We start from the raw sequence: 119,024 nt of genomic DNA, 5'->3' as shown, positions 1-119,024 counted from the left end.
GTGTTATTTTAGTGTTCCCTTCATTTTTTTGAGCAGTGTATAAAAAGGCTGTGTCTCTTCACAGTCCCCTTTGTGCAGTAAGGTCTTCTTTTATCTGTTTTTTAAAACTGGTTTTATTGTTAGCTTGAGTTACCTAGGGTGACAGAGAGTTCCATGTAGTCATGTCTCTATTTAATATTGTGTTTCTCAGCCTCTGTTCTGGACCTGGGGACTTTGAGGAGACCTCTGGTTGCATGTCTTGTGTTGTACCGATGACTGACTGAACTGTGTGCCAACTGTTTGAACAGACAGTTTGGTACCTTCAACACATCAATACCTCGCACAAAGACTAAAAGTGATGCAATCAATATCTCCTCAACTTTGAGCCAGGAGAGACTGAAATGCATGTTACTGACACTTTCCCTCCATGTACATCTAAGTGCGATATGTGCTGCATTGTTCAGGACCAACTGCAATTTACCTACAGTGTATTTGGAAAGTATTCAGACCCGTTGACTATTTCCGCATTTTGTTACGTCACAGTCTTATTCTAAAATGGATTAATTAATTAATCTACACACAATAACCCATTAATGACAAAGCAAAAAAATATATATTTTAGCACATTTATATATACTGCTCAAAAAAATAAAGGGAACACTAAAATAACACATCCTAGATCTGAATGAATGAAATAATCTTATTAAATACTTTTTTCTTTACATAGTTGAATGTGCTGACAACAAAATCACACAAAAATAATGAATGGAAATCCAATTTATCAACCCATGGAGTTCTGGATTTAGAGTCACACTCAAAATTAAAGTGGAAACCACACTACAGGCTGATCCAACTTTGATGTAATGTCCTTAAAACAAGTCAAAATGAGGCTCAGCAGTGTGTGTGGCCTCCACGTGCCTGTATGACCTCCCTACAACGCCTCGGCATGCTCCTGATGAGGTGGCGGATGGTCTCCTGAGGGATCTCCTCCCAGACCTGGACTAAAGCATCCGCCAACTCCTGGACAGTCTGTGGTGCAACGTGGCATTGGTGGATGGAGCTAGACATGATGTCCCAGATGTGCTCAACTGGATTCAGGTCTGGGGAACGGGCGGGCCAGTCCATAGCATCAATGCCTTCCTCTTGCAGGAACTGCTGACACACTCCAGCCACATGAGGTCTAGCATTGTCTTGCATTAGGAGGAACCCAGGGACAACCGCACCAGCATATGGTCTCACAAGGGGTCTGAGGATCTCATCTCGGTACCTAATGGCAGTCAGGCTACCTCTGGCGAGCACATGGAGGGCTGTGCGGCCCCCCAAAGAAATGCCACAACACACCATGACTGACCCACCGCCAAACCGGTCATGCTGGAGGATGTTGCAGGCAGCAGAACGTTCTCCACGGCGTCTCCAGACTCTGTCACGTCTGTCACATGCTCAGTGTGAACCTGCTTTCATCTGTGAAGAGCACAGGGCGCCAGTGGTGAATTTGCCAATCTTGGTGTTCTTTGGCAAATGCCAAACGTCCTGCACGGTGTTGGGCTGTAAGCACAACCCCAACCTGTGGACGTCGGGCCCTCATACCACCCTCATGCAGTCTGTTTCTGACCGTTTGCACATTTGTGGCCTGCTGGAGGTCATTTTGCAGGGCTCTGGCAGTGCTCCTCCTTGCACAAAGGCGGAGGTAGCGGTCCTGCTGCTGGGTTGTTGCCCTCCTACGGCCTCCTCCACGTCTCCTGATGTACTGGCCTGTCTCCTGGTAGCGCCTCCATGCTCTGGACACTACGCTGACAGACACAGCAAACCTTCTTGCCACAGCTTGCATTGATGTGCCATCCTTGATGAGCTGCACTACCTGAGCCACTTGTGTGGGTTGTAGACTCCGTCTCATGCTACCACTAGAGTGAAAGCACCGCCAGCATTCAAAATTGACCAAAACATCAGCCAGGAAGCATAAGAACTGAGAAGTGGTCTGTGGTCACCACCTGCCGAACCACTCCTTTATTGGGGGTGTCTTGCTAATTGCCTATAATTTCCACCTGTTGTCTATTCCATTTGCACAACAGCATGTGAAATGTATTGTCAATCAGTGTTGCTTCCTAAGTGGACAGTTTGATTTCACAGAAGTGTGATTGACTTGGAGTTACATTGTGTTGTTTAAGTGTTCCCTTTATTTTTTTGAGCAGTGTATATAAAAAATAGAAATATCACATTTACATACAGTAAGTATTCAGACCCTTTGCTCAGTACTTTGCTGAAGCACCTTTGGCAGCGATTACAGTCTCGAGTCTTCTTGGGAATGACGCTACAAGCCTGTCATACCTATATTTGGGGAGTTTCTCCCATTCTTCTCTGCAGATCCTCTCAAGCTCTGTCAGGTTGGATGGGGAACGTCGCTGCACAGCTATTATCAGGTCTTTCAAGAGATGTTCGATCGGGTTCAAGTCCGGGTTCTGGCTGGGCCTCTCAAGGACATTCAGAGACTTTTCCCCAAGCCACTCTTGCATTGTCTTTGCTGTCTGCTTAGGGTTGTTTTCCTGTTGGAAGGTGAACCATCGCCCCAGTCTGAGGTCCTGAGCACTCCAGAGAAGATTTTCATCAAGGATCTCTCTGTACTTTGTTCCGTTCATCTTTCCCTCGATCCTGACTAGTCTCCCATTCCTTGCCGCTGAAAAACATCCCCACAGCATGATGCTGCCACCACCATGCTTCACTGTAGGGATGGTACCAGGTTTCCTCAAGATGTGACGCTTGGTGTTCAGTGCAAAGAGTTAAATCTTGGTTTCATCAGACCAGAGCATCTTGCTTCTCATGGTCTGAGTCCTTTTAGGTGCCTTTTTTTGCAAACTCCAAGCGGGCTATCATGTTCCTTTTACTGAGGAGTGCCTTCTGTTTAGCCACTCTACCATAAAGGTTCTCCCATCTTCACAGAGGAACTCTGGAACTCTATCAGAGTATCCATCGGGTTCTTGGTCATCTCTCCGACGAAGGCCCTTCTCCCCCGATTGCTCAGTTTGGCTGGGCGGCCAGCTCTAGGAAGAGTCTTGGTGGTTCCAAACTTCTTCCATTTAAGAATGATGGCGGCCACTGTGACCTTCAATGCTGCAGACATTTCTTTGGTACTGTCACGATTCCCACCGACGGTGGCGCCCCCTCCTGCTCGGGTGGTGCTCGGCGGTCGTCGTCACCGGCCTATTAGCTACCACTGATTCCCTTCTTGGTTTTCCCTTCTTTTTGGTTTTGTGCACCTGTGTTTAGTTTGGTTAATTAGCGGGGCTATTTATGTTAGCTGGTCCGCTTCCATGTTGTGCGGGATTATTTCTATTGTGACGGCTCATGTTCGTGTCGGCGCTATTTTACGCCGTGTGTGTTTTCTCCCCTGTGTTTGGGAGTATTTTGTTTGATGAGTGAGTGTACATTAAATACGCCACTACCTTGTGCTCGCTGCTTCCTGTGCCTCATTCCTTCACCACGATTGCCAATCCGTTACAGGAACCCTTCTTTTTATCATTTGTTGTTTGCATATCATACCTAAGTTTTCTAATTTTGTCCAAAAAAAGTTATTGAAGTGGTTGGCAATATCAAAGGGTTTTGTTATGAACAAGCCATCTGCCTCAATGAAGGATGGAGCTAAGTTTGCTTTTTGTCTATAATTTAATTTGAAGTACTCCAGAGCTTTTTACTATCATTCTTTTACATCATTAATCTTTCTTCTATAGTCTAGTTTATTTTTGTTTAGTTATGATTTCTAAATTTACTGTATGTTTGCCAGTCTGCTGCCTTGTCAGACTTATTTGCTATTTCCTTTGCCTCATCCCTCTCACCCATACAGTTTTTCAATTTGTCATCTATCCATGGGGATTTGGCAGTTCTAACAGTCCATTTCTTGATGGGTGCATGCCTATCAGTAACTGGAAGAAGCAGTTTCATGAATGCTTCAAGTGCAGTGTCTAGATGTTCCTCATTACACACATTAGACCAACAAATATTATTCACATCTTCGACATAGGAATCGTTGCAAAATCTCGTTTGAACGTTTATACACAAATGTAGGTCCAGTCTTTGGAACTTTTGTCATAGGAGTAGTGTAAATCTATCAGTGGGGAGTACAGTAACAACAAGTAATCAAACTCCAAAAGGGTGTTTGTAAAAATCAGTTTGCTCTTATTGATACCAAATATAGACCTGGAATGTGTTGAGCAATGTATATGTGCCATGGAGAATGATCATGCCATCATCCGATGTACCCATGTGAGAGATGGATAACACTGTACCCAGTTCTCTCTGTGTGTTTCCAATAGCCCATCTGAATCCTGCCTGGGTCAAACTCTGCAGAGAGGCGATGTTGTGCTGCCTACCCTGTGGGAGATGGCCTCAGCTGTGGGAACGTGTGCTTTGTCATGGGGCTCTGATTACATGCTCAATGCTTGTCTTGTGCGTAGCTCATCGTCTGGGCAATTGAAATAAATGACAAACCTGATCCCTGGCCTGCCTCTATTTGTTCAATTCTAGGCTATTTGATAAACTTCTGCTTATTTCACAACTTGAGGAATTTAGTGATTTGCTGAATTCCGAGGTCTTTACCTCGACTGACCCTTTGACTATCAATGAACTTAAATTATCTCAGTGTTTAGGTTCATAAAGTCCACAAACCTGCACACAGTCTTTCAAAAGTGCATTTTTTCAGGCAAAAATATCTTCCCTCAGAGAGACTCTTGGTGATAGAAGAGATTTAGGAGAAGATTGTTTTGGGAGTTCCACTTCTTACAAACCATTCCTACTGCTGTTTTTCTATTTAGGCCCTACTCAAAGCATTCTAGAAGTAAGAATAAGGCAAAAATATGACACAGCAACAATTTAATTTGAATGGTAATAATACCACAAAGTACACGAGATTTACATGGTTTGATGGCTAACGAAGACAGCGTTTATTAATGCCTTGGTAATAGAGGAAACAATTAAAATGATCATACATATAAAAAACACAGTAGTATTTGAAAATTCAGACAAAAGTATGGTAATCAAGTGTTTTTATAATCATACGCAAAACATCCATTTTATTAAGTTCTTATGGGTTGGGGGCAGTTTTTCGGCGTCTGGATGAGAAGCGTGCCCAAAGTAAACTGCCTGTTTCTCCGGCCCAGAAGCTAGGATATTCATACAATTGGTAGAGTCGGATAGAAAACACTCTAAGGTTTCCAGAACTGATAAAATAATGTCTGTGAGTATAACAGAACTGATATGGCAGGCGAAAACCTGAGGAAAATCCATCCAGGATGTGGGATTTTTTTGATTTGGGTATTTTCAATTGAATGCCTATAGAGTATCTAATGGGTTAGGACCCAGATTGCAGTTCCTATGTCTTCCAGTTGATGTCAACAGTCTTTAGACATTGTTTCAGGCTTGTTTTCTGAAAAATTAAGAAGAATGAGACCTTTGTCAGTTGATCGAGGAAGAATGCACGGCTGGTTTTGCGCGCGTGACCGAGTGCGCGCCCCTCGTTGGTTTTCCTTTCTATTGAATACGCTATTGTCCGGTTGAAATATTATTGATTATTTAGACAATTGACAACCTGAGGATTAATTATAAACATCATTTGACATGTTTCGAAGAATTTTACCGATACTATTAGGATATATTCGTCTGCATGTATTGACCGCCTTTGAGCCAGTGGATCACTGAACAAAACGCGCCAACAAAACTGAGTTTTTGGGATATAAAGAGGGACTTTATCGAACAAAAAACATTTATTGTGTAGCTGGGACTCGTGACTGCAACCATATGAAGATCTTCAAAGGTAAGTGATTAATTTTATCGCTGTTTCTGACTTTTGTAATTCCTTTACTTGGTTGTAAAATGTTTGTATGCTTTTGTAAGCAGAGCGCTGTCCTCAGATAATCGCATGGTATGCTTTCGCCGTAAAGCCTTTGTGAAATCTGACAAAGCAGCTGGATTAACAAGAAGTTAATCTTTAAGCCGATGTATAACACTTGTATTTTTTATGAATGTTTATTATGACTATTTCTGTATTTTGAATTTGGCGCTATGTAATTTCACCGGATGTTGTCGAGGTGGGCTGCTAGCGGGAACGCCTGCGCAAGAAAGGTTAAATAGGCCAGAGAAGTGTTCACCTTGACCAAGAGAGACAGGAAACACAGGGATAAATACCTCGGGGACTAATGAGGAAAACAGGCAATACCTGGAGGTGGGTGGAGAGAATCACAAAGACCAGTGAAACAGATCAGGGCGTTACAGCCCCCCCCCCTGCGGTGTCTCTAGCGGGTACTACCAGGTACTGGAAACCCCTGCCCCGTGGTCGAACACCCAGGAAGCGTTTCACCATGTATGCCGGATGGCCATCGATGACACAGGGGGGAAGGATGGGCCTGGAGACAGAAGACAAAGGGCGTGAGACACGGGCTTAATCCTAGACACATGGAAAGTAGGGTGAATACGGAGGGTACGGGGTAACACAAGAAGGATAGAAGTGGAACTAAGGACTCTAGAGATGGGAAAAGAACCAATGAAACGGGGGGACAGTTTGTGGGACTCTCTCCCCCCGAAGGGACAGGTCCCGGGTGGAAAGCCAAACCCTCTGCCCAATGCAGTAGTGGGAAGCTGGAGTCCAGCTGATGTCCGCTTGTCAACGATACCTGGAGTTGGTCTTGAGAAGTGCCGCCCGAGCTCTTCTCCAGGTACGTCGACAGCGGTGGAGAAACATCTGGGCCGAGGGTATGTTGACCTCCTGCTCTTGTTCTGGGAAGAGTGGAGGCTGATACCCCCAAAGAGCACTCAAAATGGGAGAGTCCCATGGCTGAACAGGGAAGGGTGTTCCGGGCATACTCCACCCAGACCAGTTGTCTGCTCCAGGTAGTGGGGTTGGTTGAAACCAGGCATCTTAGGGTGATTTCTAGGAACTGGTTAGCTCGCTCCGACTGGCCGTTGGATTGGGGATGGAATCCGGAGGACAGGCTGACCGATGACCCAATAAGGGTGCAGAATGCCTTCCAAAACTAAGACGAGAACTGAGGACCCCGGTCGGAGACCATGTCCTCCAGGAGTCCATGGATCCGGAAGACGTGCTGCACCATAAGCTGGGCGGTCTCTTTAGCAGAGGGTCGTTTGGGGGGAGGGATGAAATGGGCGGCATTGGAGAAAGGGTCCACAGTTGTCAGAATGACAGTGTTGCCATCAGACAGAGGGAGCCCAGTGACAAAGTCTAGAGAGATGGGACCAGGGACGATGAGACAAGTAGTGGCTGAAGGAGGCCAGAAGGACCTTGCCGTGGAGTCTTACATTTACATTTAAGTCATTTAGCAGACGCTCTTATCCAGAGCGACTTACAAATTGGTGCATTCACCTTATGATATCCAGTGGAACAACCACTTTACAATAGTGCATCTAAATCTTTTGGGGGGGGGGGTTAGAAGGATTACTTTATCCTATCCCAGGTATTCCTTAAAGAGGTGGGGTTTCAGGTGTCTCCGGAAGGTGGTGATTGACTCCGCTGTCCTGGCGTCGTGAGGGAGCTTGTTCCACCATTGGGGTGCCAGAGCAGCGAACAGTTTTGACTGGGCTGAGCGGGAACTGTGTTTCCTCAGAGGTAGGGAGGCGAGCAGGCCAGAGGTGGATGAACGCAGTGCCCTTGTTTGGGCCTGATCAGAGCCTGAAGGTACGGAGGTGCCGTTCCCCTCACAGCTCCGTAGGCAAGCACCATGGTCTTGTAGCGGATGCGAGCTTCAACTGGAAGCCAGTGGAGAGAGCGGAGGAGCGGGGTGACGTGAGAGAACTTATGAAGGTTGAACACCAGACGGGCTGCGGCGTTCTGGATGAGTTGTATGGGGTTTAATGGCACAGGCAGGGAGCCCAGCCAACAGCGAGTTGCAGTAATCCAGACGGGAGATGACAAGTGCCTGGATTAGGACCTGCGCCGCTTCCTGTGTGAGGCAGGGTCGTACTCTGCGAATGTTGTAGAGCATGAACCTACAGGATTGGATCACCGCCTTGATGTTAGTGGAGAACGACAGGGTGTTGTCCAGGGTCACGCCAAGGTTCTTAGCACTCTGGGAGGAGGACACGAGGGAGTTGTCAACCGTGATGGCGAGATCATGGAACGGGCAGTCCTTCCCCGGGAGGAAGAGCAGCTCCGTCTTGCCGAGGTTCAGCATGAGGTGGTGATCCGTCATCCACACTGATATGTCTGCCAGACATGCAGAGATGCGATTCGCCACCTGGTTATCAGAAGGGGGAAAGGAGAAGATTAATTGTGTGTCGTCTGCATAGCAATGATAGGAGAGACCATGTGAGGATATGACAGAGCCAAGTGACTTGGTGTATAGCGAGAATAGGAGAGGGCCTAGAACAGAGCCCTGGGGGACACCAGTGGTGAGACCACATGGTGCAGAGACAGATTCTCGCCATGCCACCTGGTAGGAGCGACCTGTCAGGTAGGACGCAATCCAAGCGTGGGCCGCGCCGGAGATACCCAACTCGGAGAGGGTGGAGAGGAGGATCTGATTGTTCACAGTATCAAAGGCAGCAGATAGGTCTAGAAGGATGAGAGCAGAGGAGAGAGAGTTAGCTTTAGCAGTGCGGAGAGCCTCCGTGACACAGAGAAGAGCAGTCTCAGTTGAATGACCAGTCTTGAAACCTGACTGATTTGGATCAAGAAGGTCATTCTGAGAGAGATAGCAGGAAAGCTGGCCAAGGACGGCACGTTCAAGAGTTTTGGAGAGAAAAGAAAGAAGGGATACTGGTCTGTAGTTGTTGACATCGGAGGGATCGATTGTAGGTTTTTTCAGAAGGGGTGCAACTCTCGCTCTCTTGAAGACGGAAGGGACGTAGCCAGCGGTCAAGGATGAGTTGATGAGCGAGGTGAGGTAAGGGAGAAGGTCTCCGGAAATGGTCTGGAGAAGAGAGGAGGGGATAGGGTCAAGTGGGCAGGTTGTTGGGTGGCCGGCCGTCACAAGACGCGAGATTTCATCTGGAGAGAGAGGGGAGAAAGAGGTCAAAGCACAGGGTAGGGCAGTGTGAGCAGGACCAGCAGTGTCGTTTGACTTAGCAAACGAGGATCGGATGTCGTCAACCTTCTTTTCAAAATGGTTGACGAAGTCATCCGCAGAGAGGGAGGAGGGGGGGAGGGGGAGGAGGATTCAGGAGGGAGGAGAAGGTGGCAAAGAGCTTCCTAGGGTTAGAGGCAGATGCTTGGTATTTAGAGTGGTAGAAAGTGGCTTTAGCAGCAGAGACAGAAGAGGAAAATGTAGAGAGGAGGGAGTGAAAGGATGCCAGGTCCGCAGGGAGGCGAGTTTTCCTCCATTTCCGCTCGGCTGCCCGGAGCCCTGTTCTGTGAGCTCGCAATGAGTCGTCAAGCCACGGAGCAGGAGGGGAGGACCGAGCCGGCCTGGAGGATAGGGGACATAGAGAATCAAAGGATGCAGAAAGGGAGGAGAGGAGGTTTGAGGAGGCAGAATCAGGAGATAGGTTGGAGAAGGTTTGAGCAGAGGGAAGAGATGATAGGATGGAAGAGGAGAGAGTAGCGGGAGAGAGAGAGCGAAGGTTGGGACGGCGCAATACCATCCGAGTAGGAGCAGAGTGAGAAGTGTTGGATGAGAGCGAGAGGGAAAAGGATACAAGGTAGTGGTCGGAGACTTGGAGGGGAGTTGCAATGAGATTAGTGGAAGAACAGCATCTAGTAAAGATGAGGTCAAGCGTATTGCCTGCCTTGTGAGTAGGGGGGGAAGGTGAGAGGGTGGGGTCAAAAGAGGAGAGGAGTGGAAAGAGGGAGGCAGAGAGGAATGAGTCAAAGGTAGACGTGGGGAGGTTAAAGTCACCCAGAACTGTGAGAGGTGAGCCATCCTCAGGAAAGGAACTTATCAAGGCGTCAAGCTCATTGATGAACTCTCCAAGGGAACCTGGAGGGAGATAAATGATAAGGATGTTAAGCTTGAAAGGGCTGGTAACTGTGACAGCATGGAATTCAAATGAGGAGATAGACAGATGGGTCAGGGGAGAAAGAGAGAATGTCCACTTGGGAGAGATGAGGATTCCAGTGCCACCACCCCGCTGGCCAGATGCTCTCGGGGTATGCGAGAACACGTGGGCAGACGAGGAGAGAGCAGTAGGAGTAGCAGTGTTATCTGTGGTAATCCATGTTTCCGTCAGCGCCAGGAAGTCGAGGGACTGGAGGGTGGCATAGGCTGAGATGAACTCTGCCTTGTTGGCCGCAGACCGGCAGTTCCAGAGGCTGCCGGAGACCTGGAACTCCACGTGGGTCGTGCGCGCTGGGACCACCAGGTTAGAGTGGCAGCGGCCACGCGGTGTGAAGCGTTTGTATGGCCTGTGCAGAGGGGAGAGAACAGGGATAGACAGACACATAGTTGACAAGCTACAGAAGAGGCTACGCTATTGCAAAGGAGATTGGAATGACAAGTGGACTACACGTCTCGAATGTTCAGAAAGTTAAGCTTACGTTGCAAAAATCTTATTGACAAATGACGAAAATGATACAGTACTGCTGGCTGGTGAAGTAGGCTAGCTAGCAGTGGCTGCGTTGTTGACTTTGTTTGAACGTGTAGCTGGCTAGGTAACCTCGATAGTTTCAGTACTACACCTTATCATGATACAAAAGCAACTATGTAGCTAGCTAACATAGCACTAATCAAGACGTTCCTTTGTAATGTATTTAGTTTCTACAATGCTGCTCGTCGGTGATAGTTGGCTAGGTTTGGAAAAATGGCGTCGCGGGGGACGAAAATAGCTGGCTAGCTAACCTCGATAATTACTCTAAACTACACAATTATCAAGCTATGACAAAGACAACTATGTAGCTAGCTAGTGCACTAGTCAAATCGTTCCGTTGTAATGTATTAGTTTCTACAGCGCTGCTAGTCGGTAACTAGCAGTGGGTTTGATGATGACTAGGTGTGTTGACTAAGTCTGGAGTCTGGACAACGGCGGCGCGGCTGGCTAGCTAACCTCGAATTAGTCTAAACTACACAATTATCTTAGATACAAAGACAACTATGTACTAGCTAACACTACACTAATCAAGTCGTTCCGTTGTAATGTTGTAATGTAATAGTTTCTACAGTGCTGCTAGTCGGTAGAAGTTGGCTAGTTGGCTAGCTAGCAGTGTTGACTACGTTAGGAGGACGAAAATAGCTGGCTAGCTAACCTCGATAATTACTCTAATTACTCTAAACTACACAATTATCTTTGATACAAAGACGGCTATGTAGCTAGCTAAGAAAAATTGCTCAGATCAAACAAATCAAACCAATGTAATGTAATGAAATGTAATGAGTCTTGTTCTGAGCACACACTGTGCACGCGGCAACGAAGGCAGAGACGGCAGGAACCATTGTGGGCCACCAGAAACATTGTCGGAGGAAGGCTAGGGTATGACGGGAACCTGGATGGTAGGTCAGCCTGGAGGAATGAGCCCATTCTAGGACCCGGGACCGGACTGAGTTAGAGACAAACAACCGGTTAGCCGGGCCCCCTTCAGGTTCAGGTTGGGAACATTGTGCCTTGCGGACCAAGGTTTCAATACCCTAATCTACAAGGCCTGAGGTAGGGAGAATGGTTTCAGTGACCGAGGGTGTGGCAGAGGAACTGTATAGGTGGGAGAGGGCGTCAGGCTTCACATTTTTATACCCTGGGTGGTAGGAAATAGTGAAGTTGAATCTTGTAAACAATAAAGCCCACCAGGCCTGCCTGAATTTAAGGTGCTTGGCTGTATGGAGATATTCCACGTTTTTATGGTCGGTCCAAACCAAGAATGGCTGTTCTGCTCCTTCCAGCCAGTGCCTCCAGTCTTCCAGGGCCATCTTGACCACCAGAGTTCTCGGTTGCCTACGTCGTAGTTCCTCTCTGCAGGATTGAGACGATGGGACAGGAAGGCACAGAGTTGGAGCTTTTGGTCCTGGGCAGATTGCTGGGACAGGATGGCACCCACTCCAACATCAGAAGCATCAACCTCTACCACAAATTGACGGGACGGATACGGATGGGTGCTGTGGTGAACCGATGCTTCAGGTCCACGAAGGCTCTGTGAACGGTACTTTGGGAGTGGTGAGTGCAGAGACGGGGCCCGCCAGGGTGCTGTAGCCCCGAATAGAATGTCAGTAGAAGTTAGCAGTGGTCCCGTGTGGCTCAGTTGTTAGAGCATGGTGTTTGCAACGCCAGGGTTGTGGGTTCGATTCCCACGGGGGGCCAGTACGGAAAGGGGGGAAAAAAATAATAATGTATGAAATGTATGCATTCACTACTGTAAGTCACTCTGGATAAGAGCGTCTGCTAAATGACTAAAATGTAAATGTAGCAAACCCCAGGAAACATTGTAACTGCACCCTGGATGTAGGTTGAGGCCACTGTACCACTGCTTTCTTGTCAAGGTAGATGAACACAATGGTTTAGCATGTCCCTGAGCACATTGTTTACCAGAGCCTGGAAGACAGCGGGGGCGTTGGTGAGTCCACACGGCATGACCTGGTACTCATAATGTCCGCTGGCTGTGTTAAAAGCTGTCTTCCACTCATCTCCTTTGTGTATCCGAACCAGGCGGTAGGCATTCCGAAGGTCCAGTTTGGAAATTTTTTTGCCCCCTGGAGAGATTCGAAATCCGAGGAGAGGAGGGGTAGGGGGGTAACAATTCTTGATCGTTATATCATTCAGACCCCGGTAGTCAATGCACGGATGCAGGGTCTTGTCCTTCTCCACGAAGAAAAACCCTGCGCCGGCAGGAGATGCAGTAGCCAGAGAATCCTCAATGTACTCCTCCATGGCCTTGGTCTCCAGGCCGGATAGAGAATATAGCCAACCACACCACCTGGTGCCTGGGAGGAGATCAATGGTGCAATCATAAGGACGGTGCGGGGGAAGAGAAGTAGCCTGTGCCTTACTGAAGACCTCCAGGAGGTCATTTAGGCAATGAGAATGACAAAACGGGCTCCAACCCAGGATGGAGCTCGTTGTCCAGTCAATAACATGATTGTGTTTCTGAAGCCAAAAAAGGGGAATTTTTTTTAATTAAAAAATAAATAAAATAAATAGATGAGGAGGAACTGTAAGGTCTCACTGTGGTTTCCTGATACCCTATATGAACGGCCACTGTGCTATGGGTGACTCTTCCAATAGAGCGGCCGTCCAGTGCCCTTGCATCCATGGGGACAGAGAGAAGTTGAGTGGGAATACCTAATTCCGAAACCCTGGTAGCAGCCATAAAACGTTCATCAGCTCCAGAGTCAATGAGCACCCGGGGAGACTTAGACTGGTCTCTCCACAGCAGAATCACAAAAAAAAGGTGGACGGGTGATGGAAGTTATGGGACTCTCAGTCTGGCTCACGAGTACTTGTACCTACTAAAGAGGGTTTCTTAACTGGGCAAGTGGCTATATAATGTCCCACCCCTCCACATTACAGACAACAGGTAGAATTCATCCTATGTGAGCGTTCCCCAACTGATAACCTAGCTCTTCCCAGTTGCATGGGCTAAGGAGTATCCAACTCACCCGTCGCCGATGGTTCTTTGGGAACCTCTGGTGTTTTCGGTTATCCTCGGAAATACAAACTTCGGGAATGTCCGGATTCCTTCAGACGGGCACCAGCATCAGCAGAGGAACGAATGTTCCCAAGACCTGACCTCCTCTCACACCGGCGTTCTCGTAGACGCCCATCAATCCTAATTGCAAGGGCGATGAGGGAATCGAGGTCCCGTGGTATTTCCCGAGCTGTGAGCTTGTCCTTTATCCCCTCCGACAGTCCTTGGAGGAAGGTGTCAAAAAGAACCTCCGGATTCCAGGAACTCTCGGTGGCCAATGTGCGAAAATCTATTGCGTAGTCTGCCACACTACGGGAGTTCTGATGTACCTGCAGTAGTTTGAGCCGCCTCCCTCCCGGGCACCGGAGAATCGAAAACCTTAATCACTTCTGCCATAAATTCCTCCAGGCTATTGCACACAGAGGGTTTCTGCTTCCACACAGCCGTTGCCCAGGAGAGAGCCCTTCCGAACATTAGCATGATTAAATACGCCATCTTTGATCGGTTCGATGGGAATGAAGAGGGCTGGAGTTCGAAAATGAGGGAGCACTGGGAAAGGAAAGCCCGGCAGGTACCAGGATCCCACGCATAACGCTCCAGAGGAGGTAAGCGGGGTTTTCGAGGAGCCGGGGTAGGTTGAACAAATCCACTAGTAGTAGAAAGGTTACTGGGTGGTTGGGAGGTCTCCGAGGTGGTGGGCTGACTATGAGCTAACTTACTGATTTGCTCCATTATAGCGTTGAACCTTTGGTCGTGGTGGAAGCCCTTCCAAAAGGTCCAGCAGTAGCTCCTCATGCCTCCCAATGGTGGCTCCCTGCAGGGAGATAACGTGACGGAGCTGGTCCAAGTCTGCCGGGTCTGTCATGGCCAGTTTGTATTATAAGGGCACAAGGTGAGACCCTAATGCAGACACAGGAGGCAGATGGTTGAACTCCGACATTTATTATAACAAAAGGGGTAGGCAAAAGGCCAAACAAGAGTTCATTAACCAGGTCAGAGTCCAAACAGTACCAGGAGATAGGCAGGCTTGAGATCAGGACAGGCAGCGGTTCAGTGATCAGGTCCGAGTCCAAACAGTACAAGGGGACAGGCAGGCTCGAGGTCAGAACAGGCAGAGTGGTCAGGCAGGCGGATTCGGCATCAGGACAGGCAAGGGTCAAAACCAGGAGGGCTAGGAAAAAACAGAGACTGGGAAAAATAGGAGCTAGGAAAACCACTGGTTAACTTGGCAAAACAAGACGAACTGGCACAGAGAGTCAGGATACACAGGGATAAATACACCGGGGACTAATGGGGAAAACAGGTGACACCTGGAGGTGGGTGGAGACAATCAAAAATCAGGTGAAACAGATGAGGGCGTGACAGAAAAATGTGGTATAACCTAAAATGCTGTTACCATAAAGAATATAGGCCTACAAATACTAGATTGATGACCATCAACGTAAAAGTAGACACGTTGTACATTGAAGTCTTCTCATTTACTTCAAAAATTGACCCTGAATAAGAAAAAGTTGTACAAAGGACTACTGTATATGGTAAAAATTGTTATACTTTGAAAAAAATACAATACTGAGAACTTTGTACAGTAGATGCCATATTTTTATTGTACAAATTAAACAAAGTGATATCCTGCAATCGAACTGACAGAAACTTCTGTTGATACTAAAACCGAACTGCACTTAGAAAAACCCCTTGACATTTCGTGGGCCTACATCTCATAAGGTCACACCAAGGCAACTACAACTACATGAAAATTATGTTTTCCTTACAGTTTCATGGTGCATTAGAAGCAAGTTTCATTATTTCAAAAGTCCCTTAGAAAATTTTGTTCCGGAACTCCAATTTGAGCAGCAGCAGCTGAAAAATGAGCTCCTACAAATATTGAAATTTACATGGTTTTTAGAGTGAAGTACATCGGAAAAAAGCAAAAGAAAACTGCAAGACTGAATAGGAGAAAAAACAAGCAACAAACAAAGAAGATAGGCTTTTGAAAAATAACTATTTTTCATAAAATTGTAGTTATCTTAGCTAGCTGAATTGTTTACCAGTTGCTAAGCAGTTGCTAGGGACTCTTTTGGAAGAAGCTAGCTAGCTAACGAAGAACAACAAAGAATATCTAGTTAACAGAAGAAAAGAAAGAGAAAATCAGGACAGAAGAAAAAGGATATCAAAGTGAAACAGTTCTCTAAAGACACAGGAGACAATAATACAAGAAACAACACTTCTGTAGCTTGTCAACTATGTCTCTGTCTATCCCTGTTCTCTCCTCTCTGCACAGGCCATACAAACGCTTCACACCGCGTGGCCGCTGCCACTCCAACCTGGTGGTCCCAGCGCGCACGACCCACGTGGAGTTCCAGGTCTCCGGCAGCCTCTGGAACTGCCGGTCTGCAGCCAACAAGGCTGAGATCATCTCAGCCTATGCTACCCTCCAGTCCCTAGACTTCCTGGCGCTGACGGAAACATGGATTACCACAGATAACACTGCTACTCCTACTGCTCTCTCTTCGTCTGCCCACGTGTTCTCGCATACCCCTAGAGCATCGAGCCAGCGGGGTGGTGGCACTGGAATCCTCATCTCTCCCAAGTGGACATTCTCTCTTTCTCCCCTGACCCATCTGTCTATCTCCTCATTTGAATTCCATGCTGTCACAGTTACCAGCCCTTTCAAGCTTAACATCCTTATCATTTATCGCCCTCCAGGTTCCCTTGGAGAGTTCATCAATGAGCTTGACGCCTTGATAAGTTCCTTTCCTGAGGATGGCTCACCTCTCACAGTTCTGGGTGACTTTAACCTCCCCACGTCTACCTTTGACTCATTCCTCTCTGCCTCCTTCTTTCCACTCCTCTCCTCTTTTGACCTCACCCTCTCACCTCCCCCCCTACTCACAAGGCAGGCAATACGCTTGACCTCATCTTTACTAGATGCTGTTCTTCCACTAATCTCATTGCAACTCCCCTCCAAATCTCCGACCACTACCTTGTATCCTTTTCCCTCTTGCTCTCATCCAACACTTCTCACTCTGCCCCTACTCGGATGGTATTGCGCCGTCCCAACCTTCGCTCTCTCTCTCCCGCTACTCTCTCCTCTTCCATCCTATCATCTCTTCCCTCTGCTCAAACCTTCTCCAACCTATCTCCTGATTCTGCCTCCTCAACCCTCCTCTCCTCCCTTTCTGCATCCTTTGATTTTCTCTGTCCCCTATCCTCCAGGCCGGCTCGGTCCTCCCCTCCTGCTCCGTGGCTCGACGACTCACTACGAGCTCACAGAACAGGGCTCCGGGCAGCCGAGCGGAAATGGAGGAAAACTCGCCTCCCCTGCGGACCTGGCATCCTTTCACTCACTCCTCTCTACATTCTCCTCTTCTGTCTCTGCTGCTAAAGCCACTTTCTACCACTCTAAATTCCAAGCATCTGCCTCTAACCCTAGGAAGCTCTTTGCTACCTTCTCCTCCCTCCTGAATCCTCCTCCCCCTCCCCCCCTCCTCCCTCTCTGCGGATGACTTCGTCAACCATTTTGAAAAGAAGGTTGACGATATCCGATCTTCGTTTGCTAAGTCAAACGACACCGCTGGTCCTGCTCACACTGCCCTACCCTGTGCTTTGACCTCTTTCTCCCCTCTCTCTCCAGATGAAATCTCGCGTCTTGTGACGGCCGGCCGCCCAACAACCTGCCCACTTGACCCTATCCCCTCCTCTCTTCTCCAGACCATTTCCGGAGACCTTCTCCCCTTCCTCACCTCGCTCATCAACTCATCCTTGACCGCTGGCTACGTCCCTTCCGTCTTCAAGAGAGCGAGAGTTGCACCCCTTCTGAAAAAACCTACACTCGATCCCTCCGATGTCAACAACTACAGACCAGTATCCCTTCTTTCTTTTCTCTCCAAAACTCTTGAACGTGCCGTCCTTGGCCAGCTCTCCTGCTATCTCTCTCAGAATGACCTTCTTGATCCTAATCAGTCAGGTTTCAAGACTGGGCATTCAACTGAGACTGCTCTTCTCTGTGTCACGGAGGCTCTCCGCACTGCTAAAGCTAACTCTCTCTCCTCTGCTCTCATACTTCTAGACCTATCTGCTGCCTTTGATACTCTGAACCATCAGATCCTCCTCTCCACCCTCTCCGAGTTGGGCATCTCCGGCGCGGCCCACGCTTGGATTGCGTCCTACCTGACAGGTCGCTCCTACCAGGTGGCGTGGCGAGAATCTGTCTCCGCACCATGCTCTCTCACCACTGGTGTCCCCCAGGGCTCTGTTCTAGGCCCTCTCCTATTCTCGCTATACACCAAGTCACTTGGCTCTGTCATATCCTCACATGGTCTCTCCTATCATTGCTATGCAGACGACACACAATTAATCTTCTCCTTTCCCCCTTCTGATAACCAGGCGGCGAATCGCATCTCTGCATGTCTGTCAGACATATCAGTGTGGATGACGGATCACCAGCTCAAGCTGAACCTCGGCAAGACGGAGCTGCTCTTCCTCCCGGGGAAGGACTGCCTGTTCCATGATCTCGCCATCACGGTTGACAACTCCCTTGTGTCCTCCTCCCAGAGTGCTAAGAACCTTGGCGTGATCCTGGACAACACCCTGTCGTTCTCCACTAACATCAAGGCGGTGACCCGATCCTGTAGGTTCATGCTCTACAACATTCGCAGAGTACGACCCTGCCTCACACAGGAAGGGGCGCAGGTCCTAATCCAGGCACTTGTCATCTCCCGTCTGGATTACTGCAACTCGCTGTTGGCTGGGCTCCCTGCCTGTGCCATTAAACCCCTACAACTCATCCAGAACGCCGCAGCCCGTCTGGTGTTCAACCTTCCCAAGTTCTCTCACGTCACCCCGCTCCTCCGCTCTCTCCACTGGCTTCCAGTTGAAGCTCGCATCCGCTACAAGACCATGGTGATTGCCTACGGAGCTGTGAAGGGAACGGCACCTCCATACCTTCAGGCTCTGATCAGGCCCTACACCCAAACAAGGGCACTGCGTTCATCCACCACTGGCCTGCTGGCCCCCCTACCTCTGAGGAAGCACAGTTCCCGCTCAGCCCAGTCAAAACTGTTCGCTGCTCTGGCACCCCAATGGTGGAACAAGCTCCCTCACGACGCCAGGACAGCGGAGTCAATCACCACCTTCCGGAGACACCTGAAACCCCACCTCTTTAAGGAATACCTAGGATAGGATAAAGTAATCCTTCTAACCCCCCCCCCCTTCAAATATTTAGATGCACTATTGTAAAGTGGTTGTTCCACTGGATATCATAAGGTGAATGCACCATTTTGTAAGTCGCTCTGGATAAGAGCGTCTGCTAAATGACTTAAATGTAAATGTAAATGTAAAATGTCTGGCAGTGGCAACATCTACAAGACAATGTTGCCAGGCTGCAATCCCCTAAGTAGGAGCATACAACTCAACCATAGTCCAATTCTAACCCGAATACCTCAAACATTCTATCCTTCTAATCTTTATTAAAAGATTAATATTGCATAGTTTGTAACACCTTTATTGGACATCTTGAATATAAACATAGGCATACTGTATTCATGGACTCTTGAACAGTGACCTCTTTCACAATGACACATTCATCCAACTCAGCAAAAATCTTCAGTCAAAATCAGTAAAACCCTCCATATTTTGTGCAATCTGTAGCTTCCTTTGTGATTCATAGTGTCCCGTCCCTGCTATTGATCAGCAACTCATTCAACAGTAGTTTTCTTAGTGCTCATTTCTACCCGTCTCTCCACATCACACTTGCTTCCCCTTGCCCTCAGAGATAACATGCTCCGGGGCAGCCCTTTTGAACCATTCATACCATGACCCGTCATACACAGACACTGACCCTGAATGTCCCAGCAGGTGAGCAGCCAGAACCACGTGGCATGCAGTGACCCCTGACCCACAGGTTACCCAGAAAGGTTTCTCCATGTCCACCCCTGCCTCTCGGAACATTTTTGCCAGCTCTTCAAGCTCCAACTCCTTGCCTGAGGCATCCATGAACTTGAAAAAAGGCATGTTGATAGTACCAGGAATGTGGCCAGGCTCAATGTCTGTGTGTGAGAGAAAGAAAGAAAATGATAAGAAGAGCGGTAAAGAGAGGGGGATAGAGAAAGAGGGAAGATGAGATTTTATTTAAAAAATTATTGTGACAAAATATGATGTCTTGACATTTAAAAAATCATATTAGCAAAAATGTATAATACCATGACATGTAGTCAATTCTAGGAGGACAAAATAAATCTTTGCATATGCTCCCACTGACCATCTCTAAGTTCTGGTTCGGTTCCCCGGAACATGCCGGCGGGTCTTGTGTCAATAACTTGCACCTGTTTGGTCTCGATGTTTTTCAGCACATCATCATACGACTTGACCCATGACTGATTGGCGGTCGCCTTGAAATCTGCACATCCTGGCTTGGTGTATTCTGCAGTGACCGGATGCCCTTCGGCCAGCCAATTCTTCATACCCCCGTCCAGGACCGATACAGAATTGTGCCCAAATAATCGGAACATCCACCACACTCGGGGTGCGCTGAATGACCCAAAATCGCTGGTATCGTACACTACTACATGTGTATCGTTTCCTATACCTAAACCTCCCACATACTCTGCAAAGTAGCTTGCAGTTGGGAGCATATGATCCATCGAGAAAGTTTTGTCGGCACATTTGTCAATATCAAAGAACGAAGTTCCAGGTATGTGCTGTTGGTTAAATTCCGCATTTGCATCACGTTTTAATATCGGTAGATGCCAGGACGTATCCAGAATTCGAAGATTCGGTCCAATAAGGTTGCTTTTTATCGCATCTGCAAGCCATTTGGCTGAAACAAGCTCCTGGGTTTGCACCGCCATGATTGTCCTTGTCTTGCACTTTGAATCAGGGTTGCCAGAACTTCAACAAAATTGTAATCCAATGACTAGTCAAAACCCGCTCAAAAAGCCTGAAAAGTAGTCCCTTTTTCTTTTGCGCAGGAAGAGAGGAGTTGCAACATTTGGCCAATAAACCCCTTTTTTCCCACAACGTTATTGAGCGAATTAAGAAGGAATCTCGACTTAACCTCTAACAACTTTAGAAGCAAAATTCGGTTTTCCATCAAAATAAAATTCTTGCAAGCTAATGAGACTAATAAAGGAATTGGAATATGTCACAAGAGAAAATATAATTAGTATTTTTACACTTTTCTGACAATTGTGCCATTACTACAGTACCAGTCAAAAGTTTGGACACACTTACTCATTCAAGGGTTTTTCTTCATTTTTACTATTTTCTACATTGTAGAATAATAGTGAAGACATCAAAACTATGAAGTAAGACATATGGAATCATGTAGTAACCAAAAAAGTGTGAAACAAATCTAAATATATTTTATATTGAGATTCTTCAAAGTAGCCCCCTTGATGACAGCTTTGCACACATCTTCACTATTATTCTACAATGTAGAAAATAGTTCAGCTAAAGAAAAACCCTGGAATGAGTAGGTGTGCAATTTAGAAATAGTCCAAAAACCAGCAACACGCAACCAATACATTTTCACCAGTGACATCATTTTCAAAGTTGCCTAATTTCACAGGAAAACTTAGATCATGGCAACCCTTCTCTGAACAATTACACAATATGATGCATGCACGTGATACCAGTATGAACCTTCATTAGCTTTCACTGGCCCTTCATTCTGTAGGTCATTTGTGGAACTGTAAACGTGTACCATTTTGATTTGAAGTCTAATATTGTTCCACTTTTTCCACACAATTATGAGACAGAATGGGTCATGATTTCCAGCTATTTATCAAAATCTGCACATTTCTTAATAACATAATGCAATATTGCATGTTTAGTGTTTTTTCTGACCCATTTTATGCAGGCAACTTCACTTTCACCCCTGCATGTCCAACAAATCACCTGTAGAGGGAGACCCCATGTATAATGTCACTTTTCTTCTATTGTTTATACATAGAGTACAATTTGGTATTTACAGTATTATGATCCCCATTAGCCGCTGCAAAAGCATCAGCTGCTCTTCCTGGGGTCCACATGAAACATGGCATACTACAACGTACAGAACATTATTAGTCAAGGACTGAAATAAATACATTTAAAACGTCACACACAGCCTACATATCAGTACATACACACAATATGTTGGTCTAATTCATAGTACAGTGCAAATTACAATACAAGATATATATAAAAAGGCTGTGTCTCTTCACAGTCCCCTTTGTGCAGTAAGGTCTTCTTTTATCCGTTTTTTAAAACTGGTTTTATTGTTAGCTTGGGTGACAGAGAGTTTCATGTAGTCATGTCTCTATTTAATATTGTGTTTCTCAGCCTCTGTTCTGGACCTGGGGACTTTGAGGAGACCTCTGGTTGCATGTCTTGTGTTGTACCGATGACTGACCGAACTGTGTGACAACTGTTTGAACAGACATTTTGGTACCTTCAACACATCAATACCTCGCACAAAGACTAAAAGTGATGCAATCAATATCTCCTCAACTTTGAGCCAGGAGAGACTGAAATGCATGTTACTGACACTTTCCCTCCATGTACATCTAAGTGCGATATGTGCTGCTTTACATACAGTAAGTATTCAGACCCTTTGCTCAGTACTTTGTTGAAGCACCTTTGGCAGCGATTACAGTCTTGAGTCTTCTTGGGTATGACGCTACAAGCCTGTCACACCTATATTTGGGGAGTTTCTCCCATTCTTCGCAGCAGATCCTCCCAAGCTCTGTCAGGTTGGATGGGGAGCGTCGCTACACAGCTATTATCAGGTCTTTCAAGAGATGTTCAATCGGGTTCAAGTCCGGGTTCTGGCTGGGCCTCTCAAGGACATTCAGAGACTTTTCCCCAAGCCACTCTTGCATTGTCTTTGATGTGTGCTTAGGGTTGCTTTCCTTTTGGAAGGTGAACCATCGCCCCAGTCAGGTCCTGAGCACTCCAGGGAAGATTTTCATCAAGGATCTCTCTGTACTTTGTTCCATTCATCTTTCCCTCGATCCTGACTAGTCTCCCATTCCCTGCCACTGAAAAACATCCCCACAGCATGATGCTGCCACCACCATGCTTCACCGTAGGGATGGTACCAGGTTTCCTCAAGATATGACGCTTGGTGTTAAGTCCAAAGAGTTAAATCTTGGTTTCATCAGACCAAAGCATCTTGCTTCTCATGGTCTGAGTCCTTTTAGGTGCCTTTTTTGCAAACTCCAAGCGGGCTATCATGTTCCTTTTACTGAGAAGTGCCTTCTGTTTAGCCACTCTACCATAAAGGTTCTCCCATCTTCATAGAGGAACTATAGAACTCTATCAGAGTATTCATCGGGTTCTTGGTCGACACTCCGACGAAGGCCCTTCTCCCCCGATTGCTCAGTTTGGCTGGGCGGCCAGCTCTAGGAAGAGTCTTGGTGGTTCCAAACTTCTTCCATTTAAGAATGATGGCGGCCACTGTGACCTTCAATGCTGCAGACATTTCTTTGGTACTCTTCCTTTCAGCATGTGTTGTTTGCATATCATACCTAAGTTTGCTAATTTTGTCCAAAAAAAAGTTATTGAAGTGGTTGGCAATATCAAAGGGTTTTGTTATGAACAAGCCATCTGCCTCAATGAAGGATGGAGCCAAGTTTGCTTTTTGTCTATAATTTAATTTGAAGTACTCCAGAGCTTGTCAGACTTATTTGCTATTTCCTTTGCCTCATCCCTCTCACCCATACAGTTTTTCAATTTGTCATCTATCCATGGGGATTTGGCAGTTCTAACAGTCCATTTCTTGATGGGTGCATGCCTATCAGTAACTGGAAGAAGCAGTGTCATGAATGCTTCAAGTGCAGTGCCTAGATGTTCCTCATTACACACATTAGACCAACAAATATTATTCACATCTTCGACATAGGAATCTTTGCAAAATCTCTTGTTTGCGCGTTTATACACAAATGTAGGTCCAGTCTTTGGAACTTTGGTCATAGAAGTAATGTAAATCTATCAGTGGGGAGTACAGTAACAACAAGTAATCAAACTCCAAAAGGGTGTTTGTAAAAATCAGTTTGCTCTTATTGATACCATATTACAACTCTGGTTCAATTGTACAGTATGTAGTTAGACCTGGAATGTGTTGAGCAATGGATATGTGCCATGGAGAATGATCATGCCATCATCCAATGTACCCATGTGAGAGATGGATAACACTGTACCCAGTTCTCTCTGTGTGTTTCCAATAGCCCATCTGAATCCTGCCTGGGTCAAACTCTGCAGAGAGGCGATGTTGTGCTGCCTACCCTGTGGGAGATGGCCTCAGCTGTGGGAACGTGTGCTTTGTCATGGGGCTCTGATTACATGCTCAATGCTTGTCTTGTGCGTAGCTCATCGTCTGGGCAATTGAAATAAATGACAAACCTGATCCCTGGCCTGCCTCTATTTGTTAAATTCTAGGCTATTTGATAAACTTCTGCTTATTTCACGACTTGAGGAATTTAGTGATTTACTGAATTCCGAGGCCTTTACCTCGACTGACCCTTTGATTATCAATGAACTTAAATGTTATCTCTGTCACATCCTGACCAGTAAAGGGGTTATTTGTAATTGTAGTTTGGTCAGGACGTGGCAGGGGGTGTTTGTTTTTGTGTTTTTTTTTTTTGGTTAATGTTCTATGTTAGTATATTTCTATGTTCGTTCTAGTTTTTCTATTTCTATGTTTAGTTTATTGGGTTGACCTTCAATTGGAGGCAGCTGTTCCTCGTTGCCTCTAATTGAAGGTCCTATTTAGTAGGGGTGTTTTTCCATGGGTTTTTGTGGGTAGTTGTTCCAAGTGTAGCTGGGTGCCTCACAGGACTGTTTTCTCGTCGTTGTTTTGATGAAGTGTTTATTTTGGTTTTCTTCATAATAAAGAAGATGAGTATTCACATTCCCGTTGCGCCTTGGTCCCATCCTCACGACGAACGTGAAAATCTCAGTGTTTAGGTTCATAAAGTCCACAAACCTGCGCAGTCTTTCAAAAGTGCAAGACTACTCTCGCTGTGTTTCTCGGGTGTCACGAAGTGTTGTGTTGTTGTGAAGTTGTTGCTTCGATTGTGATCTTGTGCATTTTCAGGCAAAGATATTTTCCCTCAGAGAGACTCTTGGTGATGGAAGAGATTTAGGAGAATATTGTTTTGTGAGTTCCGCTTGTTACAAACCATTTTTACTTATTTTTTCTATTTAGGCCCTACTCAAAGCATTCTAGAAGTAAGAATAAGGCAAAAATATGGCACAGCAACAATTTAATTTGAATGGTAATAATACCACAAAGTACAAGAGATTTACATTTTTTGATGGCTGACGAAGACAGCGTTTATTAATGCCTTGGTAATAAAGGAAACAATTAAAATAATCATACATATAAAACAAACCACAATAGTATTTGAAAATTCACACAAGTATGGTATTCTCAAGTGTTTTTATAATCATACGCAAAACATCAATTTTCTTAAATAGGCCAGAGAAGTGTTCACCTTGACCAATGTGTTATGTTAGCAAATATCTTCTCTCACTTGTTTAGACAGTTGAGATGCCTGTGAACAGTAATTATTTTGTGTTTTATGTTAAGAACTATTGTGTGAATTGTACCAAGTTATTAAGAGTTTTACATAGAAGGATTTACAGACAGATACTTTCAAGAATTACAGACAGACCGATGGTTCTACATGTAACAAAATCTTGCTTTGGAAAAAAAATAAAAACATTGGTACAATTGGCTTGTTTATACAGTACCAGTAAAAGGTTTGGACATACCTACTCATTCAAGGGTTTTTCTTTATTTTTACTATTTTCTACATTGTAGAATAATAATGAAGACATCACAACTATGAAATAACACATATGGAACCATGGATTAACCAAAAAAGTGCTAAACAAATAAAAATATATTTTATATTTGAGATTCTTCAAAGTAGCCACCCTTTGCCTTGATGACAGCTTTGCGCCCTCTTGGCATTCTGTCAACCAGCTTCACCTGGAATGCTTTTCCAACAGTCTTGAAGAATATATGCTGAGTATACCACCCCTATCTTGTCACAACACAACTGATTGGCTCAAACACATTAAGAAGAAAATAAATTCCACAAATGTAGTTTTAACAAGGCACACCTGTTAATTGAAATGCATTCCAGGTGACTACCTCATGAAGCTTGTTGAGAGAATGCCAAGAGTGTGCAAAGCTGTCATCAAGGCAAGGGTGGCTACTTTGAAGAATCTCAAATATTAAAGATATTTAGATTTAACACTTTTTTGGTCACTACATGATTCTATACATGTTATTTCGTAGTTGTAATGTCTTCACTATTATTCTGAAATGTAGAAAATAGTCAAAATAAAAAAATAAACCTTGAATGAGTAGGTGTGTCAACGTTTGACTGGTACCTTTGTATATTTTCATATACAGTATCATTGATTAGGAAATACCTCCATTATTTGTTGCCCTTCCTCATCTACACAATCAGCAACGTTTCAACACACAATCCCTGCTCTCTCATAACTGCTACTCATCTCTTGTTCCTAATGTTTTTGTATACTTTCAGAGTTTTATAGATAGGCTGTCTCGCTTTCTATGCATCCCTTAGGACGTTCAATGAAAGAGCTGACAGTTAGGGGAACTTTTTCATCAGTCTTTGGGTAACTAATGGGTTAAGGATATTTCAAGGCATGTATTTCCTGGCCTTCATACGGGGTATAATATGTATGTCTCTGATGTCATTATGCTGAAGCAGCCAACACAAGTAGCGTTCTGTGCCCATACCCCACCCGCTAGTGAGTAGAGGAATGATCTGCCGCATGTTGATGTACCACTTGTAGGATTCCTCTGGGACTGCGTGATGTCTGAGGGCTTCTTGCACCATCTCAGGGTTGGAGTGACGCTCCCCAAGACCCAGAGTCTCCCCCAATCCCAAAAGGAGATCCGATGCTTTTGCCTTGCGTCTGCCCGAGCCCTCCACATATGCTTGGTAGAAAGCCACTCCCAGGTGGTCCATCTCTGTCAGCCAAACAGCGCCTCCGTACTTCTCAATCAAAACCCGTTCTCCTTTGCGGGTTAACTTCCTGCCAAACTGTGGCTGGCCGTCCTGTACCCACTCCAAGCAGTCTGTCGAGGGCATCATAGGGATGGCCTTGTCCAGAGTGACTCTTGGGAGAGGGGTTCCTCCCTCTAACTTCTCCAGTAAGTCCTTGACATGTGAAAGGGTCCCAGCGGAGTTCAGGATGATGTTGGAGTGTTTCTTCAGCATTGCGTTGGTGAGATGAGCCACGTATCCCTCAGCTATGTGCATGGCAGTATCCATGTCGCCCAGGAGCTCACACTCAACATGGTAGAACTGGTTAAGATGAGTGGCATCTGGATCTTCTCCCCGAAAACTTGGCGATACGTAGTATGTCCCTGGCAAGTTCTCTTGGAAACGCAAGAAATACTCCAGCACAAATTGCATGGAGTCAGCCAAGTACACATCCTGCCCCAGCAAGTTGACGTAAACAGGCTCGGAGTCTGATCCCAGGCCCATCGGAGAGGAGATTGTGTCAGTGGTGAGAGGAGTCAGGGCGTACGCGTACTGACAGGTGTTGTTGAAGTACTCCACTGTGTTGTGGAAGAGGGTATTTTGAATTTGAAAGAGATTGCGGTACCACTGGCTCTTGATGGCTAACATGGAGTGGCTCTGTGGGTCCTCCCAGGAACGAGGAGGCCTGCAAAGTGTGATTTTGGTGTGGATTTCCTTTAGAGTTTCAGGGCTGGCGGGAGGGCCATCAGCAGATGAGACGTAGCCGGGGTAACTTTGGAAGTACTCTGGGAACACCTCAGCAGGCTTGTCACCACGTGGAGGAACCAGAGGGATCAGCTTGACATGGGCATAATCAATCTCAGAGCCCTCAAAGATGAGTGCAACACCTCGAGCATGCATTCCTTCCTCCAGCAGTCCAGCCACCCTACGAGTGGCCAGGATCAGTGATGTGTAATCAGTCTCTTCCAGACGGAAAATGTTGCTGGACAATGGTTTACGTGGCACTAGAACTGTGAGTCCAGGTGTATTAGGGTAGGGAGTGAGGAAAGCCACATGATCACTGTCTTCCCACACCCGCCACTGTTGCTCCTCCCCACGCACGATACGGCAGAACAGTCCATTGTGGGAAGGATCTCCTAAGAAGTCATAGCACGATGGTGCGTTAGGCGTTGGCAGCTTGTCTCGAATCTTGGCCTGAACCTGGTCCAGATCTACATCTTCCCAGCGCGGACCACTCTTTGAGGTGCAGTAACCTGGGTCATAGGGCTGAAAGTCCTCCTCCCCGGTAGGTTGGGGGCGCCAGTTGGTTTCCAGGCCATGAAGTGGTAGCACTCGGATATGGGCCGGCTGCTCGGGATGTGGGTTAAATACTAGGGCGCAACGCTGTACCCCCAGTCGTTCGCATAGCAGGTTTGAAACAGCCCGTGCACCTTGCAACAGTGCTAAGAAATCTGGTACAACCAGTTGAAAGATGCTGCTTGGCCCACTCAGAGTCTTTTGGGTAAGGATGGTGGCACCTGGTGTCCAAGGGTTGGAGTGTAGGTGAGCAACTAGTTCGTCAGTCTCCCAGATCACATTGAAATAACTCTTCATGGGTCTCAGGACTTCGACACGTGCAATGCCACCAACCATGGAAGCTACAAACAACACCCCAACATTGGTTTCAACAACAGCATCCCCTTTTGCGTCTACCGCAATGATTCCAGCACAGCTGCCCTTCAAGTTCTCAGACATGACTTCTCGACACGCCGCCCTAAGGCTGTAGCCTTTATGATGGTAGAGACTGGCCACTTTTTGTGCAACTGTGTGCCTTAGAAACACATCTCCATCACCAGAGCAGGTTACTGCAAGCTTGTCATCAGCAAATATACCTGCTCCCACTACTGCTGTGTCCCCAACTTGACCCTTCCATTTTCCCACCAACCCACCTGTGGACGTTGCAGCAGCTAACCTACACCATCGATCCAAAGCAACAGCTCCCACTTTCTGTGGATGGTTGTTCTTGGAGGTGTTGCCAGTACTGAGTTTTGCTATCAGCTCTCTGCGACGGACATCAGTTTGGAAGTACTCCGCCCTCATAGGCTTCTCACTCTCTTCTAAGCCTTGCAAAAACTCTTCTGCACCTTCCCCTACTAAGAGTGAGTGTACACTCTTCTCCATGACCTGTCTTGCTGCTTTCACTGGGTTCTTCACACTCTGCACACAAGCCACCGATCCAGAGTTCATCCCATTTCCATCTACTATGGTCGCCTCCATCTCATTTTTCCCATCTTTGTTGAAAACTGATCCCTTCCCTGCATTGAACAGAAAGCAGTCCTCAAGAGCTTGCACACTCCGCTGCACTGCGTCAAGACTACTGCCTCCTTGTTGTAGGACTTGTGCTCCGAGGGTCAGAGCTGTCTGGAGAGCAAATTCAATGACGCCTACCACCTTTGTATTCAGCATCATCTCCTCCCCAGCTCCACCATGGATCACCAGAGTGAAGTTTGGACTCATGTTGGAGGCAGAGTTAGAGGGAAGTGTTGACTTAGACATTGTCTTGCCTTGTTTTTGGCCTGCTGGACTGATACTTTTGTGAATTTCCCCTTGGGAGGATCCATTCCTTCTTCCTGCTTGTCCTTCTCGCAGCAGACACTCCATGGCTCCCATTTGTCCGGCGATGGAATATCTGACAGCGAGAAGCATCACCAGCTTCATATTTACTTTCAGGTTATCTTGAAGCTTCTCCAACACTGTGGCAAAGGTGCCTTTCCCATTGAGCACCATACGGACCCGGTCTCTCCTCCCCAGGTAGGTTACAGCAAGTTGGTCTTTAGCATACACATTCCCTACAGCAAGCTCCACTCCCTCCATCAAATCCTTGCCAGTAAGGTAAACGGAGGGGCACCCAAAGGGGTCAAGAAACTTCTTGAGAGGGTTGTCTGGAGACATGGACCAGCGTAGGGTTGCTAGGTGAGGGCCCACACCATGTCCACTTTTAGTGGCTTTAATCAGGTTCTTGTGCTCCAGGAAAGCCACATGGAACAGACAGAGCAGTTCGTTCGTGTATCGAGGGTTGTTGTCTGGTCCGATGCAGGATTCCAAAGCACCGATGAGCTGGTAGGATTGCATGGTGAGGGAGTATGTTGGATCGCAGCGGCCATGCTTGTAGTGACGCATATGGGTAGGGGTTACAAGAATGTGGCTGGCAGCAGATTCCCCAAGAGTCTGCCTCAGGGAGAGCTGCAAGGAAAAGTTGATCCAGGCATCGTACAGGCCCCTGTGATCCCGGAGGGTAGCAAAGACATCTGGGTAAGAGAGAACCTCAAATGTGATGATAGGATGAATTGCTTTAGGGGAGGACTTTGGGGGGTCTGTTTTAGTTATACCCTGTAGTGGGAATGCTAGGGGGCTTGGGGAGGAGGAATCAGCCTTGTTAAGATAGGCTGACCCATTGCTTCCTGTGTTGGCCTGGACTAGGTCTACAATAAGAGACTCAGAGAGATACCACACAGTCTCAGCCACTAACCCAGCCACCATTCCATCCAGTGCACTGTGCTCAAACACCATCCCTGCTGTGCTGTCTTTGAATACCACCAGGTTCACCACCTGTAGAAAAAGTATAGGAAAATAGTTGACCTAAAGAGGAACCTATGTTTTCAAGTGAGTTAATATGTGTCAGTGAGTTAATAAACTGAAGTTTGTTGGGTGCAATTACGTATGTCTGATGTGCAGTAAAGATCCACTTACAATTTGATTCAATATTGAAAAATTGATTTAACTCCATTATCTTGGGTATATTTTTGTCCACACAGAAAATCAATACCATATCCTCATCCAGTAACCTGATGAATCCAGTTGATTCACTACGGCATCACTGTACTGTATTGTAGTAGTTGTCATCCAAAATTACAGTACCACAAACATCCCATACTGTACCTTGTCATAGTATCTCAGACAGGGCCCATCTCCTCCTCCCAGTCTGACAGCGTTAAGGGTGTCTGCCAGATCAGCTGGTGGATTGCAGTCTTCCAGGGAGAGAGCCACCACAGCACTCTCCATCAACCCCAGTGAGGCGGCCGCTGCCCCACCTGCTCTCAGGATCTCCTCCCTCACAGCACTCCAGGCTTGCCGCTGCAGGGCAGAGAGGCCGCAGATGGCAGAGGGCTCGTTGTTCTTGGCAGCTCTATGTTGGCTCATCACATAAACCACTTGTCTGTAGATGTCAGGGAAAGGTAGAGGGGACATAGGCCCGCCTGGGCTGGGATGCTGCAGTATGTTGACTGAAAATACCCCTCTAGCACAGATTACGATGGCATGGAGGCAGTCTGGGTATACCTGTAAAACAAATAGCACATTAAGAAGTAGGAGATAATCACATTATATGAAAATAAGATAAGGGAGTATGATGAATTGTTATCATTATAATCAGAGATGGTGTATGAAAACACAAAAAAACACTGAGTACTCCCAAAGCTTACTTTAATCTCATCTTGGGTCTTCCCAGGAATGCGGCTGGCAGCAAACACCTCTGATTGCTGTGTGCGCTCAGTTTGCCCCTCGCCCTCTACCAGCGAAGGCTCACTATACATCTTGGCCACAGCCCAGAGCAGAGCAGCAGCCCTCTCCAGTTGGGCACACTCCTTCTTGGCTCTGGAGGGGGGCAGGACAGCGGGGATGGCTGTCGAGGTGGGCAGGGGGTCGGTACATGAAAGCAGCCGGTTCTTGAATTGCTCTGTCACCCAGTTCTCTCGGCCAGAGGCGGCAGCCGCCAAGCACTTTTGGGCCTCCTGCAGGACCTCCCTCTGTTGGCTAAGGGTGTTTTTGAATTGAGAGTAGAGCTCGGGGCTCAGGGTGAGCTGGAGCACACGGCCTGCCTCTTGTAAGGTGACATCTAGCTCTGGAATAGGGTAATCGAGAAGTGCCATCCTGTCCTGTCGATAGGGGGAACCTAATGCAATGAGAGAGCGAGGACGCACAATCAATTGAGTTAAGGTAAAGACACTCAGGTAATTTGCCCTGATATTCTCTTTCAACCATAGTTACTGTAATACATACTGTATTAACTTGTATGATTACAAAGGCTATAATTCAATTAGGGTAATCATATTATCTAGGAGAAGAGCTCATGAGACCCACAGAGGACTCTTTATGGATTCATTTGGCTGATGTGAATGGACAGTACCCTTAGTTTGTATGCCAGATCATCAGTAATACAATACCTCCTGTAAGGTCAATGTATCCTTTTGAGATACATTGTGACTTCTCCTTTATCACACTGTGTGTGAGTGGCTGCTCTACATTACCCTCATCCCTTAATGATAAGAATTAGCATGGTGTTTGTATTGCTAGTTGTCATGGGAATATGTCTCATTCTGCATGACCCTATTGGGGTAATTAGATTTGTGCTGATAAGCCTAGTCAGTCTCTCTTTACAATGCTGCCTGTTTTTCATTCTTCTAAGGCCAGATTCAAGTTTGGCTATGCCTATGACCATGTGATTACCAGGTAGTTACTAATTATTCTAACTAAATGAAGTTACAATTGATAGGTTTTATGTAATACCACCTCTATAAACCACATAGGTAATATATAAGTTCAGAAATACATTCAACTGTAGAATTTAAGTACCAAATTGTAATATTTACCATAAAAATAAACTAATAACACAGTTGTGTCACTTTTGTCAAAATGGAGCTTCATTAAAACCAGTTATCAGCAAACTAAACCAGCTTATAAGATGTCAAAATCATGTCACAGAATACATTTTTTGGAGAAAAAGTGGTTATTTTGAATTTTCTCTCTTGTATTATGGAAATTCAATTTTTGCAATTAACTTTTGAATGTGATAGCAGCTCTCTTCAAGAGATCTGTTGACAATCTCAGGGCAACACAACCAAAATATAGGGTGTGTAAGGGTTACAATGTGTAAGTTCCTCAAATGTGATTGTGACAACTCCACTGACAACCAAAACAGAAAAAGTGACACAACTGTGTTATTAACCAACTATTTTGCATGCCTAAAATACATGTAAAATAACAACACAGCTATTATATTAAAAATATTTTCCCCCTGCCTGAGGCAACTTTTTGTCATCAAAGTTGCTAAGATCAATTGCAATGATTTAGACAATAGTAGAGTAAATCATTTAAGTTTACATACATTGTCAGTGGTATGTCCTGAAGTCCCTACACCCCTCAACAGTATAAGCAAGGAGGCTGCCCTCCACTAAAGAATGTATCATACCACAATGACTCATTCAAGCGTGACTAACTTTAAAACATGTATTTCAAGAAAGACCAATATACACATCTGGCTCAGCTTTGTGGGTGAATTTTTTTAGCAAATTTTAGGTACACAAAATACCACTATGATCAACAACACAAGCACTCACAGATACGTTGCTCTGGACATTACACTCTGTAATTAGGCTACACATAAGTAGATAAAGTTGTGTTATTCTTACAGCCATTGTTGGTACGTGTATAAGCTCATAAAATGTCATTTATAAAAGTAGAAACTAGTTTACCTCAATACCGAAAACTCTCCCAAGATATGCACGCTCCGTAAGATGCAGCGATAGTCAGTGAATAGAACGTTTTGTTGTACTACATAAACAAGGGTTGGCAATAATATGTACCTAGTGATTCCAATTAAGCAATTACATTTCCTGTCTCTGAAAAGACGCTGGGTGAATCTGAGGCAGCCTCTCACTGCAAATACTCTCCCTAATGGAATGGCTAATGTCAATGTTCAACAAATGTTGGAACTCTTTTTAAAGGTTTTTCAGGTGCATCATTAGTTTGATGCTCTATGCTCTATTTCACCCAAACAGTCATTGACAGACAGTTTTCCACATGACCATTTAACCCTTGTGACTGAACATTAAATGCACTTTAACTGGTTTCGAAAATGTCTCCTGGTACATGCCTCCTGGTCTCTATAATTAGATTTGTAGCAACAGTAGAATAAGAGGCATGAGGCTGAATTAGTAATGGCTGTCTCTCGCAATGTCTTATGCCATCCCCAGTTACAATAGTCTTAACGATTTAACACAATTTAGACCATATACAAAAACACTTTTACAGATATCACTGCTGCCAGTTACTTGGTTACCTGTGAAGTTCTGTTAGGTAGACTAACATTATCTGACTCACAAACCACATCATTATGGCCATAGGGCAAAATGTAATGTGAGATTCCTGTGGTTTATTTACTAATACAGACCACCATACATTCAATCATGTGACGTAACTATACAAGTAGTTCCTTGGTATTCTTGATTATGATCAATAGTATCCAATTGTGAAATATTGGAATAGCTCAGTGAATATTTGTATTATCTTATCCCTAGGGCTCCCGAGTGGCACAGCGGTCTAAGGTACTGCATCTCAGTGCTAGAGGCGTCACTACAGACCCTGGTTCGATTCCAGGCTTTATCACAACCGGCCGTGATTGGGAGTCCCAGGGGATGGTGCACAATTGGCCCAGCAATTTACCAAACAGAACATGTCTCAAGTTATCATACAGAGGGCAATAAAACACAAAATGGGCTTCACTTTCTATTAACCCAAGATCACACAAGGGATTGTGTCGGATCTTAGCTGCTCACAAACTGACCAATATAGTACATATTAATATGAGTTTGTTTAATTATATGTCTTTCATTTATCCTTGTCTTGTCCTTGTAATCAGTGATGATGCTATAGGTGATAAAACAATTTCCCAAATTCGGATTAATAAAGTAATACTCTACTCTCCTCTAACCTACTCTACTCATATAGTGTTATTACATTGGCTTATGATCTTATTCACATATGTTTTCTTATTAGACTTCTTTATAAAATGCTTTATTCCATCATAGAAAGGTGTATAGGTTTGTAGGCTAAATAAGATTGAGTGCTGTAATGTCACATTTCTCAACCATAAAAATTGTTCAAACCGGATGTATTAATTCCAGTGCAATAATAAGTAGCCAATAGCTTCCGGTTTGTCATTCTGACCCCGAAGCGAGGGGGAACTGTGTCTGTTGTACTTATAAGGAGAAACCTTTGAAATCGTTTCTCAAACGTAAGTTCAGCGTTCTCCCTTGACGATGTAAAATGTTGTTCTGTCAATATCGTATATTTTTATTCAATTGATTGTGAGTATCAGCTCCTCTGTGCAAGGTCAGCATCGTTCGGAGGCTAACGTTACTGTAAAAAGCTAATTAACGTTAGCTCGCATGCTAGGCTAGCCTTAAGTGATTTTTTTTGTATTACTATTAGCCAATCAAAGGGAACAATACTATTTATACTGGTTTTGCTATTCTAGTATAGCTAATTGTTAGCTCACTTATCGTACAGTCTACACGGGCAACAGCAGCTAACGTTTGGTAGCTAAATTGCTCAGGGCTGTTCTACTGGACGAGTGCTAACGTAAACTATATAGCTAGCTAATGTCAGATGAAAGGGGTTAGTAAGCTAGTTCAGTATCTTTGGTGTATCTTATGTGTTGCTCTGGTCTGACACGGCTAGGCTGCATGCAGACTAGACAGGCATAACATAACTAATGTTAGATAGTTAGCATATGAACTTGACTTGCTGCTGGGTGGGTATCATTTGTGGAAGGTTCCAACGTGAATCTGTTCCAGAAACTTCGTAAAGTACAAGGATGCCAACAAACAACGCATACAAAGTAACATGATCAATTCACCAAGCTAACTAGCTCCCGATTAGGCATCAACTCACCACGTAGCTTATTGTTAATGTTTGTCCATAGGCTACCAGAGTGAGGATAGACATTTTTTGGAATAAACGTGGTGAGTGAAAAACCTGACTACATTTCCACGCCCTACCCGGTATCTTATTCTGCCGCTGTACAACTTTGTATGCGTTGTTTGTTGGCAACCTTGTTATTTTTGGAACAGATTCCTGTTGGGACTTCCCATAAATTACACTCACCCCTTGCTGCTAGCTAGTAGTACCAATAATCGGTATAACGACCACCGAATCGGCAACAAATGATCAGTCTTATCTCGTCATCCACAAAGGTTATCTAGCTAAATATGCCCAATTGTATCAAGTAGTTAAGTTACTGTTCAGGATTAGTATAGCCTAACTTGATCCATGTTGTCCTTCCACTTCACCAGTGGCAGATGCCTAGGTGACAGTGTTCGGAAATTGCCGCTAATACTACCCTTTGCGTAATGATTACCTATTCAATTGAAAATAAATAAACGTCCTTCTATCTCTCCTCACAGGAGTCCTCCCCTCTCCATGTGCATCCCTAATGGGCGGCTGGTCTCGTAGTGCGGTGCTGGAGCTGTACCGAGCACTGCTCCGTGCAGGGCGCCACCTTCAGTACACAGACCGCAACTACTACCGGCGCGCCGTGGCCGGCGAGTTCCGCCGCTGCCAGGCCCTGACCGTGTCTCGCGACAAGGAGGCCGCACTGAAGAGGGGCCAGTTCTTCCTCAGCAGTAGACTGGGGGGGTTGATGTAGGTGGGGGTGAACCATCCAACACCACCTTTAGCAAGACGTGCTTGTGTCAGACCACTAACAGGTAAACTATTCAGCTAATTAACTGACCAACTATCCTTTTGCGCCTATAAGTTAATAATGCATATTTTAATAATAAAAGGTACACAGTCCTTGAGTTATGGTAATAGAATGCAGGACTCTTCACATCTGAATCAGTACTTTCTTTGTTCTTTCATCATTTTCCCCTTCTAACGCTACATTCACAAAGACAGAATGGCGGGAGTGAACGGTGACCGTAAAGGAAAGAAGGATGACAATGGGATGGGCACGGCCGTTGACTTTTTGCTCTCTAATGCCAAGCTTGTGCTTGGGGTCGGAGGAGCTGCCATGCTAGGCATTGCAACACTAGCAGTCAAAAGAGTAAGTTGGACATTCTTTAAGTAAGATCATTGCAATTCTATTCTTGTAAATGTTATTATGTACATTCTTTGTCTGTTGTGCCAGTTCAGTTGTAGGCTAAATGTGATCACCTCTCACTGTTTGGCATCTGATCTCTACATCAGTAATTTTACTGTTTTTAACCACGAGTGGAAGACATGTCCATTTCATGAAACACTCTAATGGACAATAAAGCTTTTCAATTCCATCTCCTTTCAGATGTATGACCGTGCCATAAGTGCTCCGACCAGCCCTACTAAGATGGAACCATCAGGGAAAAGGAGTTGGGAGGAACCAAGCTGGATGGGCTCGTCACCACGGGTACTTAACCACGACATGAGGTCAACAGTGAGCAGGTCACTGCAGACTCTACCCACCTCCTCCAACTCCTTTGAACCAGGTATGGTACGCTAATGTATTTAGGGTGTCACACAATGTTACGCATTACAACTATCAACATTGCTCATTTAACAGAGTTACAATCGTGCCGTTAGCTCACCCCACAGCGTGAAACGTTGCCAATGGCGTTGCCAAATTGGTACTTTTTACGGTGGTGCAACTGGTTAGTACATTGTCAAGCAGGACGGTTACGTGTGTTGGCAAGGCAGAGGATGCGAGATCAAGTACCGGTAAGGACTGATGAGCGTGGAAGCTATACTGCTAAGCAGCAGAGGGACGCCTGTTACACTCACACTTGCGCACACTCACACACATTGCCTATCTGTGTTCAGAGCGAGGCCTGAACAGTAACACTTGGGATTGATGTAGCAGGTGTTTACAGTGGGGTGGTAGTGTGTTTCAGATGGTTTGACCTCATCTCTGTGCAGTGTTTTCTAATCCTTGGCTGTGTCTATTGACGACAGGATGGCTGATGTCAGGATGGCTGTACTTCCTGTATTGTGGGTGATGCTACTGACTCTGTGTTTGTTGTAGGAAGCTATAGGATCGTTCCATTTGATTTCAGTTTTTGACCGCACCTCTTTTGATTTAAACTAAACTTTCCATACTTACAGTGAGGGGGGAAAAGTATTTGATCCCCTGCTGATTTTGTCTGTTTGCCCACTGACAAAGAAATGATCAGTCTATAAATTTAATGGTAGGTTTATTTGAACAGTGAGACAGAATGACAACAAAAAAATCCAGAAAAACACATGTCAAAAATGTTACAAACTAATTTGCATTTTAATGAGGGAAATAAGTATTTGACCCCTCTGCAAAACATGACTTAGTACTTGGTGGCAAAACCCTTGTTGGCAATCACAGAGGTCAGACGTTTCTTGTAGTTGGCCACCAGGTTTGCACACATCTCAGGAGGGATTTTGTCCCACTCCTCTTTGCAGATCTTCTCCAAGTCATTAAGGTTTCGAGGCTGACGTTTGGCAACTCGAACCTTCAGCTCCCTCCACAGATTTTCTATGGGATTAAGGTCTGGAGACTGGCTAGGCCACTCCAGGACCTAAATGTGCTTCTTCTTGAGCCACTCCTTTGTTGCATTGGCCGTGTGTTTTGGGTCATTGTTATGCTGGAATACCCAACCACGACCCATTTTCAATGCCCTGGCTGAGGGGAGGAGGTTCTCACCCAAGATTTGACGGTACATGGTCCCGTCCATCATCCATTTGATGCGGTGAAGTTGTCCTGTCCCCTTAGCAGAAAAACACCCCCAAAGCATAATGTTTCCACCTACATGTTTGACGGTGGGGATGGTGTTCTTGGGGTCATAGGCAGCATTCCTCCTCCTCCAAACACGGCGAGGTGATGCCAAAGAGCTCCATTTTTGGTCTCATCTGATTCAGAGTTGTCCTCTGAATCATTCAGATGTTCATTGGCAAACTTCAGACGGGCATGTATATGTGCTTTCTTGAGCAGGGGGACCTTGCGGGCGCTGCAGGATTTCAGTCCTTCACGGCGTAGTGTGTTACCAATTGTTTTCTTGGTGACTGTGGTCCCAGCTGCCTTGAGATCATTGACAAGATCCTCCCGTGTAGTTCTGGGCTGATTCCTTGCCGTTCTCATGGTCATTGCAACTCCACGAGGTGAGATCTTGCATGGAGCCCCAGGCCGAGGGATATTGACAGTTCTTTTGTGTTTCTTCCATTTGCGAATAATTGCACCAACTGTTGTCACCTTCTCACCAAGCTACTTGGCGATGGTCTTGTAGCCCATTCCAGCCTTGTGTAGGTCTACAATCTTGTCCCTGACATCCTTGGAGAGCTCTTTGGTCTTGGCCATGGTAGAGAGTTTGGAATCCGATTGATTGCTTCTGTGGACAGGTGTCTTTTATACAGGTAACAAACTGAGATTAGGAGCACTCCTTTTAAGAGTGTGCTCCTAATCTCAGCTCGTTACCTGTATAAAAGAGACCTGGGAGCCAGAAATCTTTCTGATTGAGAGGGGGTCAAATACTTCTTTCCCTCATTTAAAATGCAAATCAATTTATAACATTTTTGACATGCGTCTTTCTGGATTCTTTTGCTGTTCTGTCTCTCACTGTTCAAATAAACCTACCATTAAAATTATAGACTGATAATTTCTTCGTCAGTGGGCAAACGTACAAAATCAGCAGGGGATCAAATACTTTTTTCCCTCACTGTATTTGCCCATGGTTGAAGTGATCAGAAAATTACTTTTTGGACCTGAATGCCAATACAATCAGGAGATGGAGGGGCTTGAAGTTGACCAATTTTTGCATATCCCAACATACCATGAGGCGTCCATGTATTCATCACTTGAAAAGATGAACGGTTAAGTTTGATATAATTTAAAAGCTTGAAACCAGGGTTGCTAAACTATTATAAATTGTAGGAAAAATGTGTACTGTTTAATTTCAGATTTAGTTACATTTTTGCCTATTATGACGCTTAGACCCTAATGTATATCATCTGACGTGTATGTGTTGTGCCTGCCATCGGTTGAGACACAGTATACTCATGAATACAGGGTGGGTGTCATTTTAATCATAGAAATATAATTCATAGAATGGACCTTTCCCTTCAGACAACTGCAATTTAGCTGTTACACCATTTTAAAGTAATTGATTTGAAATTTTACATTCCAATTACTACCATGAAGATGGCTGAAGGTCCACCCACCATCAAATGTCAATTTAAATGGGAATGTCTTGTCCACATCACCAACAAACTATCATGGTCTAAACACACTAAGACAGTCATGAAGAGGGCACGACAAAACCTATTCCCCCTCGGGAGACTGAAAAGATTGGGCATTGGGTCCTCAGATCCTCAAAAGGTTCTACAGCTGCACCATCGAGAGCATTCTGACTGGTTGCAGCACTGCCTGGTATGGCAACTGCGTGGCCTCTGACCGCAAGCCACTACAGAGGGTAGTGTGTATGGCCCATTACATCACTGGGGCCAAACTTCCTGCCATCCAGGACCTCTATACAAGGCAGTGTCAGAGGAAGGCACTAAAAATTGTCAGACTCCAGCCACTCTAGTCATAGACTTATCTCTGCTACCGCACAGCAAGCGGTACCGGAGCGCCAAGTCTAGTACCAGAAGGCTTCTTAACAGTTTTATCCCGAAGCCATAAGACTCCTGAACAGCTAATCAAAGGGCTACCCAGACCCCTCTTACACTGCTGCTGCTCTGTTTATTATCTATGCATAGTCACCTTAACTACCGGTAACCCCTGTATATAGCCTCGCTATTGTTATTTTACTGCTGCTGTTGAATTATTTGTTACTTTTATTTTTTAAATTTTACTTAACACGTATTTTTTTCTTAACTTCTTAAAGCATTGTTGCTTAAAGGCTTGAAAAGTAAGCATTTCACTGTAAGGTCTACACCTGTTGTATTCGGCCGTATGTGACAAATAACATGTGACAAATAACATTTGATTCTATCTATATTTATGATTTTAGTAGGTTTCCTATGGAAGATTGACATTGTAATTTAAAACAACTGATATTCCCATTCAAGTCCATATTTTCTGTGTGGACCTCCAACCAATTAGAAAGTTGAAATGTCAATGTTATTCCCATTTTAGTTACACCTACTCTGCATTCAAGTGCATGCTGTGTCTCAACTGATGGCAGTCTCAACATAAACCATACTTTTTTTTGTTTTAAAGGAATGACCAAATAGTTTGACAATCCTGTTAGTAAGCTTTTAAATTATATCAAACTGAGCCATTTTATATTTTCAAGAGATGGACATACAGTGGCTGTCTCATGGTATGCGTCATGGATCACAATTTGGCCACCTCTCTCCTGAATGTTTTGGCATTCAGGTCAAAAAAAGTAATTTTCTGACCACTTCTACCATGGGCAAACATGAATGGAAAGTTTTGTTCAAATTACAAGGGGTGCGGTCAAAGCTATTGAAATTGAATGGAACGACCCTATAGTTTTGTTAGTAGAAACCCACTAAATAGACTAAACTAGATGGCTAGTTTCTATTGCGCTCCATTAGGTATTTGTTATAAAGTAAAAAATACCTCAGTCTGTGGTATTTTGGGTGGTTCTCTTATGCCGGGTGTACACTACACAACTTTCAAAAATGTAACATTGCTGAGCCTCTCACATTTAACGACCGTCTTTCATGTCGTTTCTTTGGCTTCCCAGCGTATTAGTGCTCAAGCTAAACGATGTGGCAAGGGCGGGGGGGTCACACACTACAAGGTTCTTCACTTGGTTGTGAGGATTCTCCATATCACGCCGTCTCGTGAAAAACGAAACGTGTCTGATCTCAACTAAAAACAATGGTGTGGTGCACGTCCGGCTTTAGTAGTAGGTTACTCTCTGTAGGAGAGGATAGTCTGTAAAGCAGCCCCTCTCGTGGTACGTGTTCCCATTAGTTGGGTTTGATTTCCTGTCGTCACCCAATATCCTTACTTTTGTTCTTATTTACCTCCCATGCCCTTTCAACATATTTGATTTGTTTCATTATTAAAGTGTCTTGCGTCATCAGAATGCCCAGCCCACATGGGTTATATGCACTGTATATGCGATAACCCATACCTGCATATTTCTAACCTCTGCCTGTCGTGGCTGTATCCCACTCAGACTGCATGCGGAGGGCGGCGGGGCGGGGACGTAGCGCTGCAGGGGAGACCGACCTCTTCCGGGCCAGGATGCGCCTCTCCTTACAGGAGAAACTGTGGGAGTTCTACCAGGAGCGTGTGGCAATCCCCGCTGAGGAGCAGGCCACAGCCCGCCGGGCTGCCCTGGACATCTGCGCAGAGCTGAGGATCTTCCTGCACGCCAAGCTGCCCGACATGCCTCTCCGAGAGATGTACCTCAGCGGCAGCCTCTACGACGACCTGCAGGTAATAAGAGAGTAGTAGTAGTAAACTTTATCCCTCCGGGGGAAGGGATAAAGGGTAAAGATATCACTTCACTGGGCCTTGGCTTAGGAGTGTTGTGACCACAAACAATGCTTTTTACCTCAGTGCCTGTCTCTGGGTTTGAAATGTTATGGTTTTACAAGAGTAACACCATGTGCGCTCTGACTCTCTCTCCCACTTTTTCTCAGGTGGTGACAGCAGATCATGCTCAGCTCATGGTCCCTCTGACCCTGGAGAAGAACCTGTGGTCGTCAGTCCCCGGGGAGGACACCATCATGAATGTTCCGGGCTTCTGGCTGATTCGCAGGGAGAACCTGGAATACTTCCCCCGAGGCAGCAGCTACTGGGACCGCTGCATGGTAGGAGGCTACCTCTCCCCCAAGTCTGTCCTGGAGGTGTTCGAGAAGCTGGTGGCGGGCTCCATCAACTGGCCAGCCATCGGCAGCGTTCTGGACTACGTGATCCGGCCGGTGGTTCCCTCGGAGACACTCACCCTGGAGGTCCAGTACGAGACAGACCGCCTTCTTTACGTGGACTTCCTGCCTCTGCTGGTGATGGACGACGGCGCCTCGCTCATCGCCAAGCCACACAGGCTGGCCGCGGAGCGCCATGAAAACCTGTGGCGGCAGAGTTTCCGTGTGGCGGAGACTGCGCGCCTGCGGGCTCTGGACCAGGAGGACGGGGGCTGCCGCTGCGCTTGTCTCAAGGTGACTAAAGCTGTGTGCAAGCTGAACCCGGCCCTGGCGCGCCTGTCAGCCAGTCAGCTGACCAACGCCATACTGCTACTGAGCGAGAAGGAGGGCGACTGGACCCAGGAGGCGCTGGCTGACCGCTTCCTGCATTTGCTCCGCTCGCTAGTGGGACACTTAGAGGCCGGGAGGCTCCCCTGCGCCCTGGTCCCCAAAGTCAACCTGTTCTGTGAGCTGACGCCAGTGGAAGTGGATGAGCTAGGATACACCCTCTACTGTTCCCTCTCTGACCCAGAGGGACTCCTAAGGACTCCTCAGTCTAAGTCTGGTCACGGGTTCTAGGGTTTAGGACAGATGGTATATAATTCTAAGGTTCCATATATTCCATGCTGCAGAAGAGGATAGGATATGTAATTCATATGCGCTTCAGACATGGACCATGTCCCCTGTGACCATGTCGCTGTGTGATTGATTCAACATCACGTCTCTGGAGTCCCTATTTCATCGATCAATATGTTTCTCTTGTACTTTTTATTTTTATTTGTGTAATTATGTTTGTGATAAAGTAGAAATGCAAAATCAACCACTTTAGTATAGGGGTTTAACAATGAATACAGGATCATCCAAATACCAGTTAAACCTCAGATGATGAAACCATATGGTCCCTATGCTGCACGTAAGCCGTTTTATAAATAGTACTGTTCAGAGGGGTATACTTTAAAGCATGATCAAGGAGTTAGCCAACTAACTTGCCTAGATATCCTGAAATAACTTCAAATGGGCTTGGTCTAATTGACTTAACCAAAAATAAGTTTAGCTTAATGAACCCCAAAAAAATCTAGTTATTTTTGTTTGTCAAAGTTGAACCTGTTTTGTAGTATACCCCTTGGGGTAGGACTGTGTCTGTTGAATTGGGGATTGCTTCATTGGCTAATATGTTACCATTATATTATGTAGCCAGTTTGGATGGAATCGTGTCGGGGGGGGGGAATATATATACGTTTATTCATTATAATTGGTGGGAATGGAAATTGGGGTTTATTTGAAAGATATTGTGGTAGCTCCATCCTCAGATTGCAGGTCTTTCAAACACTGAGATTATGATGGGTAACATTAGTTTAATGCTAGTTAATATCATGTCTGAACAGGGGCATGAAAGAGATCTCTCAGTCAAATGAACAAGCCTCCATAATCGGCTCAAGTATTATTGTTCTCTACATTTTATAGCTTACTATTAAGCTGAGACGTGGAGGCAGGGTGCTTATTACACTCTGCCATGAGATGCCAGTTCAGATGGACAGATAGTTTGGTGACACCGTCAATACTGCCGCCCCTAACAAGGTAAATGGTCTTAAGCACTGTTGTGGTCCACTAGGAAATAAGACCAGTGAGTGGAACATGACAGGGGGGATGTTCTTCTACTGCAGGGTACTTATAGTACTGTAGCCTGGTATCGTACAGTTTGTGCTGTAGCCAACTCTTCTCGTTGTCATGCATGGCATTGACATGGCAAGGCTAGAAGAGTTGCTTACAGTACATACAGTATGGGACCAGGCTACACTTAGCCTACTCTACCGCTCTAACTGTGTAAATGGATAGAATGTAATGTTGACCATGTGAGCTGCCGCAAAAGCAAATAAATTATTGTGGTATGACTGAAATCTTGACATTCTTGAGTTTGTCTAGATTTCTTGAAGTTTTTGAATTTGGTTCAAGTTATAGTTCTGAAATTGTAGCAAACTTTGCAAGGGTGGAGGCTGCTGAGGGGAGGACGGTTCATAATAATGGCCGGAATAGAGTGGTATCAAACACGTTCATGTGTTTGATTCCATTAACTGCATTCCAGCCATTATACTCCATTCCAGACGTTATTATGAGCCGTCCTACAATCAGCCTCCACTGGTGGAAACGCCCACTAAAAAGCCTAATGTATAAAGCCTAATGTATAAATCACAGAAACCTATCTTCATGGTATTTTAAATTGCGGATGATTTGTGTGGTTTTTTTTTTTTAGGACTTCTCCCACAAAGTTGTTGAATGAAAGAATGTTGAGAAATAAGAATATATACTTTTGTTAGGAATGTGTGCCGTTTGCATGAGTAAGAATACCAATGTAGAAAGTTAATCATACGTTGGGTTATTGTTATACACCTTCTCTGTACTGTCTGTTTATGACGTCAAATATGTCTTGTGACGTTAAGATAAGATACCTGACCTATATGTTCATTCATAGGTCTTTGTTGGGTAAAACTGGTTGTTGCATACCTTGTATGAAACAAATCTGGCATGACTTCCTCCCACTCATAACACACAATGGTTGGTGTGCTTTTTTTCAAATTACATTTTGCGATAGTTAGGATGTTAAGCTGAGAGCGAACTTATCAAAGACAGTTGCTGTGGAAAAGAATAATTTGTTTCCGGTTGCAAATACAGTATTTGTCAGTTTGGCTCTCAAGTCTGGTCTTGCTTCAATGGCCTTACTGGTATAAGGTAACTGTTGCTCAGTCATGATATAGTGTCTTCAGAAAACATTCATACTCATTGACTTCTTCCACATTTTGTGTTACAGCCTCAATTTAAAATGGATGAAATATATATTTTTCTCACCCATCTACAGACAATACCCCATAACTGACAAAGACAAAGCATGTTTAAGAAAATGAAATATTTTATTTAAACTAGGCAAATCAGTTAAGGACAAGTTCTTATTTACAATGACAGCCTACCAGGGAGCAGTGGGTTAACTGCCTTGTTCAGGGGCAGAATGACAGATTTTTTTTTACCTTGTCAGCTCGGGAATTTGACCCAGTAATCTTTTGGTTACTGGCTCAACGCTCTAACCACTAGGCTACCTGCCACCAAGCTGACATATGACAGAAATATGTCATTGACATAAGTCTTCACACCCCTAAGTCAATATATGTTAGAATCACTTTTGGCAGCGATTACAGCTTTGTCTTTCTAGTTAAGTCTCTAAAAGCTTTGCACACCAGGATTGCACATTATTTGCACATAATTAAACCAATTCTTCAAGCTCTGTCAAGTTGGTTGTTAATCATTGCTAGACAGCCATTTTCAAGTCTTGCCTAGATTTCCCAAGCCAATTTTAAGTCAAAACTGTAACTAGGTCACTCAGGAACATTCAATGTTGTCTTGGTAAGCGCCACCAGTATACATTTCGCCTTGTTTTTTAGGTTATTTTTCTGCTGAAAGGTGAATTTGACTGTCTGTTGGAAAGCAGACTGAACCAGATTTTCCTCTAGGATTTTGTCTGTTTCTTTTTTATCCTAAATAAACCTCCCTAGTTCTTGCCGATGACAAGTAGACCCATAACATGATGCAGCCACCACCATGCTTGAAGATATGAAGAGTGGTACTTGGCAATGGGTTGTTGGATAGTCCCCAAATATAACGCTGTGTATTGAGGACATAAAGTTGATTTCTTTGCCAAATTTTTGCAGTTTTGCTTTGGTGCATTATTGCAAACAGGATGCATGTTTTGGAATATTTGTATTCTGTATAAGCTTTCTTCTTTTCCCTCTGTCGGTAAGGTTAGTATTGTGGAGTAACTACAATGTTGTTGATCCATCCTCAGTTTTCTCCTATCGCAGCCTTTAAACTCTTAACTGTTTTAAATACACCATCCAAAGTGTAAGTAATAACTTCATGCTCAAAGGGATATTCAATGTCTGCTTTTTTTTCTTTTCTTTACCCATCTACCGATAGGTGCCTTTCTTTGCGAGGCATTGGAAAACCTCCCTGGTCTTTGGTTGAATCTGTGTTTGTAATTCACTGTTCGACTGAGGAACCTTACAGATAATTGTGTGTGTGTGTGTGTGGATTACAGAGAAGAGGTAGTCGTTCAAAAATCATGTTAAACACTATTATTGTGCACAGTGAGTCCATGCAACTTATGTGACTTGTAGAGAACATTTTACTCATGAAATTATTTAGGGTTGCCATAACTAAGGGGTTGAATACTTATTGACACGAGACATTTCAGCTTTTCATTTTTAATTCTGTCTGTAACATAAAATGTGAAAAAAGGCTAGGGCTGTGAATATTTTCTCAAGGCACTGTATATCGTCTTCTGTGGTATGTTAGTGTGGATATTGGAACAAAGGTATGTTCAGTTTAGAGAGACATTTCTTTTATTATTTATGGTAGTTCCATTAACTTTACACTTACAGACACGGGTGGGTAGGTATTCATTTTGGTGCTCAGTGTGTGCAGCTAAGGGTGCAGGTCAACCCCATTGACATATAAGATCAACCCACATTGAAAGACAGCCAGGGTTAATCTGGTGTTGACTGAGTTGACATCCAGCAGACAGACAGGGATTTAAACCAGGTCAGGTAGCAGCTATAACCATCCCATGCCAAGATGGTCCAGTGTTCAATCACAAGCCTTCTTCAAGAGTGGGCTCCTGAGTGGTGCAGCGGTCTAAGGCACTACATCTCAGTGCGAGGCATCACTACAGACACCCTGGTTCAATTCCAGGCTGTATCACAACTAAACCGTGATTGGGAGTCCCATAAGGCAGCGCACAATTGGCCCAGCATCTTCTGGGTTTGGCCAGTGTAGGCTGTCATTGTAAATACGATTTTTTTCTTTACTGACTTGCCTAGTTAAAGGTTCAATAAAAAATACAAAATAAAAGTGTTGTGCAAATATAATGATAAAATATAAATCAGCACTTTGCTCATCTGTGATTGAAAAATATATATATCTTCCCAATTAACACAATATTGTCTCACAGGTATTTAGTGTCTATCCTGGTAGGAGTGGAGTGGAGGGTGTGCTTGGTACAGTAGAGCATTATACAAGAAAATCTTCGACATGTAATGGAGATAGTTTAGTATTTTTGTATTATACGTTTGCAACCAAAAAAGCAGAGTATGTTTGCAATGCTACCACCACAACCACACGTAGTGTTCTGAAGAAGTGTTTAATTCTGGGTGTACTGATATTAACGGCTCAATCCGTGATGGGACTACTTATAAAGGATGTTTTTGTGTGCAGATTTGTCTCTGTAGACCTGACTTAAACTACAAACATTTCTGTGCTGTTGTTGGGGTCATTTTGCCATGCAAAGTTTGCTACAACTGTTATAAACCACAAAGTAGACAACTACATCTACCTTGTGGATTTCAGCCTAGCGACGATATGCTTGCATGGAATGTATGTTTAGTTTTTTTGTTGACGTTTTTTTCGATTTAATTTTAGCAATGGAACTGAATGGTACACAGCACTTTGTATACTCCGATAATAAATGTTGCGGCAGATGTTTCTTGTGGTTATGTTTTTGTGTAAATAACAATTGGTAATTTCAAATGAGGCTTGCAGGGAAAATAATATTTGGGTAGGATACAGCAGCAACAGGTAGCTGGAAGAGATGGAAATTAAGCTAGACAGAGGCTAGTACTTTTCAGTCCTAGCTAGTAGAAAATGTGGTGAACTAGTCAGTTGTAATATGTTGTCTAGTCAAAGTCAAATATCGCACAGCATAGATTTTAAAACTGGCTAGTCAATCTGGTCTACTAGCCCAGTTGCCCAGTGCATAAAATCCTTAAATTCAATCCCTAAATCTGTAAGAGTTAAACATGAAAAGAAAGGGTGGTGTTGAGACGTTTGGTTAGGTCAATTTCCTTCCCTGTACTGAACACACTAGTATAGCTCCTTTGAGGGCACTTACTCTTAAAGGATGTCTCCTGAAGCATACAACTACTACCATAAGCTTTTGAAAAGGAACAAAATGCCAGTTCATCCTGGACAAGAATGACTTGATTTTTATTTAATAAAATACATTTTTCAGTGTCACAACTTTTGATTGTTAGAATCATCAGATGCTGTAGTGCATGACCATTTTATTTAGGCTATAACGGAAGCATCATGGTCTTGGGGTCAACATACAATAAGAGTTCAGGTGTACACATCAAAACAAAAAAAAAGTTTATTTGATAAATCTTGATACCATTACTGTACCCTGGTCCATAGTCAAATTCACTGGACATCAACACTGTTTTTGTTAAATCAACCAGAGTTTAATCTACATTGATATGCATTCAGTCTTCTGCTTCATCTACAAAGGAAACGTATTTAGAGTAAAGATATGCATTCAGTAATCTGCTCTCCAAAAACAAGTGGTTGCATTGTCAGATAGTAGATACAACAGTACCACTTTGTCTTCATACAAAACACCAAGCTGAACTGCATACAGCAGCTCATATCAGTTTTGATCTGCAACTATTTATTAATCATTCACCAAACTCAAACTCACACGGGAACACTTTTATTAGTCTTTTATTAGTCATTTTTAAAAAAACAGCCAGCCCTCCCCCAAAAAAGAAGCAAAATAGTAAAAGACAAGTTTCTTTTTGGGGTTTTTGTTCATTTTGGTGGTGTGCTTTCCCTCCTATAATTCAGCATGATCTGTGGGGATTTGATTGGTACTAGCTCCACCTTGGTTTGGTAGGACCCCTATATTGCTTATACCCATCAAATCCTTTCAGATCTCCACAAGTGGCTAGGGGTCGTTTGTGGTTTCTCCCCTCTACTTGGCAGGGGCGAACCCCACGCGGTCTGCGTCTCTATCAAACACGCTGTAGTAGCGTCCAATGAACACATCTCCCAGGATCCACAACGGTCCAGCCGGAGGAGGGATGTTCATGGCCATGAAGCCTGACAGACAGATTTTCTGACCCATCTGGGACTCCTGCAGCACGTAGGGGGAGAAGCTTTGAATGATTCTCAATTGCAGGTATGTCCACAGAATTAAATATTATAATACATTTCAAGATGTAGTAAAATGCATATATGCATGCGAGCTGTGATTAACCGTTTAAGTGATGATTGAAGTTGTCAGATTTCAGACTTTCTACTGGCAGGCAGGCCACATTGAACACTGGCCATGAGGTGCAATTTACCATTATGATATAGTCGTCTCCAGTCAAGTTGAACATCTTCCCTCCCAAGTTGAATGTGATGACGGGGAGAGAGGGAACCTTCTTGCAGTCAATCCAATACTGAGTGTAAGAAAAAAAATTAAGTGCACGTTAGTTCAAAATAACTGCATGTACTTCTCAAATCAAAACGTAACTTCTGTCACTACAATACATGCGTGCATGATTGAAATCTTTTGTTGGCCGTTCAGGAGAACTAAAACAGAGGTTGAAACTGATAGAATGTACTTATACGCTACAACAGGTAGACATTTAGTCTACAGACTCCTGTTCCTACCTCTCCCATCAGTAGAGGCAAGGCTCCGATGGCTTTTTGCAGCGCCCGGACCTCCTCCGCAGGCCCGGTGATGAGGGACGTTCCCGTGTCAACAATCGCCTGGCAACCGGCCTTGCACAACGTCAGCTGGTTTCCCACTTCCACACTGCAGAGCCCCAATTAGCTGTGATCACTCAAGACTAAATTATCCATAACATCTGTGTGCGATTTCTTCTGGTGTAATAGAAGCAATTATTGGTACAATGATTGTCTTTGATTATTTATTTACACAGAGATAGTTATTTTTCCATTGACTATAATGGGGGATCCTGCTTTCTGGAAACAGCAGCATGTAGTACCCCATCAGCCTTGAACTTCATGGCTTCAATGATGGGGCAGTTGTTCTCCTCTGGTATAGATATTATAAAAGAGCCTCTGTGTAGATGAGAACCAAGTTGCTTACCTGCTCATCTCAATCTGCCAATAGGCCTTGCGTGTGACATTGACATAGTGCAGGTCTCCAGTGTAGTACAGTGGGTCCGTGCCTCCCAGCATCAGCTCTCCTCCTACAGCAGCAAATGGATCTCTGAGGAGCAGGATATCAAGTTTAGTTCAATCTACTATCAGATATGTAATTGTATTGCCTTAACCCCATTGAAGCTAGTGACAACACAAGAATACAAGGTTGTACAAGTTATGAAAATGAATTTAATTAACCTGTGGTTTATGTTCATAGACTTTACCCACAAAAATAAATACATTTTAAAGCTGCGATATGTAACTTTTTGGGTGACCAACCAAATTCACATAGAAATGTGTGTTATAGATCTGTCACTCATTGAATGCAAGTCTAAGCAGTAGATGTTCTATGCTTCCCATTCTTAAGTTTTGTTTTTGCTCTTTTACTTTCAGTTTTGTACACCAGCTTCAAACAGCTCCAAATACAATATTTTTGGTAAAATGGAAAATATATTTTAGTGGTGTAGATGGCACAATGATTCTCTACACTATAAAGTGCGTGTTGTCAAACTGAAATTAGGTGAACTATTTCACTTATTTCCGAGGAAATATGACAGCAAGTGTGGTTAAAGAATTTCAGGATAACAGGAGCTAAAAATATCCCAATTCAAATAAAAAGAAACTCCTTTCAGTTGACCTCCAACGGTAAACAGGACTTTAAAAAAAAATGTTTAAAAACAAAATCACAAGTCAACAAACCACACATTGACCTACGGCCCTCAGTAGGAATGTATTAAAAAGGAGAAGAAAAAAAATCCCTAAAACCAACCTGCTAATATAGAAGGAAAATATGTTTTGAGGCAACAGCTTGGCAGCCATGGCGGTGTCAAACACAGGGGTTATCTTGTCGACAGATATGGTAGGGTAGCCCATGCCCAGCACCCCGTCAAAGCGTGCCACTGCAAACGTGATGCCAGGTTGCTTCACGGCCTCACCAAACTGTTGACCAGTGACTTGCATGCCAGCCAACTGAGAGAGGGAAGGAGTGAAGAACAGGAACTGTGATGTACAAAGCAGATTGTTCGTGAACACAAACAGTGAGGATTACAGACAATACACAGTAAGAAATGGTATGCAGACTATGCTCCACATACAATCACTTAAAATGGACAATGGTAAAATTACAGAAAAATGCTGTGGATTTGTCCACTTAAGTGAGAGGAATGCAAATAAACAATGGACAACATGTGCGCACACACAGAACAGTCCACTTACATACACAGTGTCCCCACTGATGAACCCAGACAAGCTGCCTCTGCCATACTGGATGGAGAATTTGGTGCCATTCTGAGCATACGTGCTCGACTTCTTGGAGTTATAACGATGGTGGAGCCCTAAGCAGAGGTGTACATAAAGTTGACAACTATCTCAGGTTGGATAAATGGCACTCATTTTCATACAAAACAAACACGTCCCTCATGCCGCCTTAAAACGATGAATATGACTTCCAGTACAGCATGCTAAAGCATGGATGAGCAACAAAAAGAGAAAAGTATTTGCAACTTTAGCACCCATCTCATGATTATATATGATAAAGGGAGATGCCTAGTCAGTAGTACAACTGAAATGTGTCTTCCGCATTTAACCCAACCCCTCTGAATCAGAGGTATGGGGAGCTGCCTTTAATCGATATCCATAGGAGACTCAGCAGATAGTAAAACCATATAATGTTATGAGTGAAGTGCATAGCCACAGGAAGTAGTTTGGGGCACGGGGTGCTACGCAGACAGGGGGATGCAAAAAAAATGCCCGCGCTGAAGACCGCCAATACAGGATTAGTGAAGACCCAGTGCACTAGTGAAACAAAATAATTGTAACTTGAGTCTGATAATTCTCTACATTTGATACATGTTTTCCAGTTTCTTGAAATACTTTGCAAATGCAACTTATTTCTGTGGAAACTGAAATGATCTATTCATTCCTTTTACATGTTAGTAGATGCTCTTATGCAGAGGAACTTACAGTAGTGAGTGCATACATTTACATATTGGTCCCCCCGTGGGAATCGAACCCACAACCCAAGCGTTGCAAGAGCCATGCTCCATCAACTCGGCCATGTCACAAACCACTTGATGTCTCAATGTACTCAAATACCGTATTGTGCATTTGTGATGGAAAGTCTACAGGTACAAACCTAGATGACCAGCCAATGTACAATACAGTAATGTTCATTTACGTTAAGTTTGTAAGGATGGTAATTAATACTGCACAAAATGTGGTTGTTTTCCATGTTATTTGATCAAGAACATTCATTTTTTTAAATTGATGGCTGTTTTGGGTCTTTGCCCATAACTTTGCACCTTTTGATGTAAATGTTTAAGGAGAGGGTTTTGTTTTTTCTGGATTCCATTAGAATGATCGCAGAGAAAGGGACAGGGCAACAACTCTTACAATTCCAACTATTGAACACCACACGATACTGTTCTTAATTATACAACTACCTTTTTTGCCAAAGCTGAGATGCTGAGAAAAAAAAATGTTTTGCCCTGCTACAGATGTCTAGATTGGTCCACTAATACAGGACTACTAATGGCCCAGTGCACTATTCGTGAGAAGAAAAATAACACATTTCCACAAAATATACAGTACCAGTCAAAACCCTGGACACACCTAATCATTCAAGGGTTCTTTATTTTTACTATTTTTAGTGAAGACATTAAAAACTAATGAAATAACACATATGGAATCATGTAACCAAAAAAATACATATTTTACATTCCTTAAAGTAGCCACCTCATGCCTTGATGACAGCTTTGCACTCTTGGAATTCTCTCAACCAGCTTCACCTGGAATGCTTTTCCAACAGTCTTGAAGTTGTTCCCACATATGCTGGTTGCTTTTCCTTCACTCTGCGGTCCAACTCATCCCAATCTCAATTGGGTTGAGCTCGGGTGATTGTGGAGGCCAGGTCATCTGATGAACTCCATCACTCTCCTTCTTGGTCAAATAGCCCTTAGACAACCTGGAAGTGTCGGGTCATTGTCCTGTTGAAAAACAAACGAGTCCCACTAAGGGCAAACCAGATGGAATGGCGTATCGCTGCAGAATGCTGTGGTTAAGTGTGCCTTGAATTATAAATCAATCAATCACCGACAGTGTCACCAGCAAAGCACCCCCACGCTTCACGGTGGGAACCACACATGCAGAGATCATCCGTTCACCTACTCTGCATCTCAAAAAGACATGGCAGTTAGAACCAAAAATCTCAAATTTGTACTCAGACCAAAGGACATATTTCCACCGGACTAATGTCCATTGCTCGTGTTTCTTGGCCCAAGCAAGCCTCTTATTATTGGGGTCCTTAAGTAGTGGTTTCTTTGCAGCAATTCTACCATGAACGTCTGATTCACTCATTCTCCTCTGAACAGTTGATGTTGAGATGTGTCTGTTAGTTGAACGTCTTAAGCATTTATTTGGGCTGCAATCTGAGCTGCAGTTAACTCTAATGAATTCGTCCTCTGCAGCAGAGTCAACTCTGGGTCTTCCTTTCCTGTGCCAGTCCTCATGAGAGCCATTTTCATCATAGCACTCAAAGGTTTTTGCGACTACACTTTTTTTTAACGGATTGACTGACCTTCATGTCTTAAAGTAATGATGGACTGTCATTTCTCTTTGCGTATTTGAGCTGTTCTTGCCATCATACGGACTTGGTCTTTTACCAAATAGGGCTATATTCTGTATACCACCCCTACCTTGTCACAACAACTGATTGACTCAAACGCATGAAGGAAAGAAATTCCACAAATGTACTTTTTTTGTAACAGTATTTTTATTGGAGTTTCACAATTTTCACCCATATTAAGAGATAGAACAACAAGGACAAGGCAAAAAAAAAAAACGCACTCACTTACACATATCCGTATGTATGCATGCACCCACACACACACACCCCCCCCCCACACACACACACACCATTTTCCTCTCCCCGCTCAGCGCTTCTCACCCCATCCCCCCCATTGCGTCTCTCAATACATACATTTAATCAAACATGAACAGGAAAAAAAAAATAATAATAATAATAATAATAAATAAATAAATTACAAAAAAAACTTTCAATTTTTTTTTTTTAAATATGAAAATAAAAAGCTCAGTTTAAACCAAGAAGTTGAGTTCCCCACATGGAACGTACAGTGTAATTCTGAAATGCATAGATCACCATTCTAAGAGAATCCTTGCAGCATAATAGCTGATACTTCAGGTTCTAGGTAATTTAGGTAAGGTTCCCATACTTTGTAGAACTGATCTGTCTTAGAATGCAATGTACATGTCAGATATTCCAGCGGTACCCATTCAAATAGTATCTTATGCCAATCTTTAATAGAGGGAACCTTATCACTAATCCACTGTAAAAGTATGTTTTTCCTTGCTGCGAAGGTGAGGATGTTGTAAAGCCTCCTCTTACCCACAGAAGTTACATGCCTACTAGGTAGACCTAACAGTAGAGAGACTGGGTCCAATTCTAGATCGACCCCTAGGATCTTTTCAATTTCTTGCAGAACACCAGACCAATATCTTTGTATTTTGGTACATGACCATAAACAATGTGTTAGGGTGCCTGTATCAGTTTTACATTTAAGACACTGAGGAGAGGAGGAAGAGGGGCTAAAAGCATGTCTGCGATTTGGGGATATATGCAATCTGTGTATTATTCTTAATTGAATTGCTCTAGTACGATTACATATAGATATTGTTTTTGCATATTTCCAAATGTCCTCCCACATCTCTTCATCAATAGTAACAGACAGTTCTTTCTCCCACACTTGTTTCACCCTCTGTGTATCGACAGCGGAAAAGGACCTTAAAGCATCATAAAGCAGACTTAGACATTTTCCTTTGTGGGAAAAAAAGCATTCTTTCAATGACAGACATATCAGGGTTGCCAATTAAGGTGGTGCTCTTCAGAATATAATGCCTTACTTGTAGGAAACGGAAAAAGTCCTGCTTTGGGAGTTGATATTTCTCGACCATCTGCTGAAATGACAATAAAATCTTATCTGCAAATAAGTCATTTAGTCTGCGTATGCCCTTATTAAGCCAAACGTTAAAGCCAGCATCCAGCAATCCTGGGGCAAAATCTGGGTTGTTAAGAATTGGGGTAAGAGCAGAGGTTAGTTTGGACCTTCCCAGGAAACGTTGAACTGACTTCCATACTTTGAGTGAGTTAAGTGTAATGGGGTTGTTACAATGATCTTTTACAGACTTGAAACTTGTGAAAAACAGAAGATCCTGTAAAGGGTATTTTGAAAGAGAAGTCTCAATGTCTAACCAAATAGAGGAGTCATCGTTTGTGATCCAGTCTGAAATATAACATAGGTGGGCACACCACTGATAGAACCTGATATTGGGCAGATCCAAGCCACCCATAGAATTTGGCAGCTGCAATATTGCCATCTTAAGTCTTGGCTTGCGTTTACTCCATATAAAGGAACTTAGCCATCCATTTACATCCTTTATTACCTTATTGGAGAGTAATACTGGGATCATTTGGATTGGGTAGAGTAGCCTAGGTAAAATGTTCATTTTCAAGAGGGATATTCTACCCAACCATGAAATTGGAAGAGAGTTCCAGCGCTCCAGATCCTGTCTTATTGTGTCGAACAAGGGAACAAAATTGGCTTTGTACATTTGTTGGAATTTAGGAGTTACAGATATACCCAGAAATGTAAAACCTGAGGGAGACCATTTAAAAGGGAAGGGGGGAGAAATATTAGGTACAGAGTGAAGGTTACCAAGTGGCATAGCCTCCGATTTAGTTAGGTTAATCTTGTAGCCTGAGAATTCGCTGAATAACTCAATAATATTAATAAGAGATGTGATTGAAGTCTCGGGATTAGAAATGAATATCAGGACATCATCAGCATACAAGCTTATTTTATGGTGAACATCGCCAATGAGCAGCCCCTGTATAGCAGGCGTTGCCCTGATGGCCTCGGCCAGTGGTTCCATAACAAGTGCGAATAGGAGGGGGGACAAAGGACAGCCCTGTCTGGTACCTCTGTGTATAGGGAAGCTATTTGACCGTAGTCCATTAGTAAGGACAGCAGCCTGAGGGTCATCATATAAAACTTTCACCCATTTTATAAAGTTGTCCCCCAGTCCGAATTTATTTAGAGCAAAGAATAGGTAAGACCACTCCACACGATCAAATGCTTTCTCAGCATCTAGGGAGAGCACAAGACCATCCATAGCACTTCGTTGGTAGACTTCAATTACATTAAGAAGCCGTCTGACATTGTTACATGACCTACGTCCCTTAATGAAGCCAGTTTGGTCTCCTTTCACAATTAGCGGCAGTGAGTCCTCTAATCTTGTGGCTAGAATTTTAGAAAGCAATTTTCTATCCACATTCAGAAGGGAAATTGGTCTGTACGAGGAACAAGACTCCGGGCATTTTCCCTTTTTGAGAATAAGTGATATGTTGGCTTCTCGCAGCGTTTGGGGGGAGCTGGTCATTTGAAAATGAGTGGTTAAACATATCACGCAATGGCTCAAGGATCAGGCCATGGAATTCTTTATAGAACTCACTACAAAACCCGTCCGGTCCTGGGGCCTTACCATTTTGCAGATTCTTAATTGCGGACATTATCTCTTCCTCAGTAATAGGAGCATTAAGGAGAGACCTCTGTTCTTCGGAGATAGTAGGGAGCTCAATCTTAGAAAAGAAGTTCTCCATTAACTTGGGTGCGTCATTTGGCAGTTCTGAGGCATAAAGATTTGCATAGAATTTCTTAAATGAGTCATTTATCAATTTATTTTCATATAAATGATTGCCATCAGAATCAGTAATAGCTGCAATTGACTGTGAGTCAGCTCTCTTTTTAGCTAGGTACGCCAAGTACTTTCCTGGCTTATCGCCATGTTCATATAGCTTTTGCTTGACAAATCTCATTTTCTTTTCAGCGTCCTGTGTTAGGAGGGAGTCCAACGTTGATCTAATGACTGATATTTCCTTTAATAGGGCAGGAGTAGGAGTTTCAATGTAGTCCTTCTCTTTAGTTCCTAATTCACCCTCTAGTGTTTTTTGCTTTTCACGCTTTTTCCGCCTCTTAGTGGCTGCGTATGACATAATCAGACCCCTGGCGTACGCTTTACAGGTTTCCCAAAGGAGTGAGGGGTTATCTGTTGATTGAGAGTTAGAGAAAAATGCCTTAAACTCTGTAATAAAATATGATGTGAATGTATGGTCTTTAAGAATGGTTGTATTCAACCTCCAGTGTCTTGACTGATTGAATGCCCCGTTGAGTTTTATGTCCAGGATCACCTCCGCATGATCAGATATGACTATGCTTCCTATCCTAGCGGATAAAACCGACTGCAGTGACGTCCTGGGCATAAAAAAGTAATCTATTCTAGTCTGACATCCATGAGGTGCAGAGAAAAAAGTGAACTCTCTGTTGGAGGGATGAAAAGCTCTCCAAACATCAGCATACCCCAGATCGTCACAAATAGCTGTAAGTGACTTAGCTTGAGGAGAGAGTGAGGCTATACCACTGGGAAGCTTATCAATAAGGGGGTTCAGCAAACAGTTAAAATCTCCTCCAACCACTGCAGTGTCTGAGTTTAATTCTGAAAAGTCTAGAAATACCTTAGTGAGGAAGTCAGGGGGGTGGGCAGGGGGGAAGTAAATATTCATTATGGAAATGCTCTGCCCTTGTAAAGTACCATTAATTATAACAAAGCGACCCAATTTATCTTTCACACACTTCAAGACCTTAAGTGGTAGGTTCTTTTTCACAAGAATTGCTACACCTCTACTTCTGGATGTAAATGATGAGAAAAACACTTGACCATACCCCCCTTGTTGTAATTTCAGATGCTCCTTATCATTCAAATGAGTTTCTTGTAATAGGGCAATATCAATATTTTCTTTTTTCAAAAAGGACAGTATCTTCTTCCTTTTAATGGGGTTATGGCTCCCTCTAATGTTCGATGTACATATACGTAATATGTTACCTGCCATTGCGCTTTGACCATTCAATATCCAGACTGAATCCTACTGTAAAAATGGGGTGGTACCTTTTTCCATGTGTTGAACTCTCCTCTATCTCGCTGAGCATAAACAAACGATATGAACCCTGAACTCGAACTATACTAAACCCAAAAATTAAACATGAAAAGATCCAAAAGGGGGTTTTCCCACTAGCTAACATGCAGGGGATTTCAACTTTCAAATGTAGACTCTTAAGTCCGCATTGCCACACAATAGCCTCATCCTTTATATATGTGGAAATTAAAATCAATAGAAGATTGAGGCTATTCCACCTAAAACCAAGCCTGGGCACCAATATAGGTTCACACATATCTCAGTCTGAGCTAAGGCGGCAGTTACTTTAGCAAGAAAAATAATAACGATACGAATGTCACTGAACAGGAGCACATGAGAACTTACACCCCTGTTTCATGATCAGATTAAAAATAAAATAAGACGTTATCCAATGCTGCGGAGGTGCAGCTTAAGGTTATTTACCCGAGAGTCAATAAACGCAGCAGCCTCTTCAGATGTGTAGAGTTTTTTAGGCGATCCGTTGACCATAATCTTCAATGTGGCCGGGTACAGCAGTGCGTAGTCGATCTTCATTCTCTTGAGTCGGGCCTTCACCTCATCAAACGCTTTGCGCCTTCGTACAACTGCTGTGGAATAATCATTGAAGAATGAGACCTTTGGACCTTTACGTTGACTACCATCAGAACCGATGTTTCTAGCCGCATCCATGACGCGCTGCTTGTCGGTAAAGTTGTGGAACTTTATAACCACTGGTCGTGGGCGCTGATTGGGACCAGGTATCGGTGCTTGAGAGCGATGTGCTCTGTCTAGCTTCACCCGACCAGCCTTAGTGTCCATTTGTAGGTAGCCAGGGATCCATTCCTCAAGATTTTACTGAACGTGTCCCTTCAGAATTTTCCGGGAGTCCCACAACACGTATATTGCATCTGCGTCCTCGATTATCCAAGTCGTCAATGTGCTCCGCCATTTCGCGCACCTGTTTCTCAAGTGCTTTTATCTTAGTGTCCATGGATGTAGTTGAAGTTTCCACAGTAGCAATTCTTCCTTCCGCCTCATCAACACGTTTGACAACCCTCTGCAGTTCAGCTGAATGGCCTGCTATTGCTTCCAGGACCGTTCCTATCTTAACATCGATCACTTTAGTAATGTTATCCGTCATCCTTTGAATCACCAGGTCCATTGTGCCTGGATCCGCAATGTTGTTAGATTCGCTAACGTTAGCTAGCTCCTCCTGCACATCTACATGGATGGCGGTTTTGGTCGACTTCTTAGTAGCTCTGTTGGGCATGTTGTCGGAGATTTTTGAGAAATAGTCGCCAAGACTCATTGTAGGGTAACTTATTTAGCCAATTCTACCACTTTTTCAAGCTAGGAGATTAATGGAAGAATATAAATTTACGAATACCGCGTGAGCTCGCTGAAACACCGTGTTCTCTCTACGGCGCCATTTTGTTCCCCCACAAATGTACTTTTAACAAGGCACACCTGTTAATTGAAATGCATTTTAGGTGACTACCTCATTAAGCTGGTTGAGAGAATACCAAGAGTGTGCAAATATGTCATCAAATAAGATATTTAATATATTTGTTTAACACTTCTTTGGTTACTACATGATTCCATGTGTTATTTCATAGTTGATGTCTTCTACAATGTAGAAAATAATAAAATTCTGGAATGAGTAGGTGTCCAAACTAATGACTTGTACTGTATATACACTGAACACAAATATAAATGCAACATGTAAAGTGTTGGTCCCATGTTTTATGAGCTGAAATAAAAGATCCCAGACGCTCAAAAAGTTTGATTTTGGGCACAAATTTGTTTACATCCCTGTTAGTGAGCATTTCTCCTTCGCCAAGATAATCCATCCACCTGACAAGTGTGTCATATAAAGAAGCTTTATGTGCTGGGTACAATAAATGCCACTAAAATCCACAGTTGTGTCAAGTTGAGGGAGCGTGCAGGAATGAATGTTAATTTCTCTACCATAAGCCGCCTCCAACGTCCTTTTAGAGAATTTGGCAGTACGTCAAATTGGCTTAAACGCATATCATGTGTAACCACGCTAGCCCAGGACCTCCACATCCAGCTTCTTCACCTGTGGGACCATTTGAGACCAGCCACCCGGACAACTGATGAAACTGAATTTTCTCAAAGAATTTGTGCACAAATTGTCAGAAACAGTCGCTGGGAAGATCTGTATGCTCGCCGTCCTCACAAGGGTCTTGACCTGACTGCAGTTCGGCGTCGTAACCGACTTCAGTGGGCAAATGTTTACCTTCAATGGCCACTGGCATGCTGGAGAAGTGTGCTCTTCACAGACGAATCCCAGTTTCAACTGTACCGGGCAGATGGCAGTGTGTTCGGCATTGTGTGGGTGAGTGGTTTGCGGGTGTCAACGATGTGAACAGAGTGCCCCATGGTGGCGGTGGGGTTATGGTCTGGGCAGGCATAAGCTACGGACAACGAACACAATTGCATTTTATCGAAGGCTGTTTGAATGCACAGTATACTGTGACGAGATCCTGAAGCCCATTGTCGTGCCATTCATCCACCGACATCACTTCATGTTTCAGCATGATAATGCACGACCCCATGTCACAAGGATCTGTTCACAATTCCTGGAAGTTGAAAATATCCCAGTTCTTCCTTGGCCTGCATACTCAGTCAGACATGTCACCCATTGAGCATGTTTGGGATGTTCTGGATCGACATGCATGACAGTGTGTTCCAGTTCCCGCCAACATCTTCGCACACCCATTGAAGAGGAGTGGGACAACGTGCCAAAATCAATAGCCTGATCAACTCGATGCGAAGGAGATGTTTGCACGAGGCAAATTGTGGTCACATCAGATACTGACTGGTTTTCTGATCCACGCCCCTACCTTCAAGGTATCTGTGACCAGATCTATAATCCCAGTGATGTGAAATCCATAGATTAGGGCCAAATTATTTTATTTCAATTGACTTAATTCCTTATATGAATTGTAACGATAATCGTAGAAATTGTTGCATCTTTTTTTTTTTTGCACCCTCTGCACCCTTACTTCCCGTGGCTATGGTGAAGTGCGCAAAGGCAATAATAGACTGACTCACAGCATGCAACATCCAGGAAGGAGCAGTGAATGGAGGGCACCCACAGGTTGGAGGAGCCGGTGTCAAACAGCACAGTAAAGTCCTGGGGTGGTGTGCCTATGCTGATCACCCCATAGTACTGAGCCTGTAGAGAGATTTGACAAACACCACATTCATACGATAAATAGGCTTAAGTCTATACTACAGTTCTCTTTTCCCAACTCCTGGGGAGAGATACTGAATGTGCAAGCTTTATTAAACCAAATAAATAAATTACACACACATCTCATGATCTTCAATCTGGGCTATGATTAGCAGATTGGGCATGTTATGACGGGTTGGAACAAAAGCATGCACATCCAACTCACTCGTGGAGAACCCTGGCTTTACTTATTGTTGTTTCAGTCAACCTAGAACAAGCTAGAGTTAAACCAGGCCTAGTGACAATAACCACTTACATCCATGAAATTAGTGAGTCTCTCAACTGGCACTTTCGGGCTCTGAGTGGTTGCTGGTACAGATGTTGGTGTGTCAGCTCCTGCACCACCAACGGTCTTGGCCATGTCCTGGAGTTGTTCAAAACTCATCCCATTGTCGTTCATTAGGCGGCGCATACTGCGCGTCTTGTGGAGGGGAATTCTAAGGGCCCATTGATATGATAACGAAGAGAGGTACATTAGTTTATCTGTCGTAATTTGTTTAACAAATAATCCAGGACTCGTGCGCTCTAACGTACTTCCTGTTTTATACTGATGTTCCCATACATTTACGAGCAGCTTGGTTCTAATTTACAACTTAATTACTTCGTTATTATGTACAATCTATGTTAACTTCAATTCAAACTTTAGGAGACATGTCATGAACATGCCAGCGTTATGGAAACGTTCTGTGGGTGTACCAAAATTCGAACCACATGTGCCTAAACAAACATGCATGTAAAATTGGCAATAATGGCCTAACGTCAGGAAATTAAACTACCCCAGAGATAGCCTATTCTATACTCATCACTAGATAGCGAAATAATAATTACTTGCGTTATTCAAAAGTTAATCAAACAACTGACGAAAATATGTTACCTTATAATAGCAGAGCTGTGCGCTATCAACAGCGCGACGGTTATAGACAATATTTTAAGACACCTCATATTCTGTCTTTGATAACTCATCATCCAGTTGGTTTTTCTTTCACTTTAGACAATCTTGGTTGACCAAACTGTCCGTCCACAGAAGACCGAGCACTATCAAATCTACGCAGTAAACCCAGTTATATCAGTATGCCTTTCGGTGGTTTCCGTACACACTCGCTTTTCTTCACTAGGTCCAGTCCTGATTGGAGAGAGCACATACATTAGATGGTCTTATTGGCTTGAATAATGTCCATCGTTTTAAATTGGTCACTGCAAGCTGGTATCCTTTGGACGTCTAAAGTGCATCTTTTTTTTCTTTCTTTAACACTACACAGTTGATTGAAATTATAAAAGATTAGTGATTATTTAAATCAGGTGTGTAGTTCTAGGGCAAAAAACAAACAAAACCTGCACCACTTGGGGTACCGATTGTGGGGAATCGCGGATAGCACTGGTCATTTTAAATCAGACACCCTACTGCGCACTTGACAAGTCGCTGTCGCAGGATCACGAGAGATGGAGAATGGTCTGATTGTGGCCCGCAATTCGGGGCGTTACTGCATCTGCAGGAATCCCTCTTAAAGAGCGACTGCCTTTAAAAAGCAACGAATCTCTTTGAAAAAAAACCTTATGGGCATCGATATGAGTCGTAAAAAGTTATTCTAGTGTCAACATTTACTACAAAGTGTAAATAGGATAATTCTGGTCATAAAATCAGTCTCTCTAAAACTGAGGTTGGATCATCCGTGTGTCACAACTGGTAAATTAAGGTTGGGTTTTCAAGATGTCCATTTTCCCACTAACATAATAATAATATATTTTTTTACATTTGTAAATAATAAATTAAATATATATATATTTTAATCCAAAACACAGAACACAGACAACAATCAAAGCTATAGGTGTCGCCAGATCCAGAGAACATGAGAACAGAATTAGCAGAGGTCCTTGAAAGTTTTTCTGAACAGCACGGTCTTGAGCTGTGCCTTAATAGGAGGACAGAGATTCTGCAGCCCTAATAGTGTCTGGAAGTGCGTTCCACAGCCGTGGAGTAGCGCAACTGAAAACCGCCACCCATAGTTTTTAGTCTGCTGCGGGGAGACGAACCTGGAGGAGCGAAGGGTGTGTGTGGGGCAGGAGGCTAGAATGAGGTCAGACAGGTAAGACAGGTATTTCGGTCCAGAGTTGTGGATAGCTTGGTACGTGTGAACCAGGTTGAACAGCACTGGAGTAATCTGCTTGCGGTGTGGGTGAGGACATGTGCATCACAGTTCTGGACATATTGTAGCCTGTTTAGGCATTTGGCAGATGCGCCAACGAAAAGGGCATTACCAGACGGGATGAAATAAAGGCGTGGATGAGTTGCTCAAGCTTCCACGTCTATAGTGTCTCATGAGGGACAAATATCATTAACCAAACATGAAATGATCAGGAGACCCGGTCCGTGTGCTTATGGATAATTCCTATTTCCTTTCATCTCAGCAAGGCCAAAACGAGGAAATTAATAGTTTTGTAATTTTTCTAGTTGAAAACCAAAACGAAAATCAGGTATCAACTTATTTTATCTTTTATGGTATCCAAATTGGGCAATGGACATTGAGAAACAGAAAACATTTATCAAATTTGTTCTGTTCATACCTGGAAGTATGAACAGAACATAATAACATACCTTTATTTAACTAGGCAAGTCAGTTAAGAACAAATTCTTATTTTCAATGACAGCCTAGGAACAGTGGGTTAACTGCCTTGTTCAGGGGCAGAATGACATATTTTACCTTGTCAGCTCGGGGATTTGATCTTGCAACCTTTCAGTTACAAGTTCAACACTCTAACCACTAGGCTACCTGCCACCCCATAATAGTCATGGCACATAGCTGGTGTATGTTTACAGTCTGTTTTGCTTATCATGAAGTTAGCATGAAATAGAATGAACTCAACAACAACTGAACCGAGTTGGCTTGCACCACCTGGCTAGCTAGCGTTAGCCGGCAAACATTACTGCTGACAAGCTAGCAAGCTGGCTAACTGACTAGCAGGTTGGCTAGTTAGCCCTACCTGGCTACTGGGTATAGTCATGCTAGCTAGTTGTAGCTAGTGGAAGTAATTTAGTCCCTCATGCTAGCAAATAGTAGCTAGTGGAAGTAAGTTAGTCCCTCAACCTGCTACATGATTAAGCTGCCTGGCCATAGGTACCTGCTGCAGAAATGTTGAGATTTCTTTATCCAGATTTCTCTATCTAGATCTTCTGTCTGGCTGATGCTGGAGCTTATTGACTGAGTAGGCTAATGATGAACTGAAATTACTGCAAATGGTTACCTATCTTTCTCTTTGCATAGCTATTTCTTACACATTAAATACAACAATATCCAATCAGGCAGTACATTGAGGGACCTGATCAGTGATCCTAGATCAACAATGCTAGCCTGAGACACTTTGTGAATAGACTGAGATCTTCCTTGAATAGTATGTGTTTAAGTAAGTGGGGGCGGGGAGAGGAGTGTACTGCAGGTGTGTGTGGTCGCCTGGCTGGTCATTTGTTAGTGGCTTGTTGCCTCAGGCCTTTGCATCTTAAATAGTATACATATGTCTGTGGCAGTTATTCCGAAAAACATCTCTATCTTATAGCAGAGAGAACAAATGGGAACATTTGTGCAATCAAAAAGGAATGTTAACAAGGTACAGAAGTGAGACTTAAACTTTACATGTCACATGTGTCTGGATCACAACCAGTCATATCTAGTATCCATTAACCTGTTGGGGATAGGGGGCAGTATTTGCACGGCCGGATAAAAAAACGTACCCGATTTAATCTGGTTACTACTTCTGCCCAGTAACTAGAATATGCATATAATTATTGGCTTTGGATAGAAAACACCCTAAAGTTTCTAAAACTGTTTGAATGGTGTCTGTGAGTATAACAGAACTCATATGGCAGGCAAAAACCTGAGAAGATTCCTTACAGGAAGTGGCCTGTCTGACCATTCCTTGAGCTTCTTGACTCTGTTTATTGAAGACTGAGGATCTTTGCTGTAACGTGACACTTCCTACGGCTCCCATAGGCTCTCAGAAGGCGGGAAAAAGATGAATGATGTAATTCCAGCCCTAGGCTGAAACACATTAGCGCTTTTGGCAAGTGCTCTATCAGAGGACAATGGGCTGAGGCGCGTGCACGAGTCGACCCCATGTTTTTATTTTCTATCGTCTTTGAACCTAAACAGAGATTCCCGGTCGGAATATTATCACTTTTTTACGAGAAAAATGGCATAAAAATTGATTTTAAACAGCGGTTGACATGCTTCGAAGTACGGTAATGGAATATTTCGATTTTTTTTGTCACGAAATGCGTCTGGCGCGTAACCCTTATTTACCCTTTCGGATAGTGTCTTGAACGCACGAACAAAACGCGGATTATTTGGGACCAAACCAACATTTGTTATTGAAGTAGAAATCCTGGGAGTGCATTCTGACGAAGAACACCAAAGGTAATAACATTTTTCTTATAGTAAATCTGACTTTGGTGAGTGTTAAACTTGCTGGGTGTCTAAATAGCTAGCCCTGTGATGCCGGGCTATCGACTTAGAATATTGCAAAATGTGCTTTCACCGAAAAGCTATTTTAAAATCGGACATATCGAGTGCATAGAGGAGTTCTGTATCTATAATTCTTAAAATAATTGTTATGCTTTTTGTGAATGTTTATCATGAGTAATTTAGTAAATGTTTAGTAAATTCACCGGACGTTTGCGGGGGGTATGCTAGTTCTGAACGTCACATGCTAATGTAAAAAGCTGGTTTTTGATATAAATATGAACTTGATTGAACAAAACATGCATGTATTGTATAACATAATGTCCTAGGTGTGTCATCTGATGAAGATCATCAAAGGTTAGTGCTGCATTTAGCTGTGGTTTGGGTTTATGTGACATTATATGCTAGCTTGAAAAATGGGTGTCTGATTATTTCTGGCTGGGTACTCTGCTGACATAATCTAATGTTTTGCTTTCTTTGTAAAGCCTTTTTGAAATCGGACAGTGTGGTTAGATTTTTTGTATTATTTTTTGTATTATTTAGATTAACGAGAGTAGTCATAGTCATATGTTTGAGAAATTGAAGTAATAGCATTTCTAAGGTATTTGAATAACGCGCCACAGGATTCCACTGGCTGTTACGTAGGTGGGACGATTTCGTCCCGCCGACCCTAGAGAGGTTAAAGCAACATTCACATGGAATTTCATTAATTTGGACATTTGCTCAGTACTTGAAGGGTAGTGGCCAGTAGTCAATAGATGTGTAAAGACAAAGTAATATCATGAAATCAAATTTTGTCTTAGCTTGTAACTTATAAAATATTTAATTTTATTTGATTTTGGATCACAGGTAAAATGCAGAAATTATATATACTTATTACTTAGCAAAAGGAGGTAGGGGGAGAGGGGGTTTCTTCAACTAAACCCATCTATTCACTCTCCCCACACCCACATCCCTCCATACATGTGCCATCTGTCAACTGTCAGTAAAAACCACACTTTAAGCAAATTTAAACATTGAATTAAACCAATTTAATCAAAGGGCAGTTGAATAAGAGTGAGCAAAGTTTAGTATGAGTGGGATAAAGTAGTTGATTGGGCTGCATGGGATTGGTGCCAACAGAAAAACAACTTACCCTAATGAGAGAGAGAGAGCGAGAGAGTGAGAGAGAGAGCGACTGGGGAAGTTCAGGGATCATTTAAATTCTGTGAGATGGATGCAATTTTAACACACAGGTTAAAAGTAAATAGCATAATGATGTGGACAACCATTCACAGGCAAACAATTTGAAAGTGTTTAGGGGTCAACTATAGGTAATACCACACAACATGAGAGAAATGGAGAGACACACCTTTAGAGCATCATGCCTAACAGGAAGTGTAAAGAAGAGGCTTTCATTGAAGGATGGGGAAGGAGAGGAGGTTCTCAGCTGAAATCCAAGAATTATGATATGTTCTGTCCAATTGTCCCTCAAACAGGCCTGCAGGTGCCATCAACCAGCCTACATACCATTTGTGAATGATGTCATGACTGTCCTGTGAGGATCCAAATAAGTCAGATCAGGTTTGCAATGAATGACTTCAACCAGACCCCCTCTCACCTGCAGGGGGGGGGGGACACGCCCAGTTGTAAATCAGCTCTCCCTCTCCAAATTCACCAAAGGAATGGGCCTTTGTTGTTTCAGAAGATTTTTCTAGCCGAAACTCTAACACGTTCAAAGGCAACTACTGGAACAATGTTTCTAACATAGAATGTGGGGAATGGTCAGAGGCGATCTAGAGAACACTAATGTCGTGTTGTTTGTTGTTTTGTGATGTCATTAAAAATGTTAACCTCTCTGGGCTAGGCGGGACGAATTCGTCCCACCTACGCAACAGCCAGTGTAATCCAGTGGCGCGATTTTCAAAAACCTTAAAAATCCTATTACTTCAATTTCTCAAACATATGACTATTTTACAGCTATTTAAAGACAAGACTCTCATTAATCTAACCACACTGTCCGATTTCAAAAAGGCTTTACAACGAAAGCAAAACATTAGATTATGTCAGCAGAGTACCAAGCCAGAAATAATCAGACACCCATTTTTCAAGCTAGCATATAATGTCACAAAAACCCAGAAGACAGCTAAATGCAGCACTAACCTTTGATGATCTTCATCAGATGACAACCCTAGGACATTATGTTATACAATACATGCATGTTTTGTTCAATCAAGTTCATATTTATATCAAAAAACAGCTTTTTACATTAGCATGTGACGTTCAGAACTAGCATACCCCCCGCAAACTTCCGGGGAATTTACTAACAATTTACTAAATTACTCACGATAAACGTTCACAAAAAGCATAACAAATATTTTAAGAATTATAGATACAGAACTCCTCTATGCACTCGATATGTCCGATTTTAAAATAGCTTTTTGCTGAAAGCACATTTTGCAATATTCTAAGTACATAGCCCAGCCATCACGGGCTAGCTATTTAGACACCCTGCAAGTTTAGCCTTCACCAAAATCAGATTTACTATTACAAAAGTTTGATTACCTTTTGTTGTCTTCGTCAGAATGCACTCCCAGGACTGCTACTTCAATAACAAATGTTGGTTTGGTCCAAAATAATCCATCGTTATATCCGAATAGCGGCGTTTTGTTCGTGCGTTCCAGAAACTATCCGAAATGGTAAATCAGGGTCGCGCGCATGGCGCATTTCTTGACAAAAAAAATTCTAAATATTCCATTACCGTACTTCGAAGCATGTCAACCGCTGTTTAAAATCAATTTTTATGCAATTTTTTCGTAAAAAAACAATAATATTCCGACCGGGAATCTCCTTTTCGGTAAACAGAGGAAAAAACACAAAGACGGGGGCGGCCAGTGCACGCGCCTTAGCCCATTGTCCCCTGATCGGCCACTTGAGAAAGGCGATAATGTGTTTCAGCCTGGGGTTGGAATGACGACATTCAGGTTTTTCCCGGGCTCTGAGAGCCTATTGGAGCCGTGGGAAGTGTCACGTTACCGCAGAGATCCTAAGTTTTGGAAAGAGATGTCAAAGAAAGACAATAAATGGTCAGACAGGCCACTTCCTGTAAAGGAATCTCTCAGGTTTTGACCTGCCATTTGAGTTCTGTTATACTCACAGACAACATTCAAACAGTTTTAGAAACTTTGGAGTGTTTTCTATCCAAAGCCAATAATTATATGCATATTCTAGTTACTGGGCAGGAGTAGTAACCAGATTAAATCGGGTACGTTTTTTATCCAGCCGTGTCAATACTGCCCCCTAGCCCTAACAGGTTAAAGGAAATACTGTTACTTGGAAAGTATTCCCACTACGTGTACGAAGTTTCCATGCTATGCATTATGCATGAAATATGAAAGTGTTTTTGTTAAGAGAGGGACATGATTTTAGGAGCCATAAGAGATAATTGTTTTACATAAACTTTGCACAGTGACAAGTCACGCCCCTGAGTGAGGTCAGAGAGCGTGTCAGCCTGACGGAACAGCCCTTTTGAACAAACTGTATAAAATGATGGGTTAAGAATTAACATATCATACCAGAGAGACGTAGAGCTACAGCTCACGTTTAAAGTGGTTTGCACTCTGAATCTCAACACAAGGTAGAGATGATAAACTCACCTCCCGATCAATCACTGGTACGGCTGATTAGCTGTCCTAATTAAAGTATCTAGAAAAGCGAATTTAAGTAGGACCATTCTATTACTCTGCTCAAACCATCGGATTACACTACTCTCATCACACCACTGGGTACCAGCGACACGGCTGGCTAGCCTATCTTCAATGAAGCATCTTCCAGAGTGAATGGAAGTAGAATAAAATCTGTAGTTCTGTTCTGTTCAGTACTACACGACAAGTCACCGGATACCGGACGACTGCAGAGGAGAACAACAGTAGAAGAATTGTTGGAACCCCTTTTGGACAATCCAAGCCTTACAAGTGTGCCGCAAAAAGGCCCAACCCCCCTTTCCAAGGCAGCACGGTTCCGAGAGAGACACAGAGAACAGAGGAATTTCACAGAGAAATTACACGTAAATACACTCATGATTTCTTACTCCAAGCGGGCAGCGGTTTGTGTGCAAAGTATAGGAGTACTATAAGTGAGAGTAGTTTCAAAATTACCAACTTTAAGTGTCTCTGTCCTTCTCTCTCTCTCGCCCTCTCCATGTCTTTTGTAACAAGCAGCCATATTGTTGTCAGTCCACTAGGGACCTGATTTTAATGTATTAAGTGTGTATGTTTATCCTGTGTTACCATTTAGTTAGCTAGTAAATAAATAATTAAACCAATTTGTGTAGTATTGAATGATAAGTAAGGCTCGGGTTTTTGCAGATGCAAGGAGGTTATGACTGTTCAGAATGATGATATGATACGAGGTTATGATTAATAATTTGACTGTTTATAAATGTGATAGGTAAACACCTTTAGAGTTTAATTGGTAACTCTTTAAAGAACCACTCTCGTGGTGCCCCAGATTCTAATGAGTTAATTGTTACATGATTAATTTAATCGGGTAACAATTAAACATGTTTAGGTAATTAGATAAATAAGTCTTCAGAACGATGGTAAAGTCAAGTCATGAAATATTGGAGCCCCGTGCGAGGAATCTAAGACAAAATTAGGCCTTACTGTTGAATTCAGTCTATAGGAATGGTGAAGCAAATTATGTTATACACCAAAGAGCAGTAGGCAGGATTGTCATTGAGATTGTGTGCGTTTCCTTTCGACCCAGATAGCAGGGAAAGATTGTCAGGTGTACAACACCGGAGTCAAAGTGTCAGAGTGTGTAGGGTAAATTATTAATTTCCAGAGCTAGGACATAAGGGCAAGCCGATTAAGGACATTTGTGAAGATAAACTCAGCAAAAAATGAAACTTCCCTTTTTCAGGACCCAGTCTTTCAAAGATAATTCGTAAAAATCCAAATAACTTCACAGATCTTCATTGTAAAGAGTTTAAACACTGTTTCCCATGCTTGTTCAATGAACCATAATCAATTAATGAACATGCACCTGTGGAACGGTCGTTAAAACACTAACAGCTTACAGACGGTAGGCAATTAAGGTCACAGTTATGAAAACTTAGGACACTAAAGAGGCCTTTCTACTGACTCTGAAAAACACCAAAAGAAAGATGCCCAGGGTCCCTGCACATCTGAAAGTGCCTTAGGCATGCTGCAAGGAGGCATGAGGACTGCAGATGTGGCCAGGGCAATAAATTGCAATGTCCATACTGTAAGACGACTAAGACAGCACTACATGGAGACAGGACGGACAGCTGATCATTCTCGCAGTGGCAGACCACATGTAACAAAACTTGCACAGGATCGGTACATCCGAACATCCCACCTGCAGGACAGGTACAGGATGGCAACAACAACTGCCCGAGTTACACCAGGAATGCACAATCCCTCCATCAGTGCTCAGACTGTCTGCAATAGCCTGAGAGAGGCTGGACTGAGGGCTTGTAGGCCTGTTGTAAGGCAGGTCCTCACCAGACATCACTGGCAACAACGTTGCCTATGGGCACAAACCCACCGTCGCTGGACCAGACAGGACTGGAAAAAAGTGAAGAGGTGATGGTCGGATTCGCGTTTATCGTCGATGGAATGAGCGTTACACTGAGGCCTGTACTCTGGAGCGGGATCGATTTGGAGGTGGAGGGTCTGTCATGATCTGGAGCAGTGTGTCACAGCATCATCTGACTGAGCTTGTTGTCATTGCAGGCAATCTCAGCGCTGTGCGTTACAGGGAAGACATCCTCCTCCCTCATGTGGTACCCTTCCTGCAGGCTCATCCTGACATGACCCTCCAGCATGACAATGCCACCAGCCATACTGCTCGTTCTGTGTGTGATTTCCTGCAAGACAGGAATATCAGTGTTCTGCCATGGTCAGCGAAGAGCCCGAATCTCAATCCCATTGAGCACGTCTGGGACCTGTTGGATCGGAGGGTGAGGGCTAGAGCTATTCCCCACAGAAATGCCCGGGAACTTGCAGGTGCCTTGGTGGAAGAGTGGGGTAACATCTCACAGCAAGAACTGGCAAATCTGGTGCAGTCCATGAGGAGGAGATCCACTGCAGTACTTAATGCAGCTGGTGGCCACATCAGATACTGACTGTTACTTTTGATTTTGACCCCCCCTTTGTTCAGGGACACATTATTCCATTTATGTTAGTCACATGTCTCTGGAACTTGTTCAGTTTATGTGGCCAAGTAATTTGGCCAAGTGCATCTGTGCTCTCTGTTCAGTGCGCTCTCTGCTTAGCAGCGGTCTCTGCTATCATCAAATGTACTCATGCTAGCCACAAGTTCTGTCTGATCTCAAATGTCATGAAACGCAAATACAGGGATGGGTTTCTCTCTCTTTCATACAAACTTTGAGAAATAACGAGGAGCGCCCACAATGTGTTTTGTGCGGGGAAATGCTTAACGTTAGTAATGAGTCTTTCAAAATGAACAAATTAATAAAACGACACGTACTGACCAAACATACAGCATGATGGTAAACCCAGGGAGTTCTTTCAGAACAGGGCAGAATGCTTCAGGAAACAGTGCTTCGACAGTAGAAAAGTAAGTCAGCTAGCAAGGCATTGTAATTTTATAACAGGCGATGATAAACAGAAATAAGGGAGTACTTACTAACTCTCATGGTAGTAGATGTGAGTTTCGCTTTCAAACAATCCTGTGGCCTTGTAAGTTACACAGCTAATAGCTCAAATTAGCCAAAGCAAGCTAGCTAGCTACTTACTTAGTGCAACTCTAAGTAACAGTACAGATGAAGATGCAAAATGATCAGGCCTACTGCACATCTTACTGTAGAAATTATTGCTGAAAACTAGTCTTCGTTGGAACTGTTGCTGTTAAAATACAAGTAATAATTTGTATTCTGAACTGGAATAAACTGATTGATGCAAGATGCTTTTTGAGGCAAACACACTCACACAGTTCTGGGTTGCTCATCTACAGCAGGAAGCGGCCTCCTGCCTGACTGAGAAAGCAGTAGATGGTCTGATCCAGTTTGGCACCACATATCTATGCGAGTCTCAACTCTGTTTCTGTACTTGTTTTTTGAGTATGTCAGTCTCGTTGCTGAGTATGACCTCAGTGTTACACTGTCAGAAACTGAGCCCAGAATAGATATGCTTGTTGAAAACTTCAACCAGTCACACACCTCTCATTAGGACTGTGTGTGTGTATTCTGGTCTACATCTGTCTGATGTGTTCAATCAGTATTGTATTTACTGTATTGTATGTATTGTATTTTAAACAGTAACAGTTCCAACCTAGATTTTCTTTTAACAATAATTTGTACACTAAGATGTACAGTAGGCCTGATAATTCTTTATCTGCACTGTTACTTAGGGTTGCACTATCAAAAAGCCTGTGTGTGCGTTCTGTTACTCATCTGTGTGATGTGATCAATCAGTTTATTCCAGTTCAGAATGAAAATGATTTATTGTATTTTAACAGCAACAGTTCCAACCTAGACAGATATGTGTGTTTTTAATGGTGGAAAATAAACATGAATATATATTTATATGAATATTTAATTTAATTGTTATTTGTTTTTGTCTATATTGCATTTGTTTTCGGCATAAGGGCAATGAAATATACCGATATTTACATACTGTTGCATATTTTCCTAAGCTTGAGTCCCAGGAAAACACAACATTTCTAATTTGGGTCCCAGGCTGAAAAGGTTTAAGAACCCCTGCATTATAAGCTAATATAACAATCAGAGAAAAGCCATTCTCCTTTGTTTACAGCGGAAATCCCGCGCTTTGGGTGACGGAAGTACCGCTTTTGTTGGAATCCCGTGTGATTTCAGCTTTCAAGGGTAAATCACCTCTTGTGATAGAATCTGCACTTTTTTCTCACATCTGTAACAACTGGTTACACTTTATAATATCCAACCAATCTCAACTGATTGGATGTCATTGTCTCATTTGATTTAACAAGGAAGTTAAATTGCCGAACAAATATTTTTACCAGGTTGATCATTCAAATGATGACATCAGCAGCGATGCAAACCAAAACTATGCCATAAGCGAAAAAACTGCAGAAATTGAGATAAACAGTCTCCAAAATAAACCATCAGGCGCATGCCTTGTAAAGGTTATCTCCAGTTTAGCCCTGAAGTATGGGCAAAGGAGAGATTGACATTGGTCCAGTACCGCAGTAGAGACCCCAAAAAATGATACTGCTAGCCGAGGAACTGCGTTTGAGAACGAAACAATTAAAAGAAATGGCAAAAACTTATGATGACGACCGAGCACAAACTCTTGAACAAAATCGTCTTCTACAGGAACTACTCAATTTAGCCAAAAATAAATAGGACAAAGTCCACACCAAACTAGATAAATCTGCAGACCAAAGACGATCAGTTAATGAACACAATGACCAAGTTGGATGACAAAACTCCTATGCAGCAGAATACCACTCTTAGATACCACCTGGAGGAACTCCAGAACAGTCATGCGCTACAGCGTGACTAACGAACAAAGCAACCAAGCTCGCAACTGGACCTCGGTACACAAAAGAGAGAAGACGACAGAAGGTTTCAGACCTTACCTCTCTCAGGTGTCCCTCAGTCTTTTCCTCTTGGCCATCCAGCACAGAGTAATATGGCGCCTCCGCGCCAACAAAGCCAAAGCTTGGCTTCTCCTCTTGGCCTTTCGGCCCAAAATTTCCCACAGGATGAAGCCAACCCTTTCCACGCACTTGACACGGAATGCCTTGACAAAATCGTCAAAAACTTCTGCACCTTTGACCCCGTTCCAGGGAAGCCAAACGACACGGATGTTCTTAGCAGACATAGAGGACGCCTTGGATGGCTACCCTAACGCTATGGGTACTGACAGGCTTTACCTGTTAAAGCGAACGTTGACTATTGTGACGCACAAGGTAAACAACATCGCAATAGCCAATTCCACTCAAACTCTGATAAGTTGATCTGTTTTCACCATGAACACAAATGACACATCACGCTGTTCCCAACAATCACTCAACTTTGTGGGGAATATGACCACAGAGTGCAACTCTGAGGGTCGCTGCCTGGAAACAGTCCTGGAGGACTACTTAAACTGTGATGTGCTAATTGATTTGGGCTCGACAATATCGCTCATCTCTCAAACATTGTTCAATCATCTCAAAAGGGCTTTGAACCCAGCTAAATGTTGGTTAAAAATGGAACGATGCGACACTAAACTTCGAGGCTTCACTGAGACTACCTCGCCTCTCACAATGGGGCTCATGCTGAAATTACACTTCCAAGACCTATTGCTTGTTCACCCTGTGTATGTTACCAGCCTCGACACTGAACACCTGCTACTTGGAGCAGACTTGATGGATCGTTTGATCCCACTAATGGATTGGAAAAACATCCAAGTATGGTCACAAGTAACTGTGCCGTCTCCACTTATTACACTCTCTTCTCCTAACGCTGGCTGTAACACAGTCACCCACAAGGAGTATCTGTCGACAGGACCCCTTGGGAAAAAGACGTTTCGACACCTCTTGATAAGAGAATTATCTAATAAGGGTAAATTAATCAATAATCCATCATTAATTAGTAGTTATGGAGCATGGATAATTAATAATTAATGTACTGAACGTTAGTCTCATAAAGGTCTAGTAGAGGCTGGAAAGGGAGAGAAATGTGTGTGTGTATTTAGAGATACCGGGAGTAGCCTTCAAGGTTCTCCTAACCTATGGGGAAAGGAACAGGCAGTGCTGGAACAGTGGTAGCAGGTCAAGGAAGAGATACTGTTCACCTACTGTCTGTGCGTATGTGTGTGCATAGGTTATCTACTTTTGGGTGTGGATGTGTGTGCGTATCGGAGAGAGAGGATAAAATGAACATCTTTGTTATTCGGACCTCAGAACGTTCTCATGAATAAAGACGAATGAAACTTTTGCAGAAAGATTAGTCCTTGCCTAATTATTTAACCCATTGTCTTACAAACCTTGGGAATTAGTCAAGGCTTATTGATTGTTGATTATTATCATTAAGATATAAAATTCCGTTATCACCTCTTGGTGCAGAATTTGACTCAAGCAGATATTACGATATCTCGTCACATTCAATCAGCAAACCAAATAGACTTATTTTCATGATTTCGAACCAGCAGTCTCTGTGAGTGAGCCACTTCCCTCCTCCTTGGAGACATGCGATGCTGTGGCTATGATGAACTTCTCTGGTCCTTCAGGTCACGACAGCCACTGAGCGTTTTGAAGCACAAACACCAGGACATTTGGTTGAAAGGTTACAGCCATTCTACTAACTATGCGGCTACTGACAACTCGTACAAAGGGCACAAACTTTTTGTTTGGGGTGGAAGGGGGGGGGGGCTTACATGCAACACTGTATGAGGCCGTCCGATCAGGAAACATATCAAGTTGTAAACTTCCCCACGAAAACAGAGACCACAGTGGTCGTAAAAGAAGTCCAGTGGACTTTCCACCTCCCCCCACAAAATGGTAACAATAATCACTTCTTGCCATGTGTATTCTCAACTACAATGCAACTAGTAAAATGCTCTAATCATGTGTTCCGATAGGATAACATTTTGGGATAAATTGGTAGGGTAGCTGGCCCCCTTTGGTACCAGTACCAATGCCAGCAACAGTCAGTCCAGCCACAGTCCGTAAGAAGGTTAGAGACCTAATAATTTGAATTGCCCTTGATAACAGCGACAGATGAGGTAGTAGTCGCTCAGATTGCAACACGTGAGAGAGAATTTCCAAAACACTCTTCTGATGGTTAACACACATGCCGCTAATAAATAAAACCTTCCATTCAGGAGGAAAGTTATTAGAAGTCATGAACCATGATCAAACCGCATACGACTGGCTCAGCGCTTATAGTGTACTTCCGTTGTGAGGTTAGCTCCTCCGTGGATAACATAGTTATGAAATAGACTCCTTCATACCTATCGCCACTACAATGGTGTAAGACACATGGACTTTTAGTAAAACCACTACAGGTCCCTTTGGCATATGGCTTGAGGTCGGCACTGATTCTTACTGACACACGGTCATTGACATGGAAATTAAATGATGACATCAGACTCACTCTACCCAGGTTGCAGCCTACCAGGATACTTGGTTTTCTTGCCCTTGGCATGTGTACTTGTGCAAGCAGAAACACACATGCACAACAAAACATTTAATCAGGATTTATACTAGGATCACTTAAGGGTCTGAGCAAAATACCAGTCTTGGTAAAGTTGAAAATAGACCCTGAAGCCCCTTTGACTCTACAGCTACATTAATCACCAGTTTCTCTCCAGAGGTTCATAGATCATCCCTGTAGACTGTCTGAAGCTAGCGCCTTATAGCTGTAGACTTATCATGTAGTAATCAATTTAGGATTGTGCCCAAAGCAACACACCACTAAGTAGGATCGCCCTAGATATGACATTGGACAAAATGCCATGATAGAGTCATTTAGTCAAGACCGTGGACGTATATAGAGTCCAATTAGATTATTAAGGTGTGGTAACTATATTTTGTATATCTTTTTGTTCATGTTTTTATTCTTATTTTTTTAATTTTTTGACACATAGGAAGTGATACTGTCACAAACAAGTTCCCAATACAACCACCAGTTAGTGCCACAACGCCACTAATTTGGGGAAGAAATGTAATGATGTATTGCGTGCGTTATTAACGTCTGTCTAAGTTATTGCCCAGATCCACCAACCTGGACAACCGGACGTTGGGTCAAGAACAACGATCCAGAACATCCCATGGCCATGCTTGTGGGGGTCTGCAGCTTGCAGAAATCCTACATGTACAAAGTTTCCATCCTATGCATTATGCATGAAATATGAAAAATTATGAAAGTGTTTTTGTTAAGAGAGGGACATGATTTTAGGAGCCATAAGAGATAATTGTTTTGCATAAACTTTGCACAGTGACAAGTCCCGGCCCTGAGTGAGATCAGAGAGCGTGTCAGCCTGATGGAACCGCCCTTTTGAACAAACTGTACAAGTTTGTTCAAAAGTCTGTGAATATTCTATGAGGGGGTGTGTATGAACAAAACTAAAATCAAAAATTTGTTCAAATTTGATCCTATAAATAAGAAAACAAGTCAATTTCCGTTTCCCTTCTCCTTTTTGACTCAGAAATCAAAGTAACAAAATGGAAGTGGACACAATTAGACAAATTCCAATAAGATTCCTTCCCTATAAATTCCATCAATTAAATTAAAATTCCAGTAGGGTTTGGGTCAATTCCACAAAATCAATTCAATTCCTTCTCCCTATAATTTCCATCAATTTAATTCAAAATTCCATAACAGTTCTTCAATTTGGAGTCATTTTAAAACTACAATACCTAATTCATTATTCTGCTACAACAATTCACTCAATTCAATTGATCTCAAATACCAATTCTAATTCAATTCGATTCAAAACTACAATTCTTAATTCAATATTCTGCCACAACAATTCACATAATTACATTCCCTCTCTAGACCAATTAACTGAATTTAAATTCCTTCACTTCATTCAACTCAAGCCAAACTTAACCCAACCCTACCTCAACTCATGGCAGATTCCAAAGACAAACTTAAAACCTCTTAACTAAGAAAGAATATTCCTGGTGATCCTCGAAATGGCCCCTGAATTCTGAACATTTCAAGGATTTTGGGTGATTTGCTTAACATGTAAAATTTATAAAATAATACGGTAAGATGCTTTTCAAATTATAGCATACAAACATAAAGAAATAAAACATTGTCCTAAATATAACCCATCCAATTAGTGAATATCATAGATAAGTTAAAGTTGTTTAATATGAACAGCATGAAATAATGCAGAAAATGCTAAATAATCTATTCCACTCAGTAGTGGCTACTGTATTATTCCTTATTACGTTATACAGTTTATTCCCCAATTGGTTTTGGGACATTGTGGGGAACAAAGCTCCATGCTCTAAAAACAATTACAATAATCACCAAACCGTTTTTTAATGAGATTGTGAAACACCTAAAACACATTTCCTACACATTTTTAATATTCAAACAAAACCTTTTGTAACATACCCTTTGTATAACATTTGCGTATCATACTAAATGCTAAAGGTAGAGTGGAATTCCACTCTGCATAAAATTAATGAGAAGTTTATTAATTCAGGAGTTAAATTCACACTCTGCTGTAAAATATGTGGTAAAACATTCAAACACTCAAAACCACACCCCCATCATTATCATATTTCTAGGCATGCTTTATTGCAGGTAGATGTTTAGAATTGTTCGTTTCAATATCTGTGTTTTTTCATGCACATTGATTGATTAATCTAATTCTGATAAATACACTATATAGAAAAGTATGTGGACAGCCCTTCAAATTAGTGGATTTGTCTATTTTGGGTGTATTAAATCGAGCACACAGCCATGCAATCTCCGTAGACAAATATTGGTAGTGGAATGACCTTACTGAAGAGCTTAGTGACTTTCACTGTGGCACAGTCATAGGATGCTACCTTTCCAATAAGTCAGTTCGTCAAATTTCTGCCCTGCTAGAGGAGTTGGAGTGGTGTAAAGCTTGCTGCCATTGGACTCTGGAGCAGTGGAAACATGTTTTCTGGAGTGATGAATCACGCTTCACTGTCTGGCATTCCAACAGATTAATCTGGGTTTGGCGGATGCCAGGAGAATGCTACCTGCCCAAATGCATAGTGTAAAGTTTGGTGGAGGAGGAATAATGGTTTGTGGCTGTTTCTCATGGATCGGGCTAGGCTCCTTAGTTCCAGTGAAGGGAAATCCTACATTTACAGCATACAATGACATTCTAGACGTTTCTGTGCTTCCAACTTTGTGGCAACAGTTTGGGGAAGGCCCTTTCCTGTTTCAGCATGACAATGATCCCGAGCACAAAGCGAGTTCCATACAGAAATGGTTTGTCGAGATTGGTGTGGAAGAATTTGACTGGCCTGTACAGAGCCCTGACCTCATCCCCATCGAACACCTTTGGGATGAATTGGAACGCCAACTGCGAGCCAGTTTTAATCGCCCAACATCAGTGCCCGACCTCACGAATACTCTTGTGGCTGAATGGAAGCAAGTCCCTGCAGCAATGTTGCAAAGTCTAGTGGAAAGCCTTCCCAGAAGAGTGGAGGCTGTTATAGCAGCAAATGGGGGACCAACTCCATATTAATGCCCATGATTTTGGAACGAGATGTTCGACGAGCAGGTGTCCACATACTCTTGGTTATGTAGTGTAGATAAATAACATACAGAATACGTAATCTCAGCAGAACTTTTAGCACCTTTGCTTTTAACTTCAAACTCTGACACCCTCTGGTGGCATTTTCTAAATGAGGCATTATATTTTATACTACCCTCTAAGTAATTTTTGGTTTCAAAACTGTAAGTCCTAAAACACATGCTTAGTACTGTTAGAAAGGTAAGAACTGTGGGATTCTGATAAAGGTATGTGTGTACTACAGAGCCTGAGATACAGCAGGCCAAGATACAACAGGGGAGGGTTCCCCCAATTGTCCCCATGATAGGAAGAGATTTGAAAGGTTTCAAATAAAAAACGATGAAAAAACACATATGGAATCATGTAGTAACCAAAAAAGTGTTAAATACATTTTGAGATTCTTCAAAGTAGCCACCCTTTGCCTTGATGACAGCTTTGCACACTCTTGGCATTCTCTCAACCAGCTTCATGAGGTACTCACCTGGAAGGCATTTCAATTAACCTGTTAGGGCTAGGGGGCAGTATTGACACGGCTGGATAAAAAACATACCCGATTTAATCTGGTTACCACTCCTACCCAGTAACTAGAATATGCATATACTTATTACATATGGATAGAAAACACCCTAAAGTTTCTAAAACTGTTTGAATGGTGTCTGTGAGTATAACAGAACTCAAATGGCAGGTCAAAACCTGAGAGATTCCTTTACAGGAAGTGGCCTGTCTGTCTGTTTTGCTTTCGTTGTAAAGCCTTTTTGAAATCGGACAGTGTGGTTAGATTAACGAGAGTCTTGTCTTTAAATAGCTGTAAAATAGTCATATGTTTGAGAAATTGAAGTAATAGGATTTTTAAGGTTTTGAAAATCGCGCCACAGGCTTCAAGTGGCTGTTACGTAGGTGGGACGAATTCGTCCCGCCTAGCCCATAGAGGTTAACCTCTTACATCTAGAAGTTCCGCTAGCTAGCGGAACACCTGCTCCAATATCCAATGATAGGCGTGGCGCGAATTACAAATTCCTCAAAAATACAAAAACTTCAATTTTTCAAACATATGACTATTTCACAGCATTTTAAAGACAAGACTCTCCTTTATCTAACCACACTGTCCGATTTCAAAAAGGCTTTACAGCGAAAGCAAAACATTAGATTATGTCAGCAGAGTACCAAGCCAGAAATAATCAGACACCCATTTTTCAAGCTAGCATATAATGTCACAAAAACCCAGAAGACAGCTAAATGCAGCACTAACCTTTGATGATCTTCATCAGATGACACACCTAGGACATTATGTTATACAATACATGCATGTTTTGTTCAATCAAGTTCATATTTATATCAAAAAACAGCTTTTTACATTAGCATGTGACGTTCAGAACTAGCATACCCCCCGCAAACTTCCGGGGAATTTGCTAACAATTGACTAAATTACTCACGATAAATGTTCACAAAAAGCATAACAATTATTTTAAGAATTATAGATACAGAACTCCTCTATGCACTCGATATGTCCGATTTTAAAATAGCTTTTTGGTGAAAGCACATTTTGCAATATTCTAAGTACATAGCCCAGCCATCACGGGCTAGCTATTTAGACACCCGGCAAGTTTAGCACTCACCAATATCAGATTTACTATTATAAAAGTTTGATTACCTTTTGTTGTCTTCGTCAGAATGCACTCCCAGGACTGCTACTTCAATAACAAATGTTGGTTTGGTCCAAAATAATCCATCGTTATATCCGAATAGCGGCGTTTTGTTTGTACGTCCCAGACACTATCCGAAATGGTAAATCAGGGTCGTGCGCATGGCGCAATTCGTGACAAAAAAATCTAAATATTCCATTACCGTACTTCGAAGCATGTCAACCGCTGTTTAAAATCCATTTTTATGCCATTTTTCTCGTAAAAAAGCGATAATATTCCGACCGGGAATGTCCATTTAGCTAAACAGAGGAAAGAAAACAAAGCTTTCGGTCGACGCGGGCACGAGCCTGAGTCTCACAGTACTGTAACCAGCCACTTCCCAAACGCGCTACTTTTTTTCAGCCAGAGCCTGCAAAGCCACGATTCAGTATTTTGCCGCCTTCTGAGAACCTATGGCAGCCGTAGGAAGTGTCACGGGACAGCTAAGATCCTCACTCTTCAATAAACAGAGACAAGAAGAACGACACCTTGTCAGACAGGCCACTTCCTGCATGAAATCTTCTCAGGTTTTTGCCTGCCATATGAGTTCTGTTATACTCACAGACACCATTCAAACAGTTTTAGAAACTTTAGGGTGTTGCCAATAATTATATGCATATTCTAGTTACTGGGCAGGAGTAGTAACCAGATTAAATCGGGTACGTTTTTTATCCAGCCGTGAAAATACTGCCCCCTAGCCATAACAGGTTAACAGTTGTGCCTTGTTAATTTGTGGAATTTCTTTCCTTAATGCGTTTGAGTCAATCAGTTGTGTTGTGACAAGGTAGGGTGGAATACAGAATATAGCCCTATTTGGTAAAAGGCTTTTAGAACATTTTCCACATTTATTTCAAATAAAAACCTGAAATACGACATTTACATAAGTATTCAGACCCTTTACTCAGTACTTTGTTGAAGCACCTTTGGCAGCAATTACAGCCTCGAGTCTTCTTGGGTATGACGCTACAAGCTTGGCACACCTGTATTTGGGGAGTTTCTCCCATTCTTCTCTGCAGATCCTCTCAAGCTCTGCCAGGTTGGAGGGGGAGCGTTGCTGCACAGCTATTTTCAGGTCTCTCTAGAGATGTTAAATCGGTTTCAAGTCCGGGCTCTGGCTGGGCCTCTCAAGGACATTCAGAGACTTGCCCCGAAGCCACTCCTGTGTGCTTAGGTTCGTTGTCCTGTTGGAAGGTGAACCTTTGCCCCAGTCTGATGTCCTGAGCACTCTGGAGCAGGGTGTTTTCATCGTGGATCTCTCTGTACTTTGCTCCGTTAATTTTTCCCTCGGTCCTGACTAGTCTCCCAGTCCCTGCCACTGAAAAACGTCCCCACAGCATGATGCTGCCACCACCATGCTTCGCCGTAGGGATGGTGCCAGGTTTCCTCCAGACATGACACTTGGCATTCAGGCCAAAGAGTTCAGTCTTGGTTTCATCAGACCAGAAAATCTTGTCTCATGGTCAGAGAGTCTTTTAGGTGCCTTTTGGCAAACTCCAAGCGGGCTGTCATGTGCCTTTTACTGAGGAGTGGCTTCCGCCTGGCCAATCTTCCATAAAGGCCTAATTGGTGGAGTGCTGTAGAGATGGTTGTCCTTCTGAAAGGTTCTCCCATGTCCACAGAGGAACTCTAGAGCTCTGTCAGAGTGGCCATCAGGTTCTTGTTCCCTTCCATGACCAAGGCCCATCTCCCCCGATTGCTCAGTTTGGCCGGGTGGCCAGCTCTAGGAAGAGTCTGGGTGGTTCCAAACTTCTTCCATTTAAGAATGATGGAGGCCACTGTGTTCTTGGGGACCTTCAATGCTGCAGGCTTTTGTTGGTACACTTCTCCAGATCTGTGCCTCAACACAATCCTGTCTCGGATATCTACGGACAATTCCTTAGACCTCATGGCTTGGTTTTTGCTCTGACATGCACTGTCAACTGTGGGATCTTGTATTGACAGGTGTGTGCCTTTCCAAATCATGTCCAATCAATTGAATTTACAACAGGTGGACTCCAATCAAGTTGTAGAAACATCTCAAGCATTGTCAATGGCAACAGGATGCACCTGAGCTCAATAATTTTGAGTCTCATAGCAAAGGGTCTGAATACTTAAGTAAAAAAAATATTTTGGTTTTTAATTTTTAATAAATTTGCAAAAACGTATAAACACCTGTTTTCACTTTGTCATTATGGGGTATTGTGTGTAGACTGATGAGACATTAAATAAAATATATTTTAGAATGAGGCTGTAACGTAACAAACTGTGGAAAATGTAAAGGCGTCTGAATACTTTACGAATGCACTGTATCCATTGATGCAAATACATCCGCTGTCTGATTTTCAGTTTGTTCACTAGATAGCAGTAGGAGGTCACATGATGTCTCCGGAAGTTCTTATTTGCAGGTGTCTGAGAGGATAGAACGGGGTCAGGTCAGTCGGTGTTGAGCAACTGGGAAAAGGCTGCAGACAATGGGGGAACCACAGGAACTTCTGTCATGAGTGTGGGGATGCACTGACTCTAACTAAGCTGGGGGACACATCCTTCTGTTTTGAATGTGCGGAATGGAAGAGGAAAAAGAAGGTGTTGAAGAGGTTGAGTTTGAATTTGATAGAGATGGGGTGTCAAAGAAGACTGGTGGCAAGTATAGAGTAAGAAGTACCCCAAACCTAGTCCTGGAAGTGAATGAGGGTGATTTAATGGAGATGGAAAGTGTGGCGAAGAGCTCTGAGTCCGAGCCTTGCATTGATGGACATGATAAAGAAGAATCTGGTCCATTTACTTTTTTTATGGATTCTTGCCTTTTGGCAGATCTATTTATGGTTTCAGAATGGGTGGGTAAGGAGTTGGGTGCAGCTGAATCAGTGAGGGTAACTCATAGTGGACTTGTGATATTTGTTTGTGTTTCTTCTGCCCAGAAGGAGCTGGCGCTCCGTGTCACCTAACTTCGGTAAAGATCTGTTTCTTGCTTTGCTTTTAGGAACAGAGCGCCAGTGAAAAGAGTGATCTCTGGGGTAGCGTAAAGTGCAGAGGTGAAGCAATTGAAGTTGAAGATTCCCGGTGTGTGTGTAACGCCCACCATTTGGTGTGACGCAGACCTGGAGGTGAGCATGGTGAAACAGAGGAGTCACTGTCAGGCCTTTTGAGTTTTGAGTCAGTCTTTACCTGACAAGGTCATGATAGGATATATCAGTTATCCTGTTAGAGCTTTTGTGTCGAACCCACTGCAGTGTTTCAGGTGCCATGTTTATGGTCATGTTGCAGTAGTGTGTAGGAGGGAGATTCCAAGATGTGGGAAGTGTGCAGGAGGGCATGGGACAGAGGAGTGTGTAGTGTAGTGGTGGCAGTAGCAGAGAAGTGCTTGGGTGTACAAAATTTGACTTCAGAAGAGTTACAGGGTGTTGAGTGGTGGTGTTCTGTCCTCCCAGACCATAGGGTTAAATAGTGGAATGGGGTAGTGGGTTTTAAATGAGTATATGGTTAGTCCCTTTTTCACATTTTGTATCACAAAGTATGATGGATATATACCCCAGTCTAGTTGGTGGCGGTAATGCAACATATATTGGATGCCAACCACCATTAAACCTCACAGAAGAAGACGTCTTTTTGCCACTTGAAACCAGTTGCGTCTGGTTTGGATAGTGAGTCACAACGGATTTTCAAGCCTGGCATCTTAAAATGACCTTAGCCATCAAGTTATGGAGTAAAAAAAAAGACACAGACAGGTGAGGACACTTCAAACTCCCATTCCCTTTTCCTATTGTAAATTATGAACTAGATCAACGGCACATGTGGAGGATGCATACAAGGGAATGTGGATGGAGAAGGAGAAGGATTGTATGCAGCCACATTATTTGTGAGGCCCTGCTGATATGGTTGAATTGCAAGGTCAAGCACACTTTCTGCGGATCATTGTGACGCGTTTCTAGGAGGATGGCTAAAAACAGAGGTTAACAAAGGTGCACATGGGTAACAGTGAGTAAGGTCATACAAAGGCAAATGGCAGGTCATTCCCTACATAGTGCACTACTTTTGACCAGAGCCCTATGAGAAATAGGGTGCAATTTGGGACACAGGACACAGCCCATGACTGCGGAGTCATACGAGGGGGAATACACAGGGGAAGGGCTAAAGAGGAACGAGGAAATTATTATCTGAAGAGAAACAGGTTGCATCCCAAATGGCACACTATTCCCTGTATGGTGCACTACTTTTGACCAAAGTAGTGCACCAAATAGGGAATAGGGTGCCATTTGGGTCAAAGAAAGCTGTCTGAGAGAAGTGGTGCAAAGAGATCCATGTGTTTTCTGTTCCCAGGCAGCAGTGAGAGCACACCTATTTGACATCACAAAGGCATAGGTGACAGAGACAGAGGCACAGACATCATTATCATCCATGCCACAACAGGTGTAAGAGCATGAACATGCATGAGAGAGAAGTGTAAGGGGAGAGACTCAAAGAGAGGGAAAGACTGAAGGTGAGACGAGGCTGAAAGCATGACAACGGTAAGGTCCTACATTGACTTTGGGGAAAACATTCTGTTTTGATGGGGCAACATACAAATTAGCATTAAGGATACATCTAATTGAGGGTGCAATCCATAACCTAACCCTAACCAGAGTGACCGTTTTCTCTGGCCTTACAAATAACAGTGGCTTTTAGAGGATAATATGAAATTAAAATCTAATGAAACAATAAAAGGATTGTAAAATCATGTAAAATGGTTTAGATTATGAAGACGTAAGCCACTACAATATGCCAACCTCATGTACAGCAGCCAAAACCTGCAGTGCCAAAATACCTATGACGTACAGAGTTGCATAATCGAAATGCCACAGACACAAAAGAAGAGGTTAGTCCCGTAAAGGCGAAAGAAAGAAACCGGTCAAACCAGTGATATATTCATTATCTGAACTTAGCACATGTCAAAGCAATTTGATGGCTTTGACATATTTGACAATTTGCACATTAAAAGCAGGCTTTTCAACATAATATGCAGTCAGAGAGACAGTAGTAGTTAGAAAGATTGATTGTTTTCTACAACTATCTAAAAGACCAGTCAGTAACATAAATGTTTAGCAAGATATGTTTTGGGTGTCATGTTACTGATAATCTGACAGTGGTGATTGCCAAAGTCAAGTGCTTTTGAGAGACAGGAACTCTCAGGGCCGGTTTCCCAGACCCAGAGAAGTTGCTTTTAATATCCTTCTTAGTCCAAGAGTAGGCTTAATGTGGGTCAGCCAGGAAAACATCCTTCGGTTACTCTCAACAAACTATCTGCCAACAATAAAAATATATCGCCCTACCATTTCCAAAAAGGAATGTTGTGAAAATGATATGGTCGGATATCCTATTCATTGGTTGGCTGTTGTGTCATCATTAAAACAGCGCCAACTTTCAGTGTGAAACTAAAGCCTTAACCCAACACCATGGCTAAAAGTATTTGTCATTGCTCATAGTTAGATGTATCTTGTATTTATGAGTCTTGGATGTTCCTCACACAGTAGACTTGATATCAGGGGGAAAGTGCAACATTTCAAAACAAAGCTCTCACTGATGATTTGTCATGTAAAAAGACAAGCGAGAGTTTGCAGTGATTTGATGTTGTGGTTTCCCATCATTCTGCCCCCAGCCTCCTATACCCCCCAGGAAGTCATTCTTGGTGAAGTCGTCCACGGTCATCGGGTCCTATGACCTCCCATCCTTACAGGAGGATTCAGACAACCAAGAGGAAAACGCATCAACGGTAAGGATGATGCCAGAAGGAAAGTTTTTCAAATGCTTATTTGACAGTGTTACATTTTTGAATTGCGTTTGATAGAATTATAGGGACAATGGAAGCCCATAGAATAGCCAGACACCAGGGGCTGCAAGGTCAAAATAGGACAGCACTAACCTTTTCCCAAGGCTCAATTGCTATGACAGCATTAAAAAGGTATGATTCAAAGACATGAAGAAATGCACCTTATACTGTCGTATGCAGGAGACCTGGGTTTCAAAACTCTGGTTGGTCACAATAGCTACATTATCATTTCATTAATCCTAATTGGCTGTAACAGTAAAGTACTTATTATTCATATAATAATAATAATTTTGGGGGGTGCTAATATTTGTCCTGTTACACAAAAGTACGTAATGGAAATGTTTAAACATTTTTGTTGCATGTCCCAACTTCCTCTGAGACACCCGCAGGGAGTAGGGTCACCATTGTACAAAGCCCCTGCAGCAATTAGAGTTAAGAGCATTGCTCAAGGGCAGTACGACATAATTTTTTTATTTTTGTTTTACCTTTAGGTATTCAAACCAGCAAACTTTCAGTTACTGGCCCAACGCTCTATGACACCACAACAGTCTATATACTGTTTAACTGCACATAATTGTGACTTTGTGATTTGTATCTCAGCCAAGTCTAACAGGAAGAAGCCAATCTGTGTACAAAATCTAGACTCAGCCGGCATTACCCCGGTGTATGTCCCACTCAGAGCCCCTGGACAAGAGACAGAACCCAGGCCTCTCCCCCAGCTATGGCAATGTGATGGATACCCAGCTGAGTCAACAACACTCTCTTTTCTTGTGTTTCATTATATCTAGGTTCTTCTAATCCGTTTTCCTGTCAGAACCAGCATAGGAGATGCACTCACTGCTGTGCAGAGGCCCGGGGCCTCTTCCTATTTTTCCCCTCTCATCCTACCCTTTCTAGTCTGGCTCACTGTGTTTTGCAGTTAATCTTCCAATTATTGTTGCTAAATGGTTGATTAACTGTTTTGACAGACCTCCAATCAGACTGGTTCCCTAACGGACTATCAGAGCCCCAGTTTGAGCCACCGTCCTGTTCGCCGCCCTCCAGTGCCTCCCAAGACCTATGGCACTCTTCTGAGCCCCTCTCCAACTGCAAGCAGGGACTATAACAATGTTGATAGATCTAAACTTGGAATGACTGACAAGGTAAACCAAGAGAACCACTGAATAAGCCAGTATATTGTGTATACAGTAAGATAGTTTGAATAAAACAAATCAACCCACTACTCTTCTCTTGGTTTAACACAGGCCTTAGATGTGTATGGCAAAAATAAGCCCTCCCCTCCTCCTCTCCCATGGCCTGTGAGACCCCCTCGGTCCCCCATGATGTCCCGCTCCTCTTCAGAGTATGAGTGGACTCTACCTGAAATACACCTATTACAACCTCAGGTGAGAGAGAGTACTTCATATTCGTTGCAAAGAAGAAAACTGTCAATAAGATATCTTTACTTTCTATGTACTGGTATAGGATTCCATGGAACGAAAGCACAGTCAGTCCCCTCGCCCTGTTCGACCCCCAGCTCGACCCAAATCTGAAACCCTGCCCTTGTATGGGGGCTATGACGTCAATAGATCCCAAAGTCAGATGGTAAGCACCACTCATTATTAGCATCACTCAAGTAACTTTTTAGGCCCTTATATCAATTCACAACTAACATCGCTTCTGGGGTTTTTCATGTTCAATAGCCCTCAAACACAGACAATAAGAGGTCGCCTCACCCTTCACGGCCCCCACCACGGCCAGGAGGGCCCCCCTCCCACACCCTGTCCCGTTCCCCCTCAGGGATTGAAACAACGGCCACACATCTCCAACCCCGGCTGCAGGTGAGAGCAGTACATGCCCCTGTCTCCAACTGGTGCTGACAGAAGCACAAACACATACATACATGTAACAGTTCAAAGGATATAGTACAACATTTATTTACTGTGATATGCTTTCATTGCTTTCATCTGAGGTGAAACAGATACTGTACGTGTGTCACAGAGAAGTGTTCACAATGAAATATGTGAAATCTCTATTTATGTTCCTTCCTTCCTGAAACTCAAAAAGTCCCCTTATGGTTATGAAATGTACGTGTCTTGTTGATTTGTTGTTATTTTTCACATGTGAAAATGTGTTTTTGGAACACTTCACCTGTGACATTTCATAAGTGAAATCATATGCAAGTGAAATTTCAACTGTGAAATCATTTGCAAACATTTGCAAACATTTGCAAACCATGTTTACACATGTTGTCACGTGTTTAGTTTCATGTTATTACATGTTGTCACATTAACTTAACCACTTGATCACGTGAAATTCTGGTCGTTTTTCCATAAGGGTGAGGACCATGATAGGATGTTTGTAAGACATTTGTTTTACAAGTCGTCAGGATGTCACGATGGTCCCAAACTGTCCCAAACCATTATAATAAAGTAATGATATGGTGGTTTGAAAGTAAGTGGTACGCTGTTGAGCTGAAACATGACTCCACCTGGGATTTGAACTCACAACCTCTGGATTTGAGGTGCACTGATCTTTCTGCTGCCCCATCATGTCTGTAGCATTGCCCTTCACATTAATTACTTATAATAAGTCTCTGCACTTAGCAAAAGAGTGCCATTTGACCGGCTATTTTAGTTAATCTGACTATTGTCTCATTGATTTAATTTATTTCTCTCAACAATGAGGTTTTACTGTTGTCTAATGTTCGTGGGGCATATTATGGTGTTTAATGTTACTCCGGAATCACTATGCTAAATATAATAGTTTATATTGAGTGTATTATACAAAGCTGAGATTTACTTTGAAATCCAAAATGTAGTAATGCAGGTGAAATCAGTTATTGACACAGATGTGGTGGAGTAGCATAAAGACCGGAATGCCGTGAACCAAGAGGTGTGAGTTCAAATCCCAGATGAGGACAGGCTGAATAATAATTACAGAAAAATACGAAAATGGATGCACTCACTACTGTAAGTTGCTCTGCATAAAAGTGACTACTAAATGACTAAATTATAAATCAACATACACAATGTGTGTCAAAGAAGTAAGTTGAAAATCACTGTGTGTGTATCATAATGACTAATTTTGGTTTTCACAAAAAGGAGATCTTCCACATGTGAAATCATGTGGTTTTTCCGCAAGGGAAGGCTATGATACTATGATGAAGTTGCAGCAATAGAGTTGCTTGTGTCTGTAAAACAAAACCAAATTCATTCCATAGCCCAACAACGCAAAAGGAGGATCTCTGCCTGCTCGTCCTCAACTCCCGCCCCCACCCTCGTTCACCCCCCCACCACCACCTGTAAATAGACCATCGCTGTCGTATCGACCTACCACCATCTTCCACTCAGAGTCAGTCTACAGCGAGGTCAGCGAGGTTCAGGACAAATTATCTTATCTAGAAGTACTGCCTGATGAGAACACATTCCAGGTGAGCGACACACACACACACACTCACGTGCCACACCTTACCTGACAATAAGTGGATATAATCCTACCTACATTGTATTCAATAAAAATAATTACCAATGGTTTTTGTGTCTCTATTATTTCAGTTCAACCCATCTAGCAGAGTCTACAAAACACAGGCAGCACCACAGTTCCAACCTGGTCAACGTTATCAGAACTATCAATTCAATAAAGAAGCAGAGGTACAGAGTGAAGTCTGAAATTATTGATTTGTATTGTAATGATTGGTGGAATTTTGTATCCTTCTTTTGTACCAATGTATGTAGTACGTCCTATTCTCGGTGTCTAAGCCAGAGCCAGGCTTCACATGAGGTTTTCCCTCTTTCTGTGCTGTTCATCTGCATTATTAGTGTAAGGGGTGCGTACTGGCGGCAGAGAAGTCAGGTGCAGGAGAGCAAAAACTGTGTTACAACGGAGCAGTTTCATAATAAAAACCACCGTAATCAGAACAAACAATCAATGGGTACAAAACCTGTCGCACACCAGATGAACGTGCACATGTACTTACAATAAACAATTCCGGACAAGGACATGGGGGGGAACAGAGGGTTAAATACACAACATGTAATGATGGAATTGAAACCAGGTGTGTGGGAAGACAAGACAAAACAAATGGAAAATGAAAAGTGGATCGATGATGGCTAGAAGACCGGCGACGCCGACCGCCGAATGCCGCCCAAACAAGGAGAGGAACCAACTTCGGCGGAAGTTGTGACAGTACCCCCCCTTGACGCGTGGCTCCAGCAGTGCACCGACACCGGCCTCGGGGACGACCCGGAGGGCGAGGCGCAGGGCGATCCGGACGAAGACGGTGGAACTCCTGCAGCATTGAAGGGTCCAACATGTCCTCCACCGGAACCCAGCACCTCTCCTCCGGACCGTACCCCTCCCACTCCACGAGATACTGAAGGCCCCTCGCCCGACGCCTCGAATCCAGTATGGAGCGAACGGAGTACGCCGGGGCCCCCTCGATGTCCAGAGGGGGTGGAGGAACCTCCCACTCCTCAGACTCCTGGAGCGGGCCAGCCACCACTGGCCTGAGGAGAGACACATGGAACGAGGGGTTAATACGGTAATCGGGGGGAAGCTGTAACCTATAACAAACCTCGTTCACTCTCCTCAGGACTTTAAATGGCCCCACAAACCCGTGGACCCAGTTTACGGCAGGGCAGGCGGAGGAGCAGGTTTCGGGTCGAGAGCAAGACCCGGTCCCCTGGTGCGAACACCGGGGCCTCACTGCGGTGACGGTCTGTGTTCTTTTTTTGGCGCAGCATGGCCCGCTGAAGGTGAACACGGGCAGCTTCCCATGTCTCCTCCGCGCGCCAGAACCAGTCGTCCACCACAGGAGCCTCGGTCTGACTCTGATGCCAAGGCGCCAGAACCGGCTGGTACCCCAGTACGCACTGGAAGGGAGAGAGGTTAGTGGAGGAGTGGCGAAGCAAGTTCTGTGCCATCTCGGCCCAGGGCACGAACGCCGCCCACTCTCCCGGCCCGTCCTGGCAATAAGACCGCAGAAACCTGCCCACATCCTGGTTTACTCTCTCCACCTGCCCATTACTCCCGGGGTGAAACCCCGAAGTAAGGCTGATCGAGACCCACAGACATTCCATGAACGCCTTCCAGACCCTAGACGTGAACTGGGGACCTCGATCCGACACTATATTCTCAGGCATCCCGTAGTGCCGGAAGACGTGCGTAAACAAGGCCTCCGCAGTCTGTAGGGCTGTAGGGAGACCGGGCAGAGGGAGGAGGCGACAGGACTTATCAGAATGTCATCAATATACACCACTACACCCTGCCCGTGCAGGTCCCTGAAAATCTTGTCTACAAAGGCTTGGAAGACTGATGGAGCATTCATCAACCCGTACGGCATGACAAGGTACTCATAATGCCCTGAGGTGGAACTGAATGCCGTCTTCCACTCGTCTCCCTCCCGGATACGCACCAGGTTGTAAGCGCTCCTGAGATCTAGTTTGGTGAAGAAGTGCGCCCCGTGCATTGACTCAATCGCTGTGGCGATGAGAGGTAGCAGGTAACTGTACCTCACCGTGATCTGATTTAGACCTCGATAGTCAATACACGGGCGCAGACCTCCATCCTTCTTCTTCACAAAAAATAAACTCGAGGAGGCGGGTGATGTGGAGGACCGAATGTACCCCTGACGTAGGGATTCGGAGACATATGTTTCCATAGCCACTGTCTCCGCTTGTGACAGAGGATACACGGGACTCCTGGGAATTGCGGCGTCTACCAGGAGATTTATCACACAATCCCCCTGTGGATGGGGTGGTAATTGAGTCGCCTTCTTCTTAGAGAAGGCGAGAGCCAAATCGGCATATTCAGGGGGAATACGCACGGTGGAGACCTGGTCTGGACTTTCCACCGTGGTAGCATCAACGGAAACCCCTAAACACCTCCTTGTGCACTCTCGCGACCACCCCGTGAGAGCCCTCCGTTGCCAAGAAACAGTGGGGTCATGACAAGCTAACCAGGGTAGGCCTAGCACCGTGGGAAACGTAGGAGAGTCAATGAGGAAGAGACTAATTCTCTCCTTGTGACCCCCCTGTGTCACCATACCCAGAGGAGCGGTGGCCTCCCTAATCAACCCTGACCCTAATGGTCGACTATCTAAGGCGTGAACGGGGAAGGGCACAGCCACGGGAACAATGCGGATCCCTAAACTATGGGCGAACGATCGATCTATAAAATTCCCAGCCGCGCCTGAATCGACGAGCGCCTTATGCTGGGAATGCGGGGAAAACTCAGGAAAAGTGACATACAAAAACATATGTGCAACAGAGTGCTCTGGGTGAGAATGGTGCCGGCTCACCTAGGGTGACGCCAGAGCGCCCTGCCTGCTGCCTCGATACCCAGAGGAACCAATCCGGCACCGACCGGCAGTGTGACCTCTGCGGCCACAGATTGTGCACGAGCTGGAACCCCCTCCGGTCTCCCTGCGCACCGCCCCTCCCAGCTCCATGGGTATCAGAGAGGGGGTGCGGGGGGATGGAACCAACAGACCCTGATCTGAACGTCCGCGGGTAGCCAGCAGTTATCCCACCGGATGGACAGGTCCACCAGCTGGTCAAATGTGAGGGTGGTGTCTCTGCAGGCCAACTCCCAACTGACGTCCTCACGCAGACTGCAGCGATAATGGTCGATCAGGGCCCTGTCGTTCCATCCCGCGCCGGCAGCCAGGGTCCGAAACTCCAGGGCGAACTCCTGGGCGCTCCTCGTCCCCTGCCTCAGATGGAAGAGGCGTTCACCGGCCGCTCTACCCTCGGGCGGGTGGTCAAAGACTGCCCGGAAGCGGCGGGTGAACTCCTCAAACTGGTCCAATGCCGCATCTCCCTCTCTCCACACGGCGTTGGCCCACTCCAGGGCTTTCCCGGTGAGGCACGAGATGAGGGCAGACACCCTCTCACAGCCCGAAGGAGCCGGGTGGACGGTTGCCAGGTATAAGTCTAGCTGCAACAGGAACCCCTGGCAGTTCGCAGCCGTCCCATTGTATTCCTGTGGGAGGGAGAGACAAATTCCACTGGGACCAGGAGAAGGAGGGGTGAGTAGTGGAGACCCCGGTTGTGCTGGTGGAGGTGCTGTTAGAACTCCCTGTCTCTCCCAGCTGTCCATTGTCTGGACAACGCGGTCCATGGTGGTGCCAAGATGGTGGAGCATTGCTGTGTGCTCCTGGACGCGCTCGTCCACCCCTATAACCGGGGTACCTGCTCCTGCTGACTCCATATAGTGGGTCCGGAATTCTGTAAGGGGTGCGTCCTGGCGGCAGAGAAGTCAGGTGCAGGAGAGCAAAAACTGTGTTACAACAGAGCAGTTTAATAATAAAAACCACCGTAATCAGAACAAACAATCAATAGGTACAAAACCCGTTGCACACCAGATAAACATGCACTTACAATAAACAATTCTGGACAAGGACATGGGGGGAACAGAGGGTTAAATACACAACATGTAATGATGGAATTGAAACCAGGTGTGTGGGAAGACAAGACAAAACAAATGGAAAATGAAAAGTGGATCGATGATGCTAGAAGACTGGCAACGCCGACCGCCGCCCGAGCAAGGAGAGGAACCAACTTCGGTGGAAGTCGTGACAATTAGATAATCCATCAATTCAATTTCACCTAAAAACCTATTTGTACCTACTTTTGTTTTTCAGCAGGAATTTGATAATCTAATGAGATGGATGAAGACAGTGGGATGTGAGTTAAACATTAATACGACAGATGTACAGTACCGGTCAAAAGTTAGGACACCTACTCATTCCAGGGTTTTTCTTTCATTTTACTATTTTCTACATTGTAGAAAAATAGTGAAGACAGCAAAACTATGAAATAACACATACGGAATCATGTAGTAACCAAAAAAAGTGTTAAACAAATCAAAATATAATATATTTTAGATTCTTCAAAGTAGCCACCCTTTGACTTTTTTTATTTTTTATTTAACTAGGCAAGTCAGTTAAGAACACATTTTTGATGACAGCTTTGCACACTCTTGGCATTCTCTCAACCAGCTTCATGAGGTAGTCACCTGGAATGCATTTCAATTAACAGGTGTGCATTGTAAAAAGTCAATTTGTGGAATTTCTTTCCGTCTTAATGCATTTGAGCCAATCACCTGTGTTGTGACAAGGTAGGGGTGGTATACAGAAGATGGCCCTATTTGGTAAAAGGCCAAGTCTATATTATGGCGAGAACAGCTCAAATAAGTGAAGAGAAACGATAGTCCATCATTACTTTAAGACAAGAAGGTCAGTCAAGAACTTTTAAAGTTTCTTCAAATGCAGTCACAAAAACCATCAAGTTACCAGCCTCAGAAATTGCAGCCCAAATAAATGCTTTACAGAGTTTAAATAACAGACACATCTCAACATCAACTGTTCAGAGGAGAATGCGTGAATCAGGCCTTCATGGTCAAATTTCTGCAAAGAAACCACTACTAACAGACACCAATAAGAAGAAGAGACTTGCTTGGGCTAAGAAACACGAGCAATGGACATTAGACTGTGGACATAAATCTGTCCTTTGGTCTGATGAGTCCCAATTTCAGATTTTTGGTTCCAACAGCCGTGTCTTTGTGAGACGCAGAGTAGGTGAACGGATGATCTCCATATGTGTGGTTCCCACCATGAAGCATGGAGCAGGAGGTGTGATGGTGTGGGGGTGCTTTGCTGGTGACACTGTCAGTGATTTATTTCAAATTCAAGGCACACTTAATCAGCATGGCTACCACAGCATTCTGCAGCGATACGCCATACCACCTGGTTTGCGCTTAGTGGGACTAGCATTTGTTTTTCAACAGGACAATGACCCAACATACCTCCACGCTGTGTAAGGGCAATTTGAGCAAGAAGGAGAGTGATGGAGTGAGCATCAGATGAACTGGCCTCCACAATCACCCTGACCTCAACCCAATTGAGATGGTTTGGAGGAGTGAAGGAAAAGCAGCCAACAAGTGCTCAGCATATATGGGAACACCTTCAATGAATCTAATTTATTTATAAAGCCCTTTTTACAACAGCAGATGTCAAAGTGCTATACAGAAACCCAGCCTAAAACCCGAAACAGAAAGCAATGCAAATGTAGAAGCACAGTGGCTAGGAAAAGACTGTTGAAAAGACTGTCTAGAGGACGAAACATTCCAGGTGAAACTGGTTGAGAGAATGCCAAGAGTGTGCAAAGCTGTCATCAAAGCAAAGGGTGGCTACTTTGAAGAATCTAAAATATATTTTGATTTGTTCAACACTTTTTTTGTTACTACAGTATTCCATATGTGTTATTTCATAGTTTTGATGTCTTCACTATTATTTTACAATGAAAAAAATTGTACAAAGAAAGAAAATCCCTGGAATGAGTAGGTGTGTCCTACTTTTGACTGGTACTGTATTTCGTATTATTTTACAATACATTACATTGTATTTCATTCATTTTTAAGGATGAAAGAACATGCAACTGTTCTTCTGTAATTGTTGTACTGTTCTCAGCTGTCTGTGATTCAATAGCTGACCATAGATTACTGAGGGACAATATATTTGGTTTGTAATTGTGTATGTGTTTCTCTTTCAGGCTGGGAAAACATGCCTCCTTCATTTCATGGCCTCAGTCTAGAGGACGAAACCAGGTGAGACCAGACTAACCTCTTACTGTACACATGTGGTTAATACACCATTTCAAGGATAGAGCTTTGATCTTACATATAACACAGGTAGGCATACCATTTAATCAGCACGTCTTTTATTAAATCCGTCTTTTTTAAATCCATCCCACCAGGGAGTTCAGCCAGAGGTGCCTCTATGTGAAAAATGGCCTCCGTCTGTTCAACTGCCTGCTAATGAAGCGTAACGATACCCTGCGAGGCCACATCACAGAGCTCAACGACCTTGCCGAGAAGCTGGACAGAGTGCAGAAGAAAACCAAAACCATGAGCATCGCAGGGGGCACCACGGGCACAATGGGAGGGGTGGTGGCCGTTGTGGGCATTGTCCTCGCCCCCATAACCATGGGTGCCTCCCTCATAGGCACGGCAGTTGGGGCGGGCATGGTGGCCTCGGGAACTGGGATGGGTATCAAAGCGGCCATGGACAACAACAAAATCAACTCTATGGACAGAAAGAGGCTGGAGGAGGTGGTGCAGACGTACAAAGCCGAGATAGCAGACGTGGAGTTGTGTCTTTGCTTCATCCACAGCGGGATGGCTGAGCTGAGGCAGTATAACTTCCACAGGCTCCAGCATGCTGATCCTGAGGCCCTGCGGATAGCCAGGGTGGCGGAGGCAGTGCATCCTGGGTGTAATAAGTCCCAACAGTTGGGCATGAAGTCTGAGATGATCCTGCAAGGGTTTGCCAGAGACATGGACCTGTATTATACCGACAAGGATGGCCAGAGGCTGAAAAAGGGCTCTGAGACTAAGTTTGCCACCAGGATCCGTGGTGTGACCCAAGAGCTTCAGGAGGAGCTCAATGAACTGCACCAAGTGTGGCAGACTTTCTTTCTAGCAGCAAGTAGATTTTGAGGTGTGTGTGTGCCGTCACTAATGCAGTAAAGGTCTGGCAATGTTTTGGACACATGCAAGATATTGTTTGTTTTTTTGTTTTTTTTGGGGGGGGGGGCGTAGGGAGGTGTTCATTTTTGAAGTGGGTTGCCCTGTGGAAGCCTACATGAAGCCAGTCTTTGCTGACAAGTTGCTGAAATTTCACCCCTTGCAAACAGCCTTGGTTATCAGTGCAAACTTGCAGTGCTAATATTTGTGAGTCTCAGCCATGTACATAGGCTGACAGTACATGGCTTTCAGATTGCAGGCCTACATAGGACAAAGGCAAAGCAGCAGTACTGCTCTGTGTCAGCTGTTATGGGCAGCTTTGCTGTATGGAGAAGAAGGTGCTTTCTGTATCCATAAGTCTCCATATATCCATGAACTTTGAAATGTTTTAATCCTCTCGACTGTCATGCGATTTGTGGATTCAAATAAAGTATTTCAAATGTAAGAGTATGAATGTGAAATGTTTTATTATGCAGTGTGTACTGCTGAGAATATCCATGGGACATTTTATCTATATCCTATTTGTGAATTATCTGAATACTAAAAAGGATGTGCAATAAACTTTAGTGAAAAGTTGTTGGCTCACATAAATGTGATTAGTATAAGACATCACAGGATGATTTCTAAAACTGGCCCGTTAACCCCCAATGTGCGGAATGATACGGTTCCCACTAGCATCTATAGCCACCAAGTCAAAATTGGCAAACAAAATTTGATTTTGGTCTTAATTCAAATTTAGGGGTTAGGCATAAGGTTAGCAGTGTGGTTAGGGTTAGGTTTATAGTATCACATTTTAAGAAGATATTTTGTTGAAATGGGTGGGGTTTATGACTGTGGTTACAGAAGCTAGCGAGGACCTGTGAAGGATATCCCAGGTCTACATCAACGTGGTATATAAACCCTTGACAGCTATTTTTATGTAGTGGCCATTTAGAGACTTTGAAGCCACCGGTCGGCCATATTGGTATTCACCAGTAATCTCAGTCCGCCACAGGACTGAATGGAATTATTTTTCAATTAAATGTTTCAAGGACAAAATTACATATATTTAAGTATTTTTTGCTGTAGTTGGGGACAGTAACATTAGTAACCTCTAAAAATGTGACTAAGGTAAATGTTATGTATTTTTTCACTTTTTATTTGTATGTTTATCTCACATAATATAATTTAAAAGTATGCATTAAGGTCTCTGTAATAGAATAAACGTGACAAAAATGAATGTAGACATTAATAAATGCTTTTCTATAAGTTACAAAATATGTTTTACAATGGCGGGGGTACCACGGTGTTGGCCCGCAGGCTTCAACAACACAGCGACTCATATAAATCATCTAGTGTGTACATATAAATCATTGGTCTTTGGGAGTTGTATATTACACGGCGCTCTAAAAATGCGCCATTTTCTACCAGCACCCAACAATATCAACATTCAAGTGACACCGCTCTCTTGAGCGAAATGGCAGTTTAACGGCTTGCGGCGGTCCTAGCAGCAGCAAATCCAACAGTGCATCAACCCAGTGCACTGCTTCAACTTCATATTTGTGAAAATGACGTAAGTATATATTTAAGGATTTTATTTGTAAGCAATTTGCTAGCTAACGTGAATCTGACAGCCCAATGACGCCAATGAGCTCAAACCTCAATTTGTGAAGCTATTAGCCTGCTTATGTTGTGTAGCGAAGTATTTTCTAAATGCATATAGTATAACATGCCGTAAGGTCGCCATTCGCCAGACAAATCCTTGGAATGACATTGGATACAAACGTCACGAGTCAGATCAGAGAATGTTTCATTATAAATGGTCAGTGAGTTGTTTCATAATTATAGCGCTAGACATTGTCACCAATTGTTAAAACATAAAGGTACGATTTTATGCAATTTTCCAGGAATGCCAACGTGGCAAACAAAATGGTTCGTGATCTTTTTTTGAACAAAATGGCGATATCAGTGTTTAAGGCGGGAGGGTGTACACAAGTGTGGCTGTTGGTTAGGGAGGCGGAAGCAGCCATCTCATTCGCTAGACACACCTCCATTCTGACGATGGTTGCTGTGGAAACTGACCTCATTTGGCGCGTGTACGAGTCACAAGACAAAGGCAGGGAGGGTATTTCAGTACCAGCGTTGTAAAATGGTAGGGCCAGTGTTGTGCACAAAACACTACATATATATATATAAACATAAGCTCCGACTTAATGTTTATCCCACCCAACCAAAAATGTGCAGCCAAATATTACATTACACAACATGACATAATATAAAAATCAACAAAGGAGAAAAAGCTAATTTGCCTACATTATGAGCTACTGTTTACATTAGTACATGAAGTCACCATGTCTAATCTGTTCTCTTTCCCAGGTCCCTTGTGGAAACCCTCAGCACTGCTGTAGTTGACAGCATAAAAGAATCGCTCAACCTCTTACTGCCATACCTACCGTCTCAGATCCTAGTGACTGAACAGAGCTATGACCATGATGAGCTCACAGTTTGGCCTGGACGATATGGAGGCCCTACTCTGGGGGCCTTCCTCTCTCATGGCTGACCCCATGGGGTCGCTGCGCCACCAAGATGAAGTTACCTCGATAGAGGGGGGGGCTTCACCCCTCTCGTCATCATCTTCCTCTTCTCCACTTCTCCTTCTATCCCCTCCTCCCACTCCGCCGTCACTGCTCCTCCAGGAAGAGAAGGCTGAGGCAGACTTGCTGTCCTTCCCTTGGCTATCAGCTGACCAGCTAGGCCATACCCATCACATTGGTGCAGATGATGAGAAAGGTGAGGACCACAACATCCTAAGTCCTCCCCACGTATGTTCATACCGGTCGACAGTGTGTATAAATCATAGCGATTTATATTTTATTCTCATTAACTGTGTTTTTGCCTTATAGAAAAGGTAATGACTTATCACAAATTGTAATTCCAGTATATTACTTTAGCTATTGAGCAGCTGATTAACCCTCTTTGTCCTCCACAGAAGATGCCTTTTCTGGCATGGACTGGATGGCCAAGAGGGTAGACCTGAGTGAGTTTGATTTGGACTCCCTTATTGGTTCCTGCAGCCCAGATGGTTCCCACAGCTCCCCTGAAGACCTCATCACTTCCTTTGAGTGTCCCATGGAGCTGGACTTACTCCCCCTCCCCACTTTCCCTACTCCCACGGACCTCCCCACCGCCACTGATCCACTCCTCCCCTCGAACGTGTCACAGCCCCAGGAAGACCCTCAGGAGGTGTTTCATTCACCTCCCCCCTGCGTCCCTGATGCCCAGGAGGAGCTGGAGATCAAGTCGGAGCCCCAGTCCCCAGCTCCCTCTCCTCCTCCATCTCCCACCTTCACCTTAGAGCTGGGCAGTGAGGTGTATGTTTCCGCGAGCGTCAGCAAGAAGCCGCTTCACCTGGAGGTTCCCCAGCCGGTCCCCAGCATTGTGCTCTCTCTCTCCCCGACCCGCATCGTAGTCCTCCTGGCCCCTAAACAGGAGGTCGGCGTGACAACCACCACTATCACCATCCCAGAGATCCTCTCTGACAGTGACAGCAGCTTAAGCTCCTCTGGTCAGCTCAACCGGCCCTCCATCGCCACAACTCAGTCAAGGTTCCAAAACGAGAGCAAACCGTACCCAACAACCCCCAAGTCTAGGCCACAACATCCAGACCAGCCATCCACCACCACATCGAGTGGGAAAATGAAGCCCTCCACCGGAGGACCCCCGAAGGAGAAGAAGTTCAAGAAGATGGCACAGAACAAGACGGCGGCCATGCGCTACCGCCAGAAAAAGAAGACTGAGCAGGAGGCCTTGAGCGTGGAGTGCGACGAGCTCGAGCAAAGGAACCACAAGCTTGCGGAGAAAGCAGACTCCATCGCCAATGAGATCCAGTATCTCAAGGACCTCATGGAGGAGGTGCGCCAAGCGAAGAGCAAGAAGGGTTTTGTGACCTCTAACTGTATTGTGTAACCCACTATCTAAAATCTATATGCTTTTTAAATGCGTGTATTGTATTGAGACTCCCAAAGCCCAAGTTCTATTGACCTTTGACCTTCCTGCCTGTTTCTTCCTTTAAGAGTGAGACTATTGTTCTTGTAGCTTGAGTTTGACGTAGTCCCTGATCTCTTGTATGAAAACCTTAAGTATTTTCCAGACAGAAACAGTATTGACTGGGGTAATTAGTCTGATCTTTTGTAGTCTTTGTCATCGTTTATTATCAATAGACATGTCTATATTGTTGTAGATGCATGTCTTAAATAGGCTTTGAAGCCTCTTCATATGTACTTTTACTGTAGTCTGAATCATATCTAATTGTATTCCTTTTTTATCTATTAAAAAGTCAAATCCATTTGGTTTTGTGCTATTCATTTAGCAAACAAACTGGGAATGGGAATATAGTATTCATGATAAAGGTTATTGGGACCAATTTTGCCACTTCCATATACTCATTTTAAAATGGGGCCCTTGGCCTGCCTTGTCATTTGGCTAATACAGGTGTGAATGTTTGTTCAAGTGTGGAGGCAAGTTGTTTAAATATAGCCCACATTTGACCCGTCCTAGTGCTCTCCTGAGTCAAGTGAAAACCTGTTCTGTGGAGGAACATTATCAGTGTGTTCTGGCCCAACATAAAACCCTTTAACCCAGATAAGGGTCAGGTTAAACAACCATTGTGTGTGCTCCAACCCTATCAGAAAGGTCTACAGTCCCATGAGACTACAATAAGCAGGTGGTGCTTCTTTCTAGAGAGAACAAGGACTGGGTTCTAAATTGCACCATATCACCTACATAGTTCATTTACTTAGTTCATTGTGGGATACTACAGGAGCCAAGTTCCAACTCCTTAATTTGTATTTTCTGATCATCCTGTGTTGGACACAGTTTACAGCTACCTCACTGCTCTGAACAGTGCTGTGTGTTTGTGTGCTGACTTAAGCACTGCTTAAATGGAGGTTGACCACAGTGACACTGCCCTGTATTCAACCTAAAACTGGGACTAGGGTTATGAAACTGTTTTTGCTCAAGGCCTTTTGTCCAGATAGCTTGGGGGGAAATTGTATTTGGGTCTGTACCAAACATTTAGTGCTGAGGCACAATGTAGGTCTCTCTGAAAACACAAACTCCCCAAAGAAGCTGTGGGCATTGAGAAGCACAACCAGTTCCATAGGACAATTAAACCCAATTTACCACAACTTCTGCTAACTCGATGTTACAACTGGTCTGTCTGAAAGCAACCTTTTAATTCCAACCCTTTTGTTGCACAATTTAATAATGGATAATAACCCCCTCCGCAAAGCAGGAAATCTCCTGGCTCCAGGAGTGTCATGCGATTCAGTCTTTCTAGGGAATCTAATGTGAGATCCATAATGGACATGTGACTGACCAAACTTGGCCTATCTGTTCTTGGCCCGTGACTGAGACAGTAGGCTTTCACAAGTTGGGGGTTCTGTTGATTCCTCAGTTGCGGTTGGTGTCAGCAACACAGTTGAAGTTTGTATGTTCAGTTCACAGGCATCTTTTAAATATGGGAAGACATGGAATAGACCTACATTGGACATATAGACCTACAAATTATCTTGGGATGGTATTGCAAAAAAACAATCACAGTTCAGTGGGATAAGCTCTTCAAAAAAGTAAATGATTTCCTTGAATAATTCCTAATAACTTGGTAATTGTTCATTTGACTGGACCTCCAGGACCAAGTCCTCAAAAACAAAGCAGGATCCACAGTAAAGGTCCCCATCAGAGGCCTAGCAGCTACAGGCCCCATGAATATCATCAACACCACACTCTGGTGCCTCCCCAGAGAGACAGAATCATCTCCAAAATGGGAATCTTGTTTCTCATGGTCTGATGATCTTTAGATGCCTTTTGGCAAACTCCAAGTGGGCAGTCGTGCTTTGTACTGAGGAGTGGCTTCCTTCCGTCTGGTCACTCTACCATAAAGGCCTAACTGGTGGAGTGCTGCAGAGATGGAAGAACCTTCCAGAAGGACAACCATCTCCACAGAGGAACGTTAGAGCTCTGTCAGAGTGACCATTGGGTTCTTTGTCACCTTCCTGACCAAGGCCCTTCTTCCCTGATTTCTCAGTTTGGCCGGGTGGCCTGCTCTAGGAAGAGTCTCGGTGGTTCTAAACTTCTTCCATTTAAGAATGATGGAGGCCACTGTTCTTGGGGACCTTCAATGCTGCAGAAATGTTTTGGTACCCTTCCCCAGATCTCTGCCTTGACTCAATCCTGTCACGAAGATCTACAGACAGTTCCTTCGACCTCATGGCTTGGTTTTTGCTCTGCATGCACTGTCAACTTATATAGACAGCTGTGTGCCTTTCCAAATCATGTCCAATCAATTGAATTTACCACAGGTGGACTCCAATCAAGTTGTAGAAACATCTCAAGGATGATCAATGGAAGCAGGCTGCACAAGATTCTTCAAAGTAGCCACCCTTTGCCTTAATGACAACTTTGCACACTCTTGGCATTCTGTCAACCAGCTTCACCTGGAATGCTTTTCCGACAGTCTTGAAGGAGTTCCCACATATGCTGAACACTTGTTGACTGCTTTTCCTTCACTCTTCAGTCCAACTCATCCCAAGCCATCTCAGTTGGGTTGAGGTCAAGGTATTGTGGAGGCCAGGTCATCTGATGCAGCACTCCATCACTCGGCTTCTTGCTCAAATAGCCTTTACAGAGCCTGGAGGTGTGTTGGGTCATTGTCCTGTTGAAAAACAAATGATAGTCCCACTAAGCGCAAACCAGATGGGATGGTGTACCGCTGCAGAATGCTGTGGTAGCCATGCTGGTTAAGTGTGCCTTGAATTCTAAATAAATCACTTACAGTGTCACTAGCAAGCACCCCTACACCGTCACACCTCCTCCTCCATGGTGGAAACCGCACATGCAGAGATCATCCGTTCACCTACTCTGTGTCTCACAAAAGACAAGGCGGTTGGAACCAAAAATCTCAAATTTGGACTCATCAGACAAAAGGACAGATTTCCACCGGTCTAATGTCCATTGCTCATGTTTCTTGGCCCAAGCATGTCTCTTCTTATTGGTGTCCTTTAGTAGTGGTTTCTTTGCAGATATTTGACCATGAAGGCCTGATTCACGGAGTCTCCTCAGAACAGTTGATGTTGAGATGTGTTTGTTACTTGAACTCTGTGAAGCATTTATTTGGGCTGCAATTTCTGAGGTTGGTAACTAATGAACTTGACCTCTGCAGCAGCGGTAACTCTGGGTCTTCCTTTCCTGTGGCGGTCCTCATGAGAGACAGTTTCATCATAGCACTTGATGGTTTTTGCGACTGCACTTGAAGGAACTTTAGAAGTTCTTGAAATTTTCCACATTGACTGACCTTCATGTCTTAAAGTAATGATGGACTATCGTTTCTCTTCACTTATTTGAGCTGTTCTTGCCATAATATGGACTTAGTATTTTACCAAATAGGGCTATATTCTGTATACACCCCTACCTTGTCACAACAAAACTGATTGGCTCAAATTCATTAAGGAAAGAAATTCCACAAATTAACAATGCACACCTGTTAACTGAAATGCATTCAAGGTGACTACCTCATGAAGCTGGCTGAGAGAATACCAAGGGTGTGCAAAGCTGTCATCAAGGCAAATGGTGGCTACTTTGAAGAATCTCAAATATATTTTGATTTGTTTAACCATTTTTTGGTTACTACATGATTCCGTATGTGTTATTTCATAGTTAGAAATAGTTTATTTTTTTAAATAAAGAAAAACCCTTGAATGAGTAGGTGTGTCCAAAGTTGACTGAGACTCATATTTATTATACTTTTCTTATATCTCCTAGATATAGGACAAACACTTCAAAACCTTGTTTCTTATGATACTTTTTTTTACTATCTTTTTTTGCCATTTATGAATGTGTTATTCAATGCGTTGATCTGGGCTATAGTAGTAAAGGCCAAATTCTATATTTTATAAACAAAAAAAAGTATATATTCTTTATATCTAAAAGGGTCTTAAAATTATAAATGAAATAGAAAATAATCCATAGTGTGACCATCTTAAAACAATTCCATATGTCAGAACTGTCTCTCTCTCCAGCTGCAGTAGGATTCAACAACACACGGATGTTCTGTCGATGTGCCTTTGATCAAGGCACTTAACCCGCATATGCTCCAGGAGTGCTGTTCTACTATGGCTGACCCTGTAAAAAAAAAAACACATTTCACTGCACCCATCTGGTGTATGTGACAATAAAACATTTTATCATCAATTTATTTATTAAAAATGAAAAGTCTAGTAAAATGATTGCAAAACCAATCTACAAATGAAACAACTACAGCCAGTTGCACTGCAGGAGTGTTCGTCCACAAAGCCAGTGCAGTCGTCCTCTGTTATACACAAAATAATCCTATCAGGCGGAGCATACTGATGACCTCATGCAAACGTTAGGGTGGTGGTGGGGGAGGTTGAGGTATAGAGACCACATCAACACAAAGACAGAAAGGGTAAGGTATAGTGGGTGTTCGGAACTAAATTTCAACCACAAATGCTGGCAAAAACATTGGATCAGAACAATCCTGTTATCAGCTCAATAGTGCTGAGCCATAGACAAAGGAGAGCAGTTCAGTATCCTCTACTCACCATAATCTCTGTGTACGGGCAAGAAGGCCTCATCACCATTCAGTCTGAATTTCCTCTATTTTGTCCAGCAGATCCAAACTGCGGAACTCAAGCCCTCCCCTCTGAATGTGCTCCTCAACAACTGTGTGGCTCAGCCAAGCCCGGCAGGTGAACAGCACCATGGTGTGGAACCATGCCTCTTGAGGTCAGTGACCAAGGACAGCACCAGGATGATGGTGTGGGTGTAAAGCTGCCTCTTTTTGAGTAATTATGGTTGTCATGTGATTTGTATATGCTTTCCTATTGGTCTGTCTGAATGAATTGTTTGAGTGTTCTGATTGGTGGCAGAAGTGGCTCAGCAGAAAGCACCTCCACCTGTTCCTACAAAATGGTTGTGCATTTCCTGGAGCAGCAAAAAGGAAAGACAGGGATGGAGCTGTTGCTGTCTCACACTAGACCTATCGTAGCTTGCGAACTTCCATTCACAGAGGACATCTTCTATATACAGTCTCTGTGTTAGCTGTAAGTATCCGGAGTACACTTGTGTTTAGCTGTGTAGACAGCCAGCGAGGTCATTCTTGTGTTTGGCATCTATTGTTACATTTAAGGGGCTTGCCTATTTATTGCATGTGCACTTTAGTCTGAAGACCTTATGATATTTCATCCTTATTGATTACAGTGTGTGCTTTGCTGTGCCGACTAAGATACTTTAAAGACTTGAACATTGCATGTAACCACTAAATTATTGCAGTAGCCATTTTGTGCTTTAGACTGAGACACTAACTTTCCTTTTAGGTGCGATTCCAAGCCCACCCCGTACAGCCCTGTTTGTACATGATCTTTGTAATAAAACTATTTTTGATAATCCTGTGTTGCGTGTTTTCCATTCCGGTACCCAGTTCAGGTCTCTGACCCTACCCTATCCTAGAACCTGTGGTGGTTATATGGCGGCTGGGCTGGAGGAGGGTGGCCCTTTGCTTCATTGTGCGCCTCACAGAAACCCAGTCCCAGTTGAGGGTGTCTACTATGGTGACCTTGCCTCCGACCACATCAGCCTGCCTCCTCAGGCTCTGCTCCATCTCTGTCCTCGACTAAAAAGGCCCTCTGATCTAAGATGGTGTTCCTGTCAACTTTTTTCCACTCTTTTCCAGCCCGACAAAGTGCAAAGATCATCCGGACCCTCTGTGCCTTCTCCCTCACCCTCCTCAACCGCCCTCCTTGCCTGCTCCTACTCCTAGCTGCAAAATACCAGCCATGGTTGTCTTTAACCAGCTCCTCTGCCTTCTCCAGAAGCTCCTGAACCTGTGTCTTCACCATATTGTCATCCTCACTCTGCTGTGTGTTACAATCCAGGCCATGGTATCTGTTACCTCCCCTCTCCACCAGCCACTGAAGGGGCTCCCCAGCTGTGATGAACTCATCCACAAATGTTCCTTCAGGTAGCTTGTCCACCCCAGTGAAGGGCACCTTCAAGGCCCTCCTCCTAGATGACCCATCTGCTTCTCTGCAGCCTTCCTGTGGCCCTCTGAAGGGCTGTGACACGGGGTCCCCCAGTAGAAGCGTGTGGGGCCCTGAGGGGCAGAGTGTGGCACTGACACACAGTCCCTCCTCGCTTGCCCTCTCTGGTGGGCCCCGGTAGCATTATCTGCTGAGTCACGGGGTGTAATCCAGGGTGGGGTGTCAACTACGGTGATCCGCCTTCCACAGACCTCCCCGTGGCCAACGGTGCTGTGGACAGTCTCTGTCCCAGTCTGGAAGACCTCCTCACCTAGGATGGCATTCCCTGTAGTTCTATTCTCAGCTTCTGGCCCCGCCAGCAACCGGAGCCGGTGCTCCAGGAGATGACAGATGGATTCTCTTGTCGGAAACGACAACAACAACCACTGATGGCTGTTTTCACTCTTCATTTGTGCTCTCCACAGCAGGAAGGTAGTCAGGCCTCATCACCAGTCAGTCTGAGTTTCCGCTGTAAAGTTGACAGCAGATGTTGGGATTGTGCAAGAAGGAGTGCGGATGGATACCTGACATTCAGAAACTAAACTCAATTACGGGTACCAGATTCAGAGCCAGCATTTTGACTCTAGCCTCTTGTTTTCTTTCTTTCTCACGCCCCACCTCCCTTCTCCTCCCAGTTCTTCAGGGGATGGTCTCAGTGTGTTAGACTGTGTAAACAGAGAGAGCTCCACAAGATGCTGGCAGTCTTCTTCTTGGCTCTCACATTCTATCCCATCTCTCTCAGACTCCTCCACTCTCACTCTCCCTTCCTCTTTCTTCCTCCCTCTCTAATGGTCTTTCCCTCACATTCCCGGAACTCTCTTGTATCTCTTGTCATATTCAGCCTTAAAGAGAACAGATTGTACACAATGCAGACGGGAAGGGAACACAGTGCAGCTCTTCTCTGGAAAGTGACTTGTTATTCAGATGACGCATATTAGGGAGCTGTTCCCACACAGAAAACAAAATGTCGCTGAAGACTGTGGGGGCTGGCTGGAGCAGGACTGGACTGAAGTTACAATGGTTTTCTGTTAGTCCTGGTATATTTGACAGATTCTTCATTGAGCATGCAATAGTCCCAAGTACTAGGCTTAATCTGTGTCCGGGAAACCAGCCCCTAATGTTTTAAGACTACACACTCATTACACATATCACTACACAAGGGATGTTATGATACCAGCTAGCTACCCTACTGATGTTGTTGCACACGCTATGTCTAGGTGTCCTAGGCCTAGCTACATCGGCTGTAACCTGATTTTAAATGTGCATTTATGTGAGAAGTTAGAGTATGTGGACCGTGTTGTATACATGTGCCCAGGACACAGCAAACTTACCGGGGTCCAGAGCCAGCTCTGTTTTGACCCCTTAGTTGGCCAGCCCAAGCAGATTATTGACTTGTTCAGTTCATGGTGACAAAATAAATATATACAAAAGTACAAAACTAAAGCTAACACAAAACAAACACTGCCAGGCCGAGAGGCTTGTGGCCACCTTTCTCTGATTGACGATAATCTTAATTGCCCGCACCTGTGTGCTTATCAAGGCTTCCTGGCAGAGCACAGGACCTGACCTGGTTGGGGATGGAGCGTGTTAGTGGTAGTATGCTGTCCACCTACTATGTCAGGGTTAAGCAACCGTGGTCCTGTTTTTTATTTAACCGACCTAGAGGACCAGGTGTGTTGAATTTAGGCAATCACTAAACTGATCAATTAACTAAGTAGCTCAGTGTGGTGCCCAGTTGGGATAAAATCCTGCAGTACCTGAGGCACTCCAGGAACAGGGTGGCCCAACACTGTACTATGTGCTAACACTAAACAACCACCCCATATCGTAACAATATACAGTACATACAGTGCAAAATGCTTTAATGTACATGTTTCCATGAATTTCAGTGCAATTGAACATTCACATAACATCATGTGCATGTATTTTTAAATATGTGTACTGCAATGCACTACTAGATAAAACAGTCAGTAAAGCATTTATAAGTGTCAGAGTTGCCATATTTAAAATAAAAATATAATGTTAGATTTCAATAATACACGGCAGTGCTGTTACAGAACATCCATTACTACATTCCAGTTTAGTATTGTTCTGACGATACAAACCAAAGCCTGATAAAATGATAAGATTGATGTGATTATTTTAAGAGTGCCATTTATCTTTAGGATCCTCACCACACATGCATTTATAAGACAATGTATTCATAATGCGTAGTTGCATTTTCAATTACCATAACTTCTTGAGGGAAACAATGACAACTGGGTCGCTCTTGAATTGCAGTGGCATTTGGGGATTTTGGAAACGTCCATTCTCTAGATTTTAAATATTTAAATGTATTTGGGTACATCTTCCCATTTCAAACTCAACTAAAAGGGCAGCTTAATGACTTTAAATAATTTCTACCGTTATGATAGAATTGTGCCACAGTAGGAGTAGTATCACCAATGATGGTAACACCAATGACACATTTTAGGTAAATTAGGATTTTCTTAAATGGAGGCCATAGAAGGTCAAATATTAAGTCTTTAACCCTTTAAAAATAATTTACTAAAGTGATATGACGAATAATTTTGCTCACAATATAATTGCCCTTCATTTACATTTCAATTGAGGCAACCACATCAGGTGAGGCAACCCCATATCATAGTCATAGTAAGTATGCCACATTATATGCCAAACGGCCAACGTATGGAATTATATATGGTTTAGTTGCTAATTGATTACATAAAAATGTATCTTGAATGTTGGCTGTATATGGTATATATGAGGGAGGTGTGCCCCTTTCTGTCCAATGAGGTCATTAACGAGAAAAAAAATCAGCAAGTAAAAACATAGTCACACTTCAGAATAGGGAACACGTATTGAGGTGCTATGCCCTTATTAGTTCCAGCTTGAGATAGTTTCTTGTGTAACTTGATATTTATTAACAATAAATATGACTTTATTATAGCTAATAATGAGGTTATTATTACATGCCTTATGTTTGAATAACAAATAACTTATTTAAGGCATAATATATGGCTAATAACACATAATAAAGGCCTAATAAGCTACTTATATACATACTTATAAACTAGAAATTAGTGGCTCATATGTGTACCTTCAAATAAAGTGTCACCCTTGTTTGAATTGTTGTTATTAATTGGCCCAAGGCTGCATCATTCGTGGGGGACGATATGTTTACTGTTGCCTTGTATATTTTTTGTAATGAGTATTGAGATCAGCTTTAATATTGCAGAGAGATTGTGACTTCTATCAATGTAATTATAAGCATCATTTCCAATCCCCCATATATTGTTTGGTAAATATATATTTTTATTATATACATTTTTGTTCTTGGCTGTTGATAGCCTTTATTTGTTTTCATTGAACTATACAATATTTTGTCACTTTCTAGCATTCAAAATAATAGATAGATATCTCTTAATGCCCAAAATATGTCAGTACAATGTGCTTGCATTAAGTACTGCATGCAGTTTTGCAGTATAAAGGACTTGCATTATGTTTTATCATTGAGAAACAGTTCAATATAAACAAAAACATGAATGATGTGCAATTATTTGTCCATTTAAAGCGTTTTTCATGGTTGCAAAGGCAAGGGACGCAAATGCCACAGCAATTCAAGAATGACCCAACTACTTTGAATACATGTACAGTCCCTTCAGAATGTATTCACACCCCTTGAAAAAGTCAAGGGGTGTGAATACTTTCTGAAGGCATTGTGTGTTATTTCATTTAATTTCCAGTGTAATTCTACACCAGGCCACTTTGAAATGTGAATGTTTTGGCTTGGGGTGTGAGAGTGTGTCCACCTTACAGTGTGTAAGCATGTGCTCTTGGCTACTCTCTCCCTTGTCACTACTGGAGCTGGCATCCTCTGCTACAGTCCTCTTCAGGGCTGTTGTTCTCAGATGACTCAGGGCTTTCTTCATCCACTGTCAAACACACAAAAAAAACAATTATCTCAAAACTTTGGGGGGGGGGTTTAGAATGTTAAAATAATTTGATAAAATATTGAATTTGGCCTTTACTACTATAGCCCATAGAAACACATTGAATAACACATTAATTAATGGCAAAAAAAAAGACTAGCAAAAAACAAATCATAAGGAATAACGTTTTCAAGTGTCTGTCATATATCTAGGATATATAAGAAACCTCAGGAAATATGTTGTTTTTTTGGGACATATATTTACCCCTTTATCTTTGTTGGCACAAAGCTGCCTTCATACTTCCCTTCGTTTGTATGGGTTACCTTCAGACGAGTCCCATGACACTTGTGGGGGTTGTAGAGCAAAACGGAGAACACCATCTAGTTCGTGAGTTTCCCCCTTCCATACAGTAGTCATAATAGTTAGGCCAAACCGTTCAGATGCCACAGACGTTTTCGTGAGAAGAACGATTTTTGGGATGTCTCATGGTGTGACAAACACCGCTGTAGCTCGGCCACCTTCCACCGCAGATGTGGAAGGCCGACATAGGCGTAAGCGGTGGATTGAGACACATCCCATGCAAAAACTGATATTCCTAGCTTAAACTGAAGGATTTTGATGTTCCGAGACAGGATTCTGTTGAGGCATAGATCTGGGTAAGGATACCAAAACATTTCTGCAGCATTGAAGGTCTCCAAGAACACAGTGGCCTCCATCATTCTAAAATGGAAAAAGTTTGGAACCACCAAGACTCTTCCTAGAACTGGCTACTCAGCCAAACTGAGCAATTGGAGGAGAAGGGCCTTGGTCGGGGAGGGGACCAATAATCCAATAGTCCCTCTGACAGAGCTCCAGAGTTCCTCTGTGGAGATGGTTGTCCTTCTGGAAGGTTTTCCCCTCTCTCTGCAGCACTCCATCAATCAGGCCTTTATGGTAGAGTGGCCAGACAGAAGCCACTCTTCAGTAAAAGGCACATGACAGCCTGCTTGGAGTTTGCCAAAAGGCACCTAAAAGACTCTCAGTCCATGAGAAACAAGATTCTCTGGTCTGATGAAAGCAAGATTGAACTCTTTGACCTGAATGCCAAGCGTCACGTCTGGAGGAAACATGGCAACATCCCTACGGTGAAGCATGATGGTGGAAGCATCATGCTGTGGGGATGTTTTTCAGCGTCATGGACCAAGAGACGAGTCAGGATCAAGGGAAAGATGAACGGAGCATAGTACAGAGAGATTCTTGATGACAACCTGCTCCAGAGCGCTCAGGACCTCAGACTGGGACGATGGTTCACCTTCCAACAGGACATTGACCCTAAGCACACAGCCAAGACAACGCAGGAATGGCTTCGGGACAAGTCTCTGAATTTCCTTGAGTGTCTCAGCCAGAGCCCGGACTTGAACCCAATCGAACATCTCTAGAGAGACCTGAAAATAGCTGTGCAACAACGCTCCCCATCTAACACGACAGAGCTTGAGAGGATCTGCAGAGAAGAATGGGAGAAGCTCCCCAAATACAGGTATGCCAAGCTTGTAGCGTCAAACCCAAGAAGACTTGAGGCTATAATCACTGCCAAAGGTGCTTCAACAAAGGGTCTAAATACTTTTGTAAATTTGATATTTCTTTTTTTTTTTATACATTTGCTAAAAATGTCTAAAAACCAGTTTTTGCTTTGTCATTATGAGGTAGATTGATGAGGGGAAAAAATGATTTAATCCATTTTAGAATAAAGAAGGAAAAAAACAATTTCATAAATTTCAGAATAAGGCTGTAACGTAACAAAATGTGAAAAAAGTCAAGGGGCCTTAAAACTTTACTGTATAACAAAAAATGCTTGACAAAACAATCATAACAACATATATGAACTTCATCCAGAAGTTAATTAATGACAGCAGGGAAAGAAGAGAGCGGTTCAGTATCATCGACTGTCTACTCACTCTGTATTGGCAAGAAGGCCTCATCACCATTCTCTCTGATCATTTCCTCTATTTTGTCCAGCAGATCTGAGATGTTCCTTGTGTCCTTCCCCGGCATCTTGCTGTCCACCACGTGATAATAGTTCCCACAGTATTCCAACAACCTGTGGAGCTCCCGCCCTCCCCTCTGAATGTGCTCCTCGACGGGCGTTCGGCCTAGCCAATCCCCGCAGCTGAACAGCACCATGGTGTGGAGACACGCCCTATCACCAAACAGGCCCTCCAGATGGGCCTCCAAGGTCCGCCTCTTGCGTGAAGTGAGGGTAGAGATGATGGGCAGCACCAGGAGAAGGGTGTGGGGGCCAGGCCGGAGGAGGGTGGCACCTCGCTTCGACTCCTGTCTGACGTGTTTGGGGGTGCGTCTGACGGAGAACCAGTCCCAGCCAGGGGTGTCAACGATAGTGACCCTGCGTCCGGCCACCTCAGCCTGCCTCCTAAGGCTCTGCTCCGTCTCTGTTCCAGACTCAAAGTCCCGCCGGCCCAGGATGGTGTTCCCTACAGAACTTTTTCCCACTCCTTTCCAGCCCAACAAGAGGACCCTCAGCTCTGGAAGAGACAGGGAGAGATAGAAAGCTTTATAACATGTATGCTATTTATTAAAACCTTTGAACTTTTAGGAACTATTATGCCAAGTATACAAAACTCTTAGAAAAGAAGGTTATATTTAAAAAGGTTTTTCAGGTGTCCCCATGGGAGAACCCTGTAACAACGTTAACCAGTGTTATTACATTAACCGTTGTTAAAAACCCTTTGAAGAACCCTTTTAGGTTCCAGGTAGAACCCTTTCCACCAAGGGTTCTACATGGAATCTAAAAGGGTTCTTCAAATGGTTCTCCTGTGGAGACAGCCGAAGAACCCTTTTAAAACCATTTCTTCTAACAGTGAAGCAATAAGAGCTGGTCACCTCTGGGAGGCCCTCCGACCATCCGCAGTCTCTGCCTCTCCCTTTCCTCCCGCTCCTCTCTCACCCGCCTCTCTTCCACCGCCTTCCTTGCCTGCTCCTCCTCTAGCAGAATCAGTTCGTTTACTGCAAAATACCAGCCATGGTTTTCCTTAACCTGCTCCTCTACCTTCTCCAGCAGCTCCTGAACTTGTGTGTTCACCGTGCTGTCATCCCCACTCTGGTGTGTGTTACTATCCAGGCCATGGTATCTGTTACCACACCTCTCCACCAGCCACTGAAGGGGCTCCCCAGCTGCAATAAACTCCTCTACGAACGTCCCCTCAGGTAGCTTGTCGACCCCAGTGAAGAGCACCATGGTGGACCTCCAGGCCCCTCCTCCTAGATGACCTAGCTGCTTCTCTGCTGCCTTCCTGTGGCCCTCTGTGAAGGGCTGTGACACGGGGACCACCAGCAGGAGCGCGTGGGGCCCTGGGGGACAGAGGGTGGCACCAACACAAGGTCCCTCCTTGCTAGCCCGCTCTGGCGGGGCCCCGGTGTTATCATCCTCTGAGTCATGGGGTATAATCCAGCCTGGGGTGTCAACCACAGTGATACGCCTCCTGCAGACCCCCCCGTGGCCAACGGTGCTGTGGACAGTCTCTGTCCCAGTCTGGAAGACCTCCTCACCTAGGATGGCATTCCCTGTGGTGCTCTTCCCAGCTCCTGGTCCCCCCAGCAACAGAAGCCTACGCTCCGGGAGATGACAGATAGGTTCAACTGTCGGAGATGACAACGACTGGCAGATGTTTGGACTCTCCATTTGAGCTCTCCAAGGCAGGAAGGTAGTGAGTGATAGATATTGTCCTGTTTTAATGTCTATGTTGCCAGATGGCCAGAGAAGAGAGAGCTATAACTGACAGTAGCTGCCGTTGGGATTGTCCATGGAAGAGTGCAGATGAATATCTGTAGCGAAACATAGAGGAGCAGAGACTCCAGAAGTAAACTCACTTACCGGTACCAAATTCAGAACCAGTGGAGACTGTAGCCATTTTGTCTGTAGCCTCTTGTTTTCTTACTCACCCCTCCACCTCCATGCTTTTTGCCTCCTGCTCCTTCAGGGGACACCGGTAATCTGTTAGATGGTGTATCCTGACTGGTCCACAAAATACTGGCAGTCAAAAAGGTTTCCTCTTCTAGTCTCTCTCATTCTCACTCTCCTTCAATCGCAGAACATTTCACTCTATCCTCCCCCCTCTCTCTCTCTCTCTCTCTCTCTCTCTCTCTCTCTCTCTCTCTCTGTTTCCCCTTTCTCTCTTTGTCACTCCTTCTCTCTCTTCCTCTCATTCTCCCCTTTTCTTTCTCCCTTTCTCTCTGTATGTCTTTCTGTCTTGCTCCCTCTTCCCTGGAACTTAATTTTTTCTCTTTTTTAATTTATTTATCTTCTCAAGAGCGAATATTGTGCAGACAGGAAGTTAACACCATGCAGCTTCAGGGAAATGACTGGTCATATTGAGGGGAAGTAGACAAGGGAGCTGCTCCCACACCGAGCACGACATACTGCTGCAGACAGAGACGAAGTGGGGAGCATCGTTGTAGAGAATTTGCTGTGGTTACAGCTGTGGGAAGTATAACCACAATGCTGAACACTATTTATTATACAGACATTGGAGGAACAGGTGTGAGAGAGGGAGAATATGAGGGAAGAGGGAAAGAGATGATGATCATATTGAAATACGGTATTAACAAGAAAAGACAATATTTGAAATGCAGACCAGAAATGTGTGGTTTTGTACATTTTGGCTACTTATAATTCAAACCAAAGAGTCATGACTCTTATGAATCATTTCAGTTTAGCATGTGAGCATCTTGTGCCAGTCTTACAAACGGAACCACACAAAGCACAGCAAATAAGCTTTGCAACAGCTTTACGAGGAGGAAAAATGCATTTAGGCAGCCTAGCGCGAGAGCCACTGTAGAGCGAGAGCATGTGAAGCAACCACTAGATTGAGCGGCTCCCTCTGCAGGCCGAAACAAGCACAAAACCCCTTGACTTTAAATAACAATAAATACAAAAAAAAATCATCATTACAAAATGCCAAAGATAAGGGTACCATAGCTATATCTCACATTCTCCCACATTTCTAGTTGGCAACACAGGGAACCCAAACATAAGCAAAAAACGGTACTATTAATACAGAAAGTATTACCCCTTTTTCACATCAACTATTTCCCTTTTTCTTTGACGTTAAACAAACCAGGAACAACAATAGTAGCCTAATGCCTCTTGACTTTATCAGAAACTTGTCCATAATGGTATATAAATGCATCATAATACCAACCAACCAACCTCTTTTGACCTTGGTGGGTTTATTTATTTAATGCATTATACTGCTATTGTACCAGGGTAACGCACAATTAATAAAGATTGTACCATTTACCATAATTATGCGTTACTATGGTAGAATGTGACCCATGGTAGAGTGCAGGTTAAAATCATGGTATTTCCATGATCCACATCTATACCATGGTATAAATGATGCAATATCTTGGTCTTATTTAGGTGCATGACAGTACCATCATACTTCAAAGCTAAAACCATGGTACATTTCCATGATTCAGATCTATAGCATGGTATAAATGATGCAATAACATGGTAATATCTGAGATTTGTAAATAGATGTAGAGTCGATGTCCGGAAATGGAATTAGCCTAACAGAAAAATCCCCATAACAATCTGTCTAAGCTACAGATATGTTTTTTTTCTTCCATGGGCTGCGTCTCAATCCACTACATTGGCCTCTGTCGGCCTTCCGCATCTGCGGTTGGAGGTGGCAGAGCTACAGACCTGGAGTTAGAAGACATCCGAAAAATTGGTCTTCTCACGAAAACGTCTGTAGCGTCCCAATGGTTTGGGCTACATCACGGGAAGTCTTGTCTGTAGCTACACACTATGACCCCTCTATGCATAGCTGTGGAAGTAGGGGTGCTGAGGGTGCTGCAGCATGATTGGTGCTATTCATTAACAATATCTCCATGTATATGTTTGCTACTTTCTATTTAAGAATGTGCTCTGACATGTTGACTGTGATGTAGCCTACTTGAATAGTCACACAATGGCTGTTTTTGAAGTAATCTAAATGGAATAATTCTACACCATCAGCTACCTACCATTAGCCACACTATATGAGTAAAATATGATTTGCATAACTTAAATTCTACATAAGTCATAAAGTGTGGAGTTGCTCTTCAATCCATTCAATTGGAGTTGAGACAGGTTGGATCTACCATTTTTTTTTGCGACATGGGCAATGGAAATATTTAAATAACATTGATTTTAAAAGTAGGTGCTTTGGGGTGGCAAGTAGCCTAGTGGTTAGAGTGTTGGGCCAGTAACCAAAAGGTTGCTAGATCAAATCCCCAAGTTGACAAGGTAAAAATCTGTCATTCTGTCCCTGAACAAGGCAGTTAACCCACTGGTCCTAGGCCGTCATTGTAAATAAGAATTTGTTATTAACTGACTTGCCTAGTTAAATAAAGGTAAAAATAATAAGCAGAAAAGGGAAAACAAGCTGAACCAACAAGTATGACAATGAACAAAAAGGTTCTTCATTGAAATAAGTACATGAATGATAAGAGAGAGCTCTTAAGCAGCTTGAAGAACTACAAAAAAATATAGAATACTATCAAAGCTCACGATAGGAATACTATAGAGATTTTGATGAATGATAATACTGTACAAGTATTACTGAGTATTATAACAGAAAACATCCTGCAGGAAATCCTATAGGAAACCCTATAGCTTTATACCTGTTCAAACAACATGAAACAGGTGGCAGTATGTACCCTTTCAGTTTGTTTGCATAGTAGAAGAATAAAATGGACAACTTCAAAATGGAGATTGCCTCAATGGCGTTGCCCATGCGCTCACAGATACCATAATTGGAATGATATAGAGATGCTTTCTCTATCATTCTCTATGTGCTGCCCATGCTAAAACAGGCTTTTGGCCACTAGAGGCCTTTATCATTCTTTATGCGTGAGTCCACTGAGGTATCTCTGGTGAGTCTCATCTTCTACCATACATTGCCCTGAA

The 119,024-nt window shown here is 43.7% G+C and overlaps 8 protein-coding genes and 1 long non-coding RNA gene across 16 annotated transcripts; 4 read left to right on the top strand and 5 right to left on the bottom strand.

The window, feature by feature from the left end:
- Window positions 1–19,006: 19,006 nt before the first annotated feature.
- Window positions 19,007–20,372, bottom strand: LOC106600885 (3-mercaptopyruvate sulfurtransferase-like). The gene is made up of 2 exons (XM_014192635.2): window positions 19,779–20,372; window positions 19,007–19,566 (listed from the first exon to the last, which is right to left on the bottom strand). The coding sequence occupies exons 1-2, from the start codon at window positions 20,365–20,367 to the stop codon at window positions 19,265–19,267; spliced, it is 891 nt and encodes a 296-aa protein (XP_014048110.2). The 5' UTR covers window positions 20,368–20,372; the 3' UTR covers window positions 19,007–19,264.
- A 5,410-nt stretch (window positions 20,373–25,782) lies between these two features.
- Window positions 25,783–33,237, bottom strand: LOC106600886 (uncharacterized). Its single transcript, XM_014192636.2, has 4 exons — window positions 33,039–33,237; window positions 30,990–31,459; window positions 30,448–30,846; window positions 25,783–30,117 (listed from the first exon to the last, which is right to left on the bottom strand). Exons 2-4 carry the CDS (start codon window positions 31,434–31,436, stop codon window positions 26,179–26,181), a joined length of 4,785 nt encoding a protein of 1,594 aa, XP_014048111.2. The 5' UTR covers window positions 31,437–31,459; window positions 33,039–33,237; the 3' UTR covers window positions 25,783–26,178.
- A 2,542-nt stretch (window positions 33,238–35,779) lies between these two features.
- Window positions 35,780–35,992, top strand: LOC123741672 (MIEF1 upstream open reading frame protein-like). The gene has a single exon (XM_045714961.1). The coding sequence runs from the start codon at window positions 35,780–35,782 to the stop codon at window positions 35,990–35,992; it is 213 nt and encodes a 70-aa protein (XP_045570917.1).
- A 252-nt stretch (window positions 35,993–36,244) lies between these two features.
- On the top strand, window positions 36,245–47,690 carry mief1 (mitochondrial elongation factor 1). The gene is made up of 4 exons (XM_014192639.2): window positions 36,245–36,391; window positions 36,629–36,809; window positions 41,436–41,698; window positions 41,905–47,690. The coding sequence occupies exons 1-4, from the start codon at window positions 36,245–36,247 to the stop codon at window positions 42,745–42,747; spliced, it is 1,434 nt and encodes a 477-aa protein (XP_014048114.1). The 3' UTR covers window positions 42,748–47,690.
- A 489-nt stretch (window positions 47,691–48,179) lies between these two features.
- On the bottom strand, window positions 48,180–62,868 carry LOC106600890 (cathepsin D). Its single transcript, XM_014192648.2, has 9 exons — window positions 62,299–62,868; window positions 61,681–61,861; window positions 61,244–61,367; window positions 51,358–51,476; window positions 50,912–51,111; window positions 50,087–50,209; window positions 49,645–49,789; window positions 49,332–49,430; window positions 48,180–49,120 (listed from the first exon to the last, which is right to left on the bottom strand). The coding sequence occupies exons 1-9, from the start codon at window positions 62,388–62,390 to the stop codon at window positions 48,959–48,961; spliced, it is 1,245 nt and encodes a 414-aa protein (XP_014048123.2). The 5' UTR covers window positions 62,391–62,868; the 3' UTR covers window positions 48,180–48,958.
- A 439-nt stretch (window positions 62,869–63,307) lies between these two features.
- LOC106600888 (uncharacterized) lies at window positions 63,308–98,515 on the top strand. 6 transcript variants are annotated; one of them, XM_045714960.1, is made up of 13 exons: window positions 63,308–63,508; window positions 84,742–84,865; window positions 86,079–86,266; window positions 87,394–87,507; window positions 88,533–88,706; window positions 88,809–88,949; window positions 89,029–89,148; window positions 89,247–89,384; window positions 90,767–90,976; window positions 91,101–91,196; window positions 95,192–95,231; window positions 97,098–97,152; window positions 97,302–98,515. In XM_045714960.1, exons 3-13 carry the CDS (start codon window positions 86,258–86,260, stop codon window positions 98,041–98,043), a joined length of 1,839 nt encoding a protein of 612 aa, XP_045570916.1. In that variant the 5' UTR covers window positions 63,308–63,508; window positions 84,742–84,865; window positions 86,079–86,257; the 3' UTR covers window positions 98,044–98,515. The 6 variants fall into 6 exon arrangements, with proteins under 6 accessions (XP_045570916.1, XP_014048117.2, XP_014048121.2 ...); XM_014192642.2 differs by having other exon boundaries at window positions 63,309–63,508; window positions 95,189–95,231; XM_014192643.2 differs by lacking the exon at window positions 63,308–63,508 and adding an exon at window positions 63,563–63,896 and having other exon boundaries at window positions 95,189–95,231.
- Window positions 98,516–99,400: 885 nt separating this feature from the next.
- atf4 (Cyclic AMP-dependent transcription factor ATF-4) lies at window positions 99,401–102,394 on the top strand. 2 transcript variants are annotated; one of them, XM_014192420.2, is made up of 3 exons: window positions 99,401–99,622; window positions 100,426–100,839; window positions 101,042–102,394. In XM_014192420.2, exons 2-3 carry the CDS (start codon window positions 100,533–100,535, stop codon window positions 102,013–102,015), a joined length of 1,281 nt encoding a protein of 426 aa, XP_014047895.2. In that variant the 5' UTR covers window positions 99,401–99,622; window positions 100,426–100,532; the 3' UTR covers window positions 102,016–102,394. The 2 variants fall into 2 exon arrangements, with proteins under 2 accessions (XP_014047895.2, NP_001133573.1); NM_001140101.1 differs by having other exon boundaries at window positions 99,494–99,622; window positions 101,039–102,394.
- Window positions 102,395–105,823: 3,429 nt separating this feature from the next.
- On the bottom strand, window positions 105,824–108,946 carry LOC123741895 (uncharacterized). Its single transcript, XR_006769419.1, has 2 exons — window positions 106,668–108,946; window positions 105,824–106,227 (listed from the first exon to the last, which is right to left on the bottom strand). It is a non-coding gene; the product is annotated as an uncharacterized lncRNA (long non-coding RNA).
- A 1,042-nt stretch (window positions 108,947–109,988) lies between these two features.
- LOC106600891 (GTPase IMAP family member 8) lies at window positions 109,989–116,623 on the bottom strand. 2 transcript variants are annotated; one of them, XM_045714959.1, is made up of 4 exons: window positions 116,012–116,623; window positions 114,953–115,894; window positions 114,010–114,594; window positions 109,989–112,078 (listed from the first exon to the last, which is right to left on the bottom strand). In XM_045714959.1, exons 2-4 carry the CDS (start codon window positions 115,749–115,751, stop codon window positions 112,002–112,004), a joined length of 1,461 nt encoding a protein of 486 aa, XP_045570915.1. In that variant the 5' UTR covers window positions 115,752–115,894; window positions 116,012–116,623; the 3' UTR covers window positions 109,989–112,001. The 2 variants fall into 2 exon arrangements, with proteins under 2 accessions (XP_045570915.1, XP_014048124.1); XM_014192649.2 differs by having other exon boundaries at window positions 114,953–116,622.
- Between the last annotated feature and the right edge of the window lie 2,401 nt (window positions 116,624–119,024).

Source organism: Salmo salar, chromosome ssa03 (assembly GCF_905237065.1).
Source record: "Salmo salar chromosome ssa03, Ssal_v3.1, whole genome shotgun sequence".
NCBI lineage: Eukaryota > Metazoa > Chordata > Actinopteri > Salmoniformes > Salmonidae > Salmo > Salmo salar.
Note: the sequence above shows the minus strand (reverse complement) of the source record. Positions and strands in the feature narration are given on the sequence as shown.

Coding starts and splice junctions, on each gene's coding strand:
- LOC106600885 (XM_014192635.2), bottom strand. CDS start 20,367: ATGGCGGTGCAAACCCAGGAGCTTGTTTCAGCCAAATGGCTTGCAGAT. Junction 19,567..19,778: donor CGAACCAGAACTTAGAGATG/GTCAGTGGGAGC, acceptor TCTCACACACAG/ACATTGAGCCTGGCCACATT.
- LOC106600886 (XM_014192636.2), bottom strand. CDS start 31,436: ATGGCACTTCTCGATTACCCTATTCCAGAGCTAGATGTCACCTTACAA. Junction 30,847..30,989: donor AGACCCAAGATGAGATTAAA/GTAAGCTTTGGG, acceptor TTTGTTTTACAG/GTATACCCAGACTGCCTCCA. Junction 30,118..30,447: donor GTCTGAGATACTATGACAAG/GTACAGTATGGG, acceptor CTTTTTCTACAG/GTGGTGAACCTGGTGGTATT.
- LOC123741672 (XM_045714961.1), top strand. CDS start 35,780: ATGGGCGGCTGGTCTCGTAGTGCGGTGCTGGAGCTGTACCGAGCACTG.
- mief1 (XM_014192639.2), top strand. CDS start 36,245: ATGGCGGGAGTGAACGGTGACCGTAAAGGAAAGAAGGATGACAATGGG. Junction 36,392..36,628: donor CAACACTAGCAGTCAAAAGA/GTAAGTTGGACA, acceptor ATCTCCTTTCAG/ATGTATGACCGTGCCATAAG. Junction 36,810..41,435: donor CTCCAACTCCTTTGAACCAG/GTATGGTACGCT, acceptor TATCCCACTCAG/ACTGCATGCGGAGGGCGGCG.
- LOC106600890 (XM_014192648.2), bottom strand. CDS start 62,390: ATGATGAGTTATCAAAGACAGAATATGAGGTGTCTTAAAATATTGTCT. Junction 61,368..61,680: donor GACTCACTAATTTCATGGAT/GTAAGTGGTTAT, acceptor ATCTCTCTACAG/GCTCAGTACTATGGGGTGAT. Junction 49,121..49,331: donor GAGACGACTATATCATAATG/GTAAATTGCACC, acceptor TACGTGCTGCAG/GAGTCCCAGATGGGTCAGAA.
- LOC106600888 (XM_014192646.2), top strand. Junction 89,385..90,766: donor ATCTCCAACCCCGGCTGCAG/GTGAGAGCAGTA, acceptor TTCATTCCATAG/CCCAACAACGCAAAAGGAGG. Junction 95,232..97,097: donor ATGGATGAAGACAGTGGGAT/GTGAGTTAAACA, acceptor TTTCTCTTTCAG/GCTGGGAAAACATGCCTCCT.
- atf4 (NM_001140101.1), top strand. CDS start 100,533: ATGACCATGATGAGCTCACAGTTTGGCCTGGACGATATGGAGGCCCTA. Junction 100,840..101,038: donor TGGTGCAGATGATGAGAAAG/GTGAGGACCACA, acceptor TGTCCTCCACAG/AAGATGCCTTTTCTGGCATG.
- LOC106600891 (XM_045714959.1), bottom strand. CDS start 115,751: ATGGAGAGTCCAAACATCTGCCAGTCGTTGTCATCTCCGACAGTTGAA. Junction 114,595..114,952: donor GGTCGGAGGGCCTCCCAGAG/GTGACCAGCTCT, acceptor TGTCTCTTCCAG/AGCTGAGGGTCCTCTTGTTG. Junction 112,079..114,009: donor GGCCTTCTTGCCAATACAGA/GTGAGTAGACAG, acceptor TGTGTTTGACAG/TGGATGAAGAAAGCCCTGAG.